The sequence below is a fragment of the Dromiciops gliroides genome, chromosome 1 (genome assembly GCF_019393635.1).
Source record: "Dromiciops gliroides isolate mDroGli1 chromosome 1, mDroGli1.pri, whole genome shotgun sequence".
In the NCBI taxonomy this organism is placed as follows: Eukaryota; Metazoa; Chordata; class Mammalia; order Microbiotheria; family Microbiotheriidae; genus Dromiciops; species Dromiciops gliroides.
Genome location: NC_057861.1, coordinates 201,560,472 through 201,701,760, shown reverse-complemented (window position 1 = coordinate 201,701,760; position 141,289 = coordinate 201,560,472). Strand labels below are relative to the sequence as shown.

At 35.5% G+C, this 141,289-nt stretch overlaps 1 pseudogene; it reads right to left on the bottom strand.

Annotated features, from left to right (window-relative positions):
* Nucleotides 1-44,188: 44,188 nt before the first annotated feature.
* LOC122747016 lies at nt 44,189-129,663 on the bottom strand (annotated as a pseudogene).
* Between the last annotated feature and the right edge of the window lie 11,626 nt (nt 129,664-141,289).

Sequence of the window (141,289 nt, the reverse complement as noted above, 5' to 3'; positions counted from 1 at the left end):
TGTTGGATATGTGAGGTTAGAGGTCCACAGGGAGATTAGGGCAGGATAGATATGCTGATGATTTAGGCATAGACAGCATAGAGAGGGTAATTACATCCACAGGAACTGATGATATTACCAAGTGAAATAGTAAAGAGTGAGATGAGAAGAAAGCCTAGAACAAAATGCTGAAGGATTCCACAATTAAATGGTGTGACCTGGATAAGCTTCTAACAAAACAGAATGAGGAGTGGTCTGATAAAGTATAAAGAGACATGGCAGAAAGTAGCATTCAAAAACCTAGAGATAAGAGAATATTAAGGAAAAGAGGGTGATCAACCGTGTCAGAGGCTGCTGAGAGATAAAGAAATTTGAGGACTGAGAAAAGGTTATGGGATTTTGGCAATTAAGAGTTTACTGATAACTTTAGAGAATGTTTCATTGAAATTATGTTAAAAGTGAGTTATGGTGGAGCCAAGAAGGTGGAGGAAAGGCAGTGAGCTCCTGAATTCATGACATGATCGCTCCAAAAAACATCCAAATAAGGTCATAGGAAAATGCCCAGAGCAGCAAAACTCACAGAAGAATGTGCTGAAATCATCTTCTAACCAAGAATGGCTTGGAAGGTCAGAAAGAGGGAGCTGCTGTGCTGATACAGGAGTTGGGCCCAACCCCACAGTCACCCTGACACAGATCCAGTCTCAGGAAGTTCTCACCAGAGAAGGAGACCCCCAGAGCCTCTGAATCAGCTGAAGCACCAGTGTTGTCTGGAAATAAGCTCACAGTGTGGTGAGTGGGCTGAGCCCTGGGCAGGGGAGAGACTACAGGAGTCTATGATGGTGCTAAGGCAGAACTTGGATTTTACAGCCCTGCTGAGAACCAGGAGGTAGGCATGTGTAGCAGGGGCCCAGGTGGGGGAAGGGCACAGGCTCATCAGAGCTAACAACCACAACACACAAAGCTGGTTGATTGGTAAGTTGGTCTGGGGTCATCTAGGACCAGGAAACAGGCCAGACGAGGGAAGAACCTGATTCTCCTTAAATCATACCACCTGGGACTTCTTAAGCTTGTGATACTGCAGCCTGGAAACAGTGCTCCACTTTAAGGAGCTAAAAGTCTAATAAAAGAAAGGCAAGATGAGCCGACAGAGAAAGGTGAGGACCACAGAAAGTTTCTTCAGTAACAAGGAAGACCAAGGGGCACCCTTAGAGGAAGATGTCAACATCAGGGCCCCTATATCTAAAGATTCCAAGAAAAATACAAATTGGTCTCAGGCCATAGAGGTGCACAAAAAGGACTTTGAAGATAAAATTAGAGAGGTAGAGGAAAAAATGGAAAGAGAAATGAGGGTGATGCAGGAAAGACATGAGAAAAAAGTCAACAGCTTGAAAAGTCAAATGGAAAAGGAGGTACAAAAGCTCTCTGATGAAAATAATTGCCTAACAATGAGGATTGAACAAATGGAAGCCAGTGACTTTATGAGAAACCAAGACACAATAAAGCAAATCCAAATGAATAAAAAAATAGAGGGCAATGTGAAATATCTTCTGGGAAAAACTGCTGACCTGGAAAATAGGTCCAGGAGAGTTAATTTGAAAATTATTGGTCTACCTGAAAACCATGATCAAGGAAAGAGCTTAGACACCATCTCCCAAGATATTCTCAGGGAAAATTGCCCTGGAATTCTAGAAGAAGAAGCTGAAATAGAAATTGAAAGAATTCACCAATCACCTCTAGAAAGAGATCCCCAAAAGAAGACTCCTAGGAATATTATAGCCAAATTCCAGAGCTCTCAGGTAAAGGAGAAAATATTGCAAGCTGCCAAAAAAGAAAGAATTCAAGTACTGTGGAGCCCCAGTCAGGATAGCACAAGACCTAGCAATTTCTACATTAAAGGACCAGAGGGCATGGAATATGATATTCCAAAGGGCAAAGGAAATGGGATTACAACCAAGAATCACCTACCCAGCAAAACTCAGCATTATCTTTCAGCGGAACAAAATGGGACTTTAATGAAAAAGAAGACTTTCAGATATTTGTGATGAAAAGACCTGAACTTAATGGCAAATTTGACTTTCAAATACAAGACCCTAGAGAACCATAAAAAAATATAGAAGCTGGGGGACATACCTGGGGTCATACAGTGGGCGACTCTCTTGTGTCTGAGGCCAGGTTTTGGCTGGGATCCCCCTGGGTCCAGGGCAGATGCTTTTTCCACTGTGTCACTTAGCTAGATGATAACATCTTCAGGGTTAAATTGAGGGGTGAAGGGAATTCATTTGGGGAGGGGGAAGGGCAGAAGCAAAATCCTATACGAAAGTAACAGGAAAAGGCTTATGAAGTGGGGGAAGAGATGGGAGAGGAGCAGCGCAGTAAATGAACTTTACACTCATCAGAAAAGGCTCAAAGATCTTAAACTCATCAGAGCTGCCTCAAGGAGGGACTAATAGAAACACCCAACTGGGTGGAGTAATCTATGTAATCTGGGTGGTAAATGAGCCTAACACTCATCAAAATTGGCTCAAAGACCTCAATCTCATTAGAATTGGCTCAAGGAGGGAATAATGTACACACTCAATTGGGTGGAGTAATCTCTATAACCCTGCAGGAAAATAGGAGGGGAAAGGGATAAAGAGAGAGAGAGGCAAAAGAAGGAAGGGCAGAGTGGGGGAGGGGATAGAAGCAAATCCCTTTGGAAGAGTGATAGGATGAAAGAAGATGGATAATAGCATAAATATCATGGGGAAGGGAATAGGATAGAAGGGAAACAGTTAACAATAGTAATCTTGAAAAAGAGAAAAGGGGGAAAAATTGTACAAAAAATATTTATAGCAACTCTTGGTGGAGGCTAAGAATTGAGAATCAAGGGAATGTCCATCAATTGAAGAATGATGGAAAAAGCTGTGTTATATGATTGTAGTGGAATGGACTTGTGCTACAGGAAATGACAAACAGGATGATCCCCGAAAAACCTTGAAAGACTAATGAACATCGATGTATGGTGAAGTGAGCAGAGCTGGGAGGATATTGTGTGTAGTGACAGCAGTATTGTTCAATGAGTAATTGTGAATGACTTAACTACTTTCAGCAGTGCAATGATCCAAGACAATCCCAAGGAACTAATGAGGAAGCTTACTATGCACCCCTATAGAAAGAACTGATAAAAAGAACACTTGTGGATTGTACATATGTAACCTGATTGTGATCTTGTGGAGGGGGGAGGAAAAGGAGGGAGGGAGGGAGAAAAATTTAGAACTCTAAATCTTATGAAAATAAATGTTGAAAACTACCCTTACATGTAAATGAAAAATAAAATAAATGTTTGTTGAAAGAAAAAAAAAAAGGGGGGATAAAATAAGAATGAGGAAAGTAGAAACACCTTTTGGAGATGGTCTTTTCAAGGAGTTGAGATATAAAGAACAGAAGAGATATAGGATTATATCCCACAGAGATATAAGGAACAAATGAGAGTTAGGAGGTTTAATGTTGTTGTTGTTGTTTTATGATAGGGAATATAAGAGGTTGTTGATTGGCAGAATCAAAGTAGCCAGTATACAGTGTGAGATTGAATATAAGAGAGTGGAGATAAAAGAGAGAACAATCTGAGGCTTAGATTACTTCTATTCATGGAGGAATTAGTTTGGGGATGAAGTAAATTCATTTTCTCATGTAATACAAGAGAGAAGGAGGAAATAGTCCCAGAAAGCATTTGAGTGAAACAAGATGATGAAGAGGAAGCTCACAGAAAATGGCATCATTTTTCTTCAACAAAATATGAGGCAAGTTTGTCAGCTGAAAAGGTCTGAAAAATGTTTGAAAAATAAAATATTGTGGATAATGGTATAGTGAACTGGTAAGGGAGATGTGGATGGATTGCCTAGCAGCAGTGAACATCCAGTTGAAGTTCTTTAACATAAATTTGTAGTGGACTTGCTCAGACCAGTGATTTTCCATGATTTTCTCTTCCTATGTTCATTAGCAATTATGTAGAAGGGAAGGCTATAGATCATGGGAATTATACAATGCTGATGCTTTGCAAAATATGAATGATTGGCAATATAATAAATATGCAAGTGATGAAATAGAACATTGTAGAACTGAACTGGTTCACTAAAGAGTCTTGATGGGAAAAAAGTGGCTAGTGTAGGGGAGATAGTATGAGATAAAATGGAAGGGTCTAAGCATTATAGGTCATGAGGGATAAAGAGTAGTTTCTTAAGGGAAAGCAGAAAGAAGTAGAAATGTAATAGATTATTGTCAGGAAAGGGGATTTCAGCATTCTTGGACATGGAAGTGGTGTCTTTGTGATGGCAAGGTCAAGGGTATGGCCATCTTTGTGTTCAACTGAAGTAAGGTGGGGGGATCTGTCATGGAAATGTGGTAGGTTAAAGAACTTAGTTGTTAGGGTGTTTGAGGGAGAGTCCATGCATATGTTAAAGTCTTAGTATAAAGACAAGTGCTAGGGAAGAGAGAAATATTTTAAGCCAGGTACTTAATGTATTGAGAAATGAAAAGGAGAAATTAGAGGTCTGTGGACAAGAATAATAAGGACTTTAATCAGTACTAGTTTTGAATTTCACGAACACCAAAGAAGAGGTTATTAAGTGGTTGCCATAGGTAGGAAAACTAAAAGTGATAATAGGGAGCAAGAAATATTCCGCTTCCTCTCATTCACTCAGTGAGTTGAGGGCAATAAGTGAAAGTGCAGCCAATATTAGAAAGGATAGCCATAAAAAGGCTGTTATAAGGGGAGCTAGGTTTCAGTAATTGATAATGAGTAAGGAGTGTGATGGTGGAAGGAGGGGGAGATGTAAAGATTTACTCAGTGTGAAGGGAAGTTTATTGTCTATGAAGCCCATATTCAAGACTGCACAGAGAAAGGAGTATGTGGCATCTTATTGGGGCTTTTGGGGTGAGAGTGTTGAGGGGAATGGTAATAAGGAATTGGATGATGGATATTAGGGAATGCCTAGCACTGGTGAGAATTCAATTGTACCACAAATTTGTAGTCAATCTAAAGAGAACTGCATATTTTTTCTACCTATGTTCAGGAGCATGTTTGTAGAAAGGAAGGCTATATGGATTGTGGGAATCATCTTGTGGGGGCAGAAGGATGTGAGGAATGGTGCTCAGATAATAACCTACAAGAATTCAGAATCATTGGGAGTTATAGTGTATGGCCAACTATGAGACTGTTTATCATTGAAAGGAAGGTTCCAAGCTTCTTTCCAGAAGAGGGTAAAAATGAGGCAGGAGAAGGAGGTGCCTGGAAAATAATTACAGTCAGGCGGAACTATTAAGTAGATACTTAATAAATGTTTCCTGACTTGACTTGACTTCACTTGCAACTTGTTGATTCACAAAGACCAAGCAGACTAACTATGAAGATGAGATTTCACTTGAACAGATAATTGTGGGCCTAGAATATATCCTAACTTCTTGTACAACGAAATAAAAAATAAATGTAATGGTTCTAAAGCTTCATTTGTAATTATTAGTTTCCTCTTTCTTTGTGACATGATGAACTTAAATAGAGGAAACATGTTACAGTGAAAAGGAGGGTCATTTGAGGTCAGAAGTAAGGGGTTTGGATCCTTCTTGTCAGTTAATGCCTAGGTAACTTTAAAGAAGTCAGTTTTCTAATCTCTAAAATGTGCACATTTAACGATGTTTTTCAAAGACTTCTCTAGAAAGTTGGGATAAGAACACATAATTAGAAAACCAGAGAATCTGGGAACTGTTAGTGACCTTAGAAGCAATATGGTCAGAGTCCTACATGAAAGAAATGATCAATAATCAAATTCCTGATTAATTATCATTGAGTCTAATTGAAGAACTCCAAGGGAAAAAACACATCAACTCTGAAGACAGCTCATTGTAATTTTAATTATTAATTTATTTTTAAAATAATTACTTTTTCATTTATACTTTTGGGTTCCAATTTTTATCCCTTTTTCACTCCCTCCTTTCTCCCCTTCCTGAAGCAGCAATCAGATATGGGTTATACATGTGCAATTATGTAAAAATTACCATGTTTGTTATTTTGTATGAGAAAACTTGATTAAAAGGAAAAAATGAAAGAAAGTAAAAAAATAGCATACTTCATTTTCTTCCATCAATATCAGTTCTTTCTTTGAAGGTGAATAATAGATTTCATCAATAATCCTTTGGAATTGTTTCAACTCATTGTATTGATAATAGTCAAGTCATTAACAATTCTTCATCAAACAATATTGCTGTCTCTGTGTACAATGATTTCTTGGCTCTCATTTCCCAATACATCATTTTGTACATATTTCCAGGCCTTTCTGAAGTCATGCTGCTTGTCATTTCTTATAGCACAATAACCATCACCATCATATACCACAGTTTGTTTAGCCATTCCACTATTGATGGACATTCCTTTTGTTCCAATTCTTAACCACCAAAAAAAAAAGAGCTGCTATAAATATTTTTGCACAAATAGACCTTTTTTCTCTTTTGGGGGATATTTTGGGGATATAAACCTAGCAGTGGTAATACTAGATTAAAGGGTATGCACAGTTCTATAGCCATTTGGGCACATGGTTGAATCTTTTCACAAATCAACCAACACTGGATTAGTGACACAGATTTTTCACATGTCCTCCAACATCTAATATTTTCCATTTTTGTTATATTTGCCATTCTGATAGGCATGAGGTGATACCTCAGAGTTGTTTTAATTTGCATTTCTCTGATAAATAATGATCTAGAGGATTTTTCATATAATTATAGATACCTTTGATTTCTTTGTCTGAAAACTGCTTGTTCATTTCCTTTGACCATTTGTCAATTGGGGAATGATTTGTCTTTTTATAAATTTGATATTTGTTTCAAAAATTCTTACCCAGTTTTCTACTTCCCTTGTAATTTTGTTTATATTAGTTTTGTTTGTGCAAAATATTTTTAATTTTATATAATGAAAATGTTCTGTTTTACATTTAATTTTATTTTCTATATCTTTTTTGGTCCTAAATTCTTCCCCTGCCACTAAATCTGACAGATAAATAATTACACTCTCCCTTAATTTGCTTATGGTATCATCCTTTATGTGTAAATCATATACCCATTTTGAACTTGTTTTAGTATATGGTGTGAGATGTTGGTCTATACCAAATTTCTGCCATACTGTTTCCCAGTTTTCCCAGCAGTTTTTTTTTAAACAATGAATTTTTCTTCCAAAAATTTGGATCTTTGCATAGACCAGATTACTATAGTCATTTACTATCATGTAATTTCTATCTATTCTCTTCCAATGATCTACCTTTCTATTTCTTAAGCAGAACCAGATTGTTTTGATAATTAAATTTTTATAATAGCTTGCGATCTGGTACTGCTAGACCACCTACTTTCATATATTTTTTTTATTGATTCCCATGACATCCTTGAACTTTTGTTTTTCCAGATGAATTTTGTTATTACTTTTTCTAGCTCTATAAAATATTTTTGATAGTTTGATTGGTTTAGCACTAAATAAATAAATTAACTGAAGTATGATTGTCATTTTTATTATATTGGCTCTGCCTACCCAAGTGCAATTAATATTTTTCCAATTTTTAGATCTGACTTTATTTTTGTGAAAAGTGTTTTGTAGTTCTGCTGTGTTTGTCTTGGGAGGTAGACTCCCAAGTATTTTATATTGGCCACAACTATTTTAAATGGTATTTCTCTATCTGTTGCTGCTGGACTTTGTTCGTCATTTATAGAAATGCTGATGATTTTTGTGGGTTTATTTTGTATCCTGCAACTTTGCTAAATTTATTTTCATTGCCCTTTTAGACAAACCAATCTCAAGTATCTTTTTTCTTCTGTAAACTTTGATATGTGATTTTATTGGTTAGAAAACTCCTGCTACAAGTGCAAATCAAGAACTCTCCAGAAACTTGTTATATCAGAGAATTGACATGCAATATTTAAAGCTTAAGTGACTTGCCAAGTTCATCCAGCCAGTGTTCAAATGTAGGACTCTAAGCCAGATCTTTATGCCTCCAAGACTAGCTTATTGGATCCACAACACCTCACTGTCTCTCCTATGCTTCTGTCTTCAGTAAAATATATATATATATATATATATATATATATATATATATATATATATATATATATATACATATATATACATATATACATATATATATTACCTATTTAATCTCTTAAAGTAGGCTTTGTTATCCTTTTAAATATCACCATGTATTCATCTGTGTTGACATTATTTATACATGTGTCAGAACTCCCTAGTAAACTGTAAGCTCTATAAGGGTAGGAACTTATCCTATACTTAGAATTCAGTATGCTAGAGAAGAAAGAGTCCTAAAGCTAGATTAAGAGGACCAAAATTAAAATCCATACCTGCCAATTGTTACCTGTATAGGAGGGAAAGTGTTTATTAACTATGTGCCAGGCATTCTGCTAAATTCAAGTGATTATAAATATAGAAAGCAAGATAGGCCCTACCCATATAGTTTAAATTCCAAATAAGGAAATAAAGCATACATTTGGGAATGATGTTCAGGTAGAGTGTTTTAGATAGGAAATTCACAGTGATGGTGAGTGGAGGAGTGGGACAATAAATTGATGACCTTTCCAGGAATGATAGTGACAATTTAGTTATTCTTCTCAGAGCAAGGAGTAGAAAATGTATGGGGAAAGGCAGATACATATAATATACATAGACATACATATATATACATTGTGAGAAAATAATTATTTGTGGTGGAATTCTGGAAGAAACCCAGATATGTTACTATTGGCTGCTCTTTCCCCTTCCCCCTCCCCAGCTTGGATGAACCTTCAGCTTAACAAACAGAATGCAGATTGACCTTTCTGATTAGATAGGGGAGGAAACTTACCTTGACTACCCCCCAAGTCATGAAAATCAATGGAGCTGAATGATGCTAATTATCTTAGATCAAGGTGTGGTGACCCACCTCTTCCTGAAAGGGGATAAAAATCTCTAGGGACATGTGGGTCTCTCTCTTAATTTCTTCTCTCACTCTCTTACCCTGGGGTCACTCTTCCTGGCCCACCTCCTGGGAGTCTTCATATCAGGTATGTAACTGTTCAGGTTTGTAAGGCCTGTAATCAATGGGGAAGTCAGTGAGACAAGTGGTCAATACTTTAGTAATATGTGATCATTAATAATAAATGCTTACTGCCAAAACTGGTGCAATAGTCTTTAATTTCTATGTAGCAAAATTTTTAGAAACCTCAGCTAATCCCACAATATTTCAAATAACACAATATACCATACATATACACACATACATAGATATGCATATATAATATATTGTGTATACATACAAACACATATGCGTGTATACACAGCACATATAATATATGCATACACATATGGATATGCGTATATATATTTATATATACAAGTAGATAAGTGGAGAGATGATAGATAGATAGATAGATAGATAGATAGATAGATAGATAGATAGATAGATAGATAGATAGATAATATGGGTTGGATATTCACCAAACAGAAGCCCAGGGACCCATGATAGAGCTGGAATATTGAATTTGTAGTAAATTATGGAACACAATAGCATAGTTAGTAAGTAGTAATTGTGTGTCTGGGTCAGGCTGATTATGGTGAAAAATCATTAATATAGAGCCTAGGGGACAGAGTGGTACTTGATGCCAAGCTGAAGGCAATGTCTATAGTGTGGAACCTTGGACACATCTTATAATCTCTCTAGGTAAGAAGTTCACCTGTAAATGAAAGGAGTTTGGGGCCAGCCAAGTGGTACAGTGAAGAAAAGGCTGGACTTGTAGTCAGGTTGACCAGAGTTCAAGTTGGTTCTCAGATACCTACTAACTGTGTAACCCTGGTCAAGTCACTTAACCTCTGTATGACTCAATTTTCCATCAGGAAAATAATAGCACCTATCTTTCAGGGCTGCTGTGAGGATCAAATGAGATAAAAATTTTGAAGTTCTTATCATGGTCTTTGGCATATATAGTAAGTGCTATATAAATGTAAGTTATTGCGGTGGTGGTAGTGGGGGTTGTTATTGTTATTACCCCTGCCAACTCTAAGTTTATGATTATAATCCAGCAGAATATTTTGGTTACAGTTGATACTTAGAACATTATTGTGAGATTGGTTTGTATTATTCTTGGTATACAGACATTGCAACACTCATTCAGGAGATGTATGCTATGACTATGTGTGCTAAGGGCCTTCAACTGAAAATGTGTGTGTGTGTGTGTGTGTGTGTGTGTGTGTGTGTACACAAAGCTAATTGGTATATTAAGGAGTAGCCATTAAAATTGTAGTCTCATCAGCAACATCTTTATACCATAGTACTAATCACAGGATAAAAGTATGAAGACAAAAAAGGAAACTCAAGTCATCTGGCTCTTTTTACTAATAACACTCAGCACTTCATTGTTTCCCTCCTTTTTTTCTTCTTTCAGCCATGAATGGTATTGTAGCTCACTTAAAATTACTGAAGCCATTAATTTTAGCAGCTGTTGCTGTCCTTAAATCAAGTTGTCCTTCAATGTATCATTGTAAGCTTATGACTCAAAATGAGATGTTAAATGATAAGGGGAGAAAGAAATAGCATGAATATCTAAATACACTTTTCCTCCTTATAGACATGTTGATTGTTGATCTTTACTTTCAGTGAAGCAGCAGAAGAAAAATCCAAGTCCCATGACTGAATCTACTCTGGCAAGTCAGTTAGTCAATTAGCAAGTATTTAGAAGTGCTTACTATATGCCAAGCACTGTCTGGCCAGCTGATCTAACCTTTTCTTTCTCTATTTGCCATGTAATTTCTGACAAATCACTGAATTTCATGCAGCCAATTTTAGAAGAAGTATGTAGCCTGTAATCAAGAAATAATATTTGTCTAACCTTTTGTATTCTAGGTAGATGAACGTCTACCATTTCTTCTGACATCAATAAAAAGGGTGTTATGATTGTCATTCAGATAAATCTATTTATATAAGACAGAAACATGCAGCTTTATCTATTATTATTTACTCTGGGAATTGTATGGCCCCAATGCATTTTAAATGAGAACAAATGATCCATTTTAATTTGATTTTTTCCACATGGAAGATTGTTGAATATTCTTTCTTTAGCAGGAAAAAATACAAACAAACAAACAAACAAAAAGACCAAATTACTTGTAAATTCAAGTGTCCTACTGAAGACATCACTTAAACATATTCAAGCAAGAGGAATTGTTTATTTTTTCAGAACATTGAGGTGTTCTCAGTTTCATGATATTGATTTCACATACCTCCAATTGCAGCTATAGAATGGTAGAAACACATTCAGGGAGAGAAGAGATTAGCACACATGTTTTAATAAATATGTAAGTTTTTAAAGCCCTCACATTCCAAGAGTAAAGTGAATTTGGAAAACCTTGCATTTCATTTTGATTTTCAAAGAGTTATAGAATCCTGGGATTGGCAAAGCCCTTGAAGGTGATTTTGTGCCCGCTCCTTTTATAAAATAATTAGTTTACAGCAAAGAACTAGATAATTCTCTGGAGCTAAAACTACAAAGTATGGGTCTACTATGTACTTCTGAGTCAGCTATTTCTAGTTCCTGCTCATTTGAGGATTCTAGCATTTCAGATCCTTCTCCCTTGATCCTGATTTGATAACATTTGGGAGAGGAAATATACTACAGAGGAAAAGATGCTAGATTTGGTGCAAGAGGACATGGGATTGAATCTTCATGACAAATGTCACCTGACCTCCATTAACCTCAGTGCCCTAGGTGGTAAAATGAGAGAATTGCAACAAATGGCCTCTAAGGTCCTGATCTTAGATTCTATAGATGTATTAAGTCACAACTCCTCCCCCTTCATTACTGACATTGACATAATAGTAATGATTATGCTTTAGATACATTTCCAAAAGAACCTACCATTAATATCATTTAGCCCATATCTCCCTCTATCTTCTTCATAATAGTACAAGAGATAGTCAAACAATTTGATGAAATAGAGGAAATGTAATGTAGTGGATAGAAAGCTCACCTTAGAATCACCAATACCTCAGTTCAATTCCCATCTCAGATTACCCAGAACATTAACCCCAATCTAACCACTCTGAGTACTCTACCTGAATACATATTTCACGTGAGGAAAGATGATCACAAGTTCATATTACTAGAAATACACAATTAAAGAAGAGGGGAAACAACTAATAAAAATGAGTGTTTCCTAGTCAAGCCCCCATTCCTTTATTTTCAGGTTGAAGATTGAGGGTATAGTTTAGTAATCCCCTCCAACAACAAAAAACAATAATTCAGGCTATCTTCTTCTTCCAATTCATCCTTGGATATAACTTCTTCATCTCTAATGTCTGTACCAGAAATGCATGCTGACATACAAGCTAGATAGAGTGCCCATAAAACTATGCGATAACCTGTGCAATAGATATTTTTCAAGCACTTGGTCTTTTCTCTATGGATGATTATGGCAAATGTTTCTGAGTATTTACAGTTCTTGGAGGTTCTGAAATATCCTTGAGCTTGCTTTTGCCAACACAGTGTAATATATAAACAAGTATATGATCATCTACAAATTATCCGTCTTCAACTTGGATTGTGGTAGAAGTCTAGCAAGCTTAAACTTACTTCTTTTATGATTTGCTTAATGTTTATAATCATAGGCTTATTAAATAGAGTTGTTTATATTGCTCAATTTTAAAAGAAATATTGAAGAATTTTGATATATGGATGAGAGAGAAATCTTTTTTTCCCCTGGGGGCAAAAGACATTTAGGTGATATTTTGGGAAAGGTCTCACTGTTGGTAAGTTTTTCCTTCTGTTATATATGTTTGTTTCTTTTCAACTTCGACACATTGCTCTGAAATATGTCCTCTGGACATCAAAAGCAAGTGACTAATCCCTCTTACTCACACAATCCCAAATATACCTGAAGACCAAAATAACATTCCTTCTAAGTTTTTTTTTTCCTCTATATCTCAAATACCTCTATTTTCTTTTAGTTATCTTTGTATGGTAGAGTATCCAGTTGTACTACCACCTTCACTATGCTAAATTGGATGTAACTCCATCTTCACCTTCCTAAGATATGGTCCATATTGTTTGAATATTTATCTTTTATTAGTTCCTTGGATATTTTGAGTCTATGGGATGCTCAATAACCTTAAAAATCCTAATTGTTTTTTTCCCATTAAATAATTGTGTTTTTTTAAATGAACTATATAGAGCTACATAGTTAAAAACTGTCCAAAAATAACCTCTCAAAGACATTCTTTACGAAACTAATTTTAAACAAAGTTGTGGTTTTCTCATTGTTTTTAGTACAAAGCCACAAATGGAATTCTAATGAAAAACTAAGAAGAGTACAATCATTTCCCATCAATGTGAAAGCCAGAAGTGTCAGCCAGGGCTTAATTTTGAAATGCCTGGGCAACTAGCTGTGCTTTAATTGATTCTGTGAATTTTCTGCCACCATATTGACTCTCCAGGTTTGGTCTTTCAGCCAGGAACTCAATATCGATTCATTTCTCAAGAACTGCAAGGAACGACTAAGCAGATGCACTCAGTCGGCCTTGTCAGCTTTTCCCTAGTGCAGGTCCAAATATATCAAAGTTTGATTAGCACTGTAGAGAAAAAAGACCATCTGCTCTCAGACATTTATGTTCAATCCCACACAAATGCTAAAAAACCAATTGTACAGTAATATTTCCACACTGAGCTTTTGCCATTATTTACACAAAGGAAAAGAAATTGAAAGAAAACCCTCGGAGTATCAGCAAAGTCACCCAACAAAGTACTGTTTCTAAGGCTACTCCGGCACAAATAAAATTCCTACAATTACTCTGACTGAATCAATGAAATTAAGGACAGCCTTAATGGGCAATGGATAACAATAACAACAACAACAATAATTATTTTATTATTATTATTATTATTATTATTATTATTATTATTATTATTATTATTATTATTATTGGGCAATGAGTGTTGAGTGACTTGCTGAGGGTCACACAGCTAGTAAGTGTCAAGTGTCTGAGGCCAGATTTGAAATCAGGTCCTCCTGAATTCAGGACCGGTACTTTACCCATTGTGTCCCCTAGCTGCCCCCGACAATAGTTATTTTCAGTAGTTAATTCTAAACAATTTATATTGAAGCCCAATATGATATACACTTAAATTCATATGGAAAGATTTTTAGGCACACACTTTCTAGCCATCTACTTAAATGCATTATGTAAAGTCAGTCACTAGGAAAATTTTTTCATTTGAAGAAAGCACACATTCACATTTTGAGAAGCACTTACACACTAAATATTGTATTTTTTGAATGAATAACATTTAAATTTCCCTTAAAGAAGAATTGCTTTTAAAAGTTATTTTATTTTGAAGGATTTCCTAAAAACAATATGGAAAACAATATTTAAAAGTACCTAAAGGATTCTAGACATTGTTTTATGCACAAGGGATAGAAGAATAACAAATAAAACAATCTCTGCTCTCAAGGACCCTATAAAAGATTAATTTATATTATCTTCTTTAATCACTATGTCATATCATTGACTCATTAAACTTGTAGTACAAAAGACAAATGATAATCTAACCATGTTTTGTATTTTGAAGTTGATTTTCTGAAACCAAGCATTAGACTTCATATTGATCCCTACTAAATTTTATCTGTTTGGATAAGGCCCAATATTCAAAATTATCAAGTAATTTTTAGAGCTTTTGGTGTATTAGCTATACTTCCCATCTTGACTGTTGAAATAAAATAAACATGTCATTTAGAAATACTCATTATCACTGTCTGAGAACAAAGAGGCAAAATAAAGAGCAAATGAATCTTCTAGCTTTGTTTTCAGATATTCATGCTCCAACAACCATGAATAACAGTTGTTTGATTTCTTGATTTCTCCCTATTACTACTTAAAATCTTATTTATCAGTTTTCCTTACTAGACAAAGTTTCATCTTTCCATTTTCCTTCCTGACATTCTTATAATTCTGTAGTCATTTTTTCCAAGAAAGTTTCCATTACACAAAACCCTTTTTAGAACTACTCTTTTTTTGCCTTCAGACACTATTTATAATTAGTATAACAATATCAGTATGATTGTGTTAATATGACATATGATTTTCTATTAAAATTTCTTACCTAGTATAGGTGTCTTATTTGGCAAACTTAACTCTAAATTATTTTGTGTATTTACAAAAAGCATTTCCTTTCACTGAAGACAAAAATTTACTAGCACTGAGAATATTCAAAATGATGGATATCATGTATGTTCAGAAATAGCATTCCAAAAATAAATGAGGAATGATAGCAACATGGGAATACAAATGCGACCTCTCAAAGTAACTATTCTGAGGGATGAACAGTCCATTAGATATACAAGTACTAGTACACATTTTTGAATGGTATCATATTATTTTTACTATATTTCCATATACTAATTAAAATTTTACATTGATTCTATGAAGGTGAATTAAATAACATATAGGGGGGCAGCTAGTTGGTGCAGTGGATAGAGCACTGACCCTGAAGTCAGGAGGACCTGAGTTCAAATCAGGCCTCAGACACTTAACACTTACTAGCTGTATGACCCTGGGAAGTCACTTAACCCCAATTGCCTCACCAAAAAAAAAAATAATAATAATAACAAATGGGGAGATTTTCTATTAAAAGAAAAGGAACATTAAATGAATAACACATAGATATAAAATATATCTACATGCATACTTTAATTTGATTCTCAAAATAGTTTTGTGCAGCATGTAATATGAAGGCTTCTATTCCCATTATCCAGATGTGTTATAATTAGGATGGGATTAGCCATTACTGAATGATTCAAAAAGATTGGAGAGCTATGGATTGATATTTTTCTTATGACATAGGATTTTAATTCATCTGCCATTGTTATGTAGCAATATATTATAATTAATCATATGAACTTGGTTAAAAGATAAGATTGCTACTAGGAATTTCACACTGAATTAAGTTAAATTGGTTGCTATAAAAGAAATCTTTCCTGGTTGTAGGAAATTTGCTATTTTTATAGTTGTGCAAAACAAATCAACTCCAAGAATTAGATATGGATTGAGACAAAGATGATATCTCAATGACTAGAAATTTTTTAAGTCTATAAGAAAGTCAGATTCTCTCCTTGCTAACCTGACCTACTTCTACTTTCCTGTAATTACTCTCTTAGATGTCATTCACAGGAGGATTGAAGAGATCAAAACCCTCAGCAATGCAGAGTCATCATTGCAGGGATATGGGCTGGAAGTAGTGCAACATTTTCTGAAGTTAATATTTTGGGTAAGTATACATACATGCATACACATACATACACACATACACACATGATGACTTAAGTATTTTAAGATTTAATATGCCTGTGAAATACCTAGATGCAGTTGTACAAGAAGCAATCGATGGTGCAGGATTGAAGCTTAGGAGAGAGATGTGTGTGTTAATTTGGAAGTGCTATACATAGAGAAGATAAAAACAGGAAAATCAAAATAATTTCTTTGGAACTTCCCAATAATATAAGATAGCTATTATAGCTGGTTTTGTTGGATTTCTTTTTATTTTGGCCCCATTGGACCTGTGATGTCATTGGCATTGGAAACTGTTAAGAAAATGCCTTGAATCCATGTAGATCAATAGTTGTTCTTCAACTCATTTTCTGAGGGAATTGCTTAGGGGAACTGAGAGATTTAGTGACTTATCCAGGGTCCCACAGTGAATATGGTTCAAGATAGGATTTGAATCCAGGCCTTTCAGATTCTGAAACATTTTATATATTGTCCTGTATTGCCATTAACAGTTGTTCTTATTTCCATTTTGTTGATGAGGGCCTAAGGGTCAGAGAGGTTAAATTATTGTAGATACCTAGCAAATGTCAGAGGCAGGATTCAAATCCACATCAGCCTGGGCATAATTTTTGGGACTATATAATGCATATTATTTCATGAGGGGAAATATTTACACCTGCTTTATTCATAATAACATAGTAATAAACAAACTTTATGTCCATTTATAGAGATATAACTATGAATAAGTAAATGTTAATGTAAAGCTTTCTCTTGTGCTGTAAAAATACTAATAGGAAAAATACAAAAGGATATGAGATTATATGTAATGACACAAAGCAAAGTCAGTACAAGTACATTTAGTATAACTGTTACCCATCATCCTAAATTTAAAAAAAAAAACACCTTTTAAAGTACATAGATATTCAGATGGGAACAAAAATGGGAGGAAAAAAAACAAATTTTATTAAAACATTATTTTTCCTCCATTCAGAATATAAACAGACCAGTCTAATAGTAGAGGACTTCCAGTGATGCCCCTGATAGAAATCACTTAGGGAATGGACAGAGTTCCTTACCCTCTCTTCTAATATCCCACAAGGTGACTGTGTGAATACAGAATATCTCCATGTCCTATCAGAGGTCCCTCCAATTATTATACTCAGTAGTCAGTGCCAGTATACCAGAGCTGGTAGCAGTAGCCATAAAAGATAGTTATGATGACTAACAACCTTAAGATGGACATACCAAGGCACTTACCCTTAGAGTACAACAGAAGATTGCACCTAAAGAAAACATCACAAAAAGACTAGCATGAAGAAAAGGACTTCCAGTTGTGAGGATATTCTTTAGACATACCTCACACATATGTCATACCATCAATGAGCAGCTAAGTAGTGTAAGGGTCTAAAATTCTAGCTGTCATGTCTAAAATCTAATGAGTGGTCTCCTTAAATTAGAAGAGTTAGCAAGAGTTTAGTCTTTCAAATATTTATTAAACTGCATTTAGAAATTAGTAAAGAGAGACAGAGAGATTGAGAACAAAATCATTATAGCATGGGAAAGACTAGTTTAGATCTATTTGGTATAGCCAGAGAGAAAAAAACGCCAATGTCTGGAAACAAAAGGACCTCATTCCTAAGCGGCTTCTCCTAGAAGCCTCCTGTGAAACTGGAAACAGGGCCATCCGCACACAGAACTCTAAGCTAATTGGCTGATAACACTGATTGACAGGACCCACAGGCAGCAGACTTCTGGACACCAAAGTCACATGGTTTCTCTTCGGCCAGAGCTCACAATGTCCCTCCCAGCAGGGGCTATCATTCCAATTCTCACAGTAGTGCAGTGGATAGAGCAGTGGCCCTGGAATTAGGAGCATATGGGTTCAATTCTGGCCTCAGACCCTTCATTCACATTTACTAGCTGTGTGACCCTGGACAAGTCACTTAACCCTGATTGCTTCATAAAACATTCAGGGCCATCTCTAGTCATCCTGTTATGTATCTTGCCACAGGACACAGATGGCTCTGAAGGAGAGAGGTTGGTGACCTTGCATATCCCTACCCCACTTAAATCCAATTAACTGCAAGTCATTACATCACTTCTTGATGTCATGGTCCTCTGTGAGAATGCAAGACAAACAATAACATCAATAACAACAATAATAAGCCTTAGTGCTGAGCTCCCGACCCAGGAGAGTAGATCATTAATTTTTCAGTGAATATTTGCACCTCGGGAATTTCAGAGAAGTGAGCCTTCACACCTCAGAAATTGCCAAACCCTATAGAGTAGTGATTGAGTTATTGCTTTGTTGATTGTATATAGTTAAAGTGATAGAGTGTGAATAATATATATTAAACTCAAAAGTGTTTCTTGCATACTTTATTTTTCACAGTCATTAAATATTTACCAGTATTGTCCTGCTTAGTACCATTGTAAAGTTTGAGTAATAATAAGAAAAGTTAACTTTTATTTACTGTCTACGCTGTACCAGTCACAGAACAAGACTGAGAGATATTTGCTATAATTATCCTCATTTTACATGTGAGAAAAGTGAGGCAAATGGAAGTTAAATGACTTGCCTGAAATCACACTGTTTGTATGTGTCTGAAGACAGGTTTGAACTCAGAATTTTAAGACTGCAGACCACTCAACCACTGTGCCACCTAGTTTGAATCTACTTTCCCCATTGTCCCTGTATGTTGTAACGATTGGAATGACGCCAACTGCTGGAGACCTACTGTAGAAGAGTTCCACCCATGAAGCGAGGGCAAGAGGGCAAGACCAGGAGTCTTTTCTTTGGTGTCAGGAAGTGACGCGGGCTAGTGGGAGGAAGAAGGAAGAGACTGGCGCTCAGTCTCACGCTCTTTCCTTTGGACTCTGGTGGAGAGCGGAGCTAGAAATGTGCTCTCCCTTTAATAGATAGAAATCTAGGCCTTTCTCTCTCTTTACCAAATTCTTGTTCTCCTTAATAAATGCTTAAAAGTCTAACTCTTGCTAAAGCTTATAATTTATTGGTGACCACTCATTGGATATTTTAGACAGTTTAGCTAGAATTTTAGCCCTTAACAGATGGCTGACCACGAAGAGGAAAGCTAAACCTCAGTCTTCTGATCTTCTGGTTGGGTAAGAAATTTCCCCTACCCTCTCCCTTTAACTGCTAAGTACTGGCATACTGGCTGTGTTTTCCCTTTAAGTTTTTTCAAATGGACCTTTTAAACTCCCTAATTACCCTATTTTTGATTTTAGTCTGTTTAACCAGACAAATGGGAGATAAGATCATGTTAATGCTTTGTTTTTCTGGATTTTCTATTTTTCTTTTTATTTTTCTTTAAAGGTACTTACACAAGGAAATATCTCTCCCTCTCCCAACCATGCTTTTTCAGAGAAACCTGAAGAGATTCCTGCAGCTTTTCCCAGTTCTAACACTAATTGTTGCTCTAATTTTGCATGCCTGGAGGCAATGACCCACCCTCTGGAAGCTTTTAATCCCCTAGCACCTGGAGGCAAAGTGGGGGAAGAGGAATCCAGGCCTGAGTTCAAATTCAAGTCTGATTCAAATTGTGCTGGTCCCTCCCCTCCTCTCCAGACCCCACCCTCTACTCCTCCCATGGCCAAGCCCATTGCTTCCCTGGCCTGGGAAGTCCAGAGATCTAATGCTCATGCGCAACATTCTCTAACTACATTTGCAGCTTCAGGCTCAGCCCTTCCCCAGCCTGGCTGTGCTTCTGAGACAACCTTACAAAACCCTTTAAATTCCAGATATGCTCGATTTGTTCATAATTTTGCTAACCTGCTTTTGTCTTTAATTAGTAATCTTATAAAGCATTTGTATGGTGAAAAGCCAGACAGACAATATAGAGGGGGTAAAGAAGAAAAACTTAAGCTGAATAAGAATGACAATCATCAACATAGTTCAAGACTCCACTTCTTTTGCCATGGAAGGGTATATATTTTACAGAAATGTGGAAGTAAGAAGCAAGGTATTGATATGAGTATTGGGGATTTTAGATATCGGAATCAAAAGTGTTCTAACTTTACTCAGAGTATTAATGTCAGTTCAGAGGTTACATAGGATTTCTATGCCATTACATATACATTTTGAAATTAATGGTATGGGTTTATTTTCATAGAGATTTTCATGCTTTTGAGATTCTGTCTTATACTTAGTTTTTAAAACAAGGAGAATATTTGTAAAAGCTTTTTTATAGTCATGTGATCAAGTTTATATTTTATAATACTCTTATTAAGTTCATATTCATTTAGATTTCCTTAGTTTGAATTTCATTGTCTTCTTTTGTTCCATGTGTATTTTCTTCTATTCATTTGTCTATCTAATTTTGAAACATTGCAAGATGGTTTTGATTTCATAATACAATGTTAATTCTAGGAGTATTGTGCTCCCATATTCTGAGTTGTTTGTTTTTGTTTTTTTTTTTTCCTCTCAATTGATTATTTGATCAAACTCTTTAAAGCATTTCCCTGGCAAATTGGTTGCCATGGCAAGTGTAAATTGATTCTAAAAGTATTATTTTTGATAAGCATATTCCAAAAAAAAAAAAAAAGAGGGGAACATTTGTAAAAGTTTTCTTTCTTAAAAAAAGTTTTCTTTGAGATTCTGTTGTGCTTTAACTTGTATTTAAATATGTTCTGATTTTTCATGAAAGTAATAGTATACTAAGTAAAAAAAAAGGGGGGTATTATTTGAAATTGTTGCATAATTATATATTGTGTTCTGAGTCAAGATGTATTCACATTTTTTGCAATCATTTATTATCCTAAATTTTTAAATCCATATGAGATTTTAAATTATGGGAACTTATCATTTAAGACATTAATTGCCTTTATTCTGAGTTATCAGATGCCAGTTGGCCAAGATGCCATCCAATCACAAGAAGAATACATGCAAGAGCAGACACTGAACTGTAACATGAGGGGAGACATGCATGAAGTCAAGGTATGGCCGAGGGAACGGCTTTTGACAAATGTTGAGGTTGGATTCTCTTGGTTTAATATTTTATTTTTTCCCCACAATATTGTACAGATGGCTGGAAGTTTTGATCCCACCCATCTCATTTCTACACCTGGCTTCTATGCTCCCTCCTATATGCCTGATGCCATGGACATCTCAATCCCATGCATCTGATTAAGTCTGACTCAGTTTCCTCCAATATGTTCGGTGGCATGGACATATATTCCATCCACCTATTTTAAGCCTGGCATACTGTATGGGCAGTACATATTGCTCAAGTGTGGGAATGCTCATATCCCATCATTTCTCTGTTCTTTTATGGTAACCCCCATAATTTTCTCAGGTGTCATGATAAATACAGTGTTGAATTTGGCCTTGACACCTGTTACCAATTATATTAGATTTTTGAATTTCTCATAATGGCATGAGGATAATTAGGCATATGATGCAAAAAGTGATGAAACAAAGATAAAAATTATTTTTTAAAAATCAATATCGCAGCAACTGTCTTCTTAATTACTCTCCATAAGGGGGAACTATATTAATATTAATTTTAAAGAATGTTTCAATTTTTGTGTTATTATATGTTTCATGTGTAACAACCAAGATTCTGAATTCCCTTAGACATGTTTTTGAGAACTTTCATCGTTTGATTTGATTATTGACAAAGCTATTTTAAAGTTGTGTTAAGCTCAATTTTGTAGGAAGTTTTCCTGGCTGATTACCAGCATCCACACCTCAACCCCTGAAAAGACTTCCATTCCACGACTACACCTAGAGGACATCTAAGAAAAGACTTTCAGAGACTTTAAATGAACAGTTTTGATTTGTTGTTTTTGTTGTTTTTTTCTCTTTCTGTTATAATATACACCATCTGTAAAATGTATTCTCTGCAGAGGCCCTCCCTTTGCAAGACTAATGTCAAAGCGTCGGTTCATGAGGACAAAAAAAAATCGCCCCTCTGGACAAAACTTTCCTCTCTTCCTTTTCTATATTGTTGTTCACATATTATTAGTTAGAAATAGTTATTATATTCTTTTTGACTGTTTCATCAAGGAAACTTACCATTTCTTGAGGAAACAAAGCGGAGAACTGTAACGATTGGAATGACGCCACCTGCTGGAGACCTACTGTAGAAGAGTAACGATTGGAATGACGCCACCTGCTGGAGACCTACTGTAGAAGAGTTCCACCCATGAAGCAAAGGTCTTTGAGGGCAAGACCAGGAGTCTTTTCTTTGGTGTCAGGAAGTGACGCGGGCTAGTGGGAGGAAGAAGGAAGAGACTGGCGCTCAGTCTCGCGCTCTTTCCTTTGGACTCTGGTGGAGAGCGGAGCTAGAAATGTGCTCTCCCTTTAATAGATAGAAATCTAGGCCTTTCTCTCTCTTTACCAAATTCTTGTTCTCCTTAATAAATGCTTAAAAGTCTAACTCTTGCTAAAGCTTATAATTTATTGGCGACCACTCATTGGATATTTTAGACAGTTTAGCTAGAATTTTAGCCCTTAACAATGTGCAGGGCTAACGTGTACTCTTAGCTTTGAGGGAATTTTTGTTTTGTTTTGTTTTTATAATTACTCTTCTTGGTATAACTTTTCAGTAAATACAAATTTCTGAAATTTAGCTTGGGTGATTGGATGATAATCAATTGGAATCATAGCAGAGGGGGATCAAGGGTAGCAAAAGTAGAAACCTCAACCCTTCTTGACAGAACTCTTGTGAGAGAGAATAGGTATTTAATGAATTCCTGAGGCCCCCAAACTATGAGAGCAATTGATGTGGGAATAATTCCAGAGGGTTGTGAGATATACGTAGACAAATAAAGGCAATGTAATTTTTGGTGATACTCAGTAATAGTAGAGGGAATCAGAACAGGCCATACGCAGAAGGAGGCATTTGAGTTGACCTTTGAATGCATATAGGAATTCTAAAATGCACAGGTGGTAAAGGAATAAATTCCAGACAGGAATTGAATATGTTTGTTTTTTGCAGGGCAATGAGGGTTAAGTGATTTGCCCAAGGTCACATAGTTAGTAAACGTCAAGTGTCTGAGGCTGGATTTGATCTCAGGTCCTCCTGAATCCAGGGCCGGTGCTTTTTCCAATGCACCACCTAGCTGCCCCCTACAGGAATTGGATATGGAATACTACCTATGTCGGTTAGGCTGAACTACAGAACATGTGGAAAGGAGCAATATATAACACTTTCTGAAAAGGAAGTTGGAATAAGATTATGATGCATTGTAAATGCCAAATAGAGGATTTGTATTTAGTTCCAGAAGTAATGAGACACTGAAGGTTATCAAGCAAAGAAATAACATGAAGAGAGCAGTAGGTTATGAGTATGATTTGGGCAGCTCTGACAAGGATGAATTACAGAAGATTTAAGATAGGTTGACTAATACAAAATCTAAAATAATAGTCCAGGCACAGACAGAAATCTACTCAGGCCTGTTTAATTATAGTGTGCAACCAGAGGATTCTTAAATTCCTGAGGCACAAGTTGACTGGGGTTAGAAAAGTTCCTTGCCCAACTTCCATCATACCTGTACCCTACAAAATATGACTCTTTGCTTCAAGCAACACTGGAACTAAAAGGAATTGAGTAGCTTAGAATCTCATTGATGGAAGCACTTTTGCTTTCATATTTCCCGGCCAAATAGTATTCGCATAAATGTCTTTGCAGGATATGTTTTTTTTGTTTGTTTTAAAAATAAATGCCACACTGAAATGATCACAAATTATGCTCTAGTGCCTAATCGAGGCAAGTGTGAGTGCTATGCTGAGGGTTACAAAAGGCTGTACTTGTAAATTGGAAAACAGAATCAATTTCAGCTGTCTCTCCACTATTGTACCATTTTCACATCTTACTTTGGAGCCAAAATGTACACTTAGACTACCCAGTTTGATATCTTGCTTGTAGCAACAGCATTTTCTTGTCTTTTAAATGTAAGATTCTTTCATCAGTTCATTCATGGATTGTATGGGAGCACTTCCCTATGTTATGTACTATATCATGACATTTTTAATTAGGTATTTCTTGCAAGAGTAGAACTGCTCTTACCCACAAAGAGAAATATTTTATGTTCATTTTCCCAAGGTGTTATAGCTATATACCTTCTACACTACCAAGAAAAGATTCTAGATATCAGGAAGCAACCTATATATTACCTACAATGTTGTTGTCCAGTATAAATTGTTTCTGAGGCTCTATATTTTCAAGCATTAATATTAGCCTCTATTTCATCTAGCAGGGAAGTATGGTTCAATGAAAAGCATACTGGTATGGAGTCAAAACATCTGAATTCAAATCTCATTTCTACTACTTGCTACTTTGCATGACCTTGGGCAAGTCACTTCCTTTCCAGAGGTCCCCTCTCATTTTCTTTTTGTTTTCTCAGAGGAGGGGAGGTAGGATATAGGCACACATATGCATACATATACATATGGGGCAGCTAGATAGTGCAGTAGATAGAGCACTGCCCCTAAAGTTGGGAGGATCTGAATTCAAATATGCCCTCAGACATTTACTAGCTGTATGACCTAGGCAAGTCAAAATGCCAATTGCCTTAATAATCCAGGGCCATCTCCAGTTTTCCTGATAATATATCTTGCCATTGGACCCAGATGGCTGTGGAAGAAAAAGTGAGACTGGTGACTTTGCACAGCCCTGCCTCACTTAAAATCAAATTACTTGCAAGTCATAACATCCATCATAGTCCTCTTTGAGAATGAAGGGCAAATAAAAATGAGAAACACACAGATGTCTGTGTGTGTGTGTGTGTCTACGAATAGGTGGAGCAGTAAATACAGTGTTGGTCCTGGAGTCATGAAAATTTTTCTTTATGGGTTCAAATCTAGTTTCAGACACTTACCAGCTGCGTGATGCTGGGCAAGTTATTTAACCCTAGCTGACTCAGTTTTCTCATTTGTAAAATGAGATGGAGAAGGAAATGGTAAACAACTTAAGTACCTGTGCCAAGAAAACCCCAAATGGGCTCACAAAGAGCTGTGCATAACTGATACTGACTGAACAACTATTTGCATTTATATACACGCACACATATGTATATATGTTTACATATACATATAGGTATATATGTATACATTTGTATGTATGTATTCTTTATCCATAAGTGTAGAAATTATGATGACATGAACCTGGACAGGACCAATTAATTAATTAATCAGCAAACATTCATTAAATTCATATTATGTTCCAGGAACTGTGATAGACACTGTGACTACAAATACTATGAATGAAATAATCCATACTAGGAAAGAGTTTATATTCTAGTTATGTTGGATGGAGTGAATTTTTCTGTTATTCAGCAGCTTTCTTCTCTTGGATTTTATATTTCCTTTCTCTCCTCAGTTTCAAACTTCCCTTTGCTAGCACAAACTTCCTTATGTTACTCTTACAATGGTATCACACTTTTGTACCAGTCAGGCTAACCTACAGCCATGACCTCAACCACTATTTAAAACATAGATGCACGGAGTCCTAGGTCCCAAACCCAAGAGCTTTGGAAATAGTAGAGTCTCCCAAACCACCAGCCCTCCTTGCAATATAACCTCATAGTCATCATCCCAAGAAGGAACTCCTGAAGGAGGGACTAGACATTCCTACCAACTTTCAACCAACTTCCACCTGTCACACATAGGAAAGCCAGTCTAATTGAAATAGTAAAGAATTCTAAAAAGGCACTAGAAACAATAGATGTCAGAAAGTACTACCTTAACCATCATTTCCCCTTATATTCCACTGGGGATACCTCAAGATCCTGAACCCAAGAACCTCAGGAATAACAATGTCCACAAAACTTCTAGCCCAGATCCCAATGTCACCACTAAGGGGAAAACTCAGTATAGAGAAAAAATCCACCATCTTAGCTACCATCAACTTCTAACAAAATGCCACCAATAGGCAGGTAAACCTAGGAACTCCTGGAGTGAGTGTATCTTCCCTCCACAGACCTCCAGTCTTGCTTCTATTTCAATTCCCCTCCCTAACAGCCATCATCCTGCAAGCAAACTTAGTAGAAGTGTGGCCTGACAAGGGTTCTGTGCTACTAAAGACCCAGGCAATAAAGTTCTTACTACTGAAGTCCAGTAAATATCATAATAGAAATAGCATGCACCTTGTGCTTTTGTTACTGAACCCTAAGTGAGAACTTTCCATTTGGTTTGCAGTTGAATTTGTTCATAAGTATTATCTCCCCCATTAGAATGTGAGTTCCTTGAGAGCAGGGACTATGTTATCTTTTTATTTGTTTCCCCACTGCTTTGCACATAGTAAATGTTCATTCATTCATTTTGTCTTGAATTATAGTTGATTTTGTGGTAAAGAGAATGAGTTGCTAAGGGAAACTGTAGTCTATTTCTCTGTATATCTATGAAGCTAAGAGACATACCTTTCTGAACAGGGAAGGTTAAATGAATTCCTGCTTGGAGACAGAAGGATAGACTTCATAAATTTTAGAGATCATAAGCACCCCAGGCATTGTATATCAGATGTATTATTGTTCTTGATCAGTCATTTCACTCATGTCCAACTGGTGATGACCTCATTTGGGGTTTTCTTGGCAGAGATACTGGAGTAGTTTAACATTTCCATCTCAAGCTCAGATGAGGAAACCGAAGCAAACAGGGTTAAATGACTTGCCTACAGTCACACGGCTAGCATCTAAGACCAGATTGGAACTGAGAAAGAGTCTTACCTGTCTCTAGGCCCAGCGCTCTACCTACTTCGTTGCCAAGCTGCTCTTTATCATTTAATCATCTTCTAAACTTCTATAATCATTCCCAGCTTGGTAGAACCTGTTTGAGGCTCCCCTCTGCTGTCAGAACTCTTGAAAGTAATGATGAAGCATTATTGTAGGACTTTATGCTCATGGGCCTCTGATAGAGTGAGAATCATTTGTCCATCGACCATCCAGGCTGTGTTCTGAAAGGATCATCACCAGAACAGTCTCAGGGTGATAAAGCTTTTTGAGGACAATAACTCTCAAAAGCCATTAAGTAAATTGGAGAATGACCATAATCAGAATCAGTAGGTGTAGGACCTTCATCAGTGAAATCATAGGTCCTTCAAGGATCATATTCAATATTTATTCTAATTAGTCTGTTGTAATTTCCTATGATTCCTTGATGTAATTTTTCGATTAATCATGCTGAAATAATGAAAAAGAAGGAAACAGAATCAGAAAAAGAAAATAATGATCAACTTTAAATCTAAAGAACATACATCTCTTTTAATGAGTAGTTTTTTTTTTCTTTTATGGAATGATTTTCATGAGACACAGTAAGGAATCACCATTTCCATTCTATGATCTATCACAGTTAGGACTAGTCACTTCTCTGTCAAATTCTATTTCTCTCCTGGTGATAATGGAATTAGATTTTTTAAATTTCCACATTTTTCTAAATCATTACAAAAAATAGTTAACTCTCAATCTGCCCAATACTTGATTATTCATTCATTTACATTAATCAAATAAATATGCACTGAAAGTTTACTATGTTTAGGGACCTGTTCCTGATTATGATTCAGTAGAGGAACTGACAGGAGTAAAGATGAGAAGCATGGAAAAAGGTTGCAATACAACCTATGACACTATTCAAAATGATATCAGTTAGGGGATAAGATAATAAAGACTGGCAAAGACAAGGCTAAATTCTGTTTATACAGAATCTAAGTCACTTGACATAACTAGCTATATATACTATTAAACAAGTTAAGCTACCACCCTGGGCAACAGTTTCCTCAGTTTTCAAATGAAGGGGTCATACTTGATCTTGAAGGTTCATCTATAAAATTATAAAACATTTACTCTCATTTGCGACACCGAGCAAACCTTTCCTACTAGCCCATTTTTCTCTTTTCTACTTGTATCATTCCATAAAACTACTATAGGAAATTGGTTTGTCAGCTGCAAGCATGACATATTAGGCTCATATTTATATAATATGTTACCATTTGCAAAGCACGTTTGCCTCAAATGTGTTCTCAGCTTTTGATCTGGAATAGAGAGTTCATAGGCATGGCAACCACCCCTACATATCAGAGACTACTCATCTGTCTAAGAGAATTGCCTAAGGCACTGAGACCTTAACTGATTCCTCATTGTCACACAGTTAGTATGTGTCATATGCAGGTTTTATAACCTAGGTATTCTGAGTTCAGGGTCAGTCTTAGACTTTGTGGTAGATAGGGCAAATAGGATTAGAGACAGAGTTGAAAAGTACCTTGGGAGCTACCTATTCCAATTTTTTTTTTTATTTAAGAAAAAGGGAAACTGAGGTCTTAAGAGTGACATGCCTAAGGTCACACAAGTAATAAGTAACAAAATCAAAATTTAAACCAAATTTCTCTGAGTTAATCCAAACCTCTTTCTGCTATATATGAGCAATAGCTTACTATGGGCAAAAGGGGTGGCCAAATGTGATCTGTCTCTGAAGCTAATTCCTCTCCACAAATTGATCCTGCACTGATCTTAGGCATTTTGAGATTCCCAGGCTGAGGGACTTCAGAAGATCAACCCAGGAGAAGGCTATAGAGACTAGCAAATGCTAGACAGTGCTGCCTTGCACTTGACGGGAAAAATGGGCTAGCTATTTGGACAGACTCTGCAAAAGGTGGGACAGGGGGTAGGTGATCTACCTACCAAATAGCTGTCTAAGCTGTTGTGCTCTTCTACCATTTGTTTTGGTTTTCACGTGTGATAATATTTGTTGGAAGGTATTTGATAAGCTCTCTTTTTCAGGTCAAACTGTAGAATCTAAGATGAGAATCCATCTGAGTCCTATAAGGGAATCACCCCATAATAAAAGCAACTTTCTAGGATCTATTAGGGTTCTTGGTTTGCATATATGTATGCATGTATATATGTATTTGTATGTATATCTTTATTCATACGTATATATCTACATACATGTGTGCATACATCTACATACATAAATATATACATACACACATGTACATATATACACACAGACACATGCATATACATATTATGCATACCTCATTTACAGATATGGGTTGGGTGACTTTTATATACTATTTTAATATATGGAGTCCAAGAATATCATAAGTCAAAATTTCATGGGTTGGGAGAGAAGTAAAAATTTCTCTCTAACACTATTCTCAACTGCAAATGAAAGAAAGAGAAAACACTTGAAATTCTTTTGTTTTGCTTTTTCAGTTTCCTGTACAACCTTCCTGATGATACCCACCATTTTCTATGCTAAAAGGCTAACCAAAGAGTCATTAGTATTTGTATGTTTTCAAATGGTTAGGGTATTGTGAAAAGAACACAGTGATATGAAGCTATTAGTAAGCTACAAATTAAAAATATTTACCTGGGGGGGGCAGGGTGGAAAGTAAGCAACATGTATTAGAAATAAAAACCTGAATAAAGTAAAAATCAAAGTTAAATTATCCTCTGATAATTTTAAAAATCTGACATTTCCACATGTCCTTAGTCAGCAAATTGATTGCTAACCAGCTTCTATTCTATCAAGCAGTTTAAAACATTATCATTTTGGGCATTTCCTTTACCCACTCAATAGTGTTGTGAGAATTCAGGTATCTTTGGGGAATTAAGCTAGTTCAATTTCTTATCTGCCAGAGAGACAGTATAAATCAGGGGAAAGAGTGAGAGATTTGGAGGCAGAGAATAGAGGTTCTAATCCCAGTTTAATCACTTGCTAAATGTGTCATTTTGAGCAAGTCATACACTTTGAACCTAGATTTCTTTATCTATAAAATGGGGGAGGGAGGGACTAGATGAATTCTAAGGTCTCATCTAGCTCTAATTCAAGAATCATAGGATTTTGGAACTCAAAATTCACAAATAATTAGTACCAGAAGCCTAATGCCACTTATAGTTAACTTGTGTGTGTGTGAGATTGTCCATGTATGTTTCTGTGTCTTCCCAAGAGACTGCAATTTATAGTCCAACCAGCATATAGCCTACCTAATTACATTTCAGCCTGTGAAAATGTCCAAGGAATCAAGAACATCTTAATTCAGCCAGACCAAATAACAATTAACTTTTACTGTCCTAAAAAAGCTAATTCCTTTCTATGGCACATTGTAGTTGCTGCAAGCTTCCCACAGAGATGTAACTGGGGCAGAGTAACTGAGGTTTTGTCCCAGGATGCCAAAATGTAGAGGGTGTTGACAGTACTTGCAGTAATTCAGCAGCATAAAACAGAATTGAACTTAGCACCTCATTAGCAAGTAAAAATAATTTAAATAGGAAGCTTCCAGAAAACCGGTTTCTTCTTCAACTTAAGTTCTGGCTCCCAAACCCCAAGTGAGCTTCTGTATATCCTGTCCTTACCCACCTACACTCAACCTGGTAACTGTAGCCTCCATAGCAGTGACTTTTCCCTGTTTGGGCTTCTCTACCTATGGACATTGGTTTGAAGGCACACTTTACAACCCAGGTATAATTTATTTACTTGATCCATTTGCAAAAATTATCAAGAACAGTTCCCTTTTCCTATAACTCATGATTCTGTCTCATGGTACCTTGATCTGAATGTTTTCTTCTTTTAAAAAATAGTTTTACTTATCTGTGTATAATAAGGAAATAAGCATATTTCAGTTGATGGAAAGAAAGAGGTAAAGTCCCCAAAAGAACCCTTAAATTCTATGGAAGGTCATAAGGAAAAAATGGTAAGGCATGGTAAAGCTGTTGTAGTAATCTAAGAAAGACTGTAAGGAACTTAGATAAACCTACTAAGCTCTACCACCCTTCCTTCTCCAAAGCTTCAGTCACTGTCTATGATCTTAGTTAAAAGTAGGAATATTGAAATGCAGGCTAATATGGTTATGATGTCTCAATATATTCAGGTTCTCAGTAAATTGGAGAATCTTTTATAGTCCCCAAGTCTGACATCAATGCTCCCCCTGGCACAAAAAGTTGATAAGGATAAATATATAATTGAAGTAATAGATATATTTTTCTTCCAGAGTCATTATAAAACCTATGGTAGAACTATTTTAGATGATTATAGTAAAGCTTCACTAACTTTAGATTGCTTAAGAAGAAATCTGGGATAATTGGGGAAAATTTATAAAGAAACATAGTAATATTACTTTAAAAGCCTTCAGTTGCTAGAACAAAATCAAAAAAGTGTTGGCAAATAGAGGTCTCTGGTCACCTACACAAAAGAGTAAAGATGGATTCTAATTAGCATATTCATTGTATATAATTAGAGATGGATCTAAAATCCATCCACTTAAATAGATTAAGGAACCTGTTTTTCATTCTTAAACACTCTCTCCTGAGGTCTACAATAAACTTTGTCTTATGTCACTTGCGTGATATACTAGAATCTAAATTATTTTTCCCAAAATCCATTTATCTGCCCTGAAACCAGGGCTTCTTACTGATTCCATATGTTTTCTTTTTTCTTTTATTTTTTTAATAAAAATAAAATTTTTATTTAAAGCTTTGAATTCCAAATTCTATCCCTCCTTCCCTCCCCCTCCCTGAGGTATTAAGCAATCAGATATAAGTTATACATGTGCAATTTTGTAAAACCTTATCATATTATTCATTTTGTCTCTATATGTTTTCATTGAATGATCATTGTCTTAGTCAACCAAGCTTATGAGATAAGTCATACAGGATTTCATTTCCTTGCTTACACATAAAGTTCTCCTCTTCTTTATTCTGCTCCTTCTTCCTCTTTCTTCCCTTCCTCTTCGTCCACCTTATTATCATCATCATAGCTAATAGACAACATGGAATACATATTAAAATTGATTTGGGAGTCAATAAGATTTGGGTTTATGTACTATCCCTGATACATAATGACCAGATGATCACAGGAAAATAAATTTATCTTGCAATGTTATAGGCTACTCTCTAAGAACATGAATTGCAGAGAAAATGCCAGCTTACTCTGATAGAGAGAATTTCCTCATCCAGGAGTTATTTACATTTCAATGAAATTTAATCCCCCTACCACCTTACAACCTTTTAAATATTGAAGGGGGAAAATAATTCTCATGTCCCCTTTAAACCTCCTCTTCTTCATTGTAAATGTCTCCAGTTCATGAGTTCACTTTATTCAAGTACATAAACATCTATTAAGCACATACAATTTGTTAGGCACTAGGCTTACAAAGACAATAATGAAACAGTTTCTGTTCTCAAGCGACTTGCCTGCTATGAGAGAAGATAGAATATACATTGATAAGTATATACAGAATTAATACAAACCAAATGCAAGGTAGTTTGGGGACATAGGTTACTAGCAGTTGCTAAGGGTGGGGAGGCATTGTCAGGAAAGGCTTAGTGTTGAATTTGGTATTTAAGAGAGGTATTGAGGGGAATAAGGGACTTCATGAATGAGAGGTATGAAGGGGGTACATTTCAAATATGGGAGATGGCCATTTCAAAGGCATAGTGATGGGCAATAGGTTTCTCTGAATGAGGATCATCAAGAAGGCCTATTTGCATGGGCCAAAGAATATAGACAGTGGAACATAATACAAGGCTGGAAAGGTAGGTAGGGGAAAGGTTGTGAAGCACCTTAAAAGTCAAATGGTTTGGGACAGCTAGGTGGCACAGTCGATAAAGAACTGGCCCTGGATTCAGGAGGACCTGAGTTCAGATCTAAACTCAGACACATGACACTTACTAGCTGTGTGACCCTGGGCAAGTCACTTAACCCTCATTGTACTGCGCACACACACACAAAAATCAAACGGTTTGCATTTGGTTCTTGAGGCAATAAGTCGTTAATAGAGTTGGCAGTGTGGTTGAGGAAGTATTGGAATGGGGAAAGACTCAAAGAAGGAATGCTGTTGCAGCAATCCAAGAATGAGGTGAGGAGTGCTTTAAATAAGCTGGCAACAATGAGAAATATTGTGGATATAGAAATGATAAGACTTGGCATTGGCAAAATAGTTAGAAAAGGAAAAATGAGGAGGAGTTAAGGATCATCTCAAAGTTGCAAACTTGTCTGATAAAAACATGGGGTACTATTTGCTAAAATAGGCAAGTCTGGAAAAGGGTTGTTCGGGGCAGGAGAGAAAGAGAAATAATTTTGTTTTGGAATATTTAGTTTTATATATCCCTGGGATATACAATTTGAAATATCCAATAGGTAGCTGGTGATGTGGAACTGGAAGTAATGAGAGAGAACAGAAGGGTGAATCTATGGAGATGAGGGTCAGGGGGGGGGGGGGGGGGGGGAGAGAGAGGAGAGAGGAGAGAGAGAGAGAGAGAGAGAGAGAGAGAGAGAGAGAGAGAGAGAGAGACATTAATAATAACATTACTAATGTAGAAATATGTTTACTGTTATTAAATATATATACACATATATACATATATACACACACACACACACACACACACACACACATATATATATATATATATATATATATATATATATATATATATATATATATATATATATATATATATATCCTATATCAGATTACCTGCTGTCTAGGGGAAGGGGGAGGGAGGGAGGGAGAAAAATTTGAAATTAGAAATCTTATATAAACAAATGTTGAAAACTATCTCTACATGTAACTGGAAAATAATAAAATACTTTCATCAGGAAAAAAAGATTACAACAACGAACTTCCACCTTTTCAGTACCCTTTGCCTCTCGGGCCCTTCCCTCCCCCTGATTGTATGGTTCTTCCCAAATTTTCAAATTAAGTAGCATTCCTAGACCATCTCCCTAGTCATTACTCCTCAAGATATATTCCTTTGACCTTCATAATGATACACACCACTCACTATGTAGCTTCTTTTAAGTATTGTCTTCCACCATTAGATTGTGAGTTCTTTGAAGGCAGGGGTGGTCTTTTGCCTTTCTTAATACCTTAATACAATATTTGGTATGTAGTAGGTACCTAGTATATGTTTATTAACTGACTGGCCTACCATCCTCATGCCTTTCTGGTAACAGATGATCTCAACCTTAAATTGAATGAAAAAAGCAAGCTTATTAGTCACAGACTTCTTTATTCTGCCCAACCACACCTTTTGTTGTTGACTCATTTTAGTCATGAATGACTTTTTGTGACCCCCTTTGAGATTTTCTTGCCAAAGATAGTGGAGTACGTTGCTATTTCATTGCCCAACTCATTTTATAGTTGAGGAAACTAAGGTAAATGGTGTTAAAGTACTTGCTCAGGGTCACACATCTAGTAAGTATCTGAGTCCAGATTTGAACTTAGGTTTTCCTCACTCCAGGCCTGGTTCTCTATCCACTTACAATCCAGCATCATCTCCAGTCATCCTGATATAGAAAGATAGATAGATAGATAGATAGATAGATAGATAGATAGATAGATAGATAGATAGATAGATAGATAGATAGATAGATAGATAGATAGATAGATATAGATAGATAGATATAGATAGATAGATAGATATAGATATAGATATATTGCCATTGGACCCAGATGGCTCTGGAGGAGAGAGTGAGGTTACTGACTTTTCACAACCCTCCCTCACTCAAATTCAATTTACCACAAGCCATGACATCACTGCCAGATGTCATGGTCCTCTTAGAGACTGAAGGACAAACATCAACTCTTCCTGGGGGATACTCAATTATTCCTATTCTGAAACACAACACATACACTTAAATACAAATCCTCCAAAGACCCTCTGTTGTACTTTTTCTCTTAAAGCCCTACATTGTTGAATTTCAGAAAGGGTAGTCTGTACTCCCTGAATCCATTCCCTTATCATCATCTCTTATCCCTATATATTCTGACCTTCATTTCTAGCTTTTAATTGAAACTGTTCTTTCCAAAGTCTAATGGCTTTTTCTCAGCTGTCATTTTCTTTGAGCTTTTCATAACATCTGACACATGATATGTCCTTTTTTATGATAGTCTCCATCTTTGGCTTCTTTGACATTCTTGTCTTCTGATTCTCCTCCTATCTATTTTGCTCCTGCTCTGTCTCTTGCTGGGATTCATTATTATTTTCTTATTCCATATTTCTAGATATACTCCACAGCTCTGTTCTTGACCTTATTATCTTTTTTAGCCTCTCTTTCTAGATGATCTCACCCACTTTTATGATTTCAGTGATCACTATGCTAATAACTCCCATACATATCAAATATCAATTTGTCTCCTGAGCACTGTCTGCTAGAGACGTTCAAATGAGTGCCTCACTGTCATTTCAGATTGAACACATACAAAACTGAACTGATGGTAACTCCAAACCAGACCTTTCTCTCAATATGTTTATTTTATTTTATCTTATTTTTTGATAGAAGGACTATCTTCACAATTACTCAGGCTTAAATCTCAGAGTTGTCTTTGCCTTTCCTCTAGATTAACGGTTTTCAACCTAGAGTTCATGGATAAATTTCAGAGGGTCTGTCACTTTGTATGAAGAGGAATTACATCCTTATTTTCACCAATGTTTAGCTGAAATTAAGCATTTTCTTTAATTATAACTTTTTAGAAAATATTCTGAGAAAGGCTCCATATGACCAAGGGACCTATGTCACACTCAAAAATGTTAAGAATTGTAAAGAATTAATTGTTATTTGAGGATTTTATGTCTTCGCGTGGACTGGCCTGTGGCTCTGCAAACAGCATGGTGTTCCACCCACTGGTTGTAGCCGTTGCCATGGCGCTGGCACCTCACATAATCACCATTTGCCTATGCCTACGTGGCCCTGGCAAAATTATGATTGGAAGCCTAGTGAGAGCAGCTATGTGACTGTCAGAGTAGCCATCCCATTGGCTGGGGCTGTGTGGGTTTTTTCTGGGATTGGGGGAGGAGAATTGGGCATTGTAGGTGGATGCTAGAAGGCAACAGGCGTTTGGCTATGTATTTTCAGCTGATTGCTGGGCAGTGGTATCTTTTCAGGTTGTATAATTTCCCTTTCCCCATTTTATTTCCTTCCCTTGATCCTACTGATCCTGTTTGTGGATTTTTTTTAAGTTCTTTCTTATTAAAATAAATCCTGTTCTGTTTTGACGGATGCTGCCAGTCTCCTTTCTTGCCCCAATATTGTGGCGAGCAGCTTAGCTAACATTCCCCAATTAAAAATTGGTCCCCAAAGAATGTCCACTCTAGCTCATCCCCAAATCCAGTCAATTAGAAGGACTTATCAATTTTGCTTTCTCCACAACATCTTACCTCTTCTGTTTCAATTGCCACCTACTTTGCCCCACTTGAATCCCTCATTGCCACTTCTCCAGAATATTGATATATCTTCCTTATTGGTATACATGTCTCCAATCTTTACCCTCACAATCTCTCTTTCTCATAAACTTCTTTCCCACATAATTTCTCATCTGGCTTCTCTCTCATGATCTCCAGAAAGTGATCATTCTACAAGGTGAAATCAGCTCTGAAACTCACAACTCCTCAAAACCCCTCTTCAGTTGGAGACTGATTGGTGAGGATTGGTGATTTCTGGGACCTCCTCCTAGAACCACAATTTCTTTTTTTTTTTAATAACAAAATTTTGTATTTATAATTTGGGGTTCCAATTTTTATCCCTCTTTCACTCGCTACCCCTTTCCCCAATGCCTGAGGCAGCAAATAAACAGATATGGATTATACATGTATGATTATGTAAAACATTAACATCTTTGTCATTATGAACAAGCAAACTTGATTAACAGAAAAAAAAATGAAAATGAAAAATAGCATGCTTCAGTCTGTGTTCCACCAATGTCAATTAATTCTTTGGAGGGAGATAGTATGTTTCATCAATAGTCCTTTGGGATTATTTTAGATCATTGTATTGTTGAGAATAGTCAAGTCATTCACAGTGCTTCATCAAACAATGTTGCTGTCTCTGTGCATTATGTTCTCTTGGTTCTGCTCACTTCACTATATGTAATTTTATACATGTCTTTCCAGTCCTTTCTGAAGTCATCCTGCTTGTTATTTCTTATAGCACAATAATATTCCATCACCATCATTTACCACCGTTTATTTAGCCATTTGCTAATTGATGGACATTCCTTTGATTTCCAATTCTTAGCCACCACAAAAAGAGCTGTTAGAAATATTTTTGTACAAATGAGTCATTTTCTCTTTTGGGGGATAACTTTGGTATATAAACCTAGCAGTGGTATTGCTGGATCAAAGGGTATGCACATTTCTATAGCCCTTCAGGCATAATTCCAAATTGCTCTTCAGAATGGCTGGATCTTTTCACAACCCTACTAACAGTGGATTAGTGTTCCAGTTTTCCCATATCCCTTCCAACATCAAATATTTTCCATTTTTTGTATATTTGCCACTCTGACAGGTGTGAGGTGATACCTCAGAATTGTGTGGGGTTTTTTTTATTATTACTATTTCTAAAGCATTTTTCTCATGGCAACTCTATGAAAGAAGGTAGTATAAATACCCTTATTTCATCTTTCTCTTTTTTTTTTCCTTTTTGCAGGGCAATGGGGGTTAAGTGACTTGCCCAGGGTCACAGCGTCTGAGGCTGAATTTGAACTCAGGTCATCCTGAATCCATACCTAGTGCTTTAGTCATTGCACCACCTAGCTGCTCCTCAGAATTGTATTATTTTGCATTTATCTGACCAATATTGATCTAGAAAATTTTTTCATATTATTATAGAGAGCTTTGATTTATTTGTCTGAAAACTGCCTGTTCATATCCTTTGACTATTTATCAATTGGAGAATGACTTGTATTTTTATAAATTTGACTCAATTCTCTATATATTTGAGAAATGAGGCTTTTTTCAGAGGTATTTTTTTTAAAAAAAATATTTCCTAGTTTTCTACTCCCCTTGTAATCTTGGTTACATTATTTTTGTTTGTGCAAAAGCTTTTTAATTTTATATAATCAAAATGATCTCTTTTACATTTAGTTTTATTTTCTATATAGTTTTTGGTCCTAAATTCTTCCTTTGCCCCTAAATCTGACAGATAAACAATTCCATGCTCCGTTAATTTGCTTATGGTATCATCCTTTATGTGTAAATCATGTACCCATTTTGACCTTATTTTAATATGCAGTGTGAGATGTTGGTCTATACCTAATTTCTGCCATACTGTTTTCCAGTTTCCCAGCAGTTTTTGTCAAACAATGAGTTTTTGTTGCAAACGCTTGAATCTTTGGGTTCATCATATATTAGATTGCTGTAGTCTAGATCCTCCATTTCAGGAGAATACCCAGGAAATTAGCTCATTTTCTCTTACCTAGCTACTTTTCTAGACTTTATGATCTCTAGAAATTCTTCATTTTGCAAGATAAAATCACCTCTGTACTTCACTGTCCTGAAATAATCTCCTACTCCAGACTACAAGATTTGCATCATGCCCTAGTGTATCCTACTTCCCCCTTTCAGATCATTTTCATGTAGTATTCTCCAAATTAGATTCTAAGCTCACTGACGGCAAGGAACATACTTTGGCATTCTTTGTTCTCCCAACATTTAGCATAGTGCCAAATATGGAGTAGGCATCTAATAAATGTTTATTGTCACTGACCACTTTAAATTATTCCTTAATTAATTAGTTTTATTAATTAATAAAAAATAAATCTGCCAAAATGCAAAGATCTGGCTATATCATTCTCTCTCCACAAAAACCTTCATGGCACCTTATCTCTTATAGTATAAAATATCAAATCATTAACCTAGCATTTTATACCTTAACATTTTGGTTCCAATTACTTCTCCAGTCTTATTTCACATTAGCCCACATTTTAGGCAAACTAAATAGATGTACCCAAATCTCATCTTGCCCTTGCTAACCTCTCTTCTAATAAGTTCCTGTTGATGTACCACCTCCTATATGAAGCATGGCAAGAAACCGGGAGTTCTGGATCTGAAGTTTAAGGTTGTGGGTTAGACTCATGGCTCTGCTACCATGTAACTTTGGCTTAGTCAATTAACTTCTTGAGACTTCAGTTTCCTGAACTGAAAAATAAGACAATTGGACTAGGTAACACAGAAGACCCCTGACCACTATAATTTTTTTCTATGTCTTCCTGGATTTCCTCATTTGAAAATGATATTTCTCTTCTCACAGTTGTATTTAGTTTCCTATGACTATATCCTGTCCCTTTAGTGTATCATCTTTGTATAGCAGTTGCATAACTTTATTAAACTTTTATTTATCAGAACCTCTTTGTTTGCAAGACTGTAATTTTTAGCTTTATATTCCCAGTGTCTAACAAAGAACTTTATGCATATTTGGTGTTTAATAAATGAACATCTAATAAACGGATGTGCTACTTACTACTCTACTGCTTTCCTCAAATTTTTATGGAGAAAGGCAGTTCAAATAGAGAAGAGAAATGTACTTAGATCTTTTGTCTTGGTTGTTTTTCATGATTTTGTGACTTAAGAAGTTAGGACTAAGACTAAGCAATTAAAAACTGAAAGAAATTTAGCAGGAATGATAGCTCTCCAAATTAAAATTGATTTCTTCTCATCTTATCAGGCATCCTTCTTATGTATGTATTATTTCCCAGTAGAGGCTATCTTTATCTGTATGTAAATCTTGTTTCCCCTATAACTTCCTTAAGGCCTAGGACCTATGTCTTGTTTATCTTTGGATATTCAGAAAGTCCTTAATGCAGTGGATTGCAAATAGTCAACATGTATTTTTTGTTAAATTACAAGTAATATAATTATATTCATTCATATTTTTAGTAATTCAATTGAATGGTCATTCAAATAAGTATTGTGTTACTTGCTACTTGTAGAAAGAAAAAAGACTAATTGCTAAACATATTAAGAGAAAACAAACTTGATTTCAAAGAAATAGTTTTCAAGCACTTAAGGACTCTTATTTGCATATAAACAAGGTAATTATAATATGACAATAATCTCTTTCTTAGCTTATGTATTTTTCTTATCTCTTCAGTGAGTCAGAACTACCAGAAATGCTTAGCCTAAAGCAAATTAAAGTATGCACCTGAAATTAATAAAACTTTGTATGTTTTAGAATATTCTAAAATTCAGATTTTCCTTGCTTTCATTGGATCAGTATTAGACGGCAATTTCTATTTTAGCATTTTCTTCTATTGTAGATGTTTGCTCTATGATATAAAATCTAAAACCACAAATTCTGATACTGCCTCAGGCAACAAGTCAGACCTAGGGTGATCTCTCATGATCTAAATTTTACTGTGAGAGTATTGAATCAGGATGAAGAGGGATAAACTTCAGCCTGAGTTACTAAGAAATTGTTATATTATATTGTAAACCAGGAACTGCTCTTTAAAAAATGTAAAGAATATCATCAGAGAAATGTGTGACTAGAAAGAAAAGTCATTCACCTATTGAGAGTAGGGGATAATCAATAGACAATCTATGAGTTAGCTATTATCAATTAAATGTGGAGCAACTGAAAGAACTTGGTTAGACCAAGAAAGAATGTAGGAACAAGATTTGCTGACAGGCAAGTTTGGTTGGGTTGCTTGCCATCCAAATCACTGGGTGCAATTTCCACTTAAATGATCTCCAAGATCTATCAAAATATTGAGATAGTTTTATGACATTATTTTGCATTTAGATCATAAAACAATAAGACAATGTGGCAGATTTCTGAAAGATGGAGAGACAGAACCAGGAGACTAAAGAGTTATCAGGAAAAAGAATGATCCAAAATTAGATGGCTGGTCACCTGACTTGAGTTCCATTGTTAACAAACTGTCAGAAGAAATTAAAGAAGGCCGCCAGAATGTTGAAGGGGTCTCATGATGAACTTTTGGGAAGATATGATTTAGTCTCACAGGATTAGATGAGAAAACAAAGACAGACCATAATTTGCATATTAGAGGGAAAATCCAAATCAATAAATGAGAACCATTTGAATATCTGAGCTTGATAATTCAAAACATGTATTCACAATATGCAAAAATGTTTAAAATTGAGTTATACTGTATATATATGATTTTCTATGATAATAATAAACAATTATATTAAGTTCTTTTTTTCCTAAAAAGGAGTTTTGGTTTCATAGGATTGCAGAATCATAACATTTGAAGCTTGAAGTGATCTTAATGTTCATATTGTCCAACACCTTCATTTTATAAATGAGCAAAGAGACTCAGAGAAGTTAAGCATCTTATTGAAAATGTTGTTGATATCCAGCATAAGAGCAATTTTTTTAAACCAAAATTGTCAGATCCTCAGCTTAGGCATCTTTCCACTCCTCTACACCAATATAGTGTACAGTGCCTAGCACATAGCAGATATTCAATAATTGATTATTTAACAACATTCTTAAAAGTTCATTTTATTATAGTGTCTTTATACTACCTAAAGTTAGCTTTTAGGCAGATATATAAATTATAATATTATTCACCTAACTCTGGACAGAAAGCTCTGTCTTATACCACTGTTATATATGTAAATATTTTCTGAATGAAAGTTCAAAAGAATACAGAATTCTAGGCCTCACTCATCTAACTTAATGGCAAATTCTTACTGAGGCATTTACACTCTGTAGTGATATGCAACCCACAAAATTCCACTCAATTTAATTCATTTATTTATTTATTTATTTATTTTATTATTTGTTTATTTATTTTAATTTATTTTTTATTTTTTGCAGGGCAATTGGGGTTAAGTGACTTGCCCAGGGTCACACAGCTAGTAAGTGTCTGAGTCCGGATTTGCACTCAGGTACTCCTGAATCCAGGGCCGGTGCTCTATCCACTGCGCCATCTAGCTGCCACCTCAATTTAATTTAAACATAGATAGATAGATAGATAGATAGATAGATAGATAGATAGATAGATAGATAGATAGATAGATAGATAGATAGATAGATGTGTGTATACATGTATATATGCATATGTATTTATTTTAAAGAAAATTCTTGTGCAATTCACTTTGACAGACAATAAAACTACAAAATCTCCATCTATAAAATGAGGAATCTGCACTCAATGACCTCTAAGATCCCTCTAGCTTTAACTCTATGTTTCTCATGAAAAACAGTTATAATACTGGCCCCCAAAGAGCTTATAGTCAAGCAAAAATGAAAGAGTAAAGGATATTTAACCTCCAAGGGTTCATCTTGTGGGTTAAAATAAATTAAACTGTTAAATATGATTTAAGTATTTGGTGTAATATGTTGTAATTAGTTGAATGAGATAACTGAAAAATAAGACCTTGTGAAAGCAATATAAATCATGTTTTATATCTTGGGGAAAAATTGTCACTACGTCTTTTCTAAAGACCAAACAGTCTTTTTCAACTAAAGATACTTGGGGGGTTTGTCTTTATTTTTCTTTCACCCCCAGCTTGCTGTTATTATTGAAAGTTTCATATGTGGCAGCTTTGGAAATCTAAAACTATGTTACTTACAAAAACAACTTTGTTATATGTCTGCTGGTTTTACTTCTATTTCAGTCACCTCATTTTCAGAAGCAAAGGAGGAAAAAATAGTGTTTGACTCCAGTTCAAAAGCCTGACAGTTAGTCACACTTAAGTGCTTACATCAAAGGAAATGTGTAGTTAAGGCTGTCAAGAAAATTCAAGAATTGTCATATAGCTTTGGACAGGTACTGATGGGGGCAGAGAAAGCATGGGTAACCTTCCACATCAGCATTCCAAAAATTGAGGTATATCATAAATGAGAACCTTTGGCAAGGAAAGTGTAGCTGAAACAGAGAAAAACAAAATGCTATACAGGAAAGGATTTTTCAAAAATGTATGATTCTTAAGGGTATCCTGCATGCTTAATTTGCTTCCAAGATTTAATAGTTTCTAAAATATATTTCATAAATTAAAGTCAATTTGACTATTCTTCTCTATGAAGATTCAATGTACAACAGAGTATTACATACTTTTAAAACCTAACTGATCTGAGAGAACCATAAAATTGATTGTAGCAAATGATGGTTTGAACAACAACCCACTGGTCTAATGCATTATGAAAACAATGGATAGACACCAGTGCCAACTATAGGATGCTATTCAATACAGAAAGGGGTGGTGGCTTCAGTCATTTCAAAGAACAAGCTGTGTCATCCAAAAGGAGGAATAATATGAGATCATCATTACTTTGTGAATCATTTACATATAATACAAGGATTAGAAATTAAATAGTAACTTAATAGCCATGAAGTATAGAGTTACAAAATAATATAGCAAAAACTAAGTTATGATTGATTGATAGAAACCTTACCAGCAGTTGACAGGCTTTTATAAATGACATCATTTTTACAATATAAGACAAACTTATATTTATGGGAATATATTTTTCCTGAGAAAATAGTAAAATATTCGTGAACAGAGCAAATGATATATTAGTTTATTCTTTTTTTTTTTTGGTTGGGCAAGGAGGGTTAAGTGACTTGCCCAAGGTCACACATCTCGTAAGTGTCAAGCGTCTGAGGCCAGGTTTGAACTCAGGTCCTCCTCACTCCAGGGGCAGTGCTCTATCCACTGCACCACCTAGCTGCATCCTATTAGTTTATTCTTAATGATATAACAACACGTGGAAATGAATCAGAAAGTTTTATAATTTACCAGGTGTTTTGAAGAAGCTTCAAGGTTTTTGGTCATCTCTACAACTGAATATTTAGCCTATACCACTCCTTTCTAATGAAAGAAACTGGCAGATAGTATGTACTTAAATATATTTTACATTCTTTTTGTAAAATTTCAATATACTTTTATTTTTTAAAAGGTCATAACACTAACTTTAAAACCATTCTGCCATTATACAAGCTACAAATCCTTGCTTAGCAACTGAGGACAATCTTTTTTGAAAAGTGAAAAAAATCTATATAAAACAAAGAGTTTTCATAGGAACACAGATAAGTGTGACACCACCTCTTAGTCTTCCACATTGTTGTATTTGTGTCAACCCTATTCTTAAAACATTTTAAAACTCTAGCAGGAATTAAGTTAATGGTCCCCCTTCAAATGCTCTAATTCAAACTAAACTTGCAATTAATTGCTACAAACAGTATCTATACATTAATATTAGCTAAAATACAAGTTGTTGAATGGTTTCATCCTACTTTTCCAAGCATGAGAAAATGGCAAAATCTTGATTTCCTGATCCTCTACTTCTGGTGGAAAACTTTTATTCTTGATTAGTTGCATAAATTGCCATACCTGATCCAGACATCACATGATGGTGGATCTTTGAAGTCTATTTAAAGAAGAAACAGTAGCAACTGTATAAATGCCCATGTTTTTTAACAGCATCCAGTCTCCCACATATATTCATGGTAAATCACAGTGTTCAACAATTTGGACTGGAAGAATAATAATTCTCACCTGGTTTGGGTCTCTTTTGTAGAATAGAAGGGAACATGCATAGTTAAAAAGTATGAAATTAAATGATCTATATCCTCCATCATTTACATATTACATAAAGGTTCGGTCATTTGCCTCGTCTTCATTGTAAGTAACAGTATGTTCCTTTAATACAAGTTTTTTTGGCAATGATTGTTAAGTGCATGAATGAAAGCTGATGTGACATAGTATTTGCCTGGTTCAGTTAAGATTCTAACTCCAGAGTCAGAATGAAAATATTTACCTAATGCTGGAGTGAGTACACTTGAGATCTCTTTAAACGTAGGCATTACATCTTCAGAACCAGAAAAGCCCCTATCAGTATCAAGAAGATACATAAACTCCACCCCCATGTAAAAAAAAAAAACACATACTTGGCATTAGAAATTACTTGGATGAAAGTTTCTGGATCAGTACAACTACTTCCCACATGGAAACTGACTCCAATAAAATCAATACTCAGTTCCTATGCCTGCTCAAAGAGTGGCCTACTAGTTTTGAGAGTGACACCAAACTTAACACTTTGATGACAGATACTTTTGGTGTCATCAGTGGCAATCCTCAAAATCAGATTTGCCTTTGGATGAGCTCTGGCAATGTTCAGTAGCTCGATTCCACTATCAAAAGCGATCATTTATACTCCATTCTTGGTAGAGAAACCCCAAAATTCTTTGCTAATTGTATTTAAATCTCACTAGCACAATCAAATCCTGCTCCTATAGCAGCAAATGTCTTCACTATAGCTCTGCTGTCATTAAATTTAACAGAATAAAAATAAGTTACTCAAAGAAGAGCTTTATACCATCTCAAATGTTTCTTTAGGATGTTACCAACCTCAGCAACATAGAAGGCATCTATAGCATAAGAAGAAACTTTATTAATTTTCTATTCCAAAATATCCTTAGCAGTAAAGCCTTCATCAAGGAAATTAAAGTTAAATTCTTCATTGATAAAGCTCTTCCCAGTTTCTTAGTATTCCTCTAAAGGTGCAACAAATTAGAAAACTAAGAGATGGAATTTAAAGACAAGCTATTTCCAGTTTTATACCTAAGGTGATCCTCCAGGAAGACAAATGTTAAATACAGGGCTATGATTATGCCTTCTGTGCAGCAGAATTGGCAGACCCCAGGGAGATGCTCAAAATGAACAGAATTTGACAGCTCCAATGCCTTCCTCACAACCTCCCCCTCCATTCAGCTGCCGACTGCCCAGCTGATTTTTTTGAGGGGGGGCGGCAATAAGGGTTAAATGACTTGCCCAGGGTCACATAGCTAGTAAGTGTCAAGTGTCTGAGGCTGGATTTGAACTCAGGTCCTCCTGAATCCAGGGCTGTTGCTTTATCCACTGCGCCACCTAGCTGCCTCCTGCCCAGCTGATTTTTAAAATTCCTTTTATGTGTTTCATCAAGTTACATTTTTCTATTAGTCACTTTTAATGGGGCCTGGACTAATTTCTTACTTTGCCATAAACTCACTGTTTATTTCTGTTTAAAGCATGGAGTCTTGCACACTTGTTGACACAGATATAAAATAAACATGAGTGAACTGTATCCTATTGTAATACTTCTTATGTTGATTTAATGGATTAATCCCCACCCACCCCCTGTCACCCAATGAGATACTTCACTGTGTTCTATGAATTGACCCTGGATTCTCAGACTATATAACAATATAGCAATAGAGTATAAGCTTTGCCAGATCTATCTAACAAGTAGAGGCCTGGCAGTGCGCTACATGCTTTTATCTTAGCATTAGTTCAAATAAGTTCCTAGAGACTCTTCCCTAGAAGCTTTGCCAGTGGGACATGAAATTTTGTGCCCAAACCTATTCAGAAAGGCCATATACTGAGTTATACAAGTCTACTTCAGTCTGTATTGGGGGACCACACAAAAGAAACAAACAATCTTTGAAATATGGAAATAGGATTATATTTAGCATCTAAATTACACAATTTTCTTTTTTGTTTGTTTATTTTTATTGCTTTTAAGTAAAAAGAAATTATGCTTCAACCTATATTCAGACACCATCAGTTATTTCTCTGGGGATAAATAGCATTTTTCATTATAAGGCCTTCAGAGTTGTCTTGGATCATTGTATTATTGAGAATAGCCAAGACATTCAAAGCTGATCATCTTACAATATTGCTGTTACTTTGTACACAGTACATTTACACTTTGCATCAGTTCATTAAGTCTTTCCAGGTTTTTCTGAGAGCTTCCTGTTTATCATTTCTTATAGCACAAGTGTCCCATCATAATCACATAACACAATTTGTTTAGCCATTCCTCAATTGATGGGAATCCCATCAATTTTGAATTCTTTGCCAGCAGAAAATAACTTCTATGAATATTTTTGTACATATAGGTCCCTTAACCTTTTGCTTTTTTATCTCTTTTTGGATATTGACCTAGTAGTGGTATTGCTAGGTCGAAGAGTATGCAAGGTTTTATAGCCACCAATAGTGCATTGATGTCTTATTTTCCTCATATAACCTATAACATTTGTCATTTTCCTCTGCTCTCCTATTATCCAATCCAATAGGTATGAGGTAATACCCTAGAAATATTTTGACTTGCATCTTTCTAAACAACAGTGAATTAGGGCATCTTTTTATATGACTATAGATAGCACTGATTATTTCATCTGAAAACAGTTGATATTTTTTAATCATTTATGAATTTGGGAATGGCTCTTATATTTCTGTAAATTTAACTTAGTTCTCTATATGTTTGAGAAATGAGGCCTATATCAAACAAACTTACTTCAAAATTTTTTCACAGTAACTATTTCTATCTATATTTCCTTTCATCTTATTCCCTACCTATGACATTTACTCTATTATCTATCTCCTTTCATCCTGTCCCTCCTCAAAAGCATTTTGCTTCTCAGTTCCCCCTCCTTAATCTACCCTTTCTTCTATCATCCTTCCCCTTCTACTTTCCTGCAAGGTAAGATAGTTTTCTGTACCCAATTGAGTGTGTATGTTATTCCATTTTTGAGTCAACTCTGATGAGAGCAAGGTTAATTTACTCAGCATCACTTCCCCCATTTTCCCCTCCACTGTATAAGCTTTTACTTGGTTCTTTTTTGTGAGATAATTTACCTCATTTTACCTCTCCTTTTCTATCTCTCCCAGTGAATTCCTCTATCATCTTGTAATTTTATTTTATTTTTTGTGGGGCAATGAGGGTTAAGTGAGTTGCCCATTGTTACACAGCTAGTAAGTGTCAAGTACCTGAGGTTGGATTTGAACTCAGCTCCTCCTGAATCTAGGGCCAGTGCTTTATCCACTGTACCATCTAGCTGCCCCTGGAATTTTATTTTTTTAAAGATACCATTCCTTCATATTCAGTGCACAACTGTGCCTTTTATCTGAATATATTCCATCCAACTGCTCTAATAATAAGAAAGTTCTTATGAATTACAGGTATCACCATCCCATGTAGGAATGTAAACAGTTTAATCTTTTAATATATCCCTTATGATTTCTTTTTCCTGTTTACTTTTTTATGCTTTTCTTGAGTCTAGTATTTGAAAGAATGATACAATTTTCTAAGAAAGTATGACATAACAGCTGGATTTACCATGGGACATTTCTTAATCTACTGTTTCATTGAAATCATCCTCAACTATCATAGTACTTGGCAATACTCTACTGAATAAAGAATGAAGGAATATTCATTCTTAAATAACCAAATGTAATACAAATTGTAGTTGCAACAATTTTTTTATTTTTTATTTTGCAGGGCAATGAGAGTTAAGTGACTTCCCAAGGGTCACACAGCTAGTTAAGTGTCAAGTGTCTGAGGCTGGATTTGAACTCAGGTCCTCCTGAATCCAAGGCCAGTGCTTTATCCACTGCACCACCTAGCTGCCCCTGCAACAATCTTAATAAAACATTAAAGGTGAGCTAAATTTCCCAATTTTTCATTTGAAAAATGTTATGTTTCTTTTGAAATCATTACAAACCAATTTGTTAAACCTGAAGGAAAATATTTTCTCCAGGTTGTCAACTTTTAAGAGCTTTAATTTTTTTAATTTTTTAAATTTTTTAAATTTTTTTCTTTTTTTGTGGGGCAATGGTGATTAAGTGACATGCCCAGGGTCACACAGCTAGTAAGTGTCAAGTGTCTGAGGCCAGATTTGAACTCAGGTCCTCCTGAATCCAGGGCCAGTGATTTATCCACTTTGCCACCTAGCTGCCCCCCTAACACTCTAATTTTTTAAATGAAACTTTGATGTTTTCATAAAATGCTGCACTCTTTAAGTATGGTTGAAAGAAAGAAAAAGAAAGAAAGAATGAAAGAAAGAAAAGAGGAAAAAAAGAAATGAGGAAAGAAGGAAAGAGAGAAAGAAAGCTTTATATATGTATATATACATGCATAACTTATAATTTTGAAAAATAACAATAAGAAAACAATTAAGGAGATAATGGAAGGAAACTAATATTTTTTGAAGTTAATATAAACTGTGAAAATAAATTTATAGACAAATCAGTTTTATGTATGACCTCTTTTATGTTGTTGTGTATTTGAATGATTTGTTGATTACTTATTAGTTCATAATAAATTTATAAAATTTAATAATTCACTTTCTGAAGTAATACTATATCACATAAATTACCTTCACCTTAAAATATAGGTGTTTACCTGGTTAATCTGACCAATAATTGAGTAGTAAAGTGAGAATAAGTTTTCATTTTTCTTTCTAACAGATGCTATTTCACATAGACTCTCATAGAAACTCAACCATTATGCCAATTTCAACAGTTTGTCATTCCTGGTAATGGTCATGTTAACATAAAACATCAAGATTATGAACTGAACTTTTTGCGTCCTTTGTGTGTGGGGGGAGGGGCTATGGGTGTGGGGTAAGGGGCTGGGTGAAATGCAGTTGTCTTCTGAAATACTCTCATGGAATTTTTCACAGACAATTACATATGTGTGTGTGTGTGTATATATATATAAAATACAATCTTATATTTTTCCTTCATCGACAAATAATTCAGGGTTACTAGAACATTTGTTAAATTAAGTCATTTTCTTTCTTCTCCCCTCTCTTCCTCCATTTCTCTCTCTCTCTCTCTCTCTCTCTCTCTCTCACTCTCTCTCTCTGTTTCTCTGTGTGTGTATGTGTGTCTCTCCCTTCCTTTCTCTTTTCTTCTCTTCTTTGTTTAAAAGGAAGATTTTTACATACTATTTTAATGGCTTCTTTATGGCAACATTTTCAAAGTTAGGAAACAGTAGTTCCTAATATAGTTTAAAATTCTTTGATCAATTCCAGTTTTAAAATATTATGTGTCTGAATCTATAGCAGTACTATACATTTCCCAAAAACATGGGGAGGAGCAGGTGAGGAAGATATTGGCTTAGTCAAGGAAAATAGGAGAGTAGTGTGAAAGTGTACATACTTCTAAAGTTAAGTTCCTAAATAAGACTAAGAAAGAAACAAACTAATTATAACTAGAACCTTTTATTGCCTTCTCACTTGAAGAGCCAAATCCACAAATTGGAGAACTGACAGGATTAATTTCTTTTTCACTAACATGATTTCAAAAAAGAAACATATTATAAACAATGGCTTTCATTTGATATAAGGGAAAAATAGTGCACCAGAAAGAAAGAAGGAAAGAAAAAGAAAGAAAGAAAGAAAGAAAGAAAGAAAGAAAGAAAGAAAGAAAGAAAGAAAGAAAGAAAGAAAGAAAGAAAGAAAGAAAGAAAGAAAGAAAGAAAGAAAGAAAGAAAGAAAGAAAATGAAAAGCATATCTTTGGTAGCTATTTGATTGTCAAACCATAGTACTGAATGCTGAATATCCAAGACTGTGAATGTAAGGGTCCTCTTAATATTTGATGAGCTCAGCTGAGTCTTACAGGAAATCTGCTTTTCTTATTATATTTAATAAAGCAAATGGAATTCTTCACTGGGAATAGTCAGCCTCTAAAATGAGATCTTCACTATATCCTTTCATCATTTTAGACTGTCTTGACCAAGACAACACTAGAAGTAACACAAACATTTCTGATCTGCTCTGAAGTAAAAAGAGGCTACTAAACCATGCTCACCTTTTTAAAGCAGCATTATAGAAATTGGTAGAGAGTACTCTGCTTTGTTCCCAGTGCCAGGATCAGCAATATAATAAAATCACTTTTAAAACCAGTACAATTCTTAGTTTCTACATTATAACATATTTGAGATATCAACTCCTACTAGGTAGAGATAGATGGATACATAGGTAGATAGAGGGATAGATAGATAGAGTATAATTAATGTAAAATTCATGTTTCAAATTTTCATTTTACATAAAACCTGAGATTTATTTTCATCTTGAATTTAACTACTCTATTATATCATCTTCATGAATTTTGTTGTTCTTACTTTGAGATAAATAGGAAAGAATGCTGGATTTAGCATTAGAGGACCTAGGTCTAAATCCAGATTCTGCTTCATGTTATCTATATTCTCTTGTTCAAAATATTAAACCTCTCTGTGCTTCATTTTCCTCATTTCTAAAATAATAGTGTTGGAGTAAACAATCTCTAAGGTATCCTCCAACTCCAAATATCTGATCCCATGTTAATAGTGATGTTTCTTATCACACATTGAAAACTAAGAAGGTAAAGACATGACAAGTTTGAAACTAAAATTTCTGATATTCTAACTCCATATATAGCAAAAGGGAAGAGTGGATATAATTTCAATCACCTAGATGTCTAGAAGGAACCAAAGGCAGGTTTGACTTGAAAATCATGAGTGAAAAACAAAACAACAATAAATAATCCAAAAACCTAAGTATAGGTTATGCTTCAATATATTTCTTTTTTCTTTTCTTTTTTATTTGCAGGGCAATGAGGGTTAAGTGACTTGCCCAGGGTCACACAGCTAGCAAATGTCAAGAGTGTGTGTGTGGGGGGGGCAGATTTGAACTCAGGTCCTCCTGAATCTAGGGCCTGTGCTTTATTCACTCTGCCATCTAACTACCCCTTCTTCAGTATATTTAAAAGTAGAAAGGACAACATTCTGAACACTTGTGTGGCTGTTCTTTAAAGAAGAATTTGTTACTTCTACAGATGATGTAGATGTAGTTAGGAATACAGAGAGATTTATGTTTGTCAGTGGCACACACTATATCAACTATCCTTCCCAGAGTCCCTTGTGCATGGTAGTAGGAAAGTGCAAAGTACCATAAAACCAAGGACGTTCTCAGAAATGAGAGTGGAAGCTATAGTTTTGCTCCTGCTAGAGAATTTATAGGCTCCAAAGTAATGCGTTAGATCTTATTTTCTACATTTTATACAAAAAATAGCTGAATGAAAATAGGGCTAGGGTTAGTACCTGTTCAAGGGAGAGGACATATCATCTCTCTCATGCACAAGTCATTCATGCTTGCTGAAATTCAATTACCAAGAAATGTAAGGCTACAAATGATACAGAATATTAAGTGGCTAGAGAGAAATACAACAAGCCAGGTAATGTCTATACCTTGGGTATTCTAGAGGATAGGCAATATGTTTTAGTAAAAGGATCTGAATTAGGAGCCACACAATTTTGGTTTGAATCCACTCACTACCTTGTGAAATTTTCATTTACTCCCTCTATTTGGGACTGATTTTATTCATATGTAGAATGACTGTGCTGAAAGAGTCAATCATTAAGATTCCTACTAGGTTATACTCTTAGAAAACAAAGATCAGATGAAGAAATAGTCTTTGAATTTTTCAATAATAAGATATATAAATGGAAGAATGTGAAATGGAGGAAGTCTAAGCTGCCTCCAGGTCAGGATGTCAAGTAAGATGTCTGCTATAAATAAAGCAGAATATTTGGTACCTGGCAATGGGAACCCAGGGATGTTTGATAGATTAATGCAATAATCCCACTGTATGTCAAGCACATAAGTCCATACATGCTCAGGTAGCTCTTTTAATCACTTACATCACATATGAATGCCACATCAGTTCTCAGATGTTTCCTTCAAGAACTTCATAGACAGGGCAAGTCAGCCTGTCAGCAGAACCCAGGGAAGTATCATCAGCTAATTATTCTAGGAAGAAAGAACAATAAGATTCAGCAAAGACGTTCCACTCATTACCAGGTAATTCTTTCACTTCTGTGACTCCTCAACTTGAGCTTATACATTATAATAACATTGATTGGACTTTAGTCATATTGTGATTGTCTGGCAGGATCAAAAAATATGAAAGATGATAACTCTTATAACTTGCCATGATCTAACTCTCACTCCCTCTTTATATATATTGTGTTTGCTTTGCCTAGGGCCAGAAGGATGGTAACTGGCTCAGAACAGTGTTTTGTACTTTTTTCTTTGTTTGTTTTTCACTATCCTCGTTCCTTAGAGAGAAGAGTGCCATTGTGGAATCTCTGTTTCTTGGTGGTGGTCAATGAAATTCAAGATGCAGTCTTGTTTCAGTTGAGCCCTTGAAAACTTGGTAGTTTGAGATGAGGCTTACCTCTCAGATACTTATTTAAAGCAAAGGCACTCCAAAATCTCATCTTTACTCAAGAATAAATAAGAAAAGTAGGATATTGATTGACCTCATTCTTCCCATGAAATCATGGAAATAAGGAGGCACCTATTTCAAATGTGTGTGTGTATATATATATATATATGTATGTATATATATGTGTATGTATGTATATACACACATATGTATTGGTATATATGTTTATGTGTATATATGTATACATTGATGTGCATGAATATGCATGTGCATGTATATATGTATATGTATATGTATATATGTATGTGTGCATGTGTGAGTAAAATGCTTCTTAAATTTAACAATAAAGGAATAAGGTTGACCCACAGAAATCAGTTTCATTATGTTATGATAACACTTTGTATTTTTGAGATGTACAACTTCTCAGGATAACCACATACTCAGATGTTAGTTCTTGATGTTTTCAAATTTTTGTTGTAATATGTTCATCTATTATTAATAAACTCATCCTCCTTTGCTGTTTCACTATGAATTATTTAAACTGGGATTTGAAATTATGGAATTCTCTAAAGCTTGGTCCCCAGTGGCTTTTATCTTTATTTATGATTATAAAACCAACTAAAGCTATCAGTAAGTATAGCACTAAGAAAGTCAATAACAATTTTCATCAGTTAATATTTGTGTGCTCACTGGCTCCATGGTATAGTCATAATTTATTGTCAAGAGAATACAAAGACTGGGAAAAAATCCTACTATCCTGTTTCTCTTCTAAGTCAAACATTGATATGTATATGCTTGTTATACAATTCAGAATTTTAAGAGTTATGTGTGACAGAAGAACATTATAATAGAAGTTAGAAGATAAAGATAATTTTTTTTAAAAAGATAGTCAGTTTTTAATATTTTTAATGGAAAACTACAATGATGATGGAGTAGCTCCTCAGAATCTATTTGCCCCAATAATGTTCTATTGTGTAATAAAATAACTGGAGTTTGATCATTTGGGTGTTAGAAAAAAAATCTCAAGTAGTGTTATCTTTCTTTTAGCTATTATGTGGCTGTGAATGATGAAATTCAAAGAAAAGAGCACATTAATGTCCCACAGTTTATATGCCTTAGAATAGAAGGAATTAGTCATAACCCAAGTTTTGAATAATTTTGTTTTGCCTGTTTTTTGATAAACATCAATAGTATTATGATATTGAAATTTTAACAAAGACATTCACTTCACATGTCTAGACAATTAAATAATGTCTTAACAGAACTTTCCTACATACACATTTATAAACTTTAAAAGTTAACAATATTTTAAGGCCTAGCTCAAATGTCACCTCCTACTCACAACCTTCTCCAACTTTTCTGGTGTATAAAAATATCTCTCTTCTTTCAACCCCTACTATACCTTCAGGCAATATTACTGACTATTATTGGGGCAGCTAGGTGGTACAGTGGATAAAGCAATTGATTTCCAATATCACCTCAGATACTTACTAGTTGTGTTACCCTGGGCAAGGCACTTAACCCCAATTGCCTTAAACATCCAGGGCCATTTCCAGTTGTCCTGATATATATCTTGCCACTGGATATGTATCTTTCTCTAGAGGAGAAAGTAAAGTAGGTGACCTTGTACATCTCTCCATTTACATCCAATTCATTGCAAGTCATGACATCACCTCCCAATGTCATGGTCCTCTTTGAGAACAACAACAACAACAACTGACTATAATAAAGACTAGTGAAGTTGTTATATTCAACTCAATCGAAACACATTTTAGCGTTCAATTTCACCTTAATCTTGGCTTTGTTTTTTTCTTCTTATAGGGATTAAGTTCCTTGAAGACCATGACTATGATTTATACTTCTTTTTCTGTCTCTTATGTTATATGTAACAATTCTAGATACATAATAACCACTATACAAAAAACAAAACTGTTGATTACTTGATGGGCTGACTATACATAGCAACCAAGTCCCATAAGACAAAGACCACAGAAATACTATTTAGATGAGTGTGTCTTTCTACATATTTATATATACAGACACATATATTCACTCACATTCAGTCACTTACTAGCTTTAGAGAAGTTTCTTATTCTCCTTCATTCTCAGTTGCCTCATCTATAAAATGGAGGTCATAAAAACACCTAAATCATGTCATTGCTGTTGAGATATATGGAAAGCTCTTTGCAAATTCCAAAATATTATATAAATGCTAACTCTTAGTACTGAAAACAGTAAGGATTCTACTAGTCTTTAGATTTTAACTTTATCTCAAACATATTCATTGAAAAGGCTATTGAGGATACTGTGCAGAACGTGGGTGGGGGAGGAGAAGGGCTTCTTTCATAAGAATTGAAGTAAATCAAGAGACATTTATGGAATGCCATTAGGGTGCAAAGATGTGTTAACTTCTGAAGTGTTTTTCAACAAATATTATCTTCAAGCAATGCATTTCTCCCCCTGGGATGATGTGCTATCCTCTCTAATTAGTTAGGCCTGAGACCTGTGACATGGTGTCATAGGTTTATGGAGGTATTGATAGTAGTGATTTTCTTTGAAAGGATCAGGGTTTTTTTTCCTTTTTCTCTGAAAATGTATCTCATGGTATGATTGATAGGATGACAGAAGTAATCAAACAGTGACATGTTTAGCACCAGAAGGAAATCGTAATTCTCACAGGTCAGACAATTCTGAAAAAGTACTTTTAAACAAAGAGTTTAAAAGTTTTATCTGATGATAAATTGGAATAGAATCTGAAAATTAGCTACCTAGCATTTATCAAGAGCTATAAGGTCTGTAATGTGCTTTGCATATGTTAACTCATTTAATCCTTACAACAATCTTGTGAAGTAGGTGCTAATATTATCCTTATTTTATAGATGAGCAAACTAAGGTTGAGAGTAGTTAAATGACTTTTCCAGGGTCATACCATCCATGTTTGAGGCAGGATTTGATCACAAGATTTCTTAATTTCCAACATGCTCTACACTGTACCACCTAGCTACATCAGCAGATTGTGTGTCACAGTTCATTAAAGCATCTCTAAAAAAAAAGAGGAAAACTAAGTTAAAGCAACAATGAATATAGCTTGCCAACCATCAGTTATTCGCCAGATACTTTTAGGAACAACACATAACATAAGAAAACAAAATCAACCAGGGGCTGTCATTTCAGTAATCATCCAAGAGATCATTTTCACTGCACTGTTTCCATGCCTATTTGATCTCCCAAATTTTATCATCTGGTACAAATTCATAGACTTCCCTACTTCAGAGTCTGTCTGATGCCAGTCAACTCTCATCCACATCATTTCATCTAATGTTCTCCTTGCCCATATTCTACCATGAATCTTCAGTAAAGTTCAATCCAACATGCTCATGATGTTCTAACATTTCTTTTGATATTGCATAAATGCAAAGTAAGTGGGAGAGATGGGTAGCACAGTGGATAGAGCTACAGGCCTAGAGTCAGAAAGACTCATCTTACTGAGGTAAATTCTGACCTCAGAGGTTTACTAGCTATGTGACCCTGGGCAAGTCACTTAAACATATTTGTCTCAGTTTCCTCATCAGTAAAATGATCTGGAGTAGGAAAAAGCAAACCACTACAGTATTTTTTGCCAAGAAAACCCCAAATGGGGTCACAGAGTTGGACATGACTGAAACAACTGAACAGAAAAAATAACCAAGTAAGTACATAGGGTGCCCATCAGTGATTTTTTGATCAGATCTGCTTTCAGTTAAGAGAACCAGCAATATAAAGTCTCATCACTAAAAGGTTGGCCACATGGTTATAATCTTTGAGTCATGGCAACCCACGAAAAGAGGCCCAATGAACTTTGGTATCTCACCCTCCTTCAGAAAGTGTGTGAATAGATCTCAGGATCCTCACAATTTTGTCCTACGGTATGAATCACATCTGTGTTGACTTGGTCTAGTCCAGTTCTTTTCCTTTTTTTCTTTTTCTTCGATCTAGTGCCACCTACATTTATCTTTTTGTAACTCTTACATTTACAGAGAAGCATATCTAGGACTGTGGGATATGACCCCATATATGATGATTTCACATCTCTTGATGGTGAAAAAATATTATATAACAATTTTCATATTTCTTCCATTTGTTGACATCCTGCAATTGTAATCCTTAGAATAATGTTGCTTATTACTCCAAGCTACTTTAAAATGATTTTATTATTCTTTATATAAAAAGGATAGTACACTGCTTCTTTATGCTTAAATGAAACAATACTATTCAGAATCTCTCCATTCTCTGCATGAGTTTATAAATAAGTTTATAATGTAGACCCAGTAGGCAGGGAAAAAACAGCCTTTGACTATGATCTCCCTTAACTTAGAAAGTGAAGTGTGTATTAACAAAGAGATTTATTATTTTCTTTTGCTCTCCTTGTCATGGAAATTAATTTACATTGGTTAAACATATATGAGATTATTATAATTAATGACATTTTCCATCTTCTATCCACTACACACACAAACACACATACCACAGGCACACACACTTACCACAAATACACACACACAAATACACACAAACAATCCTCTGGTAAGATTTCAACTGGCCTAAAAGACCTTGGACTTTGGATTTATTCTCAGTTTAGGAAGAGAGGAAATTGATGCAAGATCAGGAATGGAAGGCTTTTTTTTCCCTTTGAAGTGGGAATTTTTAGAAGATTGTTTGAGAAGTACAGGGGAGAGAACTGACCCCTGATACATGGAGCATCAATAATACTACCAAGGATACTAGTGGTAGTGCCATCTGCAGGTCCTTTTTTTTTTCAAAAGGTAAATGCCAAAGAGACAAGGGAGAGGTATATAGGACTGTACTTTCTACCCAGATGTATATACTTCTTTAAGTGGATTGAACAGTGAGATAAAATTAGTAGGAAATGGCAAAACTTACCTTCCACCCCCTGCCTTGCTGTAAAGGGCTGTTACATACACCCACTTCTAATTTTGCCCTTTTATTCTGTTAAAGACTGAATCTGACTGATCTAACATCATTGCTCACAAAAAAGCTGTAGCTGATCTTGTCCCTGAATTTCTTTGTATACTATATTGTTTCGGGGCATGAGGACTTGGGACATTTCTGAAAGCCATAAAAGGGAAATGGAACTTCCTCTCTTGGGACTAGGATCCCAACTCTTTCAGCACATTGCTAGAAAATTTTAGCCATCTTACTGGGGGTATAATCAGAAACCATTCATGTGTTTCATAACTATAGTTCCAAGAATGACTATGAACTTGAGTCTTTTAAATTCTGCCCATCTCCTCAAAACCTTAAGTAAGGCCCTATAGATTTGCATAGAAATTAGAATATAAGATCCTTGAGAGTAGGGATTATCTTGTTCTTTATATTTGTTTCAAAATGTCTGGGACATAATAGATACTTAATGAATGCTTTTGGATTGATTACTTGGTTGGTTGATGTTATGGAAATATTACTCATCTGTGTTGTCTGTAAGTCTCAGGCCTCTCTCTTTTCTTGTTCCTCCCCGATACTTTTCCATATATCTCTTGCCATCTTCATCTATATAGAATATTTCATTGAAGTCACTGATTATCAACCCATGTTGACTTAATGTCAAAGATCTTTTTAGGTGTGTAATATTTTTTCTTCACCTCTTCATAGTCTGTAATAGATATTAGCATATAAACTGTAATTAGTTTCATGGTGATCTTTTTGTAAATGCTTATCATGAAAATGATAATATAAAGCCAACAAATATCCTCTTGAAATAGATATTTATTTGCATCTTTGGGTCTATCATAAAATTCAAATCAACCAATCGCACTTTTGTATATCCAAAACATTCCTGAGTGATATTTCCATTTAACTATAACTTACTTCTCTCTTCTGATTTCCTTTATGCTATAAATACCAAGACTGAAATGATTTAGTCCATGTTTTATATACACTTGTTGATCATTGGATTAGGGTCTTACATTTCTGGTACCATCAGTGGATTATGTAGTCTCAACACCTATTTTTAGCACCCTCTGCCCTCTTTTCCTCCTTTCCTCCTTTATGTCATGGTCGTTCAGTACCAAAATGGAAGGGGGTTATACAGGACTGAGCAAAATTTTACATAATTTATTGTCTCATGGTTTTCCATGGCTAAAGAATTAATCAAATTGGCAGCCTATTGGTGTTCAGTATCTCCATATTTAGTTAGACTTGTCTTCATAAGACATGATTATAAAGTTTCTGGCATTAGAATAAAGTTTGTTCAAGCTGGTGGAACATGCCAAAATCTCCAATATCTCGGCATAATCTTCAAGAATGCAGTCACCTCCATGCTATGATAAGGTATTAAAGTAGGATCACATGAAGAACTTTATTCAATTATTTAGGTTATTTAATGAATCTGAACATCAGAAAAGTATTTTAATTTTAATAGTCCTTGGTTATTATCAGTTTTTAACAGATGAGAACTCTGCCATCTCTAAGGCAGGAATAATTCTGCTAAGAAATATTTTGTTAACCCTGCTGAGCAAAACAGGCTATTGTGAGATTTATAATTGGATATTAGATCATAAATCTCCCCTCTTTAACCTTTCCCTTAATTTATCTCCCAGACTAGTAAATGGAAGAAGCTTCTGGTTCTCTAGTTAGAGCTTTTATGGTATGTATGGTAGTCACAAGGTGATGTTGATTAGAAGGATAGGAAAGTAGAAACACAATACAAATCGTCTTAAATCTAAGCTTAGTCTATATTCCGTATAAAACTCACCAAAACCGAAGGCCACCTTTGAGAAGAGAGACACCGTGTGCTGCTGCTGCTAACCGCGAGCCGGGCCCAGTCAAAACTCTCATCAGCATTAGCCTGTGCAGCGCAGTCAGGAGACCAGCAGAGCAGGAAAAAAGCCCCACTTCCATTCTCTCCTTGCCTTTTAAGCTCGCACCCCGGAAGTCAAGTGCTTAGCAGGCAGTCTGATGTGCGCAGCATGCGGACTGGCGTGCGTAGCTCATGCTGTTGGTCTCCTCCCCGAAAGGGTGGTCCTTCAAAAACTGGTGTCTTTCAGTTATCCTAACCGACTGTTAAAAAACTTTCATATTTTTTACCACACTATCAACTATTAATCCTTCAAAATGAAAGAAGTTATCCTCAAAGGTATATTACATAACTTGTAACTACTGACAAAACAGTATTGACCACTGTTATTATTTTCATAATCCTGCTTTTATAGTGTCCATAAAGTATGAAATTCATTTCTATCTTATTTTACAGGAATAGAGAATGGACCTGTGATTTCATTACTGCAGGAAACTCCCAGTTAAGAAAATTCCCTTTACCAATGCAAATTGACATGCTCCCTGCAACTTACAGCCTTGGTAGTTATTATATAAAGTGGTTAACTTTAAAATAGGTCAGCTTCTACTATGGCTTTCTGGGGAAAAATCGGAGTCTGAAATGCTCTTTCCATCATTCTCTTCCCAACACCTTATAGCCTTTCCAGATTGTTTTGAGTGAAGGGAATTAGAAGAATGTGTTGAGGAGTGATTAAAGAATATAGATGGAAAGGAGACTGAAGGTCAGGGAGCAAAGTCCTACATTCCTCTAATAAAATAGGAATCACCCCACTTTTCTACCAGTTTCAACATTATTTTGTTTCTTCTGATGGTGAGGGTTTCCATTTTCTAAGAGCACTTACCCTCTCTGCTGATTTAATATTCAGGTTTTTTGATCACCCAATATTTGATTGAGTTCATTAAAAGTTCATGTAGAAGAGGAAATGAGAAAACCTAAATTATTAGCCTGACTAAGTTATCCTTATAGATTAATTATCACTTATTACTTCATTACCATCTATCTATTTGGAAGGTAGGAATAATAATATGTCCCACCTCCATTTCCTGACAGAACAATAAATACATCTTAAAAAGAAGACTAGAAATAGACCATGTGACTGGATTGAGGAAAAGGCATTCTGTATTTAACACTATTGGATCTCCCTCTTTGCACTATATTGACTTGGGGGGACTCCAGCTCTTATATCAGGCAAGCAAGCAAATTCAGGAAGGTATGATGGAAAGGTATTGATTTGATATCTAATTCAATGCTATTTTCAAGACTGCTTGTGCACTTGTATCTTTGGGGGTTATTGCTAAGAATAATATACACAATTTATAGAAGTAATTTTAATGGATTTGCATATTTGTCCTGAGCTAGAACATTTCTTGAGAGACATATTTTTGCAATTTCCCTTTTAAAACCTTGCATCCCTTTTTTTACTAGGAAAATTAAATACATTTTATTGAGATTCAGCCTATAATAGCATCTGATGGGCCACTTGCTAAAATTCCATAAAGTTGTTTACTTCTAAGAGAAGACTAATGTACCATTCAATGATTAGTACAGTGGATTTGTAATTAGGGGACTTATGTTCAAATTCTGCTTCTTTCTGGGCCTTAGTTTCTTTATCTATAAAATAAGGGGTTTGGACTAAATGATTTACAGGGTACCTGTCAGCTCTCTAAATTTTTGATCCTTTTCCTTTTCAAAAAGTCATCCTCTTGAGTTTTATGTGTTAGAGGAAATGAAGGAGTCATAACATTATGGGGAAAGATGTGGCCAGAAGGTTTTAAAAGATTAGTGTCTGATTAAGACTTAGTGAAAAGTGAATACAACTTAACTGTGGTGGGGTGAGGCAAATAGGTCATGAGGGAAGAAATATAGGAATTAGATGTACAGTCAGTTTAACCACTTCAGCTATTTAATCCAATACCAATTTTCACTTGTGTGTTCATGTGTTTTTGCTGTTTAATTATTCAAATAATTTCAATGATTTTGATCTTAAGTATATTTTCATGAAAAATTTGCAAATTCAAATTAATTAAATAATCAGTCAAGAAACATTTTTTTTTGCTGGGCAATGGGGGTTAAGTGACTTGCCCAGGGTCACACAGCTAGTAAGTCAAGTGTCTGAGGTCAAATTTGAACTCAGGTACTCCTGAATCCAAGGCTGATGCTTTACCCACTGTGCCACCTAGCCACCCCAAGAAACATTTATTAAAGGTTTGCTATATGCCAGGCACTTTGTTAAGTCATAGAGATACAAATAAAACCAAAAACCATCATATCTGTCCTCAGCGAGGTCACAATCTAAGGGAAGAGACTACATGAAAATACCTGTTAACTCTGCATCATATATAGATAGATATAGATAGAGACAGATATAGATAAGCAAATAGAGGATAATTTCAGAGGAAAGACACTGGAGAATGGTATAGAATGATGTGGAAGGTAGTATTTGAGCTACTTTGAAGGAAGTAAAGGAAGCCCAGAGGTAGAAGTAAGAGAGAAGGACATTTAAGGCATGAATCCTATGAGAAGAGAGGAAATGGGGGCAGCATGTATAGATATCTTTCTCATGAAGGTTATCTAAGAAGAAGAGGAAAGAATTAAAACCATAGTGGAGATAGCAGGACTGAATAAGGTGGATTTTTAAAATTATTTTTAGGATGAGGAAGACATGGACATATTAGCAGGAAGCAAAGATGTCAGGACATAGGGAAAGATTGATGATTAGACAGAAAATGGAAATAATAGAGGCAATAGTATACTGGGGAAGATTGGAAAGGATAGGTTCAAGGATGCATGGGATTGAGGTTTCACTTATCAAGGAGCACCACATTTTTATGAGAGAGAGATGAAGGAAGAAATTGTGGTAAAAGGCGTTTGAGTATGTGAGATGAAGAGGAGAGAAAAGGGAACCACTATTGAAGGAATAGGCTCATTTTTTTTCAGTGAAGTAAGAATGAGACAAGGCCCTCACCTGAGAGGGAAAATTGATGGGACAGGAAAAGGAAGAAAAGGTTCAGAGGAGTCACTGTAATGAGTGAGATAGTGCAATGATTAGGGGCATGTAAAAGGATTGCTTTGCTATAATGAAGATCCATTTGAAATTATGTGATATTAATTGGTTTGAACCCAGTTAGCATAGATTAGTGATTTTCTCTTGCTTTCTTTAACATCATATATATATATATAAGCAAAAATGGTGATTTCTAGGAGTGGTCTATTATTATAGTTTAGTAATATGTGATTGGAAATAAAGCAAGGAAATTTACTGTAGAGGATAGGTTCAACAGAGGGAAGAAAGAAGAGTGTAACCAGTGCAGAATGTATTTCCTGGGGTAGAATTGAAGGGCAGAGGGACTGGAGATTGATTTGAGGATGAGTAACAGGGTTAGAGGTCATAAGGAAGAGGAAACTATGGAATAATAAATGGTTACTAGTAGATAATTGAATGTGGGGGTTTATGAACTCAGAAGTGAAACACTTGTAGGCAAACTTTATGATCATCACTGTGGGGATTTGAAGTGGAATGAAGTACAGCATAAGATCTGAGTAGATTTGAGTAGAGAAACTGAGAAGTCAAAGCATTTGAGAGAACCTTTCTTTCTGCCTCTCTCCATATATATATATATATACACATACATACACACATATATACATATATATGCATATGTATACATACACATACATACATACACATATATGCATATGTATACATATACACATATATACACATACACATATACATATACACATACTACATACATGTACATGCATATATGCATATTTATGTGCACACATATATCCTGTATATGCTAATATAAGGGTGCACGTGTGCAGAGATATATATGTGTGTATGTACATATATGCATATGCATGTGTATCTATATATGTGTATGTGTGTATATATATGTGTGTGTATATGTATGTCTGTATATATATACATGTGTATGTGTGTATGTATATATAGTGTGTGTATGTGTATACATATACATGCATACATACATACACACACACATATATATATATATATATATATCTCCTAATACAGGGATAAGTTGAAGAGAAAAGGACTCATTAAGAAAGCAAGTAGAATGTCTTTGAAGTTGATAAAATCAAGAATTGAGATTTGGTGATATATTTTAATTTTTTAATCTCAGAGGAGGGGTAGTTGCTGAGAGATGGGTATTTTGACTCTCTCACCATTGATCAGTGAGCTGGGAGTATTATGTAAGTTCAATCAGTGATGGAAATTGTTACCAGGGTTGTTATGTCATCTCTGGAGGGAGACAAATGTCAGTGAATAAAAAATATAGAATCAGTTAGAAAGGACAAGATTTTAGATGAAAATATTTGCTGATTTTGGAGCAAAAATTCTAGAAAACTGAGTGAAAAAGTTGGGTAGGTCTGGAGTGGTACCATTTGGGAGTAGGGTTAAGGGCAATCAGAGTATTTCAGCAGCCAGTGGATTCAGAATCACTGGAATTAAGGCAAGCAGGAGAAAAAAACAGAATATGATAACCTTTAAGGAATGAATCCAGGCTATGTATTATTGGTTGGATAGAGGTTATTTGGGAAGCCAGATGATTAGACTATTCAAAATCCTCCCTCAGTGTCATGATAGTGTGATCTGTGAGGCAGGATTGCTCAGTGAGAGGTGTGTCTGATCCAGAGACGGCCCCTAATACACTGTAGCAAGCCGTGGACTGTTAGGTCCAAGGCTTTTATGCAAACATTTTGCAAAGCTTGCTGGAAAGGTGAAAGAGTTCTGAATACAGGTGGCCTAAATCTTATATAGACGTGTCTGGGAAGGCCCAACATTGAAGAGGTGAGTTGATGGGTGGTAAATCTCTAGTCAGTCCCCATCTATCACCAAGTCCTATCCTTTGAAATATTATTACCCATTATTAAATTTCTATTCCAACCTCTGGAAGACCAAAGTTTAATCATATAATAGAACACTAAAGACTTATGCCAAGACCTTATTGCGGCATAAAGGCAGGGATGTGTTTCTTAAGGCTCTGCCTATTGAACATAAGCTCCAAAAAATCTAACCAAATTATAAAGGCTACAAATATGGACACAACAGAAAGATTGTATGTTTAATCTTAGTATGAGTTAACTATATTTGTAGAGTCACATTACCAGGCTAATAACATAACAGTCTTCTTCAGATTCAATTAAATTCTTAACTTTCACATCTAATATTTAATTCAAATCATTGTATATACAACTGCTTCCATATTGAAGACCACAGATTTACCATAAGGGGAAGAATTTGGGGCAATGTAATCTTAAAAAGCTCATCTGCTAAGACATAGAAAAATTACAGTTTGTGCCCATGTCAGGAGTCCCTACGTGAATGAATGTGAGATAATCGAAGGGTAGAATTTTCAAGTAGTTGTCCTCACAGCTTGGGATAAATTATGGAATTAGGAGAGAGTGAAAAGAAGTGTTTGATCAATGTTTCTTCACTTTAAAAATGCTTTTTCAGAGTTAGGCCAAACACTATAACAACCACTATAGCCATCACCATTATCAATAATAATGAACATATATCAAACACATCCTAGTTGCTTGCAAGGAAGTTCTAAGGGCAATGGAATAATTATAAATTCTTCTGGTTCTTGGAGGAAAAATTAGCAAAAGAAAAGTGAGACGTTAGCTCAAAATTCCTTGGATTGTTTTTATAAATAGGGACAATAAAATAGTCTGAAAAATCCTTCAAAATGTCCTTCAAGATTCTAAGAAGGACTATAAAATTCTTGTTAATAAAATAATTAATTAAGGTTAATTATATGTCCAATTTCCAAGTTTACTAACCAGTCATTTTCTGTCCCTTAGAATATATTCAATTTTATTTTTCTGATGTTATTTTATTGCTTCACTCATGAAACCTTAGACTTTTCCATCATCCCTCAGCTGCTTTTTCACTCAAGAAGGGCCCACCATCCTGCAGCCTTCTCAATCTGGAAGATCACTTATCTCCATTCAAAAGTTTTTCTCAGAAATTCCATTTTGAGGAAATGTCTAAGTAATCCATTCCTTTACTACTCTTCTGGTTCTGCTCATGACTTGCCAGATTTTTCCATCCTGTCCTACACAGGTACTTTCTCTTCTTCCTTCCTACCTACTTTTTCTTTATTGTGTTCTCTCAATAGAATATAAGCTTATAGAAGGTAGAGACTTTTTCATTTTTTCCTCTTGCATTATTATTTCTAGGAATTAACAGAGTACCTGACATATAGTAAAAAATAAATAGGGGGCAGCTAGGTGGTGCAGTGGATAAAGCACCGACCCTGGATTCAGGAGTACCTAAGTTCAAATCCGGCCTCAGACACTTGACACATACTAACTGTGTGACCCTGGGCAAGTCACTTAACCCCCATTGCCCTGCAAAAACAAAAACAAAAACAAAAGAAAAAAGCTAAATGCTTGTAGATGACTTCCAATCTCACAATTTCCAGCACCTAAGGACTCTGTTCTTGAAGAAATTAGTCATGATATGTGATATGAAATGACACAACAGTTATGAGGTTCCTCTATAATAGTTATTGATTGTTTTTGTCTGTTTTTTTTTTTTTGGTTTGGGTTTTTTTTTTTTTTTTTGCAGGGCAATGAGGGTTAAGTGACTTGCCCAGGATCACATAGCTAGTATGTGTCAAATTTCTGAGGACGGATTTGAACTCAGGTCCTCCTGAATCCAGTGCCAGTGGTTTACCCACTGTGCCACGTAGCTTCCCCTATAATATTTATTGTTGTTAAGTCATGTGTCAGTTGTGTCTGACTCTTTATGATCCCATTTGGGATTTTTTTGGCAATGATACTAAAGTACTTTGCCATTTCCTTCTTCAACTAATTTAATATATGAGGAAACTGAGGCAAACAGGGTTAATTGACTTGCTCAGAGTTACACTGCTAGTGAGTGTCTGAGGTCAGATTTGAACATAGGAAGTTGAGTGTTCCTGACTCACACTCTAACCACTGAGCCACCTACCAGCCCTTCTATATTATATACAAGTCTATAATATACAAATATTTTGTCTCATTTCTTGCTCTTGGATAATATTTTTCAACTTCTATTTCTGAAGTTCTCAACAACTGCCTCTGTGGATTATTTACATATGTGTTGATTTGTCTGGAGGATCATAAATAAGTACTTAATAAACATTTGTGTAATTGATTAATAATAAAATTTTTCTTCCTTATAGAAGAAAAACTAATAACCAGTACACAAGGGGTCAGTGGATATGAACTAACAATTTTAAAAGAATTACAAACCATTAACAACCATATGTATGAATATGCCAAACCACTAATCATAAAAGAAATAAATATCAAAATAACTTTGAGGCAGCTGAAATGGATAATGTGTTATTCTAGAATCAAGAAGATCTGAATTTGAGTCTTTCCTCAGACACTTTTCTATGTGACTCTGGGAAAATTATTGAGACTCTCTGTGTCCTAGTTTCCTCATCTAAAATCCCAACTAGGAATCAAACAATGATCTTATTTTTAACAAAGATAAAAAAATCTTGAAATCATCAAATTTAGAGGAATTGTGGAAAGATGAAAGCACTATTTGGAATTATATTTTTAAAATAACTAAAATGTTTATTCATTTTGATTCAGTGGTTCCATTGCTACATACATGCCCCAGAGAGATCAATAACAAAAAGAAAGGTCCTGAATTCAATAAAATATTTGTAAAAGGACTCTTTGTAGTTACAGACACATAAATACATTATGACCATCCATAGGTTGGGGAATGCTGAAACACATTGTAGCATGTGAACAAAATGAAAGATTATACTATTATAGTGTTGAAAGAAATTATGGGCATGATTAGTACAGAAAATTATGAAAAGACACATAAAATGATGCAAAGTAAATAGAACCAAGAAAATATCACAAAATGACTACAGCACTGCAAATTGAAAGAACAACAACAAAACAAGAGAAACTGAGTGCTGCCAAATTATAATGCTTATTTCGACCTCAAGGAAGAGATATGAGAAAATACTTTATCCAGCTTCTTGTTTGCCAATTTGTATGCCACATGATATATAAGTACTGTATAAATGTGTGATGTGGTAGATATATTCTATAGGTATATTTTATAGGGTATTGTAGCCATATGAGTTTTCATTGTTGATAGCAGCCATCCCTATTTTATGCATAGTTGTAATGTTTTAAATGGTTATAGAGGTTTAAGTTTTCTATACTTCTGAAGTGTCAACTATGTTTGCTTCTCTCTCATCAATCCCCTCCTTTCCAATATCAATGAAAATACCCTAATTCAGATCCCCTTCTCTTTATACTTAAACTTTTGTAGCTGTTCTCATTTGTCTTCCTGCCTATCTCTAGTCTATTCCTTTTCTATTCTTTCTTTTGCAGTACTTCTCAAGTGAGTTTTCTTCTGTTCAGGAAGCCCTGGGTTCAAATCCTACTTCAAAACCTCAAAACTACATCATGTACCTCAGCTTTTTCAGCTGTAAAATTGGGGTTAGAATGTTACTAGGTATATTATGGGGCTCAAATGAGGTAATCTATGTAAACTTCTATGTAAACATATTATTATCATTATTTTCCCCTCTCAAACACACACACACACACACACACACACACACACAAACAAACCTTTAGTGGATCTCCATTGCTTACTTTAAAAAAAAATAATAATTCTGAAATTCAAGACTCCTTAAAATGTGTCACAATCTACCCCACTAGTCATCTCATCTTACTAACTTTAGTTCTTTTATATTCCAGTCACTTTGGAGTACACATCATTTCTTATTCTCAGTCTTCTGTCTGCTCTCCTCTTTGTGCTTTGAGTGCATTCCACATGTCTAGAATGGAATCTCTCACATTTCTCTGTACAATGAAATCCTCTTCCTTCAATGAAGGTTCAAGTCAAGTCTCACCTCTTCAGGGAAACTTTCCCTGAGATCTTCAGCCCATTCAATATCAACAAATGCCTTTATTCTCAAATTTTGCATAAAATTTGCATAGGATCATAGATTTAGAGAACAAAAGTGCTTAGAGGACATTTAGTCCAATATTGTAATTTTAAAATTTATTTTATTTATTTTGTTAATTATTTTCTAATTATGTGTAAATCATTTTTAGCATTCATTATTAAATTTTTAAGTACCAAATTTTCTCCCTTACACCCACCCATTTGCTACCCCTTGAAAAGGCGAGCCATGTGATACTGATTACATATGTGAAGTCATGCAAAATATGTTTTCATAGCAGCTATGTTGCAAAAGAAAACACAAAAAAATACCCAGAAAAAATAAAGAATCCCCAAAAGATCATAAAAAGGGGAAAGAACACACATTTATAAAGATATTTATAGCAGCTCTCTTTGTGGTGTCAAAGAATTGGAAATCAAGGAGATACTCATCAATTAGGGAATGTCTGAACAAGTTGTGGTATATGAATGTAATGGAATAATATTGTGCTATAAGAAATGATAAGCAAACAGATTGCAGAAAAACCTGGAAAGATTTAAATGGAATGATACTGTGTGAAATGAACAGAACCAGAAGAACATTATACAGAGTAATAGCAACATTATGTGATGGCCAACTGTGATTGACTTAGTTCTCAGCAATACAATGATCCAAGACAATTCCAAAGGACTCATGTTGGAAAATGCTTTCCACAAAAAAAAGTACTGTGGAATTGGAATGCAGATTGAACCATGCTATTTCTACTTTCTTTTTCTGTTTTTAGCTTTTTCCCTTTTGTTTTGATTTTTCTTTCACAACATGACTAATGTGGAAATATGTTTAATGTGATTGTACATTTATAACCTATATCAGATTGCTTTCTATCTTAGAGAAATGGGAGAAAAGAGGAGAAAGAAATAATTGGAACTCAATATCTTATAATAATAAATGTTGAAAATTATCTTTATATTTTACTGGAAAAATACTATTAAGATTTGGGAAAAAAGAGAAAAAAAAGATTTTTTTTTAAAGTATACTTCACTCTGTATTCAAAGTTCAATTCTCTCTCTAGAGGTAAATAGCATTTTTCATGATGGATCCTTTGGACTTCTCTTGGATCATTATGTGAATTAAAGTAGCTAAGTCTTTCACAATGGAGAATTCTTACAATATTGCTCTTACTTTGTACAATGTTCTTCTGGTTCTCCTCATTTGACTTTATATAAGTTCTTATAGGTTTTCCCAGGTTTTCCTGAAACCATCGTCTTAATCATTTCTTATAACATAATACTATTCCATCATAATCATGTACTACAACTTGTTCAGCCATTCCCCAATTGATGGACATTCCTTCCATTTTCAATCCCTTACTATTACAAAAGGAGTTCCTATAAATATTTTTATATAAATAGATCATTTTCCCTTTTCTTTGTTTCTTTGGGATACAGAAATAGTAATGGTATTGTTGGGTCAAAGGTTATGAAGAGTTTTTATAAGTCTTTGGATATAGCTCAAAATTCTTCTCCAGATGCTTGACCAAGTTTACACCTGCACCAATAGGGCATTAATGTCTCATTTTTTTTTCACATCCACTCCAACATTTGCCATTTTCCTTTTCTTTAATGTTAGCCAATCTGATAGGTATCAGATGGTAACTCAGAACTATGTTAATTTTCATTTATCTAATCAGTAGTGATTTAGAGCATTTTTCATGTGATTACTGATATCTTTTATTTTTTTTTCTTCTGAAAATTGCCTCTTCATATACTTTAATCATTTATCAATTGGTGATTGTTACTTATTTTTATAAATTTAGCTCAGTTCCCTATATATTTGAGAATTGAGGCCTTTATCATGGAAAACTAATACAATTTTTCCCAGTTATTTTTCCTTTTAATTTTGGCTACATTAGTACTGTTTGTGCAAAAAAAAAACATTTTGATTGCAAATTATCAAAATTATCTATTTTACTTCCTGTGATCCTCTTTATCTCTTGTTTGGATATAATATTTTCCATTATCCACAGATCTAACAGGTATATTTTTCTAAACTCCCCTGATTACTTACAATATCACCCTTTATGTCTAGATAATTTGTGCATTTTTACCTTATCTTGGTATATGATGTGACATATTGGTCTATGCCTAGTTTCTTTAAAAATATTTTCTAGTTTTCCCAGGAGTTTTTGCCAAATGGTCAGTTCTCACCCCAAAAGCTTGGATCTTTGGTTAATTAAACACTAGATGACTGTGGTCATTTACTATTGTGTTAATACTCTTGTGGTAAAGGTTATTTGTGGTAAAAGTTATTGGAGTTTTAGCTGACTTATTTGGGAGGGGCCACACCTGACCCACCCTGAAGTTACATATGCTACAAAGATCAGAAGGAGAACTCTCCATAGGCAGTTCTTGAAGGACCTCCCCTTTTGGAGGAGGAAGATTGAATGCTCACTGAGGGGAGGCTGAGGCGCTTCCAAAACACTATCTCTCTCTCTCTCTTCTGCCTTTCCTGTGGCTCGAGCAACTGCACACATCCCAAGTGTGGTAAGTGAACACAAGTTCCTTTGAATTAGCTAAATTGGAAATGATCTGGGAATTTCATAGACTTAGTTTAGAGTTAAGAGAATTTATCTGTATTTTTTCCTACTTCCTTATCTTTGATTTTTATTAATTTTACCTTTGTTGTTTAATTAATTCCCAAGTAATAAAATCTGATCCTTTTGTGGAAAAGAAGCTGTAAGGCTCTTTTCTTATTGGCCTGGGAGAAATATCTAAAAGGGCAGTTGAGAGGGGAGGGAGCTTTGAACCTAAAGGTCCCTTATTATTTTCAGGACCCCAATATTTCAGCGAGTCACCCAATTAATGTTCTGTATATTAAATTTCGGCCCTCACACTCTTATTTTACAGATGAGGAAAATAAAGGCCAGAAAGATTATGACCTCATATCAGTTGTAATCTAAGGTTCAAATTCAAATCTTCTGTCTCCAAATCCCCCATTTTCTCCATTATATCTTACTAGCTATGTCCCTTCTTTGCAGTACTGTACCCCTCCCTTACTTTTCTCTGTAGCAGAATGTTATACAGCACAATTGTGCTTATGGCAAATTGTATATATGTCTATTACATCAGGAGGTCCATATAAAAATATTGATCTTTATATCTTTAGAGCCTAGCATAGTGATTTGCACTGTCAGTACTTTATGTTTTTAGTCAAATTGAATCATATCCTTAATTCTATGGTCAATTGTTGGTTGTACCTATATTTATATAGTGTTCCCTCTTTGGTCAAGAACTCACCTTTCCCACCTCCAATTATATTATTCTTCCTTTGGGAAAATATAGTCTTTTCTATATCCCAGTTCCCAGGAATTGAAAAAGTATGATTTACTTATATTGCAAGTTCTTTTTTTCTTTGGTAGATGAACTCTAGTCAAATAAGCAAATCTAAAACAAATGGAGCTGTCATTTGCATAATCTCACATTTCCAGCTGCCCTACTGAGAAACAACAACAAAAAAGCCAATATTTTATTTAAAATCTTCACTTAGAGAGAGCAGATATGAAGAAATGGAGCCGTTTCCCCATCACTGCTTGCAGTAACTCTGCATTCGAACCATCCAGAATTTGTGGCCCTTAAAGTATTCTTAGATTTCATCATATAATATAATATATTATTTTACTGTCTTGGTTATCAAACTAAGAATGTTCTGCTTGTTGATTACTGATGTGTCTCAGCATTGACCAATGAATCCAACACCATTTTTTCTGATATGAAATGTGTACTTTTGTGCTTAAGATATCCAAGGAAGAAATCTATTTTATAGCTACAGAAAACACAAATATTCTGTGTGAGGTTTGTTTGGAAACTCATTTATGGAGAATTATTGTAAACATAAGAAATCATATAGTAAACTATTAAATGGCATTGAATGGAAATCTCCATTTGTCAGCCCATGTAAGGGTGTCTGACAATACTGTCAATAGCAATCTGTTCAATGAAAACTGTGTAAAACAATAATTTAAAACACATTTTTTGATTGTGAATGCCCAATGCAAGCCATGCTGGTTAGGATTTCATTTCAGGGGAATTATTTAAGACCAGAAACTTCTCCCTTGTTTTATTTCCTTGCTGATGTAGAAATTTTCAAATCACACATAAATTTGTAATCTCTGGTACTAATTAAGTTGTTCAAAAAAGAAAGATTATGTTCTACCTATCAGTAGTGCCCAACAGAATAGAATTGCAGAACCTCAGAATTTCAGAGTTGGAGGGAATCTCAGAGGATATCTAGTCCAGTGTCTAACCTATATAATCATCTGTACAACATATACCTAATGATGGGTCATCTAGCCCTTGCCTGAAGACCTCCAGTGAGGTGAGGGGACACACTATTTTTTTTTGTTTTGGCAATTGGGGTTAAGTGACTTACCCAGGGTCACACAGCTAGTAAGTGTCAAGTGCAAGGGACAAGATTTGAATTCAGGTCCTACTGAATTCAGGGCCAGTGCTCTATCCACTGTGTCACCTAGCTGTCTCAGGGACCCACTAATTCTAAAGGCAACCCATTCCTTTTTTATGGCATCAATTGTTAGAAAAGTCCCACCCCTCCCACATGCTCCATTCCCTACTTTTGTAATCAAGCTTTAATTTGCCTGTTCCCAACTTCCACCCCCTGCTTGTGATTCTGCCCTCTGGGGCCACACTGAGGAAGTCTAATTCTTTTTCCATGTGTTTTCACATAAGATGTATGAGAAAATAATCCTCTAAAGACTACTTACTTTCATGAAGTAGAGCAAGTAAGCCTGCAAATAAGACTAGGAGAAGCATTCAAGAAATAAACAAATAGACAATTGGGACCACAAAAGAAACTTTGAGGCCCTGCTTCTGGCATTCTAAAAGGTGGTGGAGTTAAAGAGATCCATGGCTAGGTTTTGTATATCACTACATTGAGTCAATCACCATGGAACTGTGAAATTAAAGTCTCTGACACATGGTCAGGGAGGAAAACATACTTCAGGGACAAAACAAAGTCATCTTCCTTTTTTTGACTCACAGACTACATCAAATAACAGGGCAAGGAGGATTCTGGTGAGCTGATAAAGCAGGGAAGGTTGATCATTCACATTAGCAATTTCCACATGCCATATGGATCAAAAGATCAAACAACTTGAACTGTGGACCTACATAAACAAGTCTGTTGTTGTTGTTACAAAAACAGAATTTGGATCTGTGGAAACATATGCCATTTTGAACCACCATAGCAAGAACAAAACAACCACAGTAGCATAAGCTGCAGTAGCTCCCTTTCTGTGATGTACCATAGAAGGTCAGAAGAATTACAAGATGAAAAAAAACATATTGCAAATTTTCCTGGAATCATTAAAAGGATCGGAAATTCCATTTAGAGCCCTGTTACACTCCACTTGACAGTGTGAGTACAGAAATAGAAAAATAAATTCATATCTGTCAGCACTGAATACAATTTAAATGTTGTTAGTATGCATGTAGGCATCCCACAATTCCGTAACATTTTCCTTAATTATTTTAAGCTGGTTGTAGAGATGTTAACTTATCAACATGAACCACAGCCCAGAAAGAAGAATTGAAGTGTGCATTCTGCAATTAACACTGCTTAGGACCTCAGGCAGGTATGACATGACTGGGAGAAGGTAAGCAGAAGTGGCATTACAATTATTCTCTCAAAAGTATAACTCATGTCAAAGGTGCCTCTAGCTTGGAGGGCCTAGATTTCTGGAATAGCCAGATGGGGGGAAAGCATTTGGTTATAATTAGATAATGGGTGTTCAGTTATTTGTTTTTTCACCATGTTACTAGGAAAGTTGATCAACCCCTCTGAACCTCAGTTCTCTCATCTTTAAAATGGGTATACTATTACTTGACTATATACCTCAATGGACTTGTAGTGGAGACAGTACTTATTCATCTTCAAGTGTCATATAAATGTGAACTATTGCTCTTCTAGCCCTGGCCAGAATGGTGGTGGTGGTGGTGGTGAAGCAAGAAAGAGAGAGACAGAGACAGAGACAGAGACAGAGACAGAGAGAGAGAGAGAGAGAGAGAGAGAGAGAGAGAGAGAGAGAGAGAGAGAGAGAGAGAGATTGATTTACTCCATTTTCTAGTTCTGTGAAGGATGATTATTGAACCATAGAATATGTTAACTTTCTCAGTTGGTATCAGATACTTAATCTATATGGTCTGTTAAGGCAATGTCCCTGGCATTAGACTCAGTCTTGCTCAAACTCCCAGGTGTTCTGGTCATAATATTTATTTTTTATTACTACTTAATTTTTAAAAGTTTCCAATTACATGTAAAGTTTATTTTTGAGTTCCAAATTTTTCTCCCGCTCTCTCTTGCCTCCCCCATCCTGAAGCCAGCAAGCAATCTGATATAGGTTATACATTACAATCATATTAAACCTATTCCACATTAATCTTGTTGTAAGAAAAGAATCAGAACAAAAGGAAAAAAATCAAGAAAGAATGAACAACAAGAACAAAATGCAACAACAAAAATGAAAATAGTATGCTTCAATCTGCATTCAGACTCCATAGTTCTTGTTCTAAATGTGGAGAGCATTTTCTACCACAAGGTCTTTTGGTATTGTCTTGGATCATTGTATTGCTGAGAAGAGTTAAGTTTATCACAGTTGATCATCACACAATGTTGTTGATACTGTGTACAATGTTCTCTTGTTTCTGCTCATTTCAGTCAGCATCAATTCATGTAAGTTCAGGTTTTTCTGAAATCCATCTGCTTCTCATTTCATACAGTACTATATAGAAATCCATGATATTCATATAACACAACTTGTTTAGCCATTTCTCCAATTCCCAATTGAGACATCCCCTAAATTTCCAATTCTTTGCCACCACAAAAATAGAAGCTAGAAATATATTTGTATACATGGGTCCTTTTTCCCTTTTTTATGATCTTTTTGGGACACAGACCTAGGAGTGGTATTGTTGGGTCAAAGGTTATGCAGTTTTATAGACTTTTGGGCATGGTTCCAAATTGCTCTCCAGAATGGTTGGACCAGTTTATCACTCCACCAACAGTGCATTAGTGTTCTGATTTTCTCACATATTCCGCAACATTTATCATTTCCCTATTTTGTCATATTAGTCAATTAGATAGGTATGAGTTGGTACCTCAGAATATTTTTAATTTGCATTTCTCTAATCAGTAGTGATTGAGAACATTTTTTTCATATTGCTGCAGAGAGCTTTAATTTCTTCATCTGCAAACTGCCTGTTCATATTCTTGGACCATTTCTCAATTGGAGAATGCTGGTCATAATATTTTTTTAAATGACAAGAATTTTTTAAACACTTTTTAGGTGTTATATACTGTACTAGGCACCAGGGATACAAATACAAAAGTCTTTGCTCTCAGTGGGCTTAAATTTAATGAGAGACAAATTTGATTTGAAATTTTCAGCGAGCAAAACTAGAAATAATAGTGGATGGGAAGAGGGAAGCAAGAATGTCAGAAACACATAAATATATATCTGGTTTTCATGGAAAGGAAACATGTTAAATATTAGAATTATAAGAAAAGTAAAATAGGTTTTCCAAGCAAATAGTGAACTCCACTTCCCTTGAGACCTTTTAGCCAATGTACCTTTCTGTGCATGTTGAAGAGAACACTTTTATTCAGATAGTGGTTAGACTAGACTGAATCAGATTTTGTGAGTCTGTATGTACAGGGTGTTACAAAAGTCATGATATTTTAATAACTTTTTAAAGTATTTGTTTTATTCTGAACTTAAATAGAATAAACATTTCCATATTACAATAGAATACTATTAGAGATTGATCCTTTGCCCCCTCCCCAGGTGGCAAACAATCTGCTATGGGCCATCCATGTATGATCATGTAAAACAACACCATCCTTGTCACTTTGTACAAGCAAAGTTAATTTTTTTTTTAAATTGTAAGAATGTAAAAAATAGCATGTGACAGTCTGTTCCATCAATATCAGTTCTTTCATTGGATGTGCATAGTATATTTCTTCCACAGTCCTTTGAAATTGTTCTGGATTTAAAAAGAAAAAAAAAGGAAAAAGGGGGAAGCTAGGTGGTGCAGTAGATAAAGCATCGGCCATAAATTCAGGAGGACCTGAGTTCAAATCTGACCTCATCCACTTGACACTTACTAGCTGTGTGACCCTAGGCAAGTCACCTAACCCCCATTGCCCCTCCCCACCCCCCAAAAAAGGAGATTGTCTTGGATCATTTTATTGTTGAGAATAGTCAAGTCATTCACAGTTCTTGACAAAACAATATTGCTGTCCCTGTGTACAGTGTTCTATTGGTTCTGCTCACTTCCCAATACATCATATAATGTCTTTCCAAGCTTTTCTAAAGTCACTCTGCTTGTCATTTCTTATTGAAAAATACTATTCCATATACCATATACCACAGTTTGTTTAGCCTTCCCTAACTAATGGGCATTCCTTTGATTTCCAATTCTTAGCCACCACAAAAAGACCTGCTATAAATATCTTTGTACAAATAGGTCTTTTTTTTTCTCTTTTTGGGGATGTCTTTGGGATATAAACCTAGCAGTGGTATTGCTGGATCAAAGAGCATGCACAATTCTATAGCACTTTGGGCATAGTTCCAAATTTCTCTCCAGAATGGTTGGATCTTTTCACAACTCAACCAACAGTGCATTAGCAACCCAGCTTTCTGACATCCCCTCCAACAACCAATATTTTCCATTTTTGTTATATTTGCCACTCTGATAGGTATGAGGTGATACCTTAGAATTGTTTTAATTTGCATTCCTCTGACCAATAATGATTTAGAGCATTTTTTTTCATATAATCCTAGATCACTTTGATTTCTCCGTATGAAAACTCTCTGTTCAAATCCTTTGACTATTAATTGGGGAATGATTTGTATTTTGAAAAATTGATTCAGTTGTTTATATATTTGAGATATGAGGCATTTAACAGAGATATTTGTTTAAAAAATTCTTTCCCAGTTTTCTACTTCCCTTGTAATCTTGGTTACATTAGTTTTGCTTGTGCAAAAGCTTTTAAATTTTATATAATCAAAATGATCTCTTTTACATTTAACTTTATTCTCTATATCTTCTTTGGTCCTAAATTCTTCCCCTGTCCATAAATTAGACAGATACATAATTCCATCCTCCCTTAATTTTCTTATGTTATCATCCTTAATGTGTAAATCATGTACCCATTTTGACCTTATTTTCGCATACGGTGTGAAATGTTGGTCTGTATCTTGTTTCTGCCACAGTTTTCCAGTTTTCCCAGCAGTTTCTGTTAAATAATGTGTTTTGTTCCAAAAGCTTGGATATTTGGGTTTATTATATATTAGATTACAATATTCATTAACTATAGTTTCTTTTCTTTTTTTTTTTTTATTTTGTTGAGGCAATTGGGGTTAAATGACTTGCCCAGTGTCACACAGCTAGTAAGTGTTAAGTGTCTGAGGCCAGATTTGAACTCAGGTCCTCCTGAATCCAGGGCCAGTGCTCTATTCACTGTGCCACCTAGCTGCCCCCTATAGTGTAGTTTCTATCTATTCTATTCCACTGATTTATCTCTCTATTTCTTAGCCAGTACCAGATTGTTTTGATAATTAATGCTTTATAGTACAGTTTGAAATCTAGTACTGCTAGACCATCTTCTATTATATTTTTTCATTGATTCCCATAATATCCTTGAACTTTTGATTTCTTAAGATGAATTTTGTTATTTTTTCTAGCTCTATAAAATATTTTTTGATATTTTAATTTGTATAGCACAAAATAAATTAACTTAGGTAGGACTATAATTTTTATTATTTTGGCTCTGCCTACCCATGAGCAATTAATATTTTTTTTCCAATTGTTTAAATCTGACTTTATTTTTGTGAAACGTGTTTTGTACTTCTGGTCACATAGATGCTATGTTAATCTTGATAGACTCCCAAGAATTTTATATTAGTCAGTTATTTTATTTGGAAATATTTTGGGGGGTGGGGCAATGATGGTTAAGTGACTTCCCCAGGATCACACAGCTAGTAAATGTCAAGTGTTTGAGGTCAGATTTAAACTCTGGTCCTCCTTAATCCAGGGCTGGTACTTTATCCACTGTGCCACCTTGATGCCCCCAAGTCACAGTTATTTTAAATGGAATTCCTCTGTCTATCTGTTGTTGCTGGATTTCATTGATAATATATAGAAATCCTGATGATTTATGTGGATTATTTTGTATCCTGCAACTCTGCTAAAGTTATTAATAATTTCAAGTAGCTTTTTAGTTGACTCTAGAATTTCCTAAATATAATATCATATCATCTGCAAAGAGTGATATTTTTTTCCTTGTTACCTATTCTCATTCCTTTAATTTCTTTTTCTTCTCTTATTGCTATAGCTAACATTTCTAATACAATATTAAATGATAGAGATGTGATAATGGGCAACCTTGTTTTACCCCTAATTGTATTGGAAAGACTTTTAGGTTATCCACATTACATATAACACTTGCTGATGGTTTTCTATAAAAAGTACTTATAATTTTAAGGTAAACTCCTTTTATTCCTATGCTTTCAAGTGTTTTTAATAGTAATGAGTGCTGTATTTTTGTCAAAGGCCTTTTCTGTATCTATTGAGATAATCATATGATTTCTATTTCTTTTCATATTTATATGGTCAACTAGTTTTCCTAATAGTGAACCAGTCCTGAATTCCTGGTATAAATCCAACCTGTTCATAGTGTATGATCTTTGTGATATATTTCTGTAATCTATTTGCTAGTATTTTATTTTAAATGTTTGCACCAATATTAATTAGGGAGATTGGTCAATAATTTTCTTTCTCTGTTTTGGCTTTTCCTGGTTTGGGTATTAGTACCATATTTGTCTCATAAAAGGAATTTCGTAAGAAGACTCCATTTATTTTCATATAATTTATATAATATTGGGATGAATTGTTATTTAAATGTTCGGAAGAATTCACTTTTGAATCCTTCTGGCCCTGTTTGTTTTTTCTTCCCCAGAGGAAGTTCATTTATGGCTTGTTCAATTTCTTTTTCTAAAATTGGGTTATTTAAATATTTATTTTTCTGCTAATCTGGGTAATTTATATTCTTGTAGATATGCATCCATTTCATTTAGATTGTTGAATTTATTGACATATAATTGGGCAAAATATAATTCCTAATAATTGTCTTAATTTCATCTTCATTGCTGATGAGTTCACCCCTTTTATTTTTAATTCTTTTTTTTCCCTGGGCAATGAGGGTTACATGACTTGCCTATGGTCACACAACTAGTAAGTGTCAAGTGTCTAAGGTCAGATTTGAACACAGGTCCTCCTGAATTCAGGTCCAGTGTTTTATCCACTACACCACCTAGCTGCCCCTTCCACTTTCATTTTTGATACTAGTAATTTAATTTTTTTCTTTGATTTTTTTAAACAAATTAACCAATGGTTTATCTATTTTACTGTGTTTTTTTTTCATAAAACCAGATTCTAGTTTCATTTATTAATTCAATGGTTTGTCTTTCTTTTTGTTGCCACATGCTTAGCACAGTGTCTGGTACATAGTTGTTTCTTCATAAATGCTAATTGACTGACTATATATGCTACAATCCAATTAAAACCTACTTTCTGTTCCTTAAGAAGGGCACTTTTTTCCCTGCCTTGTGCCTTTGCATTGGCTGTTCCCCTATGGTTGGAATATCATGCCCCTCCTCCACCTCTTAGTTTTACTGACTTCTATTTCAGAATACCTTTCCTGCTTCCAATACTACCACCACTACCCTTACGAAGTACCTTTCCCTTCCCAGATTACCTTCTATCTAATCTGGATATATCTTGTATTTATCTAGAGTTTATTTATAACTGTATAAATCCAAAGATTAAGTGCTGAAAGGCATTTTAGCATCCACCAATTCAAACTACCTAATTGTTCATATGAGGAAAGTAAGACCCAAAAAGATTAAGTCACTTGTCCACATTTACAATGCTAATAAGTTTTTGAAGGATTATTTGAAGTAAGGGCTCCTTGGTTTCCAATTCAGTATTTTATCCACTGTTACACTAGCTGCTTGCTCATTGCTTTCTCATTGGAATATGAGTTTCTTTGTTTTGTTTGTTTGTTTTTGTTTTTGTTTTTGTTTTTTTTGCGGGGCAATGGGGGTTAAGTGACTTGCCCAGGGTCACACAGCTAGTAAGTGTCAAGTGTCTGAGGCCGGATTTGAACTCAGGTACTCCTGAATCCAGGGCTGGTGCTTAATCCACTGGGCCACCTAGCCGCCCCCGGAATATGAGTTTCTTAAGGATATGAACTGTTGCTGTCACATTGCTCTTCTTTTAAGCATAGTGCCTTATATTCTGTAATCATTTAATAAATGCTTTTTGAATGCCTGACTGCCAGATTAAAGTATTTCAAAGCATTTATGCAGTTATTCTTCAAGGTCATAGGTTTTGGTTGTTGTTGCTGTTGTTTGTTTGTTTTTGTTTTTGTTTTTTGGCAGGACAAGGAGGGTTAAGTGACTTGCCTAGGATCACACAGCTAGTAAGTGTCAAGTGTCTGAAGTTGGATTTGAACTCAGGTCCTCCTGAATCCAGTGTCAGTGCATTATCTACTGAGACACCTAGCTGCCCCAAGGTCATAGTTTTTAATGAAGAATCTTTTAATAATGTGGTCTTTCAACTGTTGCTGTGTCCTCTGCTAGTGTAAGCAGAAATGTCACTACTTCAAAATTGTGTCATCAAATACTCCTGGAATTCCCAACTCACTGTAGTTTTCTGTGTCTGCTACTATTCACATGAAGCCATTGGTATCATGGTCTACTAACCTTTTCTAATATTCTAGAAGAGTTTGTACCTCTTCTTAGAGTCTTTGAGTTTTAATTGGACCTTGGAAGTTTCCTTCCTGTTCTACTCAATGGTAAATCAATAAAGATTTAGTAAGCTCCTACTATGTGCTAGGAATTGTGCTAAGTGCTGGAGATACAGAAAAAGAAAATGAAAAGATAGTCCCTCTTTGCAAGGAACTTACAATCTAATGGGAGAAATAAAATGCAAATATATTCAAAACAAGCCATATACAGGATAAATAAATAATTAACAGAGGTGATATATCCTCGGACCCAGCTCACAAGTTTCATTAAAGTACTGGATCAGGTTCCCTTCTCTTAAAATGTGCCTTTCTGTAGTTTAATTATGTCTGAATAGACGGACGTTGATCTAGCATCACACTTTGTTTATCCACACACTAAGATATTTGGCTTAAATGTTAGCTATATTTCCCCTAACTGTTTATAGAAACAGTGACTCAAGCCACAGTACAGCTCTGCTGTTCTTCCAAATACCTTTTGGTTTTCTCTTTCACATGAGGCTATTCCTTATATACCCAGTAGTTGAAAAGTCTCACAAGGGTCCACCATTTTGGCCCTGGGACATTTTAGCCTGGACAGACCAGTTCAATGGTATTGTATTCAGTTGGGATACCACTTTTTAGAAACACTATGGAGAAGTTGGAGAATATGAATGACTAACCAGGATGGTAAAGGGTCTAGAGATCACTACATAAAGCATATAATATAGTTAACATGGAGATGAGAAAACCTTAAAGGGGTAGTATGGTGCCTTTTAATGGATTGTTACATAAAAGAATGATAAAACATGTTCTTGACCTCAGAAGACAGAATTAGAGCAATGAATGGAAATAATAGTCAAAATCAGACTTTACATAATTTAAAAAAAAGAAAACTTTGTAACAATGAGATCTATCCCCAAACCTCCTTCCTTAGAAAAAAGTGAATTCCTTGTTATGTTAAGTGTTCACAGAAAGCACTTCTCAAGGACTGTGTTAAGAACATTCTTATTGAGGAATAGATTGGACTATATGGCCTCTGAGGTCCTTTTCAACTCTTGAGTTTCTATGATTCATTGTTGTTGAGTCATTTTTTAGTTGTGACCCTATTTAGAGTTTTCTTGGCAAAGATACTGGAGTGTTTTGCCATTTTCTTCTCCAGCTCATTTTACAGATGAGAAACTGTGACAAACAAGGTTATGTGACTTATCCAAGGTCATACATTTAAATAAGTGGATGAAGCCAGATTGTAACTCAGGTCCTCCTGACTCCAGAGGTGGTGTTCTATCTACTAAGCCATCTAGGTGTATACCTCTATGATTCATATTAATTATTAAATATATGTGGGGAAAATCCTAGGATTCATTCACAAGTAGTGCCCATTAATATCCATTCCAGATAAAGCCTTATTCTAAGTAGCTCCATAAATAAACTTTAATGCATTTCAAATATGCTTGCAATTCTTGTAAGTATTAGCAATAGGAGAAAGAGAAAATTCATGTTCCCTTCCATTTTCCTGGGGTTATCTAAGCATAGCAAAACAAACAATAAAAGCTGTTTTTGAATGAGAAAGCTACCTATGGAAAGACACAAAGGAAGGAAATAAAACGCCAGGTACAAAGTGGTGTACTCTGTAAGGCTGCAACATAGGTTGTGTGAAGGATCAAAATATTCAATGAGTCTGAAAGGGCAGAGTTGAGGCAAAATGTGAAGCTGACCATTTTCCTTCCTTCACAAGTAGCTCTTGGAACTTTTCTCTCAAGCATACATATTGTTTCCTCTCTCTCCAAATGAAATTTGACACCTGGTTTGTTAACTGGACGCCCAAGGGAGACAAGTTCTTTCTAGTTCTCTCTTACAAAATGATGTGCACCATGAATTTATTCATAGTATGAACACTCACTATTCTCTAGGGACTAAGAAAATGCTACAAGTATAACACGCACATTTTTGTCCATGAACATTATATGGGCAAATGTATGCGATTTTTAAATAATTTTTAATAGTCCTATGGTATTTGGAAGGCTACCAAAACTTCCAAATCTCAGCCATTTAAGACTTTTCCTAAAATGTCTTTTTGAGCAGCCTGTAAAGTCTTTCAGCATAGCAAGTTTGGGGCATTTAAAGTATGCATCCTCTGAGAATCACCATCATACTCTGTTGAGAATTGCAAATTGTATATTGTTCTGAGATTCAATTGTCTCCCTCCTTCAGGAAAAACCAAAAGTACTTCACTTCTTCTCTGTCAGTAATGGCAAGGCAACTTAAACATCATAGCCTTTTCCTCCTTTACAGTAGATGATTGGAACAAATGAAATAACAGTTGTAAAGCACTTTGAAAACCTTAAAGAACTATAGAAATGCTAACTATTTTTATGATGGTTATGATTGTGCATCATTGTTATCTGTGCATAAGAAAAGTATAAAGCAAAAAGGTAGATGAACTCTTTCCCCCTCCTAGATTGGAATCTGTGTGTTGAGGTAAAAGAAATATCCCTCTCATCTATAGAAAAGCAGCAGCATAGTGTAGTGGAAAGAGTAGGGAATTTGGATTCTGAAGAATAGAAGAAGGTCTGTTACATTAGTAGTATGAACTTGGGCAAGTAAATTAACTTCTTTAAGCATCAGGTTCTTCATCTACCATATGAAAATAATATTTTTTTTTATCATCGTGTTGTAGGGATCAAAAGAGGAAATGAACATTACCTGACATGATTTGAAAAACATAAAGGGGCTATGTAAATGCCACTGATTAGGATCTAAATGTTGTACTTTCTTCTAGGAACTAAGGATACTCAGAAAACAGGAGGTACATAATAACTGTTTGCTGAACTTAAAGGAATTCTGTGGTTACCTTTTCATAGAGCCAGGAGCTAAGCAATAAAGTGAAACAATCAGTTAATAAGGATTTATTAAGCTCCAACAATGTGCCAGGGTTTGTGGTAGGCACTAGGAATATAGATAGAAAAAAAAAAACTGTCTTAAAAGGAGCTTACATTTTCCATGAAGAAACAATAATAAAGATATAAATCTTTGTAGAATTTTATGTCAAAATAATGTGGTGTTTTTTTACCAAAATATATGATGTTTAGGGTAACAAATATTACAAAAACATAGGTTACATTGCTATACCTTTTTGCAGTTACAATGGGGTTTATATACTTCATTTTATCTGCTAATAACAAAAGCAATAATGACTATACTTCCATAACAATAATGTTGACAAAGGGTTTTCCACATAACAATACTTTGAATTATGTTATGAATATAATTATCCCCATTTTAGAAATGAGGACCTCGGGGCAGCTACGTGGTGCAGTGGATAGAGCACCGGCCCTGGAGTCAGGAGTACCTGAGTTCAAATCCGGCCTCAGACACTTAACATTTACTAGCTGTGTGACCTTGGGCAAGTCACTTAACCCCAATTGCCTCACTAAAAAAAAAAAAAAAAAAAGAAATGAGGATCTTTAGGATTGAGGAGGTTAAATGATGTTACATGATAAGCAACGGTGTTGAGGTTTAAAACCAGGTTTCTAACTCTATTACTTTTTCTCATTGCACTGTGCTGCCTCAGAAATGCTGCCATCCTCAACACTCAAAGGGTTCAGCTTAGTTCAAATTCAGTTGGCAAAAAAAAAAAATGCATTATTGAGAAGTTGATTACTTAAGTAGCTTAGATATGCTAGGCAGCTTATCATTAGGGACTTGATTATGATCTGCAGAATGTAATGAAGACAAATCCATGAATCAAGAAAAATAATGGCTGCTTAGTCAAAGATGTAGAACAGGAAAATAACCAGTAAGCCTTAAAATATGGATAAAAAATGCTTTTCTTTTTGTTTCAGAATAACACTGTGTTAACGGTAACCCTGAACCTAGGGCTTCATTTTGGTTTAATGGCGACTAATGAAAGATTATTATGCAACTTAAAGGGAGATTTTTTTTTAATTGAAATGCTAGAATTCTATTCTCTCAAAAAAAGTTTTAAAAAAAGAATTCTATTCTCTCTTGTCATATGGAGAAAGATGTAAGAAATTACAGGAATTTATATTTGTTCATTTATCTTATGTATATGGAAATAGAAGGCAACATGGATAAAATGTCAGAATTGTAAATATGGAGGATTTCTTTGCTGATAAGCAAAGTAGACCACAAATAATTTCTTTACTTTAGAATAGGGTACATATAGCCAGATTCTCTTGGTGGTTTGAATAATTCATTAATTTCATGATTATTATGAATATAATGACATTAAAATACAAATCTATGAGGAGAGAATTGAATGTTAATTCTTCCTGATTTGTGCTTTTCATAAAATGTCAGCAAAGAATTTTTATAAAAATAAGAAAACATTTAATTAGTTCATAGTGTGGTGGAAAGAGCATTGGTCATGGAAACAAAAGATCTGGGTTCAAGTCCCATCACTTAATAGTTGTATGTTGAATTTAGACAAGATATTTGGTTTCTGGAAGGACTTGCATGAACTGATGATGAATGAGATGAGCAGAACCAGAAGAATATTATATGCAGTATCATCAACATTATGTGTTGATCAACTGTGATAGAGTAGATTATTCTCACCAATACAAGAGTACAAGAAAGTCCCAAAGGACTCATGATGGAAAAGGCTTTCCAAATCCAGAAGAAAAAAAAAAAGAACTGTGGAATATGGATGCTGATTGAACCATATTATTTCTTTGTTTTTGGTGTTGTTGTTTTTCTTTTTTTAAGGTTTTTCCTTTCTGCTCTGATTTTTCTCTTATAAGAAGACTAATGCAGAAATGTGTTTAATGTTTTATATATATATATATATATATATATAGGGGATGGGGGAAGGGAGGGGAGGGAGGGAGAAAAATTGGAAATTGGAAATCTTATAAAAACAAATGTTGAAAACTATCTCTACATGTAACTGGAAAATAATAACAAAAAAAACCTATTTATTTTCTATGAGCCTCAATTTCTTATCTTCTAAATTAAAATAATACTGGCTTATCCATAGTGCAGGGTTGTTTTGAAGAAAATTGTATGAATCATGAAAATCTATATAATAGGTCAACATATTTTATTATCTGTTTTATATAACTGTAAGTGATATTGGTCTTTAAGTTCATTTTATATTTAAAAGATCAATGAGGTCATGGTTTAGAAATTCACTAAGCTACATAAAACACAGATTCTCTATGCCTTAATTCAGAGTCCCTGACACTTTTTGCATATGACTCCTTTGGCCATCTGGTGAAGCCTATGAACCATTTTTCCGAATGATATTATTAAATAAATAAAATAACATACATTGCATTGCAAAGAACACCACTTGTATTGAAATATTATGTTCAATTTTTTAAAAAAAAATTAAATATTCACAGATCCCAGGCCAAGAATCAATTCCCTAATAGATAATTTTTGTGAGTTGCTGAGATAGCTTTAAAAAAAGAAAAAGAAAATGTCACCTGACATTCAAAGTCCTAGAGATAGGTTAATTTCACCAAACTTAATTAGGACAGTCTAAGTCACAGACTCAAGTTCCATTGCTAGGCTTTCATTCAAAGTCTTTCCAGCTTGGTAAGGCATAATGTCACTTGAACTCTGCTGACATGGCCTTCAACTGCCCAATTATGTCCACTCTGCAATGAAGAATTGGAGGAAGACTCTACTGCTATTACATTTATAAGTAGAAGTGGTGAACTACTCATTTTATGAGTCAACACAGTTATACAATTGATTAAGAAAGGTATAGAGGAAAAAAAAGTCATAACACTGTGCTGTGGGGACATGTAGGTGGTATAACAGATAAAGCACCAGCCCAGGATTCAGGAGGACCTGAGTTCAAATATGGCCTCAGTCACTTGACACTTACTAGATGTGACTCTGGGCAGGTCACTTAATCCTCATTGCCCTGCAAAAAGTAAAAGAAAAAAGAGCACTCTGCTGATAATTAGTAGAGACAGAAAGTCTGAGTAAGAGATTGTGTGTGCTCATGGAACTCAAAGTCTTTTACAGTTGATAAAGCAAATTCAGATGAATGTTATATGTAGTATTGCATTGTAATAAGTAGAGTAGAAAGATATAAAATAAATTACATGATATTTGTTCTTCAACCCATTACTGAAAATAAAAAGGGTTAGTTTAGTTTGAATTTCTATCTGTATTCCAATCTGTCTACAACTTGTTTTTCATTCAATAATTCATACATTAATTATCTCCTTGATATCCTTAAGTATCACCTTGCTATTTGTACTTCAATGCATCAGTAGACTAGCAGTGTCATCAGAGTGGACTCATTATACATGACTACATTTTCCCATATTCTATGTTCTAAACAAGTCTTCTCTCTGTTCCTTGTGCCCACTGCTTTTGGACTGGCTATCTCTCAAGCTGGAATGCACTCTGTTTCACATCTACTTCATATAATTTTTCACTTTCTTCAAGACACAGCTCTTGCGCCATTTACTACAGGAATCCTTTTCTGAGCACCCCAACCAATATTGCTTTCTCTCGCTAACTTTTATTCCAATGTACTTATATAGATTTACGTTATCTCTACAATAAGCACTTTATATTTTCATTTTTTTAAATCTTCCCATCCCCAGAGCTTAGCATATAATAGGAACTGAGTTTGATAAGTGCTTGTTGATTGAGTAATTGATTGATTGGTTGCCCTCTTCATCAATACAGATTATGACCCATCCTTTCCTTCTTACCCTCTGTGAATTTTGCCTATGTTTTCTGCTAGACTCTGCTGAGTCTATCCAAACATTGAAATAATCCTAGTTATTTTAACTTAGTTACATAATTGATATCTTGCCAAGCTTTGTTTTTCTGTGACTTAGCAGTGTCCCAAATATGAACACAGTTGACAATAAGGAAAATCACATTAAGAGGAACTAAAGTGTAAATTTAGACTTCTAGCCAAATTTCAATTAATTTTCTAGAAAGTATTTTGTGTGAGTCAGGGAATGTGATCAATGGCCCTAATCATAGCACTATCTAATATTTAAATTGCATCTCTTGAACTGTGACAACTAGATTTGTCACTATTCTTCCCAAATTCTTACTTCTGGAAATTCTTTTTCAAGAACATAATTAGATAGTTTAATTAAAATCCACAAACATTTATTAAGCACATACTATGGTTCCAACTATATTAGATACTGGAGATACAAAAAAAAGTGAAGCATTTCCCCTCAAGGAGCTTATGTTCTTTATTATTCCCCAAAACAACAAAAGCTCTAGGAGGTAGTGGAGAGAGGAGATATGCATACCTTTTATGGTCTTTGCCTCAATTATGTAAGATGCCCCTGGTAAAGATTAACCTCTACCAGTGTAGGCCTGCTTTGGCATTTATATTCTCAAAAAGTGGAAATAATCTCAAGTAAATAAAAGATAAGTGACTTTTTTCTCAAGATCAAACAGTTGGAATGTGTCCCACTTCTGAGTGGGACATCATCACCATCACCATCAAATCTAGAATTTGTATAGTGATTTAAAGTTTACATAGTACTTTTTTGTGAGTTATCTTATTTGATATTCACAACAGCCCTGGAAGGGAGATGCTATTATTATGTTCATTTTAGAAAAAGAGGAAACTGAAACTGAGAGTGCTTTAATGATTCATCCAGGGTCACATACCTAGGAGGTATTTGAAGTAGGATTTGAACTCAGGTCTTTCTGACTCAAGTCCAGAATTCCATCCATTGTACTACTTATCTACTAAGTAAAAAAGACTTCAGATATAAAACTGATAGTAGAGTCTCAGATAAAAAGTAACTCAACCAAGTTTAAGGAAGATCTGCCCCATCCTTCTGTGCATTTTAAAATTATAAATGTGGGTTCTAATCCATCCCCCCAGTTTTTTTTTTGGGGGGGGAATGGCTAAAATCACTGATAAATTAGTGTAGGTTTTTAAGGGTTTATTAAAAGATATAAGATAGTAAAGAAAGAGAATGATTGAGAACAGATTTCTTATAGCATGGAAATTCTAGCCTTCCTAAACCTCCCACTTGAAGTCCTTTGCCACCAAATGGATGTCTCAAGCCGAAAGTGGAAGAAATCCTCCACCAGAGTCAATTTCTTCCTTCATATTCTCCTCCCAGAAATAGGAAGTTCTTCAAGCTGATTGGCTAGCATCATTCAAATTCATTGGTTCACTGGATCCGAAGGTGCCCTCAAGTTAATTTCAAAGTTTGTAGCTTCTGAGAACAATACCCTCTTAAGGGCCAGCCTCATGTGCTAAGAATCTAGTTAACTGGTAGTAAGCTAATCAGGAGTCAATCACTCTCACTAAATTCAATCAGTTTTGATTAATCTCCAGGTGGGCCATTGAGTATCTGCTAAATCCCCTTATCTACCACATTCCATTATCTTGACACATTCCCTCTTTTGCTTCTTGGAGGAACAGAGTGTTCCCTTGATGAAACACACCCTATGGTAACAAACTATGTAAATAACAATATAGGAAAAGGAGAAAGGGGAAATTTTGTCCAGAGGGGCAGTCCCTCATGAATAGGCACTGTGACACTGCTAATAGAGGGAGGGCCTCTGCAGAGAATACATATTACAAATAGTGTATATAATAACAGAAGGAAAAAAAAGAAACAAAAACCAAAATGAAGCTATTCATTTAAAGTCTTTGAGACCTTGTTTTCTTGGAGTGGTGGGATGTCTTCAGGAAAACTGGACTCTGGTTGTCTCTGGACTCTTTTACTTCTTTAGTTGTTGAACTGCTGGGTTTTCACTAATCCTTAGCATAGCATTGTTAATGATCAAATTAAACAGTGAGAGTTCTTCAAAATATAACTCATACTCAAAGTATATATAAATAGATAGATAGATGAAAGATAGATAGATAGATAGATACATGTGTGTGTATATATGATATATATGTGTGTGTGTATATATATAATATTATATCCCCCCTTTTGGAGGATTTATACCCATATAATACAGAGTTGAGGCAGTTATACAATCTATAACACTTCTTAACACCATATGTCTGGATCAAGGCCAAATTTAGTAATGTGTCCATGATGAAACCTGAAAATGTTATGGAAAGGTTACCATACCACATCTTGTGGTTCCCAAGACATCCAACAATTGTGCTAGGCCACAGGGGGATGTATTCTGACCATGCCATCAGACTGAGTGAAAGAAAAAGAAAACAAGTTAAATTAAACTAGGTGCATGTGTTGGAGCTTCCATGACACCAGGCTATTTTAGGAGGGAGAGAAGAAGAAACTGGACTACATCCAGCTACTGTGGTCTACGTAGTCGCTATCATAAGCAAACGTCACTTCCTGATGCCAAGAAACTGACCATATGGCTTGCCCTCAGACGCATTATCCTCATGGCAGAGCTTTCCTACAGTAGCTCCCCAGAAGGTGGCACCATTCCAATTGTTACACTTCTCATCTACTTTGTCCCTTGCATTTATATTATACTTTAAGTCTTGTGAGATAATAAAAATATTATCCCTCTTTTACTGATGAGAAACTGAGATTCTCTGAGTCAAAGTGACTTGTTCACAGTCACACCTATGACCTTCTGTTTCCAAAACTAGTGCTCTTTCTATGACATTAAAAATCTGGCTGCTAATGGGTGAATTTTCTAGCTGCAGAAACTTTCTTCTAAGCTTTTGAAATTTTACAATCTAAGGCATGGAGAAGTGAACATCTAGGTCATAGAGGGAGTACATAATACCAGTGGTGTTTCATATCTTTTGAAGTATTGAATTAGACGACTTCCCAAATTTAGATTTACAGACCATTTTCTTCACAATGATCCTATTATATAGCTAGTGCCAATATGTAGTAGCCACTTTACAGATGAGGAAAACAGGGCTCAGAAAGTAACTTGTTTGAGCTCATCCAGTTAGTAATTGATGGAGCTGGGATGTAAATTCAAGTCTCTTCTGACCCCATGTAAGGAACCTTCTACTATATCACACCAATCCTAATGTATATTTTAATGAATACCTATCTATACATCTAGAATTTTAAATCCCATGAATTTTGAATTGTAAAAAAAAATCCACCTGGTAATTAATATAGGCATTGATTATAAATAATTATTCTATTAGTTGACAGTCAAAAAATTATAGGTTTCTGTTAGCTTCTTAAAGCTCAGTTGAGAGAAGTGAGATTAAAGTGGGGGCAGAGCCAAGATGGTGGAGAAAAGACATTGAATGCACAGAGTTCCTGACACAATTACCCATAAAAAACAATAAAGCAACCCCTGCAGCAAAAAAAACAAAAACAAAAACAAAAAACACACAAAAAGCTGGGCTGAGATAATTTTCTAGCCAAAGACAGCTTGGATGGGGCCATGCTGGGTTGTAAGCAGAGTGCAAACCTGTGATCATGCCATCAAAGAGCCCAGGCATGCTGCACCAGCAGAACTTACCCCTTGAGCCTCCAAATCAGCTGCATCAGCAGGGTCTTCTGGAAATAAGCTTATAGTCAAGTGAGAGGGCTGAAAGCCTGGCAGGGGTCGGGGAGTGGGAATACAGGGGTGCCTGTGGGATCTAAGGAGGAAATTGGCTATCCCACCCCAGCTGAGAACAGGAAGAAATTGTGAGTGTAAGGAGGCACAGGTTGGGGAGAGGTATAGGCTCATTGTAGCTAAGAACCACCACAGCACACAAAGTTCTGCTGTCTGGTTAATTAGCAAGTTGACTTGCGGTTATCTTCAGATGAGAGAACAGGCCAGGCAAGAGAAAAACCTGCCCTCCCTTAAACCAAAACACCTCAGACCCTCTGCAGCTTGGAACAGTGTAGCTTGGAAGTAGGGATGCAGCGTAAGAGGGAGTTAAAAGTCAAGTAAAAGAAAGCAAGATGAGAAAGCAAAGAACACTGAGAACTATAGAAAGTTTCTTTAGAGACAAGGAAGATCAAGGTGCACCCTCAGAAGAGGATAAAAATCTAGCTTCCAAGAAAAATATGAGTTGGTCTCAGGCCATGAAAGTGCTCAAAAGGGACTTTCAAGAGAAAGTAGGAGAGATAGAAGAATGATTTAGAGAGGTGGAGGAAAGAATGGAAAGAGAAATGAGAGCAATGCAGGAGAGTCATGAGAAAAAAAAAAGTCAACAGCTTGAAAATCCAAATGGAAAAGGAGATAAAAAAGCTCTTTGAAGAAAATTATTGCCTAAGTATTAGGATTGAACAAATGGAAGCTAGTGACTTTATGAGAAACCAAGACACAGAAAAGCAAATCCAAATGAATAAAAAAAAAATAGAGGGCAATATGAAATATCTCCTTAAAAAAACAGCTGACCTGGAAAATAGATCCAGGAGAAACCATTTGAAAATCATTGGACTACTTAAAAAGAATGGCCAAAATAAGAGTTTAGACAGCATCTTCCAAGAGACTATCAGGGAAAATTGCTCTGATATTCTAGAAGCAGAAGGAAAAATAGAAATGGAAAGAATCTACCAGTCACCTCTTGAAAGAGATCCCAAAAGGAAAACCTCCAGGAATATTATAGCCAAATTCCAGACCTCCCAGGTCAAGGAGAAACTATTGCAAGCAGCTAGAAAAAAGGAATTCAAATACTGGGGAGCAACAATAAGGATAAGAAAAGATCTAGCAAGATCTACATTAAAGGACTGGAGGGCATGGAATATGATATTCCTGAGGGAAAATGAGCTGGGACTACAACCAATAATTACATACCAAGCAAAACTGATTATAATATTTCAGAGGAAAATATGTGATTTCAATTGAAAAGAATACTTTCAGGCATTTATGATGAAAAGACCTGAACTGAATAGAAAATTCAACTTTCAAATATAAGACCCTAGAGAAGCGTAAAAAAGAGAAACAGGAAAAAGAAATTATGAGGGAGATTAAAAAATTAAACTGTTTATATTCCTACATGGGAAGATAATCCTTTGAACTCATAAGAACTTTCTCAGTGTTAGGATAACTCAAAGGAATACATTGAGACAGAGGACACAGGTCTGAATTGAATATGAAGGAATGATATTTGTAAGGAATTTATATTTGTTTATCCTTGTTCTTTGTGTGGCAAGCAGAATGGGGTGTCTTCTGTCTGGAGGCAGATTTGGGCTCTGGTCCTCCAGGGTCCAGTGTTCATGTTTTGTCCAATATTCCACCTAACTAACCCATGATGACATCTTTAAAATAGGGTTGAAGGGTATGCAGAATGCACTGAGGGAGGGGGAACAGGAGAGGTGGACTTGGCAGAGATAGATCCCATGAAGGAATCAAGAAAAAAGCTTATGGAGAGGAGGGGAAGAGGGGGAAGGAGTGGGGGAGCAAGTGAACATCATTATCATCAGAATTGGCTCAAAGAGCGAATAACATACATACTCAAGCAGGTATTGTAAAATATTTTTGCCCTGAGGTAAAGTGGAAATGGAAGGAGATAAGGGGCATGAGGAAAAGAGGGGAAGGTGGGAAGGGCAGATTGGGGGAAAGAGCAGCAAAAATCAAAACACTTTAGAGGAAAGTGAAGATGTTCTGCATAACTGTACCTGTAAGGCTTATATTGAATTGCTTGATTTCATAGGGAGGGTTGAGGTAAGAAAGAAGAAGAAAAATTTAGAACACAGAATTAGCTCAAAGACCTTAATCTTATCAGAGTCACCTCAAGGAGGGAAGAACAAACACACCCAATTAAGAGGAGTAATCTATTTAACCCTACAGGAAAAGTAGGAGCTGAAGAGGATAAGGAGGGAATGATGAAAGAAGGGAGGGCAGAGCAAGGGAGGGTGCAGTCAGAAGGAAAACACTTTTGAGGAGGAATAGGGTAAAAGAAGATAGAAAATAGAGTAAATATCATGGGGAGGGAAAAGGATGGAGGGAAATAGTAATGATGATTGACTATAATGGCAAAACATTTGGTACCTACTCTGCTGGGCTATTGTAAAGGAAATGATCAAGTTTAAGGTACTCTGTAAAAGTTATCATGAACAGGATGCTATCAGAAAAACCTGAAAAGACCTACATGAACTGAAGCAGAGTGAAATGTACTGTATACAAAATAACAGCAATAATGTGAGATGATCTCCTGGGAAGCACATGGTTATTTTCAGCAAGACAATGATTCAATATACCTCTGAAGGACTTGTGAATATTGCAATCTATCTACAGAGAAAGAAGGATGAAATACGAAAACAGATTGGAAAAAAATTTTTGACAATTCCTTTATTTGAAGTTTTGTTTTTGTCTGTTTTCTCTCACAACTTAGGTAATGTAGAAATGTTTTCCATGACTACTCATGTATAATTTATATTGAATTGCTTGAATTCTTGGGGATGGGGGGTGGAAAGGGAGGGTCAAAGAGAAGTTGGAACACAAAGTTTTAAAAACTGATGTCAATATCTGTTTTTACATGTAATTTGGAAAATAAAATTCCAAACAAAGAAACAAAGCTCAGTTGAGGACAAAATGCAATTCTCTAAATTTATTTTTCCACCCAGAATTTATTCATATTAAATGTGATTAACTGACAAAATGTTATTATTGCTGAACTGTTGTTGGTTTACTTTTTTTCTTACTTATTTTCTAAACATAGTAACAACCAGCACTGAACAGTCTTTCAATCTGGTACTCTATCTGGGAATCAATCTGTCTTTATTCTTCTTCACACATTTCTACCAACTATTTTAGATTCAAAATTTACCTGGCAGCATTGTTGATGATGAATGAGGCAGAACACCAAGCATCTGGTCTACCTGAAAGCCTGCTGCTTCCGCAAAGCTAATAATTATCAATATTTGTGGTTGCCAGTGAGAGATATCACTGAGAGCTAACCAACCTCCTCTGCTAATGATTCCTAAAATACAAAAGTACAATAGACAAATATTTTCAATGACTACCAAAAGGTAGAAAGATAGTTTAAAATTATACAGCACCTTAAGATAAACAAAGTATATGAGACAATATCACACTTGATATGCAAAACAACCTGTTAGGTAAACAGGATGGGTATTATCATCCCATTAAAAAACTGAGGCTTTAAGAACTGGAGAGACTGGTTTAAGATCAAACAGCCAACATTTGTCCCATCTTGAAGTCAAATCTGGTTCTTCACAGTAAAAAGATCCCATTTTAGCCACTTAAAAAGATGGAGAAAAAAAGTCTTTATGATTCTCTGATTCCATGTTAGAAAATCACACAACTAACACATAGAATATCTATTTAACATAGTTTTGTCACAGACAATTTGTTGCATTATAACCATTACTCTCAAGAAACTCTGCTAGACAAAACAGGCTAGCATTTCATAGAGGTCACTTGCTTAATAGAAACACAGAATTCAGGAAAGGCTGCATACTTGACACAAGGTTAAGAACTAATCTTAAGTGCAAGGTTATTCCATAGGGCAAGTTAATTTTAAAAATGAAAAAGGAGGGGCAGAACCAAGATGGTAGAGGAAAGGCAGTGACTTGCCTGGACTTTCCCCAAGACCCCTCAAAATACTTTCAAATAATGCCATAAGACAATTCTTGGAACTGCAGAAGCCACAAAAATAGAGTGAAATTAATTTCCAGACAAAGACAACTTTGAAGGTTAGCATGAAAGATCTGTATTACAAAGGTGAGAGTGGAGTGCAGCCCAGCACAGGCCACACCAGAGCAGACCCAGCTTCAGAACAAACCCAGCCACAGCAAAAACCAAGAGCAGGCCTTGGGAGCCTCTGAATCAGCAGCAGCAGCAACTGCTTCTGGAATTCAGCCCACGTACAATAAGACGGTTAAGCAATTGGGCAGAAGGAGATTACCAGGTTCACTTTGCTAGCACTGAGGCAGGAACTTTTTGTTTTGCCCATACTCAGATCCAGGTCACTGTAACTGTTAAAACTAAATGTGTAGTTGCCTTATTCTTGTCCCAAGTGTAGGGAAAACTAGCTAGGCTTTACTTATAAATTAGAAGCTTTAGCACCAATTTTTAGTATTAAGCATTTATAAAAGCATACCAGGTATTAGTAAAAAGAAAATACCTGGGTTAAAAATTAAGAAAAGGCCTATCTAGCCTAGAGCTCCAGCCTGGTCTGGTTCTTCCTCAAATTCTGTACCACAAGCCTGTCTGAGCAACAAACTGCTGACTAACTGTGTGTGGAAACTTTTTATGGGTCCAGAGGGGATGTGGTCTTTACACTTCTTCAAGGTAATTGGCTATCATCAACCAAATCTATTGGTTCACAGGACTTTAGGGTGGTACCGTGTTGAGGTCAGAGTTCACAGCCTCTGAGAACACTCCCTTTTGGGAGTCAGGCAGGTATGGTTTTGATCAAGTCAACTTTAAGTGAGTTAATCAGAAAAGTCAATCACTATCAGTCAATCCAATCAGTCCAAATCAATCTGGGGCCTTTGGTTGTTGGCAAAAGCCGATTATTTTCTTACATTACAGTCTTGGGTGGTAGTCCCAGATGAGGGTGGGGGGAGCACAAGAACACAAGAGCTAGCAGGCACAGTGGAGCAGTACTCTGTTCATAGTTCCTGGGCAGAAAAGTAGGCCTGTGGTTGCTTGCAGACCAGAGCATAAGCCAGGATAGTGGTAAATATACCTCTCCTTAAATCATACCACCTTGGAAGAACTAAAAACTTACAAATACCTAGAAGAATCTGAAAACAGCTTCATAAAATCCCTGAACCTTGGGAGGGTGTGCCCTTCACCCTGGAAGCAATGCCCCACTTTAACAAAGAGTGAAAAGTCAAGAAATAGGCTGCGGCCTTCTTTTGTTGTTTTTTATCAAATTAAAAAATGGTTAATCTATTTGATGTTTTTTTCATAAAATCAGCTTTTAGTTGTATTTATTGATTCAATGGTTTTCTTATTTTTAATTTTATTGATCTCTCCTTTGATTTTCAGGATTTCCACTTTAGTGTTTAGTATAGGATTTTTAATTTGTTCATTTTCTAGGGTTTTGTTTTTTTTTAGTTGCATGCACAATTCTTTGATCTGCTTTTTCTCTATTTTATTGATGCAAGCAGTTAGGTATATAAATTTTCCCCTAAGCTTAGGCTGCATCCTATAAATTTTGATATGTGTTTCTTTTTGGCTTCTTGAGATACTTTTTCTTTGAACTGTGAGCTTAAAAATATGGCTATGATGTTTGAAGGAGTTTTCATTTTGGGATTTCTTTCATGTGGTGATCAGTGGATTCTTCCAATTTCTATTTTGCCCTCTGGTTCTAGTATTTCAAAGAAGTTTTCTATGATACTTTCTTGAAAGATATTTTCCACGCCTTTTCTTTTTTTTTTGATCATGGCTTTCAGTTAGTCCAGTAATTCTTTTATTATCTTTCCTGCATCTACTTTCTAGGTCATTTGGTGTTCCAGTGAGAAATTTCACATTTTTGTATTTTCTTCTATTTTATTTTACTTGTTTGATTTTGTTTTATTGTATCTTGGTGTCTCATTGAGTCATTAGTTTTCATTTTTTTCATTTTAATTTTTAAAAAATTATTTTCTTCAGTGACATTTTGTACTTCCTTTTCCATTTGGCTAAATTTGTTTTCTTTTTCATGGTTCTCTTGCATTATTTTTATTTCTTTCCCCATTTTTTCTTCTATTTCTCTAATTTGCTATTTTTGTTTTGTTTTTCTGACCAGGTTATTTATTTTTAAAAAAATGTTTAGAATTTTATTTTCCCTAATTACATGTAAAAACAAATTTTAACATCAATTTTTAAAACTTTGTCCTCCACATTCTTTTCCTCTCTCCCTCTCCACACCCTCCCCCCTTAAGAATTCAAGCAATTTAATATGTTATACATTTGTAGTCATGCAAAATATTTCCTCATTAGTTCGGTTGTCTAACAAAAAATAATATGTTTCAATCTGTATTCAGATACCATCAGTTCTTTCTCTCTAGATGGATTACATTTTTCATAAGTCCTTCAGAGTTGTCTTAGATCATTACATTGCCAAAAATAACTAAGTCATTTACAAGAGATCATCTTATGATATTGCTATTATATTATATACAGTACATTTCACTTTGCATCAGCAAATTATGTCTTTCCAGATTTTTCTTATGGCATGCTGCTCATCATTTCTTACAACACAATAGTGTTCCATCACAACATCCCACAATTTTTCAGCCATTCCACAATTGATGGGCATCACCCCAATTTTGAATTCAACTTTTTTTTGAAATTTCTTTTAAGGGGCAGCTAGGTGGCATGGTGGATAAAACACTGGCCCTGGATTCAGGAATACTTGAGTTCAAATCTGGCCTCAGACACTTGATACTTACTAGCTGTGTGACCCTGGACAAGTCACTTAACCCCCATTGCTCCACCAAAAAAAAAAAAAAAAAGAAATCTCTTTTAGGATATCAACCTAGTAGTAGTATTACTAGGTCAAAGAGTATACATGGTTTTATAACCCTTTTGCTGTAGCTCCAAATTGTGCTACAGAATGTTTGAATCAGTTTACCAAAAGTATATTGATGTCTCATTTTCCCCATATCCCCTACAAAATTTGTTAGATTCCTCTGCTGTCTGACTATCCAATCCAGTAGGTATGAAGCCGTGCCCAGAATCATTTTAATCTCAATCCCTCGAAGGGGGCCAAGCCAAGATGGCTGAGGAGAGGCTGTGACTCCCACAAGCTCCAGATAAACCCGTCCATTCATGCCCAAATAATGTGGTAAAAATCAAAACCCAGAACAGCCTAATTCACATAAGAATAGAGTGAGACTATTTCTCCACAAAAGAGGGCAATTCTGATGACCTACTGATCAGGCTGAACAGCTCAGCACGCGGTTCGGACCCAGCCAGGGACACTGCTTCCAGTGCATGTCAGTGTCTTCAGCACCAGCAGCTTCTGAGGCTCCCATCACGGACTGGTGAGGGGGTTCAGCGGTAGGCCGGGGTGAAGTGAAGGCAGTATCTACTGGAGTTGGGGCAAAGCTCCCTGGGTCTGAACCAGTGAGCTGAATCAAGTTGTGGTGGCCCAGTGGGGGAGCGGTAAAAACACGCCAAGCTTCCAACCATAGAGAATCAGAGTTCAATCAGACTTCTGTTTCCGGGTCAAAGAGAAAGCGGCGGTGATTACTCACAAGCCAGGCAGGCTGAGGAGAAGCCCTATCATCCCCTGGGCCATGCTGTAGGAGGAAGAGTGTGTTCTGGAAGCAGCGCTACACTTTAAGGAGTAAAAAGCCAAGAAATAGTAAGCCAGGATGAGTAGGCAGAGAAAGCAGAAGACCATCGAAAACTTCTTTGGGAGAAAGGTAGACCACAATACATCCTCAGAAGAAGAAGATAATAATAGGGTCAAAGCCCCAACATTTAAAGCTTCCAAGAAAAATATGAACTGGTCTCAGGCCATGGAAGCTATCAAAAGGGACTTTGAAGAGAAAGTAGGAGAAATAGAATGAAGATGTAGAGAAAGAGAGGAAGGAATGGAAAGAGAAATGAGAGCAATGCAGGAGAGTCATGAGAAAAAAGTCAACAGTTTGATAAGCCAAATGGAAAAGGAGATTAAAAAACTGTCTGCTGAAAATAATTACCTAAGAATTAGGATTGAACAAATGGAAGCTAGTGACCTTATGAGAAACCAAGACACAGTAAAGCAAATCCAATTGAATGAAAAAATAGAGGGCAATGTGAAATATCTCCTTGGAAAAACAGCTGACCTAGAAAATAAATCTAGGAGAGATCATTTGAAAATCATTGGACTACCTGAAAACCATAACCAAAACAAGAGCTTAGACACCATCCTCCAAGAGATTGTGAGGGAAAATTGCCCTGATATTCTAGAAGCAGAAGCTAAAATAGAAATTGAAAGAATCCACCGATCACCTTCTGAAAGAGATCCCAAAAGGAAAACCTCCAGGAATATTATAGCCAAATTCCAGAACTCCCAGGTCAAGGAGAAAATATTGCAAGCAGCTAGAAAAAAAGGAATTTAAATACTGTGGACCTCCAATAAGGATAAAGCAAGATCTAGCAGCTTCTACATTAAAGGACCGGAGGGCATGGAATATGATATTCCAGAGGGCAAAGGAACTGGGACTACAGCCAAAAATCATGTACCCAGAAAAACTAAGCATCATCTTTCAGAGGCAAACATGGAATTTCAAGGAGAAAGAAGACTTTCAGTCATTTGTTATGAAAAGACCTGAACTGAATAGAAAATTTGACTTTCAAATACAAGACCCTGGAGAAGCATAAAAAGATAAACAGGAAAAAAGACTTCATGAGGGATATTAAAAGATCAACTATTTTTATTCCTACATGGGAAGAAAATACTTCAAACTCATAAGAACTATCTCAGTAAGGGTTTAACAGAGGACACAGGTCTGAACTGAATACAAAGGGATGTTATGTTTAGTTCTTTGTGGGGTGTCTTATGTCTGGGGCCGGATTTCGGCTTGGGGCCTCCTGGGTCCAGGGCTGGTGCATTGTCCACTGTACCACCTAACTAACCCATAATGACATCCTTAAAATAGGGTTGAGGTGTAGGAGAAATAGACTGGGGGAGGGGGAAGGGGAGAGATGGTCTGGGGTGAGGTTGCTCACATGAAGGAAACAAGAAAAAAGCTTATGGAGGGGAGGGGAAGAGGGGGAAGGAATTGGGGAGTGAGTGAACCTTAATATCATCAGAATTGACTCAAAGAAGGACTAACATACATACTCAAGTGGGTATAGTAATATATTTTTGCCCTGAGGGAGGGGAGGGAGATAGGAGGAGGGGGAGGAGAAGGGGAAGGAGGGAAGGGCAGATTGGGGGAGAGAGCAGTAAAAAGCAAAATACTTTTGAGGAAGGTAAAGATGTTCTGCATAACGGCACAAGTATGACATATTGAATTGCTTGATTTCATAGGGAGGGATGAGGAGGGAGGGAGGAAGAAAATTTGGAACATAGAATTAGCTCAAAGACCTTAAACTCATTAGAGTTGGGTCATGGAGGGAATAACATTCACACCCAGTTGGGAGGAGTAACGTATTTAACCCTACAGGAAAGTATGAGGGGAAGAGGATAGGAAGGAAGGGTGGAAAAAAAAGGGAGTGCAGAGTAGGGGAGGGGACAGTCAGAAGTAAAACACTTTTGAGGAGAAATAGTTTAAAAGACGATAGAAAATAGAGAAAATATCATGGGAAGGGAATAGGATGGAGGGAAATAGTTATGATGATAGAATATAATGGCAAAACATATGGTACCTACTTTGCTGGGCTAATAAGAATAAAATTCTTTGTCAAGTTTAAGGTACCTTATTTAGGTTATGATGAACAGGATACTATCAGAAAAACCTGGAAAGACCTACATGAACTGAAGCAGAGTGAAATTTACTGTATATAAAATAACAGCAATAGTGTAAGATGATCTGCTGGGAAGCATGTGGTTATTTTCAGCAAGGCAATGGTCCAATATAACCCTGAAGAACTTATGAAAATGGCAACCCATCTACAGAGAAAGAAGTGATAGTATCTGAAAATAGATGGAAACACATTTTTTTTCTTTTCTTTTTTTTTTTCTTTGTGAGGCAATTGGGGTTAGGTGGCTTGCCTGTGTTCACAGGGCTGGTGGGTGTTGGGTGTCTGAGGCCAGATTTGGGCTCGGGTGCTCCTGGTTCCAGGGCCGGTGCTCTGTCCACTGTGCCACCTAGCTGCCCCTGGAAACACATTTTTAATTTTTTTTTCTCTTTGACAATTCCTCAGTCTGAAGTTTTGGGAGTTTTTTGACTGTTTTCTCTCACAACCTAGCTAATGTGGGAATGTTTCCCATGACTACTCATGTATAACTTATTTTGAAATGCTGGAGTTCTAGTGGGTGGGGGGTGAATTCCTCCAATCAATAGTGATTTAGAGGATTTTTTTTCCACATTGCTATAAGTGGCCATGATTATTTCATCTGAAAACTTCATGCCTTTTGATCATCTATCAATTGGGGAATGGCTCCCATTTTAACAAATTTGACTCAGTTCTCTATATGTTTGAGCAAACTGAGGCCTTTCATACAAACTTGCTTCAAATTTTTCTTTACTATTGGTAATTGTATTTCCCTCCATCCTATTCCCTCCCCCTTGATATTTACTCCATTTTCTTTATTCTTTAACCCTATCCCTTCTCAAAAGTGTTTTCCTTCTGACTGTCCCCTCCCTTAATCTATGCTCCCTTCTTTCAGCCCTGACCCCTTACTCCCTTCCCCTCATACTTTTCTGCAGGGTTAAATAGATTACTATACTCAATTGAGTGTCTATGTTATTCCCTCTTTGAGCCAATTCTGATGAGAGTAAGGCTCACTTATTCATCCACATTTCACCCATCTTCCCGTCCACTCCACAAGTTTTTTCCTGATTCTTTTATGTGAGATACTTTGCTCCATTCCACCTCTCCCTTTCTCTTTCTCTCAGTGCATTCCTCTCAACACTTTATTTTATTTTTAATATATCATCCCTTCATATTCAACTCATACCTGTGCCCTCTGTGTAAATAAACTCCATTCAGCTACCCTAATAATGAGAAAGTTTTTATGAGTTACAAGTATCATCTTCTCATGAAGCAATGTAAACAGTTGAACTTTTTAGTATCCTTTATGATTTATTTCTCGTTTACCTTTTTATGTTTCTCTAGGATCTTATATTTGAAAGACATATTTTCTATTCAGTATAGGTCTTTTCATCATGAATGCCTGAGAGTCCTCCCCCCCCCCCCAAATATTACACTCAGTTTTCCTGAGTAGGTGATTCTTGGTTGTAATCCCAGTCCCTTTGCCCTCTGGAACATCATATTCCAAGCCCTCCTATCCTTTAAGATAGAAGCTGCTAGATCTTGGGTTATCTTGATGGTGGCTCTACAGTGCTTGATTTATTTATTTCTGGCTGCTTGCAATATTTCTCTTTGACATGGGAGCTCAGGAATTTGGCTATAACATTCCTGAAAGTTTTTCTTTTGAGATCTCTTTCAAGAGGTGATTGGTGGATTATTTCAATTTCTATTTTACCTTCTGCTTCTACAATATCAGGGCATTTCCCCTGACAATTTCTTGGAAGATGATGTCTAAGCTCTTTTTTTTTTTTTTTTGATAATGGCTTTTAGGTAGTCCAATAATTTACAACTTATCTCTCCCAGATCTATTTCCCAGGTCAGCCATTTTTCTAAGGAGATATTTCACATAGCCCTCTATTTTTTCATTCATTTGGATTTGCTTTATTGTGTCTTTATTTCTCATAAAGTCATTAGCTTCCATTTGCTCAATCCTAACATTTAAAGAGTTATTTTCTTCAGAGAGCTTTTGTATCTCCTTTTTCATTTCGCTTTTCAAGTTGTTGACATTTTTTTTCTTGACTTTCCTACATCACACTCATTTCTCTTTCCACTTTTTTTCCCTCTGTCTCTCTTACCTTGCTTTCAATGTCCTTTTTGAGGGCTTCCTTAGCCTGAAACCAATTCATATTTTTCTTGGAAGCTTTGTATGTAGGAGATTTGACTTTGTTATCTTCTTCTGAGTGTGTATTTTGACCTTCCTTGTCACCAAAGAAACTTTCTAGGGTCAGAATTTTTTTTTTCTGTTTTCTCATTTCATTAATTTTAACTAAAGTGGGGCACTGCTTCCAGCATTCACTGTCCAAAGCTTCAGGGGGTCCCAGATCATATAATTTAAGGAGAGGCAGGTTCACTATTCTTCTGGCCTGTGCTCTGTTCTGCAAGCAACCATAGGCCTGTTTGACCTCTGACCTGGAGGATAATCCAGATCTACTGTGGCTTTAGGCTCTAGCATGACTAGGAGCCTCCCTCACCTTGGCCCCCATCCAAGACCTTGACCTGTATCTGATCCCAGGAAAAACAGTAGACTCCTGCCTCTGCCCACAGAAATCCCTGTAATTTTCCCCTGGCCAACTACTTGACCCCCTTACTGTCTGTGGCCTGAGTTCCAGAAGCATCTGTTGCCATAGCCAATACTGAAGTTCCTCTTCAGCACAGCCTGCCCCAGGATGGACCTGCATGGTGTATCTCTGCTCCACTCTCACCCTGCAATAACAGATCTTTCCTACTGACCCTCTAAATCATCTTTAGCTGGAGAATTATCTCATCCTGTCCCTTTTTTTTTTTTTTTAGTGAGGCAATTGGGGTTAAATGACTTGTCCAGGGTCACACAGCTAGTAAGTGTTAAGTGTCTGAAGCCAATTGAACTCAGGTACTCCTGACTCCAGGGCCGGTGCTCTATCCACTGCACCATCTAGCTGCCCTCACCCTGTCCTTTTGTGGATTCTGTTGCTCCAGAAATTGTCTTATGGCATTATTTGAAGGAATTTGGATGGATTTTGGGGTGTGCTCTGAGAAGTCACTTCATTTTCTCCACCATCTTGGCTCTGCTTCCCTCTAATTTGCGTTTTTTGTTTTGTCTTGTTTGTTTGTTTGTTTTTAGTGAGGCAACTGGGGTGAATTGATTTGCCCAGGGTCACACAGCTTTTAAGTGTTAAGTGTCTGAGGCCAGATTTGAACTCAGGTACTCCTGACTCCAGGGCCGGTGCTCTATCCACTGCACTACCTAGTTGCCCCTCTGATTTGCTTTTTAAAGTACTTTTTAACCTCTTTCAGGAATTCTTTTAGATCTGAGATCAATTTGCATTTTTCTTTGAGGCTTCACCTGTAGGCATTTTGTTACTCTTCTCTTCTGTCCCAATCACTGTAGAAGCTGTCAATATTCAAGATTTTTGTTATTGTTGTTTTGCTCATTTTTGTGCTTTTTTGTGCCTTGATGTTTTTGTTTTTTGTTTTGTTTTTTTGTTTTTCGAGTTGGGCTCTATTCCTAAACTGTCCCAAGGTTTGTGCTGAGGCTCTGGGTCTTATTGGTGGTTTTCACTGGGCTTCAGGGCTTAGCTGCTTACTTTTGCTGTGTTGCTAAAATTAACAAAGTCTTTCTTGTGTCTGGCCCTGGAGGAGTGATCTTCTTGTTCTGTCCCAGGCTTGGTGCTTTGTTGCTTTGTTACTCTGTTAGCAGGGCCTCTCTGTTAACAGGATGTGGAGAAGTAATTTTGTTTCTAATCTGCTCAAGTGTGTATGTGTGGGGGCAGGTTGGGGCTTCTATGGTAACCTGTCACTCTGCTATCAGACCCTGGAAGGGTAATTTTTTCTGATCTATTGAGTACCTGATGCTAGTTTGCCCTGGAAATAATCTCTCTTCTGGGAGATCACAGGAGTGGGAATTTGCTGTTGACCCTGCTTGGCAGGGCTTCACTACTGATCAGCAGTGGGGTCAAAGCCTCCCTGGTGGTTTGATCAGCAGTGGGCTCAAAGCCTCCCTGGTGGTTTGTGCTAACTTTGGGGTGCATGGTGAGGACCACTACAATGCTTCCAAGACTGCTCACATTTCCAGGGAGCTGCTGGTTTGTAGGTGGGTGGAAGTGCTTCACTAATGGATTGCCCTAGGCTCAGAGCCCTGCTGCTGCTGTTCTTGGACCTCCTTTCCTACACCAGGAAGACAGATCATTCCTGCCAGGCTAGTAGGCTGTTTCCCTGCTCCTGGAATGATTTAGAGGCAATTTCATTTATGTTTGGAAGGAAAACATGGAAGAGCTTCTGTGGGTTGCTACTTCCCTTGGCCATCTTGGCACAGGATGCCTTTCAGGTATTCTTGATGAAAAGACCTGAGCAGAATAGAAAATTTTACATTCAAATACAAAACCCTAGAGAAGCATAAAAAGATAAACAGGAAAAAGAAACCATAAGGGATATTAAAAGCTTAAACTGCTTACATTCCTACATGTGAAGATGATTCTTGTAACTCATAAGAACTTTCTCATTATTAGGACAGGTTGATGAAATACATTTAGACAGAGGGCACAGATGTGAGTTGAATATGAGGGGATGATATCTAAAAAAATAAAATTAAGGGTTGAGAGGAATGCACTGGGAGAAAGAGAAAGCTATAGGTGGAATGGGGTAATGTATCCCACATAAAAGAAACAAGAAAAAGCTTATCCAGTGGAGGGCAAGATCGGGGAGGTGATGGGAAGAGAGTGAACCTTACTCTCATCAGAATTGGCTCAAAGAGGGAATAACATACATACTCAATTGGGTTTAGTTATCTGTCTTACACTTCAGGAAAGTAAAAGGGGAAGGAGATAAGTGGTGGAGGAGAGATGATAGATTGGAGAATGGAGAAGAGGGCAGTCAGAAGCAAAAACTTTTGAGGAGGGAAATGGCCAAAGGAGATAGAGATTACAGTAAATGTAATGGGGATGGAGTAGGATGAATGGAAATTCAGTAACTGAGAAATGATAAGCAGAATGCTCCCAGAAACACCTAGAAGGACTTACATGAGATGATGCAAGGTGACATGTACTATATACAAAGTAACAGCAATATTGTAAGATGATTAGCTGTGAATAACTTGGCTAATCTCAGCAGTGAAATGATTCAGGAAAACTCTGAAACTCATAAAAATGTGATCCATCTCCAGAGAAAGAATTGATGGTGTCTGAATACAGATTAAAGCATTTTTTTTGTCTGTTTTCTTTCACAACCTGACTATCATGGAAATATTTTGCATGACTACACATGTATAACTTATTTTGAATTGCTTCTATTCTTCGGGGAGGAGGTAGGGAGGAAGACAATTTGGAATACAAAGTTTTAAAAATGGACATTAAAATTGATTTTACATGTAAAAGGGGAGAATGAAATTCTAAATGAAAAAGGGGGGGATTGAAAAGGGAGAACAATCAGCTGGTGACACTTTTTTTTTTATTTTTGGCAATTCCTGTATTTCTGTATGGCTATGTTTGGTGCCAGGATGCTGAAGATTGAGGTTTTAATAAAAGCACTCAATTAAATATACTGTGTTATTAGATCCCTGTGGGATGTTTCTTTCCCCCCAGGCTTCTCTTCCCACCTCAATCACTAACCCCAGGAGTACAACTACTAAAATGTGTGTGTTATTGTAATTGAATTAGACATCTGTGTTTATGAACTAGATAATAAATAGACCTCTGGAGATCTCACTGAACAACCCTAGACTCTGATTAGTGAAGTAACAATCATAAAGAATTTTAGAACTGTGAGACCTTAGAGAGATCAACTAGAACCATTCTGTCAGTTTACAGATAAAGAAACTGAGGCCTAAAGAGGAGAAGGGGGATTGTAAACAATTGAGAGCTGTTAGTAAAAATCATAGAACTATGTGAGAAAGTATATTAGGATAACACAGGCATTTTCCCCTGTAACCCAGTGTAGACCTTGAAACACAAGAGTGTTAATAAGCCTATATGCTTGTGTTACATTATCTAAAACCAAAAAATGCTATAAAAACTTTCATAGGGAAGAACAATATGTTGGAACTACTAAAAATCAATTGTAAGAGACCTTAGAAGTTATCTTTTTGAATTTCTTTCTTTTTTTGTGAGGCAATTGGGGTTAAGTGACTTACATAGGGTCACACAGCTGGTAAGTGTTAAGTGTCTGAGGATGGATTTAAACTCAGGTCCTCCTGACTCCAGGGTGGGTGCTTTATCCACTGCACCACCCAGCTGCCCCTATCTTTTTGAATTTCAACACAAATGAAATTCAATTTTATTACATTCCTTCCACTTGAAGACTATGTTGTTATTTGTCCTTTGTTTTCAAAGAGAACCAATGACATCATGGGTGATATCTTAACTCATGAATGAATTGGATTTAAGTGAGGCAGAGTTGCACAAAGTTGTCAGCCTTACTCTCTCTTCCATAGTTATCAAAGTCTAATAGCAAGATAATAATTGGGCTGACTGGTGATGACCCAGGATACAGTCATCTTTGATGTCTGACCAAGTTCTAAGCACTCCATAGCACCTCTGTTTCAGCCATCTTTATGACCTTTGGAAAAAAAAAATTCTCATCCACCTATTCCCCCAGGGTGTTCAGGGATGAGTAGCACCTCTGGAGTGAGGCTTGCCAAGTACTTTTCAGAGCTTTTCATCAACTGTTGGTGTCAACCTTTCATGTAATTCTCACCTGTATCTCCAAGAAGTTGGAGCATGCACAGGGGCCACACTCCAGTAAAACTGTCTAGGCAGATGGGCTAAACTAGGTTGAAGATATCTGATAGGCTTCAAAACTTGAAGACTACCAATAATGGAAATATATGGACTCCTCTGTTTGACCTATTCTCTCCCAATTTGTTCACTAAACTTTTGAATACCTTTAATTCTTAGGGAGTTCTTCCTTACATTAAACACATCTTTCAAAAGATCTTATGATCATATTTTTAGAACTGGATGGGACTTTTTACATCATCTAGTCCAAACCCCTAATATTAAGGACAAGGAAACCAAGACCAAGTTCAGTGACTTAACCAAGGTCACAAAAGTAGTAAGTGCCAGAGCAAGAATTTATATCTAAGGTATCTGCCTCCAAATTCTTCACTTGTATTTCATATTGATTAGGAACACAATTTCGAATAAATATGATCATATAGTGAACTCAGTGAACCTGGATTCAGGCCTTGATTTTGTTGCTTAACTACCTGTCTACCCTTGGACCATCACTGAAACTGTCTGAGCCCCACTTTCCTTATCTCTAAGAAGAGGAACTTAATAAGAGGGTATCTATACATCATATTTGGATTTCTAGTCTATGGCTTTAAATATATGGACAAATGTAAAATCTAACTCATGGATTTGAAAATACCTAACATAAATTTATAATTTTAATGTCATCTAAAGCAAAAACTATTTATTAAGCAATATCTATATGCCAGGGACTGTGCTAAATACTGGAGATAAAAAGAAAAGTAGAATTACACACAGTGTTTTGTTAGCCAAGAAAAAATGGAATTTGAGACTGAACTGTAAGATATAATCCACAAAAACAACTAGGACCCTGAGAAGTCAGTATCTGGAGTTTTCTGTACAATTTGGGGTACTCATTTTGAGAAAATCTATCAATAATTTGGAAAATAACCAGAGGATGGTAAGTAAGATGGTGAAAGGTCTTGAGATGAGGCTTAGATGAGGTTCCCTTGAAGGAACTAGGGATGTTGAACCTGAAGAAGTAACCATTTAGGAAGAACATAGTATCTATTGCCTAGTGTTTGAAGGGCCTTCTAGAAGGAGGATTTATTTGTTCTCATTTCCATGAGTCCTGACCTAAATGGGGTTGCAAATGAAAAGAGGAAAATATGGACTTAAAAAGGGGAAAAATATAATTCCTAATCATTAGAATTATTTTAATGTAGAATAGGCTGACTCAGGACTTAATGGACTCTCCTACTATATAGATATTCAATCAATGGCTGTATGGCTGCTTATAGTATATATTGTAGTAGAGATTCCTATTCAAGTATGGGTTGAAGTGGGTAATCTTGGAAAATCCTTTGTCAACTGTGCAATTCTTGAATGTGTGATGAGGTGACATCTTTGATACCACAGAGATCCTAACACCTTAAAGGAAAGAACTAGAAATTTACTTTTTTTTTTTTTTTTTGCATTCAGAAGAAATACTTCGGGGGTGGCTAGGTGGCACAGTGGATAAAGCACCGGCCCTGGATTCAGGAGTTCCTGAGTTCAAATCCGGCCTCAGACACTTGAAACTTACTAGCTGTGTGACCTTGGGCAAGTCACTTAACCCCCATTGCCCCGCAAAAAAACAACAACAACAACAAAAAAAATTAAAAAAAAATACTTAAAAGCAACTAAACTGACATAAAATAATTACAAGGAGAGGCTATAACAAGATGAAAATCAACCTAAACAAACGTAAGATTGAAAAAGATAGTCTTTATCTCATATTGGCTGAAAAGGAACAATCATTTTAATCATCTTTGATTTAATGTTTCAGGAAAATTTAGTATATGTAGGCCAATCCAAGTGAAGGCTGAACCCCTCCTCTTTTTTTCATTTCTAGACATCATGATTCACTGGAGGACCACAATCAGGAGTAAAGAGAGAAAATATTAAAATAAGTAGCATAAGATGGGTAAGAGACATAAAATAGCATTCAACCTTTGCTCACATTGTCCTGGAACTGATTTTATTTAATAATTTAATAATAATAAACATTTTTATTTAACATTTTTATTTCCAAATTCTATCCCTACTTCTCTTCCTCCCCTCCCTCCCTAAAAGGGAACATCATGACTTATAAACAATAGGTTAATGTTAAAAATTGTAAGATAATGTTTTTATTTGGTATCACTTATGTCTTTATTAAAGGCTTTTTTAAAATTCCAGATTTATGATCTACAAATAAGTAGAAATGAAATACATTGACTAAAAGATGAGAACAAAGAAATGTGAATGATTAAAATCTTAGAATTATAAAACCTTTCCAATTATATAGTGTTTGAACTGCTTGCTTCAATCCTGAGTGTGAGGTAGCAGAACTGTTATTATTTAAGAAAACATGAGCTTTGCATAGATACAATAATTCCACTAGAAAGTACTAGAATCTCCCTCCTTTTCAGTGTTTTAGTGTCTTTTTATTATTTTGAGGTTTGGCACCCCAAGGCAATTTTAAATAGTTACAGAAGGTCATAAATGTAACTGGAAATGCAAATGCAAAAGAGTGTGTTTATACCTAGCTTCAGTAGAAGATTCAATAGCCTTAGGAGGGGCAGAGCCAAGATGAGAATCCTTTAAGCATTTCCCTAAAGCCCTCCAAACCCCTTTAAATAATGCCCCCCAAAAAATTCTAGAGTAGAGGAAACCAAAAAAAAGATGGAGTGAAATTATTTTTCAGTGCAAGGCAACTTCAGAGGTAGCCATGAAAGGTCTGTTGCACCAGGGTGGGAGTAAAGCACAGTCTAGCAAAGGCCTCAACAATACATACAGGGCCCCAGCAGAAGAAGAACAGGCCTTTAAAAACAACAACAACAACAGCAACAACAACCAAAATATGCCAGATGGTAAAGGAGGCACAAAAATTCTATGAAGAGAAATATGCCCTGAAAAGTTGAATTGACAAATTGGAAAAAGAGGCACACAAATTCACTAAAGAAGAAAAGAATTCCTTAAAAATAGAATTGGACAAATGTAAAAGGAGGTACAAAAGCTCACTGAAGAAAATAACTCATTAGAAATTCAAATAAAACAAATAGAAGCTAATGACTTTATGAGAAATCAAGAAACAATAATATAAAATTAAAAGAATGAAAAATAGAAGAAAATGTAAAATATACCATTCAAAAACAACTGAACTGGAAAATAGATCCAGGACACATAATTTATGAATTATTGGACTACCTGAAAGGCATGGTCAAAAAAAGAGCCTAGACATCATCTTTCAAGAAATTATCAAGGAAAACTGCCCTGATATTCTAGAACCAGAGGGTAAAATAGAAATTGAAAGAATATACCAAAGACCTCCTATAAGAGAGACAAAAATGAAAATTCCCAGGAATATTATAGCCAAATTTCAGAGCTCTCAGGTCAAGGGGAAAATATTGTGAGTAGCATACAAGAAACAATTCAAATATCATAGAACCACCACAGTCAGGATAGGAATTTCTACATTAAAGGATCTGAAGGCATGGAATATGATATTCTAGAGGGCAACAGAGCTATGATTGCAACCAAAAATCACCTATGAAACAAAATTTTTCATAATCTTTCAGGGAAAGAAATGGACATTCAATTTTATAGAGGACTTTCAAGTGCTCCTGAAGATGCCAGAGCTGAATGAAAATTTATCTTTCAAATACAAGATTCAAAAGAAGCATAAAAAGGTAAACAGAAAAGAGGAATCATAGGAGATTCTATAAGTTCAAAGTATTTGAATTATTATATGGAAAAATTATTCTTGTAACTCCTAAAATTTTCTCATTATTAGAGCAGTTAGAAGAAGTCTACATAGACAGAGGCCATTAGGATGAGTTGAAGATGATGGGGTGGTTATCTAAAAAAAATTAAATTAAATTAAATTAAGGTTTGAGAAAGAATAATGCATTGGGAGAAGGGGAAAAGGAGAGGCAGAATGGAATAAATTAACTGAAATAAAAAGGCCTGAAAGAGATATTATGGTAGAGGGAAAGATGGAGAAATGATAGAAGAGGGAGAGAGCATGTAAACTTTACTTTCATTGGAATTATCTCTTTTTTTTCTTTTTCTTTCTTTTTTTGTGGGGCAATGAGGGTTAAGTGACTTGCCCAGGGTTACACAGCTGGTAAGTATCAAATGTCTGAAGCTGGATTTGAACTCAGGTATTCCTGAATCCAGGTCCAGGGCTTTATCCACTGTGCTACCCAGCTGCCCCCAGAAGTATCTCAAAGAAGGAATCACATGCACAGCTGTAGAAATCTATCTTACCATAAAGGAAAGTAGGAGAGGAAAGGGATGAAAGAAATGGAGAGCACTGATAGAAAGAAGGGAAAATTTGGGGAGAAATGAAAGGGGAAATGGAGAGGGAGAGGGGGGAGGGAGAGGGAAGGAGAGGAGAAGAGGGAGAGGGTGAAGGACAGGGAGAAGGAGAGGGAGAGGATAAACAGGGGAAATAGATTGGAGGGAAATACATAGTAATAATTACTGTGAGGAAAAAAGTATAGCAAATTTCTCTAATGAAGACCTTATTTCTCAAATATATAGAAAACTGCATCAATTTTATTAAAATAAGAGTCATTCCTCAATTGAAAAATGGTCAAAGATATGAACAGGCAGTTTTCAGACAAGGTTATCAAAGCTATCTAGAGTTATATAAAATGCACTAATTTTTTATTGATTAGAGAAGTGCAAATAAAAACAACTCTAAGCTACTACTACATACCTATCAGCCTGCCTAATATGACTGAAAAGGAAAATGATAAATTTTGGAGGGGATGTGAGGCAATTAAAACACGAATGCACTGTTGGCAAAGTTGTATACTTATTCAACCATTTTGGAGAGCAATTTGGCACTATGACCAAAGGGCTATAAAACCATGCATACCCTTTGATTCAGCAATACCACTATTAGTTCTGTATCTCAAAGAGATAAAACAAATCAACAAAAATATTTAAGACAGCCATTTCAGTGGTGGCCAAAAATTAGAAAATGAGAGGATATCCATCTATTGTACATGTTCTTGTACAGGGGGATCAAAAGTCATGAAGGGGGTTGATGTTTTACTAACTTTTTACAAATTATTTTTATTTTTACCATTTATGATTTTTTACATACAATATAAACTTATTTCATATATACACTACATATGATGCTATAATATTATAAATTAAAAACAAAAAATGAAGAAGTCATCAAATATTTGTGACTTTTGGCCCACCTTGTATATGGTTATGATGAAATATTATTGCGCTATAAGAAGTGATAAGCAGGTAGATTTCTGAAAAACCTAGAAAGAGTTAAATGAACTGTGAAAAATTGAAGATATTATGTCTAAGATCTTTCTCCATTCTAAAGTTCTATGACCCTATAAAGAAACTAAGTGTTCAGGGTTGTAGAAAGACAACAGAGACTGAAATAGCACTTAACATCGCTGTACCTCAGCTTCATCCATAAAATATATAACCATTGTAGCAACCACCCATGGTTGTTTTAAAGTTAAAATGAATTAAAATATGAATTAGATTATGTAAAACATTTTGAAAATCTTAAAGCAGTATATGAATATTAGCTATTATTATAATTACTTTCTTCAGATTTTGCCGCAGGTTCACAATGGGATGTCTTTAAATGTAGACTTGTAATAAATATAGTGACATATCCTTCTTTCTACAGCTTTGTATTGTTTTTCTCAACAATTTTTTATACTACTGTTACTTCTGTCTTCCTTTTTTATGATACATAATTTGTGACATTAATAAACACTCTGTGTGTCACACTAAGTCCTCTCTCCCTTTCACCCCAAAAGGGAACTACATTTTTTTTACAAACAACTTTTCCCTTTCGTAATCATCAATCAACTATCTTCCTTTCTTTTCTCTTCCCATTTTTCCCCTAGAAGATAACAGTAGTTATTTCACTTTATAGATCTCTTACAGTCTAGTTGCCACTTCTCAGAAATGTACTTATCTTTCTGGGATATTGTGGTATTTCATCTCCACAAATCTCCCATGCTAAATTACATTTATTGGAACTTTATTAGTACAACCAGAAAGCGTCATGGAGTTTAACATCTTTACTTAATGTTTTTTTTTGTTTTGTTTTGTTTTGTTTTGTTATTAGTACTAATTGTATGTATTCCTTTAAAAAACATTTCACAAGTAGATTTAAAACATTGTGCTCTTAAATATTGCTCTGGAAAGAAAGTCAAGAAATACTCTTATACTTGCTTTATCCAAGAAGGGGGGGGGGCTTTTCCCTCCTGTTAATTAGCTTTTCATTTTTATTTGCTTATTTGTTTATTTGTTTTGTTGGAACTTGAGATTTCATTGGTGTAAGGTTCTCCCTCATGAGAAATGGATAGGGCTAACTAGACTTGGAATCAGGGAAAAGGAAAATCTTGGTTCAAATCTTGTCTCTGATACTTAATAGATATGTGACCCTGGGAAATTTACTCATCCTCTGTGAGCCTTTTTTCCTCATATGTTAAATGAGGAGGAGAAGGAAGAGGAATTAGTTTGCAATGGATTTTTTTAAAGACCATTTTTTTCTTTTAAGTAACTTTTAAAAAATTTTCTAATTTAGGGGCAGCTTGGTGGTGCAGTGGATAGAGCACCGGTCCTGGAGTCAGGAGTACCTGAGTTCAAATCCGGCCTCAGACACTTAACACTTACTAGCTGTGTGACCTTGGGCAAGTCACTTAACCCCAATTGCCTCACTAAAAAAAAAATTTAAATTTAAATTTAAAAAAAAATTACTAATTTATAGAATAGAACAAGCATTTCTATAACAGAGTATAATAAAAAAGATTACACATGAAACTTACACTAATTTATAGTTAACATGTTAGTACAAAATCACATAGATAGTAATTTCAGACCTGTGAAAGAAATCACAGAAATAGAGGGAAATCATCCATGAAACCACTGAGGGAATACTATCTGCATCACTGGAGAACACTCCCACACTGATGAACCCATAGATATTTGAAGTGAATAGAGATGAGAAAAAACTCTGTAAATGTTAAACTTGTTAGCATCATAAGGGATGAAGAGATCATATTTACATGACATTTCCCTATCAAAAGTACTGCCTTTTATAAATTCAATCTAACCTCTATCACTTCCTTATTTGCCCTTGTCTTCCCAAAGCTGTAAAAAATTGGGAACATTTTGAATTCCCATATACTGGAACATTTGTGAGCACCAAAGCAGGCAAAGATAGCATCTGCTCTGTCCATTAATTATGATTCTGACCAAAACAATTGTCACACCAGGCATTTTTTTAACAATCAGCTGCTTGCTTCCTGAAAGTTTCTATGAAGCTCTCTAAAAAAAATCACCTACCTCTATGAAAGTACTTTATTGTTTTATTTCTTTCCCATATCACAGAAGTGGCAGCAGGTGTGTGAGCTGCAGGTGTGATCATGGCAGAATTCCTGGGAATGATTGGCACACAGATACACATGCATACATACACAAACTCAAACACACATGCATATGCACACATATACACATACAAATCAGAGAAATTTAAGCATGGGGGTACTTCACTATTTTTGGATTAAGATTTACCCAATTTACCAATTTTGTAAAAATTGTTCAGTGCAGACATGGATAATTGGCTTTGGTTCTGCTTGTCGGAGAACCAAATAGCAAATCTACCACTGAGGTTCATCTTGATCCTGTGAAGTTAAGTAGGAAAAAAGAAACAATACTTTTGCACAGATGTTAGAAAAGAGTATATGGAACCTGGTGAAACAGGCAACTATTAAACGTTACGATTATGAAATGTGTGCTTTAGTTCATATTGAGATATGTGAGAATAAAGTTTAGTAAAAGCAAGCTAAATGCATTACATATTTTTTCAGATCTCAATATGACATGGATGATGGCAATATTCCACTAAGCTTTTTCTAAACAGCTTCTTACCATGATTTATGAACTATACTGGCACTGTTCTTTCTCTACTTTTAGCACTGGCTTACTTTGTGTTTTTTTTTTCCATTTAGAGTAAATCAGTATATTGAAAAAGTGGTTTCTCTAGGACAGATAACCCTAACCCTAACCCTAACCCTAATCCTTTTCCCCTCACCTTCCAACATTCACACCCACAGTGTGTCACTTAGTTGAAAGGCTTAGTGGCTATTAATTGCAAAGGCAGTCTGGCTAATGGTTAGCTTCTATGGGCCCCATTGACATGCATCCACTCCAGAATATGAAGTTTAATAGAATAATCTCATAATTAATTGTTCCATTGAAATATCAGGAAGGCACTGGTTGGGGCACCAGAATGTTGTGACCAAACCTAATACTTGAAACAAGTATTTTGTGAATACAATTGTAATGCAGTGGAAAAGATCATGATTCATAGTCCAGATGACCTAGGTTCAAATCTCAGCTCTGTTACTTAATTCCTGGTTTGAAACAAATCATTTAAGTTCTCTGAGTCTCAGTATCTTTACCTGTAAGATGAGAGGGTTGGACTAGATGACTTATAAGTTCCCTCCTAGTTGTCAAAATATGATCCAAGGATTTAACTCTTTTTAAATTATTCCATTTAATCAAATCTTTGGTATATTTTCTTCTGTGCAAAACAATAATGAAATCCTACTGCTATTCCTTGTTGTATCTACTTCTTTTCTTTGTGCCCAAACAATTCCTCTAGAACAGTGGATGCTTAAAAATGTTTTTAACTGTATTCTTTATGAAGATTTATTGGTTAATTGCTGTAGATTCTGGGCCATATTCTAAGAGATAAAGGAAGGAGAGATCTGGTAATTATCTGGTTAATCTAGTAGATGACTAGGAAACAAAAATCAACCTCCTTCTCCATTCCCACAAACCCCTTTTCCCTGTAATTTTAATTTGGAAACCACTCATTCTATTCCTGTGTGAATGTCAACTTCAACAGTCATTTCAAATAACATCACATTCTTTACAAAGTCTATCACTTCATTGCTCCAAATTAAGAATCTGATTTTCGGGAGTTTTTTATGTGTCTTTGGAAGTTGGTCATTGGATGTATTGGCTGGTGTAGAATTTCTATACATACACTGTTTCTGGTAATAGGTTAATGTTCTCTTCATATCAAATAAGCCTACTTTATATAGTTTCATCATTTTCTCTGAACTCATGAATTTACCTGCATGCATTCACTTGGTTTCTCCTCTCATAATTAAGGTCCTTAGACCTACATTTGGCAAATTAAAGTAATATTTTCCAGACATCTGCTGCATTTACTGCCACATAAATCTAAATTGTGGGGAGAAATCATGTGGCTACAAGTATATTAAAAGTATATTTTAATTAATGTCTAGTTATATTATTTTTTGAGTAATAGCATTTAACATGATATAGTTTATGATAAAATCTGCTTTTATGATTAGGCTAAATTAGTGAGGTTATCATCACTAATACTTGGATACTCTAATGATTTACCTTCACTCCTTGTTGAAATTACTAATGATACTCTTATTCTATCTTTCTTTCCCTTCTGAAATTGTTTTCTTTCTCTTCTCATATATTTTAATTTACCTTCCTATATATGCCATTCTACATTCTCTCACTGTTTTTCTTTTCTCATATAAGTTACTAAGATCGGGAAATAAAGTGGGTTTATATTACCCTTATATCTTGTTTATTTGTTTGTTTTGCAGGGCAATGAGGGTTAAGTGAATTGACCAGGGTCACACAGCTAGTAAGTGTCAAGTGTCTGATTTGAACTCAGGTCCTCCTGAATCCAGGGCTGGTGCTTTATCCACTGTGCCATCTAGCTGCCCCCTATTCAGGTAGCATTTTAACATTTTTTTTATAAATGTTTAACACTCTTACTGCTGCTAAGGATTATATGCAATTGTAAGACTACAGGTAAAGTATGTTTTCTATAGTAATATTTTAAGAATTAGATTCTGGAAGCCAAATCCCATGGGGAAACTTCTGAAGATATCATCAAAGATAACTTGGCATAGTAGGCAGAGATGGTAATCTAAATCAGGGGAAAATGAGTTCATTCACTGATTTTTGTTTATGCTTGTTATCTTTTTTTTGTGGGGCAATGAGGGTTAAGTGACTTGCTCAGGGTCACACATCTATTAAGTGTCAAGTGTCTGAAGCTGGATTTGAACCCAGGCCCTCCTGAATCCAGGGACAGTGCTTTATGCACTGTTCTACCTAGCTGCCCCCCTATGCTTGTTATCTTTCCTCTATCATGCATTGAGAGCTTGAGTCTTAATACTGACATAAAATAGAAAGTTATTCAATGGTTCAAGCAATGGTACAGGAAGAAATATTTCTAGGAGATAAGTGACCTAAAATAGAACTCAAGGAATGATATCATTTTGGAGGTATCATAGGCTTAGGAGAAATTATACCTAGACATTAGGCTAGAGCAAAAGATGAAAGAACCCAGGTTCATCAATGAGTAAAACCCATCTTTATAAACTAAGTAGGCAAAATAAGCAAGATAGAGTTAAATAGTTCAGGTGTAATACAGAATTTTTAAAGTGAAGCAAACATAGCTAAGAAAATAATATACATTAACTATAATAATATAAATGGCAAAAACAATCACAATGCAAAAATAAAACATAAATTGCAAAATGATAAAGAACAACCATTGCTTTAAAAAAGAAAGACATGGGAAGGATCTTATATCTCACCCATTAGGAAAAATGAGAAATCCAAAAGTCTTTCACCTTGCACATATTTTCAGATATTCAATGATTGGTCAGTTATGCTGCTTTTTATCTCTTCTTTTCCTCTGTCTTTAAGAGAATGGGGGGTTATATGGGATAATTCTCAAGACCAGAGGGAGATACTGCAGAAACCTTGTCATGTAAAAGGGCAAAATATATTGACAGAAAGTTATTTTAAAAATAAACTATAAAAACTCAATTTATTTCCTAAGAAGGGAAAGCTGCTAGCAGTTTGACCAGTCTTCCTTAGTATGCTATATTTTTCATTTAAAAATATATATTTTAAAGTTTGGTGTCAATTAGGATTCCAGAAATGGCATGAAAGGCAATTATATGACCAATTTATCTTGGTCTAAAACTCAGGAAGAACTAGGTCTTTGGTTATAAAAAACAAACAAAAAAATGTTTAAGACTATCTTTGCACATGACTATAAAATAATGAAATCATTTTGTGATTAAAAAAAAGAAGTAAGGGGGCAGCTAGGTGGTGCAGTGGATAGAGCACCGGCCCTGGAGTCAGGAGTACCTGAGTTCAAATCTGGCCTCAGACACTTAACACTAGCTGTGTGACCCTGGGCAAGTCACTTAACCCCAATTGCCTCACTAAAAAAAAAAAAAAAAAAAAGAAGTAGGTCTTGGGGAGCAAAACAGAGAAGTATCTTCCTTGACATGGGAGCACACATCTGTAACTAGAAATTATGGATAATTTTAGATAGGACCTAGAATTTTAGAGTCCTTATAAATCAAGATTTACATGAGGCTTGAAATCTCTGAGTTTGGTTTAAGTGAAATATTATTGTGGGAAAAATGCAGAAGGCTCCAGGTATAATTCAATTAATTAAATAAACATATAATTTACATTTCTATGATGCTTTGCAGTTTAGAAAGCCTTATCTTAAAATTATTGTGTGAATTGGGCAATAGCAGTATTATTATTGCCACTTTATACTTGAGGAAAACAAGGCTTATGAGGGGAAAGTGGATTTCCCAAGGTTGCAGAGTTGCTAAGTGACCGAACCAGGATGAGAACCTAATTCTTCTGAGTTGAAGTCCAGTATACCTTGTTTCTATTACATCATACTGTCTTGCATGCAACTATAAATTATCCTGTAAAAGGGAGTACATATGCCCTCCTACAGAGTATAGATATATGCATTGGCATCTAGTCCTCCTTCCCCCATCTGCACCTATTTATCATTTTAGGGAGTTCTCCATAAGGAAGCTCCCCTTACCAATGTTAATTAGCAGCTGCTTGACAAATTATGAACTTAGAGATTTGTCAGGGGACACTGAGAGGTCATGCCTTGCTGAGGGTCACGGAGTTAGTATGTTCATTGAGACGTTGGTAAGAGCACAAATTTCAACTTTCGATTGATTTCCAGTGTTTGGCACTGCCCACAAAATGATTACTGACTAAGGCTCAGGAAGATAGACCATTATTGTAGAAGTCATCACTTTGACTGGTCTCTAAAGAAGAGCAACAGACCTTTTCTTAGTCCTTCTGTATTTTCCATTTAAGTGACCCTGATCAGAAAGAAATACTAGCCTATGCCAGAGTAGATCTGTCCTTCAGGAGTGGGAGAAGAGCCCAAAGAATCCAAAGACTCCCATAGATTTCTTAGCATATAGAGACTAGAACTGTGAAAATGGATTTTCTAGGTCAATAAATGACAGAAATCAGGGTATTCATAGATTCTCTCCTCAATCATTTAATATCACCAGATATTCTTATATATTTGGCCTTTGATGGGAATTCATGGGAAATGATCTTATACCCCAACCTCATATATACAAAAGGAATGGAATCTGAATTCTGAGGCTCTTCTCAAGAGAGAAAACAAGATCCTGAATAGCATCCTCCTTGGAGACAAAATATTGCCTATATACTTCTTGAATTCTTTCATAGAAAATAAAGTCGTGATGTTTGTAGAATGAGAAGAGGGGAGTCAAAAGATCTTGACCTTGCTGTCTATTACACTGAATTAATAGGACAGTGCAGATCCAATAAGAAGAGGATTCTTATTCAGGTGTCCCCAAAGGATCATTTTATTTATAGGAAGAAGAGTTTAGTGATAAAGTGATACTACCAATCACAGGAGGGGGAGTTTTTAAAGTAGAGTATAAAAGAACTCCCTGTAATACCAAAAAGTCACCCTACTGGAAATCCAAAGATCAGTTCCCTTCTGGGGGAAGTATTTTAGTGTTTTATGTATTTCTGCATATATTTTGGGCTTCTGAAAATCCTTTGTATCTTCTTCATATTCTCTGTAATGAAATAAATCTGACTCATTCATTTGTATTGCTACCTTGAGTGGTTGTACTGAAAGTTATAACATTGTTACCCAGATTTTGGATAATTTAGATAAAAGCTACCTCTAAGAAATATTAGTTTTTAAAAATATTTTCCATGTTGGAAAAAAGAGTCAAAAAGTCAGTACCCAGTGGGGCAGCTAGGTGGCACAGTAGATAAAGCACCGGCCCTGGATTCAGGAGGACTTGAGTTCAAATCTGACCTCAGACACTTGACACTTACTAGCTATGTGACCATGGGCAAGTCACTTAACCCAAATTGCCCCGCAAAAACAAAACAAAATAAAACATAACAACAAAAACAAATACAACCAAAAAAAAGTTAGCACCCAGTACTTAAACCATTTCTGGGGGGTTGGACGAGAAGGGAAGGCCTGGGAAATGGGTTACAAATCTTACTTCATTTGGTTGGGTATAGTTTAAGTTATGGGGGAAAAGAATACAAATATAAAATAGCATATTATAAAATAATGAGTCAGTAAATGGCAGAAAGATAATCAAAACTAAAGCTTAGATCTATTTTTACCCAAAGAATAGACTATACATAAACTGATACATTTAAAAATATTTGAAATCATACTCCTTTTATAATAAATCCTTCTACATTTCTCTGATTATAGTTACTGCAGCTTGGGGTGGGGGCAATTTAAAAGAATTAAAGTTAGAAGACATTTTATTTCAGAGACAGCAGGTTGGTGAGAAGTTTAAACCTATGTCCATTCTTTTTCACAGAGAGAACTGAGCATAAGCAAACCGTTAAAAAGGGTTTAATCTACTGTGATCTCAAGTATTGAGTGAAAATAAACCTCACAATTGGTATCTTTTATTACTGAGCTAACTACATAAAAAAGCATAATGCAACCAAGATGAATGAGGGAACATGTGAAACCAAATGTTAAATCATTCTGTCGAATGTTAGCCTGACATTGCAACAGTCAGCAGCATTTCTGCCACACACACTTCCTCCTTCATGGTACAGTGAATTCCACTTGAAGGGCTTTCAGCTATATCTTTTGAAAGACTTAAGCAAAACATAGAGATAATGTTTCTCACTTTTGGAGTTTTATTTGTTTTTACTTGTCTGTCCTGTCAAAAAATAAAGTGATTCTCCTTTGTATTAGTACACATAAGTTCCAGATATTCAAAAATGTAGCAACTAGTTGTTCTGTGAAAGCTCAGAGAGAAATGAGAGGAGAAATTAATGATGACATTCATAATGAAAAGTCCTAGAGAGATATCAGGATTATGTACTTTGAAATATATTCCTTTAAAGTTATAAGAGTGAATACCCAAGTGAATATTTTGAAAGTACATGGGTGTATACGGAAAGGTAATATTGTTAAAAGTATACAATTCATGAGCAGGGAATGCTGATGTTTTGATGAATGTTGCTCAGTTTGCTAAAAGGAAAATATTATTCCTGGAATCAGGTTTGAGTAAAATAGTTGTCCAGTTAGCCAATACTATTTTGAGCGGTGAACTGTATTCACATCCCAGGCCTGTTATTGCCTACCTTTATGGCCTTAGGCAAGCCATGTTACTGCTCTGAACCTCAGTTTGTTCACTTTTCAAAGGAGTTGGATGGAAATTATAAGGGAGTTTTGACTGTGGGTATGCATGTGTGTGCATGTGGGTTTCTCAGAATAAAATTTTTAATCAATTGAATGAAATTCTAAATTTCAGGTAGAAGTTAATGAAAATAAAGATGTATTTTTCTCATCAAATTTCATGGAAAGCCTGAAAACAATCAATGAATCATAGACCCCTGTTAAGGAATCCTGGGACTTGAACATTAAAGAAATAATAGTTCTGCTATATTCTGAGAACACATCTCAGATGTTGTATTCAATTCTGTGTGATATATTCTAGTCAGGGGATTCACAATCTGGATAGTATTTAGAAGGAGTTGACCAAGATGGAGAAAAACCTTCAAATATGAATATTATTTTAAAATAATAGAGGCATTTTACCTGGAGGAAAGAAGAGTTGGGATGGGGTTATGACAACTTCTTTGGGTATTTGAAAGGTAATCACATGGAGAAGGTTGAAAATTGTTCTACTTGATGAGGTCTGGGTGGTTGATCCACAACCAATTAGTGGAAGATGAAAAGAGGAAAATTGAGACGATATAAGGGAGGGAGGCAACTCCTAACAATAATTCTGTCAACAAAAACCAAAGGGGAAAAAACCCAGAAAAGAAAACTTATGAAGATAATGGGTTCCCCTTCAATGGAGATATTCAATTAAAGACTCTATAATTAATTGTGAGGTATGGAGACTTAATGGAGACTTTATATCTGTCTTAAAATATTTGAAGTTTTGTCACATAGAAGAGAGATCACACTCATTCTATATATCTTCAGAAAGCAAGGCCAAGGATTGGAGATGATACAGAGTCAAGGAACTTTCTGTTTTTTAAGCTCTTTATTTACCACTTCAAGTAGTACTTTTAAAAGTCAGCTCACTATAGATAAGATCTGACCTATTTAAAGTGATTTATTATTTAACAGAATTTTATTTTCTCCAATTACATGTAAAGATAGTTTTGAACATTAATTTTTATGAGGGTTTGAGTTCCAAATTTTTCTCCCTTCCTCTATTCCCTCTCTCCTCCTCAGGAGAGCAAGCAATCCGATACAAGTTATATATGTATGATCACATTACACATATTTCTGCATTACTCGTGTTGTGAAAGAAGAATCAGAACAAAAGGAACATAGGCAAATTAGGGGAGGAAGGAAAGAAAAAACAAAACAAAAAATCACCACCAACAACAAATTGAACATAGTATGTTTCACTCTGATTTCAGACTCCATAGTCCTTTTTCTGCATGTAGAGAGCATTTTCCATCATGAGTCTATTAGAATGGTTGTGGATTACTGTATTGCTGAGAACTAAGTCTATCACAGTTGATCATTGCACAATGTGCTTTGACGGTGTACAATGCTTCCCTGGTTCTGCTCACTTCACTCAGTTCAAATAAGCCATTCCAGTTTTTTTTTTCTGAAATCTGCCTGCTCATCATTTCTTATAGCACAATAGTATTCCATTACATTCAGATACCACAACTTGATCAGCCATTCCACAGTTAATGGGCATCCCCTCCATTTCCACTTATTTGCACCACAAAAAGATGTACTATAAATATTTTTTACATGTAGGTCATTTTTCCTTTTTTATGATCTATTTGGGCTACAGACCTAGTAGTGGTATTTCTCGGCAAAGGGTATGCCTTTGGACATAGTTCCAAACTGCTCTCCAGAATGGTTGGATCAGTTCACAACTCTACCAACAATGCATTAGTGTTCCAATTTTCCCACATCTTTTCCACTTATCATTTTCCTTTTTTGTCACATTAGCCAATTGAATAGGTATGAGGTGGCACCTCAGGGTTGTCCTAATTTGCATTTCTCTAATCAATAGTGATTTAGAACATTTTTCTTATGAGTATCTGAAAACTGCCTCTTCATATCTTTTGACCATTTCTCCATTGGTGAATGACTTGTATTCTAATAAATTTGACTCAGTTCTCTATACATTTGCAAAGTGAGGCCTTTGTCAGAAATATTGGCTCTATTGATTTTTCCTATCTTTCTAGTTTCCTTATTTTTTATGTATTTATTTATTCATTAATTTATTCATCTATGCATCCATTTATTTATGTTTTAGTTATTTGCTTATCTGTCTATCCATCCATCCACACACTCATTTTTCAGCTTATTTTTTTATCATTCATTATGTTCATTCATTCATTCAGTCATTCATTCATTTGTTTATTCATTCATTTATTTTTAGAATCATAAAAGTATTTTTTTATTTTCCAGTCACATGCAAAGATAGTTTTCAACATTTGTTTACATAAGATTTTTAGTTCCAAATTTTTCTCCCTCCCTCCTTTCCCTCCCCTTCCCCAAGACAGAAAGTAATCTGGCATAAGTACAATCACATTAAACATATTTCTTCATTAGTCAGTTGTGAAAGAAGCAGAACAAAAGGGAAAAACCTCAAAACAAAAACCACAAAAAATGGAAACAGTAAGGTTCCATCTGCATTCAGAATCCACGGTTCTTTTTTCTGGATGTGAAAACATTTTTTATCATGAATCCTTTGGAATTATCTTGCATCATTGTATTGCAGAGAAGAGCCAAGTCTATTACAGTTGATCATCACACAATGTTGCTATTACTATGCAAAATGTTCTCCTGATTCAGCTCACTTCACTCAGCATCAGTCCACTTAACTCTTTCCAGGTTTCTCTGAAATATGCCTGATCATCATTTCTTATAGCACAATTCTACTTTTCTTCTAAACTTGGTTTTGTTTTTGCAGAATCTTTTTAATTTAATATAATCAAAATGATCCATTTTGTATTTCATAATGTTCTCTATCACTTGTTTGGTCATAAATTCTTACCCTCTCTACAGATCTGACAGGTAAATTATTCCTTACTCCCCTAATTTGCCTATGGTATCACCCTTTATGTCTAAATCATATTCCCACTTTTCCATTGTTTTTGTATATGGTATAAGATGTTAGTCTATGCCTAGTTTATGCCATACTATTTTCCAGTTTTCCCAGCAGTTTTTTGTCAAATAATCACTTCTTATCCCAGAAGCTGGAATGTTTGGGTTTATTAAACAGTAGGTTACTATAGTCATTTACTACTGTGTCTTGCAAGGGGCAAGTAGGTGGTGCAGTGGATAGAGCAGTTGGTCCTGCAGTTGTGAGGACCTGAGTTCAAATCTGATCTTACACACTTACTAGCTGTGTGACCCTTGGCAAGTCACTTAACCCCAATTGTCTTAAACATCTGGGGTCATCTCTAGTCATCCTAATAATATATCATGCTACTGAACCCAGATGGCTCTGGAGGAGAGAGTGAGTCTTGAGAATTTGCATAGCCCTCCCCCACTTAAATCCAATTCACTGCAAGTCATGACATCACCCTGATGTCATGGTTCTCTTTAAGAACAAAGGACAAACACCAACTGTGTCTTATTTGCCTAACCTATTCCACTGATCCCACACTCTATTTCTTCATATTAAATGGTTTTGATGATTGCTGCTTTATAATATAGTTTTAGGTCTGGTATGGCTAGGTGACTTTCGGGGCAAAGAACTTTCTTAAAATTGGAGCTAACAATGGAACTGATTGTCACATGGTAAGGAGTCAAATATGTTTTTCATTGGAAGATTTTTAAGCAGTGAATATTTCATTTGAAAATGACCTAGAATTTTTATTGGACTATGAGCTCAACATGAATCAGCAGTACAATTAGGCAAACTTTAAAAGAAAATAAAACTTATTCTATAATTACATGGATATTGCTACTGAAAACCTTAAAGAGTTTCCTAGAGCCCCAAAATGTTCCATGACTTGCTTAGGGTTATAAGACCATAGGTGTTATACCTAGAAGAAATGTTAGAGGCAATTTGGCCCAAACCTCTCCCTTAACAGATCAGAAAGCTAAGGCTAAGAAAAATTAAGTGACTTCATCAAGGTCACATAATGTCACACACAAAATATCTGAAGCAGGATTTGAATTCAGGTTTTCCTGACTCCAAATCTGATATATTTTTTTTTCCATTGGAACATCAAATGCCAACCAGTATATCCCAGAAATGAGAGTTGAACATAATTGTTTTGTTTGGGTTTTTCTGTTCTCCTTTAAGGCTGACTTTCTAGCCACTATATCCTGCTGCCTCTCAGCCATATTAACTTATACATAACTTATAATAATATTGTTATACTAATAGCAATATTTTCCACTATACTTTGTCCTAGTCAGACTACATTTGTCATAGTCTAACTCTCAACAATATACTTTTGAAGAGACACTGATGAAATGGAATTTACCTTGAGAAGGGTAACTAGTCTTTTGATGACACTTGAAACACTTCAGTTGATGGATCAGTTGAAAAATTTGGATATCCTTGGCTTGAATTAGAAGAGAATAATTAGTAGTAATAAATATTTAAAGGGTTACAATATAGAAAAGTTATTGTATTTATTGGTCTTAGTTCTAAAGAACAAAAGAAGGATAGCTGGTTGGAAGTAATAGGCAGAGATTTTGACAAGAGTATATACAGATGGATATATAGATAGAGATTCATATGGATATATATGTATACATACATGTATACACACATATATGCACAAGCACGCATACATGCACATACATGCATATATGTATGTGTATATGTACATATTTGTGTATGCATGTGTGTGTGTGTGTGTATATATATATATATATATATATATATACGTGTATGTATGTGTATATATACCCATAACTATAGAAACCATTAGAACCAGACAAAAATGGAACTGACTTCCTCGAAAGGTAGTAAATTTATCACCCAGAGAGGTCTTCAATCAGAATCTGAATAACCACTTTCTAATTTTGTATAGGATAAGAATTGAACCAGATTATGCCTAAGGCCCCTTCCATCTATAAGGTGATATTGTTATTCAGTTCGTTTTCAGCCACATTCTATTCTTCTTGACTCCATTTGGGGTTTTCTTGGAAAGGATACTAGAGTGGTTTGCCATTTCCTTCTCCAGCTTATTTTAGATATGAGCAAACTGAAGCAAATAAATTTAATGACTTGCCAAAGGTCACATGGCTAGTAAGTACCAAAGGCCAGATTTGAACTCAGGAAGGTAAGTTTTTCTGACTCCAGGCACTGCACTGTAAACATTATGCCACTTAGCTATCCATATAAGAAGATATATACATCAATGATATATTCAGGGACATTTTAATGGAAATTGATTACTGCATCTTAAGGAATTAAGTTAGGTGACTTCTGGACATAGTGCTGCATCAAATAATAGGAAGTTTCAAATGTTTGACTTTATTTTGGAAAATAAAATTGTTAAGAAAAATCTTTTTCAATTAAAAAAAGAATTTATGCAATTTTAGCCATATTCATAGATTTCAAAGGTACTTTTAATGTCCATAAAATTTGAGAAAAATCCAAACCTTCTGGGGAACTTTTGCAGCTATTTAGAGGTAATGTGATGCTAAACAAGTTAGAAGTTAAGAACAAATCAAGACTCTGACAGCAGATCGTAGTAGGCTAAAATCTGGTAAACATAGTTTCAAGTACCCAGGGATGCTAGGTGAAATTGTCTTGTAATCTCTGATGATTCTAGGATTTGATTCAGTTGTCAATCTAAAAAGGTTTTAGGAGTCATTAAAGATTGAGTGTTCTCCCTCATCTAAATTATTTTTGCACATTATTTATTTCTAAACATGTTATATGTCACCAGTGGAAGATGAACTGCCTTCAGGGTTCAAATTAGCCTGGAGCTATTTCTTTTTGTTGGTTTGTTTGTTTTTAAATTACCAAAACTTAGCATAATGATTTGCATATGTTATATTCCTAATAAATGTTTGATTTGCTAAAGTGTTCCTTGCTATTTACAGTAAAGTCTAAGTTTTTTTAAAGGATTCTTTAATCCCTATTTCCCAATATAAATAATATCACCAATAATTCCTAAAATGAATATAGAAGACAATATTTCCCATAAGGAAAGGGAGGAGTAGGGGTACAGAGAAGAAGTTTCTGAGATGGAAATTAAAGTAAATTATAGATTTCAGAACTGATTTAAGACTGATGTTTGTGACTGAAACTTTCAATAGAGTATTCCTGCAGGCAGTATAACAAATGGTGTGAAGAAGGCAAGGGAGACCAACTCAGAAAGGAAAGAAAAGAGCCATTGATTTCTCTTCCTGCTACGTATGACTGCATTTCTCATTCACATTAATTCTTTAGGCCACTAGTTGCACTGAGCTGTCAGAGGACATATGTGTGGATGAGAGTAGAGGAAGATGCAAACATAAAAAATACTAAAAATCAATCTTTTTATTGTTGCTGAACATGAGTTCAACTCAGCAGTAAACATAACTATTCTTTTGGTATCTGTTTGCAATACTGAGTTGTGAAAAGAGATGCTATAAGGAGATGTCCTATTTTCGATTTTTCCTCTGACTTTGTCAGAGGCTCAAAATAACAATCTACCATGCATAGAAAGAAGGAAAGAATATAATTAGAGAAGAGAATTATGGGGAAGAGTGTAATAGCCCAGTTGAACACATACCTGCAGCCATGCATTCAATGGCAGGCTTTTCTGTTCTCTACCAATATCTCCCTCATCGTTTTGCCACAGTGTCTCAAGTTCCTACCATTAAGGAAACTTAATTTACTATTGGTGATACTTTCTTATTCATGGACTACAATAAACCAATTTGTTTTTTGGGCTGTTTTTGTTTTTTGTTTTGTTTTGTTTTGTTTTGTTTACGGGGCAATGAAGGTTAAATGACTTGCCCAGGGTGAGATAGCTAGTTAGTGTCCTGAATACAGGGCCCATGCTTTATCCACTGTACAACCTGGCAGCCCCCAATTTGTTTTATTTGTAAACCTGCATAGTGACCAAAATCTTTTAAATTTTACCCTAACATAAAGTTAGTCTTTCCATGAAAGTATAATTTGATGATCTAGAGCAATAGTTTGGTAAATGAAATCTGGCGAACATATAATTAAATCACTTTCTACAAATCGCCAGGACATTGCTCAGTAATATGGTTTGGATATTTGTGTCAAAAAATTGTAAACTTTAATTTCTGGGGCCTTTAATTTGAAAAATATTTTCATGACAATTTTCCCCCTAATTTTAGCTAGCTATACATTGTAGGAAGACTGCAAGTAAATGTTGTAGAGTTTGTACAAAAACCTGAGCAACACAAAGCATAAAAGAAGAATCAGGATATTTTAAAAGGAACATAGGGATAGATTTCTTGTTTTAAAAGATTACTTATTCACTGTTAAGACTAATGGAAGGAGGGTCAGCTAGGTGGCTCAGTGGATAAAGCACTGACCCTGGAGTCAGGAGGACCTGAGTTCAAACCTGGCCTCTGATACTTAACACTTACTAGCTGTGTGACCCTAGGCAAGTCACTTAACCCCAATTGCCTCAAAAAAAAAAAAAAAGAGCTAGATGGCACAGTGGATAAAGCACCAGCCCTGGATTCAGGAAGACCTGAGTTCAAATCTGAGCTCAGACACTTGCCACTTGCTAGTTGTGTGATCCTGGGCAAGTCACTTAACCATCATTGCCCCACAAAAAAAAGGGAGAATACTGTGGTCCCCCCAAGGTACTGATTATTAATAATTATCTCTCATACTCTATAGATAGATTCATATAAAAGATTCAGACAACTTTCACATAGTGAACTCTTCATTAAATCTAGAAATACCCCTGTTTGGAGGCAATGTAAAAAATTAAGGTAACTGTAAGTAAGATGTGGAAGCAACTAACGGTTTTGGGGGAAAGAAATTATATGAGACAATTGGGGTTAAGTGACTTGCCCAAGGTCACACAGCTAGTAAGTATTAAGTTTCTGAGCCCGGGTTTGAACTAAGGTCCTCCTGACTCCAGGGCCAGTGCTCTATCCACTGTGCAACCTAGCTGCCCCAGGAAAGTATTTCTTAATCATTAAACCTATTAAGGTATTTAATTAAATCAAGAGAATGAAAGTGAAGGAGTGAAAAATGCCTAGACTTTCAAGACTTGTTGACTGGAAGAATGGAGCTTCTATTGAGAAATCAGGGGACTTGGGAGGGGAACTTAATTACGATTATCTGTGTCCTTCTTGTGTATTTATATTAGGAATATGTCTGTGTGCTTTCAAGAAGAAAGAAGCAATATTTTAAGAAACATTTGGTCCTAGATACCTAATTCAGTGAGCTCCCTGCTGGACCATGTTTTCTACCTTCTTATTCATTAACTTAATAATGAATAGATGCCTAAAAGACATGTACGAAAAAAAAAAGATGCAAGTAAACAAGTCTATACCTGGATGGTTAATAAATCCTGAATGTGAGATGCCAGGAGAAAAATGAAGAGAACTGTATGAAGCCTTAATTAAAAGCTGTGTCAGAAAACTGATTTATTTGGCTGTTAGTACTACCATGTGGTGATACGACTACTCCACAAATTTTCATTTCAGAAGAGAACTCCCTTAAGACAGTAAGGCTTTAACATCCTGCATAGCAGACATTCTTAACTCTGAGGAATAGAATCTTCCTTGAGTCCAAATGTTGGTATAATAGGGAAATTTTTGATGTTATTTTTTTCTTGTTAGCATTAGCAATGAACATGACATATTTACAGGATCTTTTCTTTTAATACAAAAGAGACTAGATTTTGTCATCAATCCCATGAGCCAAGCTTGCATTAGCAATATATTAATTTTCATATGTGGATAATAGCTAAATAGCAGATAAGACTGTTTCTATTTGGCAAAAGCAGGTCCTACTATTTGAAAAATGTTACAAGCATTCTTAGAAGGTGGGTTGCCTAGTAACCAAGCACAGGATTCTTGTCTTTACTTGTCAAAAGGACTCTGGCTTGTTATCATTGCTTCAGATTCCTTCGGATGACTTAATCTATTTTTTACTAAAAGCACACCTTTCTACCACAGACAAGTAGTGGGTTCCCCCTGCTTAAGGAAAGAATAACAGACTTTATGCCTTCCAGAGCTTTTCAGGTTCAAGGCATCTTACTTACATTTGGCTTAATTCTTAGCACTGCCTCTGACCAGGGGAATTTCTAGCGTTTGTGAAGGGTTCGGTATGTGAAAGCTGTCTGCTCCATAAAGAAATTTAACAATATTTCAAAGAAGTTTAAAAGAAGTTTAACAATTTTTAGATATACTTTGAAAGCAAAATGGAATATAGTAGGCACTTTATAAATTCTGTAGTCAGAAGATCTAGGTCTGAAGCTACCTCTCATACTTAATATTTGTGTGACATTGAGCAAAGTTGTTAGCCTTCCTAGGCCTGAGTTCCTCATCTGTTTGATATAAAAGAATTCAACTAGAAGCCCTCTGAGGTCATTTCCAGATTGAAGTTTATGATTTTTTTCATCTTAAATCTCAATCTAGGAATGTAAAGTAACATGTCTCTCTGTCTTCCCATATATATTTTCAGATGGAATCATGATCTTTTTTTTGTTTGTTTTTCTAGGACCAGTAACCTCATCATCTTAGGCATTTTTTGGTGAAACTCTCACAAATAATATATATCAGCAACTGCTTCCAAATTTATAATCTTTGCGAGTTGCCTGGGAAACTGAGGGGCTAAATGATTTACCCAGGTTCCCACAGCCAGCACGTGTCAGAGGCAGGACTTGAATTCACACCTTCCTGAATCTTTTTCCCCACTGCCATGTTTCCTCCTTATAATAGGAGTTAGCATAAGATGCAAACTGCAATGTATCTAGATTGAAGCTGAGACTATCCCAATGAGACAATATCTTGAGACGGCATAGATACAGAAAAGATTTATTTCTTGATTTTGAACATCAAGGGACATATAGAGGTAAGAGAGAAAGAAAAATCACACTTCTTAATTTCAAAATGTACTACAAAGTAATAAGCATCAAAACACTGATACTAGTTATAAAACAGAAAAATAGATTAATGGAATGAACTATACAAAGAAGAATCAGAAATAATTAAAACCAATAAAGCTATTTTTGATAAACTTGAAAATATATTACTAGGAAAGGTGATATTTGAAAAGAATGCCTGAGAAAACTGGAAAGAACTCTGACAAAATTTTCATTTAGACCAACATCTTATATATTATATCACAACAACATAAAAATGGATGTATAACCTGAATATTAAAGATCATAATGTACCATAAGAGAATTAGAAGGAAAGCAGATCATATATTTTTCACAGCCAATGGTAGATGAGGATTTCTTAAGCAAAACATCGTGTAGAGGCAGGGGTATTTTGCTAAGTATTTAACAGCTGGTTCTCTGGTGAAAAATGCATATATGGCACACTTTTAAGCTTAATCTGTATTATTAGCATTTTATCCATCACTTTAAGTCTATATATCACGAATATAACAATAATTGAAGACCTGATTTATAGTATTTACTGATTTCGGAACTATAAATGCTCACACTGAAATTTTAACAATTGGCTTTCAAGACCTGGTTTCAGCTAGCTCCACTATACCACCTTTAGAGGTAATTACCAAAGACAAAATATATAATCATGATTTTAATTTCAATCATGAAATTGCAAGCTTTTTGCACAAACAAAATTAATAGCACTAGGGCAACAAAGGAAGAGGTCAAATGAGAAACAAAACAAAACAAAAACTCTTTGTATCAAATATATTCTATAAGGTTCTGATATCCAAGTTATAGATATAGTTAGATATGGAACACCTTAGGTGTGCAGTGGATAGAACACTGGACCTGGACTCAGGAGGACATGAGTTCACATCCAGCCTCAGACACTTACTAGCTGTGTGACCCTGGGCAAGTTACCTAACCCCAATTGTCTCAAACTTCCAGTCATTCTGATCTATATCTTGCCACTGGGCCCAGATGGCTCTGGAGGAGAGAGTGAAGCATTATTAGCATAATTGATGAAATCATATTTATCAGTATCCTTTTTTTCCACTTAATTGTTGTGAATTATTTTTAATCTTTGAAATAAACAATTTAGTTTTGATAATGACTTTTAAAAATCAGATTAGCTAACTTATTTATCATTACTTTAAAAAAATCAGTTCCTGGTTTTTACCAATTCAAGTTTCTTTTTGTCTTAATTTTGCTTCTTTTCTCATTTTTAGAATTTCCACTAAAATTTTTAGTTGTAAGGTTTAATTTCTTGTAGTACTTTTTATTTAACTTGTGTGCCCTGATTATTGATTTGTTCTTTCTCACTTTTTTGATGAAAATGTTTAGAGAAATATAGTTTCATTTAAAAAATTGCTGGGGCAGCTAGGTGGTGTAGTGGATAGAGCACTGGCCCTGGATTCAGGAGGACCTGAGTTCAAATCTGGCCTCAGACACTTAACGCTTACTAGCTGTGTGACCCTAGGGAAGTCACTTAACCCTTATTGCCCTGCAAAAAATAAAATTTGCTTTAGCTGTATCATGCTTTGGTTTGTTGTCTCATTGCCATTTTCTTAGATCAATTTTTCTATCATTTCTATAATTTATTCTTTTCCTCACTACTTCTTTAGAATTAAATTATTCAGTCCCAAGTTAATTTGTTTTTTTTTTCTTTTTACAGTTTTAAAATTATTATATGATATTTTCCTTTTTCTAGTTCAGAGGAGGTGAACAATCATGAGTTGCTTAAGCCGCTGCACCTCCTCCTTCATGATAAAATACCCTTCATCTTATGCACTTCTATTATATGAAGCAGTTATTTCCCACGTTGTTCTATTTCCTTCTTCTCCAGTATAGTCCTCATTTGTGTCTTCCCATAACACCATAAAAAAAAGAGCAAAACCACCCCAGGGCACCTGTCTCTCTTATTTACTTTTCTCTTTCACTCTTGAAAACATTATATTTATGAAATTGCATTTCTTTTTGTCCTGTTATTAGCAAACTTATTCCCATATAGTCCATTCCTATTAATCAAATGTGTCTATTTTTCTATTTCTCTTGAACTTACACCCATTTCAAAGTATCTATTTCTGTTTTGTTTTGTTTTTCCTTTAAGAATGCTTTGGGAATTCTATTTTTCATTAAAGGTCCATTTTACCACCTGGGATAATAATCAGTTTTATAATAACATATGTTATTCTTGGTGATAAGCCTTTATATTTTGATTTTTGGAACATAGTACTTTCATGTGCCCTCTCTTTTAAGGTGGCAGTAGCCAAGACTTGTATAAACTAATTGTATTGGCCCCTTATTACTTGAACTCCATTTTGGAGGAATGGGGGGCTTATTGAAATCTTTTCATCTTTTATATGCATACTCTGGATTTTGGCTCTCATGTTCCTGGGAGTTTTCATTTTTTTCCAACAAGGGACAGACAATTCTCCTGTTACAAGAGATCTGGTCAATTGTCATTTATGATTGAAATAACCATGTGCAGTCTTTTTTGTCATGATTTTCTGGCAGTCTATCAATTCTAAAACTCCCTCCTTGATATGTTTTCCAGAGAAATCTATCTATATTACTTTAATTTTTTTTTCTTTTTTACAAACTTTTAATTTTGTTTTAATATTTTTTTGTCTCATTGATTCATTGTTTTCTATTTGGTTCATTTAAATTTTCAAGACAGTTCTTTGACAAAGAACTCTTTCTCTCCGAGATATTCCATTTTGTAAAAATATCTTGTTTCATTTTTTTACAGATCCTCATTTAGTCCTTGTGACCAGGCCATTGTTCTTCTCTGAGGCTCTCCTTTGACTTGTGAATTAATGAATGAATGAATTGATCAAGCCCTTACTAGGTGCAAAGCACTAAGATAAGCTCTAAGAATTCACATAGAAAAGCACAGTCTCTGCTCTCAAGGAGTTTACATTCTAATAGGGGCCTCAACATAGAAAATATTTCAACTGCAAGATGGAAAGGTACCATGGTCCTTAGGGTACAGGGCATAGCAGATGGTTATATACCATCTTTAGGATCATTTCTATTGACAAAAATATATCTTGTTTTAATGTTGAACCATTTGAAAGGACCAGGAATTTTGGTAGCAATAACTTGAGCCCTAACCACCTCATCTTCAGCAGCTGTGGCTGCTAAAAAGGCAGAGAACAAATGTATTATCAGGACCACAGATCCTAGTTTTCTTCCTTCTATTCTACTGGAGAGTATGGAAGAGATCATTCACAGAATCAGGTAGCAGATTCATAAGTTATGTGCTGGTGGACAGTGGGCAGCAGGAGTTGTTGATTATGAAGTTACCATTTAGCAAAATTAGCCCACTCATATCAAAGCAATTTAAAATGTTGCAGGTTATTTCAGCTGATGATAGAAGGGATATTGGCAGATTATAGATGCTTTATGTCTCAGTTCTTATAAGTGTGTGGAAACCTATATCAGAAAAGTGATGTAACTAAAATAGACTTTAAAAATATGTTAAGAAGGGCTGAAACTAAACTTGTACATTAGAAGGGATGCTTAATTGGGACGAATCACTGTTGGAAATATTTCCCAATGGGTTGAAGTCTTTTAAGGACCAATTATTGGTAGACTAAAATCATCAACTATTTATTAAGCACCTATTAATTACAAGGAACTATGGTAGACACAGGGACAAGACAAAAAAAAAAGGAAGTACTTCTTGCATCCAAGGAGTCTCCATTCTAGAGAGAGACAGAAAGAGAGCGAGACAGATAGACAGACAGACAGAGACAGAGAGAGACAGAGATAGAAAGATAGACAAAGAGACAGGGATAGAGAAACAGGCAGAGAGATAGAGATAAGACAGACAGAGAAAAGGAGGAGGAGGAAGAAGAAGAAGAAAAAGAAGAAGACAAATAATTTGATGAAAAAGAAAAGAATAACTAGTAGTCTCTGGGACTCAGCAAAGACTTTCTTTAAGAAATGACATCTGAGTTGAGCCTTGGAGAAAAGTGAGTTCTAAGAGGTAGAGGTGAGAAGGAAGTATTTTCCAAGCACAGGAGAAAAGCTGTCAATCTGTACAAACACATGGACGTAGAATATGGCTTGCTAAATTGATGGGTCTCACTGCTCATCTCAGTGATTAGCTGGAAAAGAACAAGGGAGGATTCAGGAACATAGTAAAGAAAGTGGGAGACAGGAGTCTCAAGATGATATAATTGTGAACAAGTGAAAATGCATAATCTCTTAGGCTGAATGTATGCTGAGACCACTATGGGCTTTTTTTTATTTGTTTCTTTGTTTCCATTGCAGGACTCTTTATTTAAATGATACACATTTAGAAGAAGTCACATAGTCTGGGACTTCCTTCTAAGGCCTCAAAAAATAATTAAAGTCAAAGAGTGCGATGATCATTTCCAGTACCAAAAATGTCTTGAAAAGAACAGATTAAGAATCAAGAGGCATGGCTCAAGGTTCTGACCCAGGACAAAGGGAGTGCTGATTGATTTAGGAGTTAGTAGTACTATATTTTCTTCAGGCAATTCAAAAAATAAGGAATGACTATCTGACAAATGACCACAAAAAATATGTTGGTTATGGAGGAAAGGGGTGAGATGTGAGACCATTCTCATAAGAGAAACACAATTTCACAAGATGCAAGTGATTCTAAGAGTGATAGACAAGGCTTGTAGCCACAGAATTAAATGGAATTTGAGCTACTGCAGAATACCCAAGGAAGAATTTCCTGAGTAGACCTCTGGAAGGAATTAACACTCTGGAATAACAAAGAAAATTTGACCTTGTCTCTTGGTCCTTCCCTGAAACTGTGAAAGCAACAGTGGGACAGATTGCTGCTTCAGGTAATGAGAGAACATGCACTTTCCTCTCCTACTTTAACATCCAAGGTAATAATGCCATGTTCCTCTGCATCTTCCTGTGACAGATGTACAAGGAGTGGCCCTTCTCAATTCTAGCATCAGGGGCCTTTCCTTTCTCCCTCCATCTCTCCTTCACATCCTTTCTTCCTCTCTTCCTTCCTTCCTCCTTTCCCTCCTTCTCCCCTCCCTTCCTTCCTTCATTTTCCCTCTTCTCCCTTCCTTTGTTCTTTCCTTCCTTCCTTCTTTCCTTCCTTCCTTCTTTCCTTTCTTGCTTCCTTCCTTTTTTTCTTCCTTCCTTCCATTTAGAGGTTATCAATACTGATTTTCTTGTTTGCAGCTAATTAGTTATAAACAGTTCCTGCATCAGAGAGAATGACCATCAACAGGGGTTGAACTCCTGACACATGTTGCCAGAAGACTTGGACCTAAAGGGAACTGTTTGAATAGGATATAGTCAATGTAAAAAGTAAAAATACCTTTCAATCAGTGCTACAAAATGCAGCATGTCTTGCTGTTTTATGTATGAATCTCCCTGTGGAATCTAATGTTACAGTAATTTTATGTTACTGCTGCTTTCTTAAGATTTTCATCAACTTGTACTTAAGGGTATTTTCATCAACTTGCACTTATGGGTCTTATGTGTGTTAAGCATGCTTACAGGTAAGAGCTGAACACAAACTCAGATGAGGACAATACTCTCAAATTGCCTACATGTGAAGCCTCAAGAGGGAAGATCAATTGGTCCCAAGATCAAAAAGCCTTCTTGGAAGAACTCAAAAAGGACTTGAAAAATCAACTGAGAAAGGTAGGAGAAAAAATGAGAAGAGAAATGAAAGCAACAAAAGAAAATTATGAAAAGAGGATCAGCAGCTTGGAAAAAGAAGCACAAAGATTGACTGAAAAAAACAATGCCTTGAAAAATTCATTTGGCAAAATGGAAAAAAAGGTGCATAATCTCATTGAAGAAAACAATGCCTTAAAAATTAAAATTGGACAGTTGGAAGGTAATGAATCCATGAGACACCAGGAATCAGTCAAGCAGAATCAAAAGAATGAAAAAATAGAAGAAAATGTGAGATACCTCATTGGAAAGACAACTGACCTGGAAAATAGTTCCAGGAGAGACATTTTGAGAATTATTGGACTGCCTGAAAGCCATGATAAGAAAAATAGTCTAGACATCATATTCCAGGAAATTATCAAGGAGAACTGACCTGATATTATAGAATCAGAGCATAAAATCATCATTGAAAGAATCCATGTATCACCTCGTGAAAGAGACCCCAAAAGGAAAACTCCAAGGAATATTGTAGCCAAATTCCAGAATTATCAGGTAAAGGAGAAAATACTCCAGGCAGCCAGAAAGAAGCAATTTAAATATCATGGAGCCACAGTCAGGCTTGCACAGGACCTGGCAGCTTCAACATTAAGTAATTACAAGGCTTGGAATATGATATTCTGAGCAGCAAAGGAGCTTGGATTGCAGCCAAGAATCTATTACCCAGAAAAACTGTGCATTCTCTTTCAGGAGAAAAGATCGACATTCAATAAAATTGGGGACTTTCAAGGTTTCCTGATGAAAAGACCAGAACTAAATAGAAAATTCAATCTTAACATGCAAGGCTCAAGAGAAGTTTTAAAAGGTAAACGGCGGGGGGGGGGGGGCAGGGGGAAGTTATTCAATAAGGTTAAACTGTTTACATCCCTACATGGGAAACAATACTTATAACTCTTGAGAATTGTATACATATATTTGGGCAGACAGAAGAATTATACACAGAGGGCATAAATATAAATTGTCTTTGATGTAATGATGTAAAGAAAATTAAAGGGTTGGAAGGTGGAATGGGGTGAATTACATCATATGAAGAGGTGTAAAAAAACCTATTAGAATAGAGGGAAATAAGGGAGGGGGGAAGATTGCTTCAACCTTACTCTCACTAGATTTGATTCAAAGAGGTAATAACATATGCATTCATTTAGATAAAGAAACTTAGCATATTATTTAGGAAAGCAAAAGAGAATGGGGAAAGGGGGGTCTGATAGAAGGGAGGGCAGAAGCAGGGGAAAAAAGGGTAAAGAAAAGGGAGGGAAGCTGATAAAAGGGAGGGCAGATTAAGGGAGGCAGGGGTAAGAAGCAAAACATTGGTGAGGAGGAATAGGGTGAAAAGAAGGGGAAAAAAGTACAAAGGGGGTAAACAGACTGGAGAGAAATAGACAGCAATAAGAAGCCAGGTAAAGAGGAAATAATTAGCTCTCCTATACTTGGTCAACATTGTATATTTAGTGCATGTGCATACTTGCTTTGAATAAACTCTAGACATGAGTGAAAAACTAGTCTAAGTATTTTTTTTCTGGGCTACATTGTTGGAGATGCACAAATCCAAATATAGATAGGTAACATGAAAAAAGAACCTGTCACCACTCTTTTAAGTTCAGGCTTCCAGAGATTTGGGCAGCTAGGTGGCATATTAGATAGAGTGCTGGGTGTGGAGTCAAGAAGAAGAGTTCAAATCCAGCCTCAGACACTCCTTAGCTGGGTGATGCTATGCAAATCACTTAACCATGTTTGCCTCAGCTTCCTCATTTGTAAAAATACAAAATGTAAAAATTAGAAAAGGAAATGGCAAATCACTCCAGTATCTTTGCCAACAAAACCTCAAATGGGACCAAAACAGAACACAATTGAAATGGCTGAACAACAACAACACAAATGCAGAGATTTGAACTCACTCATTACAGCATGATTCCAGAGAGGAGAGGAACATCTTGATGGAAAGAGTAGTAGAGCAACTTCCCAACAACAATTGACATTATTATACTTACATTAAAATTGTATAATGAAATAAATTATCATGTACATTTTCATATTGTTCTTTTCAAGCAGAGAGACAAATTATGCCCTGAATCAACTATTCAAACCCAGAAGATATTACTATCTTTTTAAATTTTTATTAATTTTAATTTGTATATTTCATCTATGGTTTAGGAGTAGCAGATCTGCATCAAACTGGACTAGGAGGGTACCTATGATCTCCATAAATCCTTGAATGCCTTGCAATGAACAGGGCAAGTTCATTAGGCAACAGGAGTGACATTAACTAGTGTTCACAATGTCCAATTCAGAGGCAGAAAGCTATCTTCCATTCTCCTCAATGTTGATTCTATATGAAAGGTAGCCTTCTGGATACACTGTGAACTTTTGTGAATACTTGTCTATTTATTTCATTTACATGGATTCATACAGCTTCATTTGATTAATGAAATATCAGCAGTTTTCTTGGTTAACATGTCTTGCCCTAGGTAGGTGATATATTCCTTGTTTCTTGGAATGAACAGGAAGTTCAAGAAACTGTTACTTGGTTGGGGTTGTTTTTACTATGATTTATATCCTAAATTTGAAACATGCATTTTTTTTTACCAGACCCACTGGGAATCATGCTCCATCGGGAAGGATTA